A 144179-nucleotide genomic window follows, 5' to 3' on the forward strand; every position below is an offset into this window, starting at 1 on the left:
ATATAAATACAAGCTTTAATTGGTGATAGTTTCATTGAACCACCGCTAGACACTATCGTCACCCCATCCATGACGAATACTAAACATGATAAACGTAGCTGCCTATCACAAAATATTTAAATAGTCGTTACAAAATCGTACAAAATACATTTCGCCTCCGATGCCTGATGTGTGTCCCTGAACAGAAAACCGCGAGACTTACCATGCGCACCCGGAGAGGCAGATATGATAGTAAACCTGCACAAAAATGCCTCGTATTGACGCCATGCGCTAGCAAAGACGAACTTCAACGATGATGAAATTGGTCTTTTATTGTTATAAGCTTCAAACCTCATTCACTCGAAGATAATAATTGTAAAATGTGGGATCCTAGTACAACCTTAAAAAATGCATACAAGAAAATATTATAATATTTCACGAATCTAATAGCACTTCGCATACCTACCTAATAAAACCCTATCAAATGAAACCCTATCAAAGGAATAGCTTTCCTTGATTAAACTTACACGCACGAACAATGGCAATTGAGCTAAAAACTGGACGACATTCACGCACCACAAATTCCCACTAAACTATCGTCGAACGTGGCCAGCAACATGCCGCTATTTCCCTATACCTCGGAGGCAACTCAGAAACTTTCCGTTAAGTGGCGAGGTAACTTTTGCGGACAAGTTGTGGTCGGCGCATTACCATCCGTTATGCGTCATTTGCCGGATCTTTTATTGTGCTTCCTAGGCGCACAGCACTCGCACAAAATGTTGCCCAGACTTGCCTAACTCTTTCTTGGCTTGAATTTGTTCAATGGCAATAGTTACTTCAACTTAATTAGCAGAGTTATCCTCTAATACGAGCGGTCAATTACTCACTAGAATTTTATAAAATCCAAGTATCAAGAAGACTCAGGCAATTCCTTTGAGTTCCCGCTGGTGCGAGAAAACAAAAACAAAGCAACTATTGGAGATAAATGAAAATGCTATGCTCTCGTTATCTAAATGGTAAAACACTGCAGACTATCTCCAACAAATCGTGAGGAATATTTGTTAATTCAAGTTCATTTCAACTCTAGCTTCCTTTTCGTTATAAAAGTAAAGGGAGGCTGAACGACTGAATTGCTCGAAACAAAATCTGAGCGTCATGTCAAAAGAGAGTCCAGAATTTTTTATCATACATATACTTTAAAAATTTGACTGTAAATAGCTTTAGGATTGAAATCGTTTGTGCACCGCAAGTTGCAAATGAACAACTTTTAAAACTGATGATAAATCCCAGACTATTTTTTGCATTATTTTCGTATCTTGGAAGAATCTCAAAAAATTGTAAGAAATTACTTCGTTGAACAGAGATCGCCGGCACCGGTAATGTTGCAGAAATAGAAAACGTCTAAATCTCAATTAAGATATTTGCATTGTATATACTATTAGCTTTTTAAATTAATTTTAATTGCGCCCCCTAATCGTTATTAAGTCATATTACCAGAACAAACTTCTGTCAACTCCAGAAATTAAAGTTACAACAATAAATAAAATCAAAGCCAATGATTAAAAGACAGCCTTTGTTCTAGAAAAAAAAGCCTCTGCACGAAGGCATCGTTGTCTCACGACATGCACCCAGGCCTTCCCCTACCATCATGACTGGGACCGGAAGAAGTGAGCGTTAAAAATGACTTCCGAACTCTTAGAATGACTCTTGAGTCTCGCCATAGTAGCTTCCAGTCGACAGGAAACACTTCATTGAAAACTTAAGGGGAGAGAGCTTTGATTGATCCATCATGCGTCCTCTGGCGCAACGTCATAAAGAGCTGGATTGAGGCCGTAGGAATAGCATAGCGACGTTTTACGATGCTATTATGGTGTCAATCGATCGGAATGGCCCGCGGTGCCAGCGGAAATTCTCCGTCAGACTCTAACAAAGATTCCGTGATTTATTCTAAGGCCGAGCAAATCGAGTACACGAAGTCATAGAGCAACAGTTATTTTATTTGTAAGTTTCTGGGTAATTGAGTACAAAAAAGAATAGAAGTGTCGAGTCCTTCAGTGATGCAGGTTGGTGATCTCTTTGAGTTCATTTACTCATAATTTATTTATTATCAAACAAGTACACATTTGTTCATTACGTGTTAGTATTTAGAATTTTTAAATTGTAACACGTCTGCTTTAAAATTTGATTTGGAATAATTATTGATCATGAAGAACAAGCTGAGTATAATTATGCAAATGTGCATGCTTTGTCTCTTTGTACATCTCACATTTTTACTTGGGAAAAGACCAGAAGTATTTAAGTTCACTCAGTTATAGTTAAATCTGGTCGAAATTAAATTTTTTGCTGGAACTAGTCAGAGCCATCAAAATAATTAATGACCGGACAGACTTGACCTATTCTTCTTCATCGACTTCACTGTATATGACAAAATTACAGTAACTCGCCTCGCTCTGATCTAAACTCGTCAAACATCAACATGCAAGATGAACGCGATGAGTATGGGGCATTGTGGCTATACAATGAAATAACTATTATTTACCTTAATTTTTTATATTTTCAATGTAAATATTTTTTAATCTATTCTATTTATCAAGACTTGAATCAGCATTAACTTATGACTAGTGTAAATTGGAATACCCTAAACATATCTTACAGATTCTTTTGGGCACGTCTTCCCTCAAAGGCTGTTATAATTATTTGTACCATGCATATTAACAAAGCTCTAAACGCGTTACCATTATAGATAATATTTTCAAAGTATTTTCGCTTCGCTGTAGGAATCTTACCTATCACCTGGGTAGGGATTTTCACTGTATATTGTTGTCGAATAACCCTGCCTCAAAAGTGGTTAGCCTTGCCCTTACATTTATATTGGGTGACAGCGACCAACCCTAGCTAAGCTGAGCAGTGAGCAGTGAATTACACTGCATGCCATACTCGTAAGACCAAATTTCAAATCATTAAGACAAATTACAGGCTTTTGGCTTAAAAATTGTCTTCTGATGTTTTTCCTTCAGTATTTTGCTAGTAGTATGTGTGAGTTTGCGATACAGGGCTAAAGCACTAATTAAATTTCATAGCGCGCAGCACAATCTTACGAATGCCACAGCATTGAATATCATTTTATAAAGTAAAAATGTTACCATCGATGAATTTTTAATTGATTAATTCTAATTTTGGATTAATTCAGAGATCATTTGATCAGAAAAATTTCGTGAATATTGTGGTATTAATATGGGAGGAACATCATCCGTCGCAATAATATTATTTAAGTCGGATCGAAGATGAGGAATATAGTGTTGCGTTGTGCATTCATGCTGCTCCTTTAATCAAATTAGTCGATTTCAAATCATTAAATTTACTTGATATTGATAGACCGATGAAGATAAAGAGGTTGTATGATGCATGAAGTAGTTTCAAAACTACACATTTTAGATAGAAAAACTAACTATAATTTGGATTTCAAAAATCCTTCATCGATTTTATAACCCAATTTTACAAATCCTTGATTTTAATGCTATGAATGAATTAAAAATACTCCTACCTCAGCACTCCAGAAAAATTCCCGAAAACAAGACAAGGTTCACAGCGGCTGATCATCACGGCCATTCATCTTCCTTGGTTGTTTGGCAAGAGTTTCGTGCACCCGACGGAGCGTCTCCCATCCATCCATCCATCCAGGCATCGAGCAGCGCTGAGTGCACAATTAATTCGTTACAGTCAGCTCTTGCCGCCATAAATCCTCGGGTGCCGCGGACGCTCCACGTGCCGTACGCGGAAACGGATCTGTTGCGGTCATGCTTGTGACGGTGTGGAGAACGTGAGATAGATTCCTTAATCTAGCATCTATCAAGTCGATCGTTGCATCAAAATCAGTTTCAATTTAACAACCAAATATAAACAAGCTGTGCTGTGCTGTGATACTTTAATCCAGCCATTAAATGAAAGAAATTTTGATAATCCATCTGATTTAAGAATTTTGAAAAAGTCTCTTTTTGTGAATTTATACTTGCGTATTCTGTAGCCAAGGTTGCAGACCTAATTACTGAACGAACAGCAAACATTTGATTAACAAACATATAAGTGAGAATATTTCATGACATTTATTGCGAGACGCTGAATAATCCGCGACGTTCAACCAAAAACAAAATACGAGGCAAGTTGAACAAGCGTATATATTTATACTTTACTATGCCCATTTTACAAAGCTAATCAGACCAAAGGTCTCATTACATTTTTTAAAGAGGAAACACTAGACAATCTTCTCTATTATCAATGGAAAACTTAGGGTTATTAGGTCATTCTCGTACAGCCATGAGGTCTGGCACCGAGTGACTAGCTTCTGTTCTTGCACTTGAAGTCACAGACGGAAATGTGCTACTGAGCGGTCAGCATCTTCAAGACAATGATGATGCCCAAACAGTTGTGATTCAGTGTTTAAGACTTTCGCCGCTTATTTCTAAGTGGAGGGCATTCATAAACTAGCAAAAGTTTAGGACAAATGCCGCAATATTGAAGGCTATTGTGTAGAAAAATAAAAAGAGTAGATAAAATAAATCTCACTATTGTGAGATACATAGAAGAAGAAAATAGACAGGTACGTACATCCTTTGAGGTACAATAGAAATGATATAAGTGCATTTGATTCGCTTCTTCTTATTTAAAAATGGTACATTTCAAAAACATGTCTCGTTACAGAGCAACGGAAGATAATTTTCCTTCACGCCTTCAGCAGGAGACTTTCTATCACATCAGGAAATCGTTATCTATTTCGTGCCGATGATTCGAATTTCAGGTACGCAGAGCCTAGGTTGGTTTGATAATTAGTGGTCTGGTGTACTCAAATGACGCTTGTGGAGGTCGCCGACCATTTCTCCATTCCAAGTCATCTTTAACGCTTTCGTAGAATTGTTAAGCTGCCAAGGAAGGCTGTCAGAAGGATTCCTGTTCGACTGAAAGTCGTGAGATTAAAATGTTGCATCACGAAGACGTGTAATGATAGTCAGTGCCATCGGGGCATCAGGTTTAAATTTCCAGAGCAAATCACATTGTGTCAGGGATCGCTTGAGGTTGTCTGATCTTTGTTTGACTCGGGCGATCTCACTCAAGGAAAGATTCAATCTTGCATTTCATCAAAGCAACGACCGCACTAGACCTGGATGTTTAACTCGAAAAACATGATTATATATATTTTGCATGATTGAGGCGAATCGAGTAAAATATTCATGCCCCAACTCAAGCATTCATATCATATCATATCCTATCATGTCATAATTATGTCGGTGCTGAAGAATAGGCAAGATGTGGCATGTTACCGATTCTTGTACTTTTCGTGACTTTTTCACGGAACAAGGTCCTTTGACCGGATCCTTTCAGAAATGACGATAGTTAGATATTGCTACTAGATGCCAGAGGTTCGATATGGTGCTAGGAATTTTAAGTCTAACGTACATAATACATATTTACACTATATAATCAGGAGAGGGACGGCCGTTTGTAACTTCTAAATCTAACCTCAACCCCTTAAACAGCCCTCAAGTCCAATCGTTCAACGTAGATAAGAGGTAAGTGGTGCAGGATCTACCGGCAATAAAGCCATGTTGACGGTCTGCCCTGGTAGGATATGGTTACCAGTCAAGTGGTCGATAATCCTATCCTATGACAGGGCGATAGTTACCGGAGCTACTCTAGTCACTTTTTCGGACGTGTCACTTTATATTCTTTCCATTCGGCCGGCAGTCTCTTCGCTAAAGGTTTTTTTAAGAACACTGTCAAAGGGAGGGTCAAGACTATTGGCTATTGCTAACTCTTTGAGCAATCTAGGTTGGAAGCCGTCTGGTCAACATGACTTGTTTGGATTTAGAGCTGCCTGTTACCAGGCCCTTGAGAACCTCTTCTTCGTGTATTTCAAAACCTGTTAACTTCGAGCCGACTGGGCGCTCTTCAACAGCTGGAATGCTGTAACAAGTCCTCATATGTGAACACACTGCACACAACACATTTCTTAAATTTCAAACAAAAAGTGCAAGCCTTCAAATTACACTTACACATAAAACGCAAAAGCTTTCGGGTTCTGTTTTGCATTTTTTGCAACATTTTTTGTCAGTTTTTCACTACGGTGCGACGGAGTTTTTTTAGCATGACTACGAGTCACATGTTTTTGGGCCAAGCAAATTGGTGTTTCATGGTGAATGATAAATAGAAAAATTTGAAATTATATTCGTTTAATGACGCAAGAAGACTGACGGAAACTTATGCTTACGGTACAAGCTCAAATTTCCGCATCCGATGCGGTCAACAAAAAAATTTTGTAATGGAAGTAGCACCTCACATAGAAGTTTAATTCAGTACAAAATCCCAAGCTTAGTTACCAAAGAAACCGGTTAATCCCAAGAGGCACTCAATGCATTTGCTTCCCATTTACTCCGAAATAATTGCAGAAAAATTGCTTGAAATATAAGAAAAACAGGTTCAGTACTACAGCCCACAATATACATTTTCGGCATGATAAAAACACTTCAAAGTAAAGGTTTATTGCGAGGCGAACAAGACTATAGATCAGCAGCAGCGTGGGCAGCAATGCTGGGGTTGTTGACGACCTCCCCAAGCTGGTCTAGCAGCTCTTTTCTGTAGTCATCGAAGTCTCCGTCGATTTCGTTGATGGTTTGATCCTCAATGACCCATAGCTGGCATTCGGTTTCCCTGATGAGCCGCTCGTCGTGGGATACGATGATGACCCCGCCCTTATAATCCACTATTGCCTCGGCTAAAGCGTCGATGCTCTCGATATCTAAATTGTTGGTGGGCTCGTCAAGAATGAGAACGTCTGGTGCCATGAGACAGAGCTCAGCGAGTGCCACACGAGCCTTCTGGCCGCCGGAAAGGTCTTTGTTCTTGATGGTGTGTGCATGGCTGGCCAGACCAAACGTCCCCAGGGCTTTGCGTGCCTTCTCATAGGGCAAATTGAAGAGTCGCATCAGGTACTCGGCCGGGGACTCCTCAGCGGTGAGGTGCTCTCCAGAATGTTGGTCATAACGTCCAATTTTCAGCCGATGGTTCCTGCGCACATCGCCTTCATTGGGTGTCAGTTCTCCCACCAACAACTTCAGAAAGGTTGACTTACCCACGCCGTTGGGCCCAACAATGGCAATTCTCGTCTCCAAATCAATACCAAAATCAACTCCCTTGAACAGCGGCTTATGACCTTCATACGAGAATGTTACGTTGTACAGGCCAAGTATAGGAGGTTGTAGAGCAGGAGGCTCGGGGAACGAGAACTTCACAATGTACTCTTGAGGGCGATCAAGAAGTTCGATTGGCCCATCTTCATCCTCATCCTTCTTACTCTTCATCCGACCTTTCTCCTGCTTGCGGGTCAGAGCTTCCTTCTGCTTCTTTTCCTGCAAAGACAATTTGATGAAGTTGTTTAAAAAAATACGATGCATGGAGTTAGTCTTTATTACCATGTGCCATCGCGTGAAAGTGAAACAATGTTCCTAGCAGTAGCTGAAGAACTCATTCCTTTTCAAATTGATTTTTAATTGTCAAGGCTTTAATAAAATTTAAATTCAATATTATTCACGTAGCATCTGCAAAAAAATGGCCTAATCAGACGTGCGGGTTTAGAAATCTGAGATTTACTGTGGTATATTTATACTCAATTCTGTTTTCGTGATGAAGAAACAGCACTTAGTTTGAAGCTTGCTAAATACTACGATTATTTTCTTAAACAACAAATTAATCGAGAAATTGAAGGCCATTAAAACTGACCAAAGAAATTTCACGACAATAAACGGTATTTCCACCAATAAAATGTACTCAACTTCCTTTATATTTTTGTTACTTTTGAATTCTAGGGCAATTTGAGCTTAGCAAACTGCACTAAGGATACATTTACACCATGAGGTAAGCAGCTCATTAAGACCAGGAACATTCAAGCTAATACTCACAGCCTGTTTTTTAGAAGATCCCGAGGCCTTCAGCTCTCTGATTCGCTTCTCTTGTTTTTCATAAGCTTTGATCTGCTCCCGGCGTTTTTGCACCAACATCTGAGAATTGGCACCTCAAGTAAATAGATGAACAAAAAAATTTGCTACAAACCGTGAAACATATATACACAATTTTCTATATCATAATGGGGTATGAACATATTTTAATTCTATTTAGGCAAGAAATTAATCTCACCTTCTTGAACATGGAATAGTTTCCTTTGTAGTAAAATAGTTTCTGCATGTCCAAGTGGATAATATCAGTGCACACGTTGTCCAAGAAAGACTGGTCGTGGGACACAACAAGTAGAGTCTTCTTCCAGCCCTGTAAAAAGTGTCATAAAATTAGCAATAAATGAGCGGTGAAGTAGCAAGCAATTACATAAATAAAAGCAAATAGATCTGTTAAATCAATCGCAAGTGTTAAGAAAACTAACCAAAGAAATCTTTTAAAAAAATACAGATTCGCAAGTCAGGAGCTAATTGCGAAACAAGACAACTAAGAGGCACGATTTTTATGAGGGGATTAACTTGAATTCTGAAGCTGAAATGAAAGTATTCATACACTAGACAACGGCAACACATACCTGGAGATAGTTGTCGAGCCAAATTACAGCATTTAGGTCGAGATGGTTGGTAGGCTCGTCCAACATTAGTAGTGTTGGTTCAATGAAGAGAGCCCGAGCCAGTGACACCCTCATCCGCCATCCTCCACTGAAGTTCTTAGTGGCTCGCTCCTGCATCTCACGTGTGAAGCCAAGGCCAGCAAGAATCCTAGATCGATCAAAGTCATTAATATTAAAGTAATGAGCAAGTTATCAGTGGAATGCTTGGCTATAGTTAGGCTCATGACAGGTATTAACTATATGTAGGCTCACAATGATGACCTGACTTGCAGCAAGAGCTGGATTTGCAGTTTAGTTCGAATTGAAATATTGCCTGCTTTTCAAATTTTACTGAAACCTAAAAAAAATTAGACGACACGTAAAAAGAAAACTTTTTGCGTCAGGGAGGTTGACTGTATAATTCCATTTTTCTTACTTTAAAATTATTTGGTATAAATGGAAAGAAGATTATGCACACCTGCGAGCTTTTGGTTCAGCTTGATCAGCACCAATGGCCTTAAGTTCATCATAGACCTCCTGTAGCCTATCCATGTTGACGTTCTTGCCCTTCTTGCTCAATTGCTGCTCAAGATCCTCCTTCTCCTTGATGAGTTCAGCGCGCTTGGTGTCTGAAGCGACCACCACCTCAATTGCTGGGGTGTCGTCTGCCACAACTTCCTGCACACATAACAAATATGATGCCATAAACTAGAGACTTGGAAATAAATATAATTAACATAGATTCGACAGTAACTGAAGGAAAAAATTACCAAAAGTTTTATGTTCCAGAAAAATATGAAGTGAAAAGATGAACCAGTAACGGAATAGATGTAATTCACGGTATGTTAAGCCTAGAATTTAACAGTATAATTTCTCTTAGAATATTCAGCTTTTAAGGGCTAAAAAATTGGGCGCCTTTTCCAGCTATTATAATGACTTAAAGGAGGTTCCATCCTCACCTGTTCACAGTAGAGTACATCAATGCTGGAAGGAATGTTCAAGGCTCGGATTTGAATGTGTCGTAGGAGGGTAGTCTTGCCATGACTGAGAACAGAAAGATGAGACCTTAAAAATCCCTGCATTATTGATATAGATGTTTGCATCACATAAATTCACACTACGAAACCAAGAACATTGGAATAATAATTATAATAATAATGACAAAATAAGGTACAACAATCCATGATGCTTTGCAAGTGATATAATTTGCACTTGTATGATTGTATTCTTTCAATAAAAAATAAATTCCATCTCAGCACAGTTAAATTCTAATATAAGATATAAAAAAATTAGGAACAGCTAAGTTAGGCAATTGTTGAGAAACTACCTAAGCTAGGTCCTACTTGCAAAAAATGTCCTAAAAGATCATCTTTTGATGCTTGATAATGAATTGGAGTAACCAATTTTGGCATTTAAAAAAAGCAAAAGATAGAGATTACTTGCACCAATTCTTTTGAAATTGATGATTAATATGAGGAAGATTTTGATGATCTGATTTCATTATGGAGCAACTCCAAAGACGATCTTTATGAGAGTAGCAAGGAATGTAAAAATTGGCAAAGAAAATATAATATGTAAGTAATATTATAAATAATGTGTATGTCATCAGTAAGATTCTTAAAATTATTTTATATTGATTTAGTACATATTTATATGAGAGGTCTATTGACAGGCAATTCAATGTTGAAATTAATGTCTTGAAATTACTTGTATTCTGATATTATTTTCAAAATTGCAGACAATGACATTAATTTATATATACTGCCATTGGCTTATTTCAAGCTGCAAATTGAACTTGACGTCTTGAAATCAGGAAGGTGTAATGAAAAAGTAAATAAATTTTTTTTTAACTTTGGAATGGAGCACTGTATGCAAAAATGGCTACCGGTATACTCTAATCCTTCGGTTAAAATTAACATAATGAATCAAACTTTTTCCTCATATTGAGCTGAAGAATCTCTTCAAGACAACAAACTGCAAAACTAGCATCAATGTGGAGTAGGAAAGATGAATAATTAATCTTTGCACGATTGAAAATTAAAACAGCTCTGGATATTACCACGAATATGATATCTTTAATAAGCCATCTCAATTGTGCATTGTGCACAATCTTCACCACACACTGACATGTTGCCTTCCAAATGAAAGGTACCGTACTATACTAAACTTCAAATACAATTTCTTATCATACCCATTGGGTCCCACTAGACCGTATCTTCTTCCATTGGCAATAAGAAGAGAAGCATTGTTGAAGAGTGTCTTGCCTTTAGCAGCAATGCTGAAGCTTTCAATCTATGAAAAAAATGTTCATCAATTAGTTTGCAGCAACAATGATATAATATAATTTCCTCATACATTTCTCTAGCATTAACCTCTAGTCTCTGAGAGCAAAGTTAGCTAATAAGCCATTTGATACAAATAGCATTAATGACAGTAAGATTGCTGGTAGACAAAAAGTAAGGATTCATGAATAATTATATCTCTATTTAAATAAGTGTATGATTAATTGAAAAAATAATTTACCACTGCATAAGCTGGTATTAATAAATCACCAAGGAATTTAAGGGAATGATGGAGCTGGACTCCAAAACGTTTTCAATATTGATATGGTGAACTTGCTTGGTGTTTTCGTTTAAATTCCTTGTGAACTTGCAATATAAGCAGACAGGTAGTATAAGTACTTAAATCACCCAAGAAATCACTAGTACCATTTTTTAACTTTTCAAATTAATATAAACCTGAACAGGCAAATATTTATTGAAATATAATTAAATTTGATTGGTGCACAGACCTTAATATCCACTGCATTCTCTAACTGCTCTTGTTGCTTGCCAGACTTCTCAGCTTGAGAAAGTGTGAAATTGTCACCCAAAGCAGATGTGCCTTGGCCACCTTTCTTGAGCATCAATTGAAGATTTTCTTCATATAACTGCTGTTGTTTCAATTTCTTCCTCTCTTTGTGTGACAGCTTCTTGAGGGCTTCTCTGTCTGAATAAAAAATACATTAGCCAGAGTATTGTTTAGTTAGATTTTAGCTTGAAAAAAAAAAATACTTTGAACTGCATAATATAGACTATCAAAGCAAAATAATAAATAATAGAAGTAATAAAGTCCCAAACATAGGTTGAGATTGGGGTTTCTAATGTCAATGGTCCAAAAAACATCAATTCAAATGCTGCTGAGTAGCATCACTGCTTTGTTGTAAGATCTCTTCATCATGAGTAGATGCATCCAGCTGAAAATGGGAGGATGTTTTATTAGCTTGACACCCTCCACGCTGAAGGGAATGAGCAATTATCAGAATCAAAAACACCAAAATCTATTATTTATGTTTAGAACTTGGAAAATCATGTCAACAAAATTCTTTAATGATATACCGGTATACTTCTTCTTCTTTATATGAATTTTGGCAAGAAATTTAGATGGTTGAAGACTTGAAGTACATAGTAGGTTAAACATGATATCTGTTGCAATTACCAAACCATACATAGGTAGTCATAGTAAACACACTACTCCCTAGCTAAAGACTGTATTAGAGCAGCTCAGCAGCACACTTTATGGAGTGACCAAGCCAATAAAATCATCTATGGAGATGACATATTGTGAAACTTAGTCAGTTAGTGAGAGTGCTATTCCCTACTTTGATCCAAATCTTATAGGAACAATTTTTCCTAGTAGGTAATCTACATTCTACATTTCTACAGGCTCTACAGCAAATGAAAATTTAAAATATATATATATATATATATTATAAATGTTACAATAATAAATTAACCTATGAGGACAACTTACAAGATTATCACTGACACTAACCTGCTTCTTTCTTTTTCTTTAGCTTTGTTTCTTCACTTTCGGATTCTTCAGATTCTTCATCAGTAATTACGGGTGATAAATTCTCTTTAGCACTCTCTACAGCCTCTACAGGAGCCTCCTTGATAATCTCTTCTTCTTTGTTTGTAATTTTAAGGTTTGATATCTTCTCAGACAAGGTTTCTGGCTCTGATATTTTGACTTTCTGAGCACCAGATTCAACCTTCTCAATTGTGTTTTCAACATTATTTTCACTGCTCTCACAAGAACCTTCACTTTTCTCCTCTTTTTGCTCTTTCTTAGTAGATTTTGCAACATTTTTAACTGAAACCTTTAGTCTTAGAGAAGAACCATCATCATCTTCATTTTCTTCATCATCACTCTCTTCATATGCTTGCTTCTTCTTCTTACTCTTTCTGGATTGTTTATTTTGATTTTTCTTGACAATAAGAGGAGCTGTATGCAATTCAGTTTCCTCTTGACTGATCTTTGCATTGAAATCAGGCAAATCCGCATCACTCTCATCATCCACATCAGCTTTTTTATTTTTCTTCTTTTTTACTTTCTTTGATTTACCTGATTGAACCGGTGTTTCTATTTCTTCTTCCTCAACTTTAGCATTGAAATCTGGTAAATTTTCTTCATCGCTATCATTAAAATTATTCTTCTGCTTGATTTTCTTCTTGTCTTTCTTCTTCTGTTTTTGACCAGCCGTTTTAGTACTAGAGTTAATTGATTCTTTCACGGATTCTGTTTCTTCATCTGACTGCTGTGCAACTTTCATTGCTTTTTGCTGCTTACGCGATAATTTAGCGGTTTCGCTCTTCACGTCTTCGTCATCTTCAGAATCGTCACCTTTTCTACCTTTTTTGCCCTTCTTAGGCGCCATGGCTCAATATTAGTTATTCAGAGATTACAGTTTAATGAGTTTATTTCGTACTATTTGTTAGTAAGTCATACATGCACATTGCACAACTCCACGTTCACTTTTCAGAACTTAGAAGAGCGATTGCGTTAAGTACCGGCGAGAAGCACACTTAGTGTACAAAGTAAATTACCAAAAGCTCGTAAGCCTCCGCTGAATTCTAGTAACATCTACTTTACGGTGTTACTTATACGTCCAGTGAAGTTTTGGTATGTAGGCGGCACAAACTACTGCATTTTTGAATTAAGTAGAAGTTGTTGATTTCGTGTTTTTAAAATTATCAACATCTAGAAGGCGGGTTGTTTAAGTGAAATTCTCATCACGCTTACCTATTTTCACAATGTTACCGTCGGCACTCATTTGCATAATTCTAATGGAATTTTATTTTTAAACAGCTTGTTGCGTCATTATTTTTTAGCCCTACATTTTATCACTACGGATAAATTTTTTAGTGTAAATTAAAGGCATCGTTGTAGACTCATCGGACAATTTTTTCTGTCGGTCTGCAAGCTTAAGCACGCATTGCAGTGGCCTAAAATTTATCACACACAACTGAACACAACTTGATCAAACTTACTTGTGCATTTAAAATGACTTAACGGTGATATTATTGTCGTGGTAATTTTATTCGATTTCAGCTAAACTCACGAGTGATACGGCGGTAGCGGCCAGAATACGCAGGCAGCCTGATATATCGTCCAACTAACTGTAAAAAAGTTAATAAAACCTTAAAAAGATACCTACGAAACCCATGATCACCACCATAATTGGGTTTAGAAAAATTAAACTATTTTTACCACTCATGCGATACGACTACTCGGACACTAATGACTCTAAACTTTGTCCGAGACGTGAGTTGGCGCCGAAAATTTGTCACGCAGCTAAAGCTACGGCCAGCCTAAAAGCGTTCACGCTGACGCAAGCAGACGCTCGCGGATGGTGCGGTATCATATCCATGTATTTCTACCGGAGTGGCCACATTTAAAGCGTACACGGTACAGCAAGAAGCTGTGTCCAACAGACACGCTGCGAATCGCAATGAAAAAACATATTACTCTAGATAAGTGTCTCGGCGCGGGGCCTCGCGTTCAATGTCCTTGAAGCAGCCGCGAGATGAGGGTATTTGAGGCATTGCTTCATTCAATTCATTCGGCGATGGCTAGCTGCTAACAGCTAAGTGCTCTCACCCACAGCACCGCGTCAGTATATACATATACTCTATTAAAAGGCAAAGTAAAGGAGTCAAAAATAAGTTTATTTGGATTACTTCTTATACTAAAAAATTGCACATGCGCTTGATTTCTATCTGTATTAGGGTTGGACTCGCGACGATTGCATCATATATATATAACCTATCAAAGTATCCATCTAATCTCATTCAAATGGATTCCAAAATAAATAATACAAAGCCTATTTTGGATTTCTAATTTATCCTTTATTTCCATATAGACCCACTGTCAATGAGAACAGCTGTACTCTTGCTGACATTTATTCACACTGACTCGCCGTAGGTTGCGCGGTCCAGCGTCTATAGTGGGGCCACTATATGCGCAGCGCGGCGCCGCTCTACTTGAAGCGTCAGACAGCGTCAACGCTTTTAGTCTGGCCGTAGCTTTTAAGGTTTTAGTATGGAATGGACCTCATAGTATTTATCACTTTAGTTTTTATCATTCCGTCATTCATCATTACACTGTTGTACACATAACGTTATTGTACTGCAATACAGGGACTTAAACATAACTCTGTTGTATCGCGTTCCTCTAATGCACAAGTGACTATGCTCTATCCCATTACTCTGATGCAAAAATAACTATTTTCATCACATTAAACTGACGTACGTAAACCTCTGTGGTACTGCGTTACTCTGATTCACAGATTAACTGTTACATCGCGTTACTCTTCTTAGGTGCCATGGCCCAATATTAGTTATTCGCAGTTAATGTGAGACATATGTAAATCTTGCCATCAACTTCTCATGTTTTAACTTTGCCAATTAAGCACGGGCTCGCCTTTAACTTCTAATGCGTCAACTTTACCAAATAAGCACAAGCTTGCCTTCAACTTTTCACGTGTCAACTTGTCATAACTGTCCCTAGACTATTTTTTACAAAATTGAATATTACTGCCTCTGACCTCTGAACCGTTAAAATTAAAACTGTATTTTTACTGTCCAATTTATGCCTGTATTTGTGATTTGATGTTGAAAGTTATTTTATAAAAACATTTTCTCAGCGTTTTACTTAATTATAAAGTTAAAATCATTGCGCTTGGAAAACATCTATTCAGTAACATGATAAAGCATTTTTTGGCTTGAAGGTGAGTTTCATATTTGAAGTGGAGTCGGCCGATGATGTATTTGTCTTTGGAAGCAAACGCTCCTCACTGTTTGAGGCCATTCGCTGGTTCCGAGAATAGGAACGTATTGTTAACAGGAGTTATTGGTTAGTTCTCGGTTTATTTACGTACATCAAAGTATTTTGACTTATTTCTTTCTATAACATAACATAGTGATGTCGGCGCTGAAGTGTAGGCCTGATGTGGCCTGTCGCCGATTCTTTTAGATCCGTTAAGTATTGAAGGAATTATGAGCGGCCCAGTTGCGCGAGTCCGCAGGCGAGTCCGCTGGCGAGTCCGTAGAATTGTCGATCGAGTTCTTGAGGACCGGCCGAAAATTTGTCCAGGAGTTGCCTGCGCGCATTCTGCAGTCGTGCTTCCTATAATATATGCATGCAATCTTAAGGCACGAGGAACAATTTTTTTGTGTTACACTGTCCTAACAGTCTCAATAATTTTTACCATTAGTTTATAAACCAATTATCCTAATATTCAAGACAATGCTTGTCAATATTTATTCGAATAAGTGCATTGCTGAATTCTCGCAATCGATACTTAACCCTTTACGCCCTGGCGTGACGAATTCGTCACACAAAAAATAAAAGCTTCTACCGAGAGTAATCACATGTTTGGAGTCTAGCCCGCAAGTGTGACGATAGCGTCACATGTTGTGAACTCGTTCGAACGACGTTCGATATAATCTTTGCCTGACTGCCAAGTCAAACTGCTTTGAGAATTACCATGAATAATGTGTCTACTCAAATTTTATGCCGAGTGGAATGCTAAAATGGAAGCTTATTTTCAATAATTTGTCATTTGGTCATGAGGAATTTTTGTGCTATAGCTTTTATGACGAAGGATTTATATGCGATGCATGTGCTTAGTATACGGTTCTATCAAATGTTTATGTAATACAGTTCAGTTTCGGTGCTTGAATAAATGTTTAAAAAAAATATTGTTTATATAACTCAAATGGACACCCGGATGTGACGAATTCGTCACATATTATTATTTTTTTAATTATATATAAAAATTATGATTTCAGTGCATAAATTATCTATTCACCACTTACTAGACACGTTAGAAGTAATTCAGATTTTTTTTAACTTTCGAAACATAATTCAGTGCGTAAAGGGTTAACTGATAATTGTTTTTTTTTTCAATTATTCGAATAGGTGAAGTGAATCTGTGAATTCTACGCCAAAGAAAAATGTGTGATGGCAGCCGATTGTAAATTTTTGAGGTTGATCCATTGCTAACCAAAATCTACGTTGAAAAAATCAAGTTATTTTACCTCGTGGTTCCAATCAAGACTAATAACATTTTTAAGAACATGGTTTCGCACACTAAATCCAAATGACTTCAACTGTTGTGTTCAAAATTAACATTGTTCTACTTTTTCAGATTTGCAGAGACTGTTCTACGTCCAGCAAACATCAAAATTCCAAAAGAACCATTTTCTCCGTTCGAAGTTGAGCCCCCTGTGTTTACGTACAAGTTTTGCACCGCACGTTGCAATGGTGAGGCAATTAAATTGTTAAAAATGCTTGTGATAAGTTTACTTTATTTTAACTTGTATAATAAAATATTTTTTTCCATAATATTTGAAATTTATATAAGTATATTCATTTATGCCTTTTCTGCAGGCGCAGGGCCGGCATAGTGTCAAAGCAGAGACTGTTAGATTTCTTTCAGTTCATTTTGAGTCCTATTATTATTATTAGTAGACCAGTGAAGTATCGTGGAGACGAAGATTTTTATACTTGAGATATTGGTTTATATCTAGCATAGATAGATTAAAAACGAACGGATTATAAAAAATTATGGCTTGTCAGTTGTCACTGCTGTTGGCTGTGGCATTCTACAGGGTGCATAAAGCCTACTGGCTACTGGTCATGGAAAACCTAGAAAGTCATCCATAGTGGCAAACCAGAGATTTTTTGGAATCAGTTCATTTTTAATTTTCCTAAAACTCAAGATTTAAACCAATTTCTTAAGTATGATAATGCTGGTATCCATGATACTTTACTGGTCTACTTATAGGACTCAAAAATGAACTTGAGGGAGAGTCTAAAAAACTCTCTGCTTTGCCACTATGCATGATACTTTACTGGTCTACTTATAGGACTCAAAAATGAACTTGAGGGAGAGTCTAAAAAACTCTCTGCTTTGTCACTATGATTAGTCATCAATCACTCATCAGTCATCATTAGTCATGGAATTTGATTTTTAATTTTCCAGGCCTGGAAAGTCTTTGGACTTCATTTCATGTTATGGAAAGTCATGGAATTTGCAAATAAATGAAGAAAAAAATTAAGTGTTTTGCAGAGCAGTTCCATTTGGAAACAGGGGAGAAAAATGGATTCATAATAAAATTGTAAGATCAAATAAATATACTAGTGGATGCGTAGCCTTAGGCTTGATACAAATTACACATCTTGTACATGTTCTGGCAAAGTAGGTATGGTTCTGCTGCATTGAGTGATTGACTAGGGTAAAAGCGGTATATTCCAACATCGTAGGTAATTCCGTCACTTCTCTAGTTTTTCCTTTATATTAAGCTTTGTTTTAGTTCCATGCGTTCATTGATGGTTGAAATGGTGACGTCATACATTTGCGTGTCGAAATACTGCAAAAACACTAGGTCTTGGCCATCTAGTGGGAAAATATTGAGATCCAAAGAGAGACAATGCATGCCACCTGGTGAGAACATCGAAAAATGTGTCCAATTTGACAGTTGACGGTGTTGACCTTGCTCTACCAAATAGTGAATAACTGTTTTTATAGGAAGAATATTATGGTTTGAGACGTTTAAATACGTCTGTGAGACTGTGAATATATTAGGAATCCTTTAAGCATAGTGGCAAAGCAGAGAGTTTTTTAGACTCTCCCTCAAGTTCATTTTTGAGTCCTACCTATAAGTAGACCAGTAAAGTATCCTGGATACTAGCATTATAATACTTAAGAAATTTGTTCAAATCTTGGGTAAATGAGTAAATTAAAAATGATCTGATTCTAAAAAAGCTCTGGTTTGCCACTATGCCTTTAAGTAAACTTGTATTCACTGATTTCAAGTCATAAATAAATTAATAGATGATTAAGTTGAGTGATGGATTTAGACCCATCAAAACCTAATCCGACACAACTTGAATTGGACACACACAGATCCTTCCAAGCTTTGTACAAAAATTGAAATTTGCTTAATTAAAAGCCTAATAGCTGTTAATTAAAACGTAATTAAGTAGTGTTCAATATTCGTTAGTGTTCTAATTCAAAGCCGTGTTGTATCCCAATACAGCTCACACAGCGAACGGAATTCAAATACGTTGATGTCGGCATTACGTATCAGTTAAATTTGAAGCGCTGACGCAATACGACTCACCACGTGTCGAATATTGCCACACACAGTGACGGAATATAGGGATTTGGTAGGTTTCCATTCTAAAGGCTTTTTAATAAATATGGCAACATTTTGTGACGTTTCATCGTTGCTGATGCGTAGTGAAGTGTTTTGAGAGTCACGTGAAGGCAACAGAACTTACGTAATGCATACATTTTTTTATAGTTTTTCATTTCTCGATGCGTCCTTAATGTGTCGGAATATACCGCGTTTACCCTACCTACTCTCTTTTCAGCTAGCCTTAACATTCAAACTTTCAAAGATTACTACCTAACAATTAGCCTAGCTAGAACCAGGTCATGGAATTATTTTTCTAAAAACCGGTAGGGTGAACACACCATATTCCGACACCTTAAGGACGTATCAAGAAATAAATGGCCATAAATAGATCACCGTATGTGCGATTCGAGTTCTGATTGGTTTAGGTCACTCTCGAAACACCACACTATGTGCCAGCAATGATGAAACGTCACATCACAAAATGTTGCCATATTTATTTAAAAGCCTTTAGAATTCAAATGTACAAAATTGCTGAATTCCAACACTGTGTGTGACTAAATGCAGCATATTGTGAGACTAATTCTGACAGCGCTTCAAAATTGTAATTTGTAATTCCGACACTCTGTGTCGGAATACGACACCCTGTGTCAGAATTAGTTTTTATGTGTCTAAAACTGTCTCTTAAATCAATCGTCTATTAATTTATTTACCACTTAAAATCAGCAAATACAAGTATACTTGAAGGATTCCTAATATATTCACAGACTTATTTAAAAGTCTCAAACTATAATATTCTTTCTACACAACAGTTTATCACTATTTAGTAAAGCAAGGTCAACTATCAACTTTCATACATGTTTCAATGTTCTCACTAAACTGGCTTGAACTTTCGCTCTGCAGATCTTGAACATTTTCTGCTAGACCTAGTGTTTGCTGAAATCTTCTGCGCAATAGTATTACCGTACGTCATATTTCAACCATCTACACATGCATGAAACTTCAATCAGGCTTAATATAAAGGAAAAAGTTGATGGGTGTCAGAATTAACCACAGTGTTGGAATATAATGCGCTTACCATATGCACCCTGATTCTAATAGGTTGTTTGACACTTTTTTGTAAATGGTGTAATTTTTTTGTTTGGTGTAAATCTCTATCCATTAATGTAGGTATATAATCCTTGAACCAGTGATTTGACTGATTTCTGTTAGTTGAGGCTCTTGATAGTGAAACACGATGTTTCTAGGACTGTGGAGTTTTTTTTATACCTGTATGCATTTGCTGAGCTGAATTGTGAGTGAAACTGTGAAAGTGTTGTTAATTTTAATAATCCTTTGGTCAGCAGAAATATAAATTACCATCAAATAAATAAATGGCATCCATGACACACAAGTTGCCACTCAGCAGAATGGGCAGATATTGAACTCTATGAGCAGGCTCATCACTGAAAACTGAATAGCACTGGTCAGAAGTTGAGAATGAATATTTTTATGGCTTGATAATGAATTAATAACCAATAATCTGTTTTAATTGGCCTTGGAAGTTGCAGTTCAGTTTTGTTTCTTAAATCGGTAATATTTATTTAAGTCTGGTGACATGGGTTGAGTGCTCTGGCAATGTTATCTGTATTGGCAGTAGCAGAAGATCAAATTTCTGTCTGCTACTGAAACAGATTGAAATATTCCAAGTTATTACTGATATCACAGAGCTGAGTGCTCCTAAGTGAAAGGTTTTAAATAATTTTTTAATTGCTTGGCTTCAAAGTGTTGAGCAAAAAAAAATTTAAGACTGTTCAGTTCTAATTGACTGATTTTTAAACTAGTTTAAAAAATTATTCACTATTCTATGGGGATAAATGTTGGGCCTGCACTGGCTGCACACACCAACAGGGGAAGGTTGACAAAATTTTGTGTATTAATGACACAAGCTGCTACTAAATGAGCTTCTACACGAGGCGGATTAGCTGCAAGTTTTCACACCCCCAGTTTTGTCAGCTGAAAGCTTATACATGAGGATAGTATTTGGCAAACAGGCCACAGGTGCCAGTGCATTGGTGCAAGCTGTTGAGCAAGGTTAGTATATGGTGGAATAGGGAATGTTATAATAATGACAAGTTTGAGTTGGCATTTGATGAATTAGTTGGTGGTATAGTTGCCACTCTTGCTGAGGTGAAAAACTTTGTAAACCAGCATAGTGTGGGTGAGAGACCTAATGAGGTCTTGTTTGAGTTTCAAAACACTACTTCCTAAATCAGTTTTTATTGTAATGTTCATTGGGACTTACATTCCACAGTAGATTGTATTTTTGGTATATCTATATCAGTTTAATATCATCTGAACCCCTTGCTGTTATTAGAACCATCATTGCTAGAGCAAGACATAATTCCTAACATTAGATATACTTGCCTCAAGCAGGATAGAGAGCTGCACACCATGGCTGCCACAGCGCTACTATAGAGCAAATTAACAACTCAAACTGCTTCAGACACATGCATCAGCAACTCTCCTCTAAAAATAAATCTTTACAATATTTGGAGTGCAAATACCTGCAGCTAATGTAGTTAGCCTTGTGTATAAGGCACTTTAAGCACCTTTAGCTACCGGCAGCAGGCAGCAGCTGCTGAGTATCAGAAAGACATTAAATGACTTGACATCAAAAGCAAGTTACCAGATATCATTTTTCCCAAAGTCCATTTTGTTATTTTTTCCATTTTCTATTCATAGTGTTTGACACTTTTCAGCCTTTTTTCATACATTGATGAATAGATAAACTTAAGGAAGTTGGAAAGTTTTTGGTAAATACACCCATTCCTATGGCCTTTCTCTATTTATTTTGAAATTGGTAGTGGGGTGGACATAATAATAAAGTAATCTCACAATATGTAACAATATATTTCTTGTGTGCAGGCCAAAAGGACAAAGAAGGTTGGTATTGTTGGCAAATATGGCACACGTTATGGTGCCTCTCTGCGTAAGCAAGTCAAGAAGCAGGAGGAAAGCCAGCGCATCAAATATTTCTGCAAGTTCTGTGGAAGGGTAAGTCAGAACAATAATGGTTGTTATATTCAAATGAATGAAGTAACCTACATTCTAAAAATTGGTTTGTACATGGTGGATGCACGCACATTTATCCTGGCAGTTGCTTTAGTTGCCATTGTGCAATATTGAAGGTGTGGGCTGCTAGAATTGGCACACAACTTCATTCCATTTGTGCCCTGACTGTAAGCATTTTGTCTTGATAGTCAAAATGATTCTTGTTTCCGTAGTGCATCACAAGTGTGAAGTGTGCTCCCATCTAGAATGTAGAATGTATTCATTTAGCAGTTGGTCTTTTATAATCTATATGGTATTGGTCAACATCATGAAACCTCAATTTCAATGAGTCGTGCAAAAATTTTGCGAGCTAATCATTTTTCAAACATTTGGTTGTTGTATTGATTTTTTGAGGACACAATTTTCCAGGAAAATATATCAGCATGAGTAAAGAGATGTTATTCAAGTTCATACAATACTTACTTGAACAGGTTATATATATAGTAATGAAAAATAATTTGATTGTACTATGTGCTTTTCATGAAAATTTTTGTTGTGACGTCTTTGCTTGGCTGCAGGCCGCAGGATTAATAAGATATCATTTGATATCTTGCAGTACCAACGTGCACTACTATGTAATTTAAAATAAAAAATTTTCTTTTTATTTTCTTATGCTTAAGTAAAACTGAAAGTGATGCTAAAGTGTGAATATATATATCTGAGGCTGAGCCATTTGTTTTGTGTGGCAGCTGGAGATTTGAGTGTGAATGGATGGATATGCGCTGGTGGAACAAGAAGAGAAAAAAATGTTTTAAGTGTGACTGACGTGTGAAGGGAACTGCAGAGCCCCTGGCTCCTCTATATTGACAGGTCAGGATGGTGATTCTAATTGAAGAGGGGGGGGGGGGTTAGGAGAACCAAGTAGGAGGAAACTGCAGTGATTGTAGGCTTGCCAGATCAACTGTAGTTCTGATTTTGAGTTGATTGGAAATTTGTGTTGAAATGAGAGTCCATTCTTTAAATGTGAATGTATTTTCCTAAGGATCTCGGAAAAAAATTGATAGGTTGTACTGTTTTTTTGGGAGGTGTGCTTGTTGAGTATGAATTCATGAAAATGAGCTGCGTGATTGACATGCGCGCTGGTCTGACCTAATTGCTACTTTCAATAAAAAATAAAATTCTTGGAGCATTTCATTGTGTAGTGCCACCCAACTGATCTAATATTCATTCCATCAATATTTTCATTTCTTTTAGACATTGAATTTTGTTTGATGATGGTATGAGCGTATAACTCGAATGATTAGTGTCATAGCCGAGGTCGGATTTGTAATGGATTCTAGTAGCCGATGCATTGCACGAATTGGCGTGAGATAAAGCTCGCTAGAAGTAGATAGGACTAAAAATTCCCGTTGGGCTTGGACGTCAGCGGCGTTGCAATAGCGGCTCTTTTACAAATCAAGCTCACGCTTTGGCTCCCTATATCAAGAATGTGGCAGGTTGGGGGTGTTCACTATTGGTTTTGTGACGGGTAGTTGTGTTTGATATGTTAGCGCCGTGGAGTATTGGCACTAGAGCAGTAATAAAAAGTGCTCAACACGATAAGTTGCAAAGGAATGTGTCGCCTGTATTTTCCCATCTGTCTATGTGTCTGCACCAATCACTTAATTCATGAGTGTATCCTTCAATAATCTTTATTTTCTGAACTGTTACGATAACGAAGTTGCAACGAATGCATAGGCATATGACTTTATTTTTTTTCTGATCACAGGACAGTGTGAAGAGATTAGCTGTGGGCATCTGGCGCTGCAAGCCATGCAAGCGAACCACCGCTGGGGCTGCGTACACCCTGCACTCCACTGCCTCCGTCAATGCCGCGTCATTCATTAAGCGCAGCAAGGAAATGCAAGAAAAGGACTAATAAATTTGGGCCTTGCCCCTCGTGAATTAAAGATTTCTCATTTCTTCCTTAATATCTAATTTCAAGCGCTCTATTCCAAAATAATTGATGCATCGTGCCAATCGTCTTGCCTCAAGATTTGTGGTCGATAAGTTTGAAAATCCATTCGGAGTGAAACGAAATAGTTGCCGTGTTGTATGGCAAATTTCTCAGAACAAATTGGATGCTATTGATATGCTTATTCCAATTCTGAAGTGTTCAGGCAATATATGCCACTGCAGCATCTCGACATTTAATGTCCAGGTACTTCACTCCTCCTTTAATCCTCCACCATCGTATGTCACTCTCAGGAACATAAATTTCAACTCAAATTATACTTAAACTATCTAGTGTAGTAACATGAGGACGTTTCTACGCGACAGAGTGAATATCTTGGAAGAAATCGTACGTGGCGGCAGCCATCAGTGCTAGTCAATTAACTAATGTACATAAATCATAATTTAAAATTGATAGTAAAACAATTTTTGGGCCACAGTTAAGTTATATTAAAAGTTTTGATCAATAAGCTGATCAAACTGATAGTATAGTAAAGGTAACTTATTTTTCACTTGGTAGAGAAATCTACGTGCACTGAATTTCTATCGCTAGACTACCGGACACGGCAGTAACGCAATTCTATCCAAATTATGGATGCCGGCAGTTGTATGCCTTCCAAACGTTGTAAACAGCAGCAATTCTGTTTCACGACTCCTACAGGGTACCAAATGTAAGGAATGATGGTCTATAGTAACTGTCTAAATCTTCTCTACCACAGAGTCTAATCCGTCTTGCTGTGTGCTCGTAGCGCTTTGAGCCTGTGCAGCAGCGGTGGATGCGAGTGATGCCACGCTGAGTAGAGCGGATCATGCACGGGAAAACCTAAGTTATCCTTATTGAGCTTCACGAGCGCCGACTGAAGTTCCTCCTTGTATCCCAGAGAGACTGCGAACTCGTCCGCTTGGTACTCGTTGCGGCGACTGAACATGTTCATCAGGAACGACAACAGCTGGTAGGAAGAAACCAACATCATACGGCAACTGATCTAATCATCAGCCAATTATTTAAGACATAGCAGATACAGCACGAAAAAAAACTTTCGAATTCAATAATATCAACATTTTTCCGCTCTGAAAAGCTTAAGAAACTCGGCATATGATTGTGTTCAGTGACTTGAGGAGCCTCGGATTTTATGGCGTCTGTAAGCGCCAGCGACCACTCACTTCGTTGTAAGGGGCGAAGACGTACTGCATGACAATGATGAGTCCCAGTAACGCAGGCTGAGTTGAGAAGCCGAAAGCTCGGTACAAAGGCTTGTATTTGTACAGAGCACCAAAGACACCGAAGATCATGAAAAGGTTTACCTGTAAAATAAGTTAGGTTATTTAAAGACACGTGAATATTTGCTGAGCAGCATTCCTGCGCAAAAATGAGGAAAAAGTCAATTGAATGAGGTTTGAAATTAAAATCTTTCAACTAATCAGGTGAACAGCTGCAAAATTAACTAATTACACATTGATATTGCTCGAAGTCACTTCATACTAGAATAAATTTCTGAACATTTAGAATTAATATTTTCCATGAAATGTACGAGTTACCTGTGAAATGACAATTCCCTTGAGCACGTGGTTGAGCTTCCAGTGTCCAAGCTCATGGCCAAGCACCGCCATGACTTCGATAGTGTTGCATCCTGTCTTCTTCTTGACGAGCTCCTTCTGCTCCTCGCCAGCTTCCTCCGTGTTGAGAGGCGTGTAGTCCTGCAGCAGTGTGTCGTACAGCACAATGCGCTTGTTGTTGAAGAAGCCATAGAAGTAGGCATTGCTATGCGCTGAACGCTTCGAGCCTGCAATAATTAGGCACAATTGAATGTTGGAACGATTATCCTGCTTGGAAGTTCTTTTCTGGAAAGAACTTACAAAAAGTTGCCTTGTTCACGAGATCATCGTTAATTGCCTGTAAATTTAGTACACGAATATACTGCACAGATGTAAAAAAACCTATCTGCATAGAAAGTTTCATGGTATACACACGCTTAAAAGTTTGCAATACATCAGGGAAATACTATCATCTAATTATTGAACTAGCATTACCGTATGTATAAAATTACATTTGTAACGAGATATTTTTTCTTGGCAAGGGGAACATTTTCAACTGCCTCAACAACTCCAATGAGGTAGTACGATTGATTAGAAATATCTCGGCCTCCTTAAAAACGCGTGTCGAACTGCACTCGTCTGTGTTAAAGTTGAATCGAAAGGAGCTCAGCCTCTTCAGCCCAGAATAAGGTAGAATGTAGCAGGATAATCTCACCCTCGACAGTTCGATGCAAGATAATCTCGATTTCGGTTAGTCTAAGCTTCGCATATTTCAGGAGAACATCACGCCTCAAAAGTTTGTTGCAAGATAACCTAGCTCTATGTTAGCGAAATGTAAGTGGGATTTTTAAATGGAATCCAACTCTCAACAGTTCGCTGCAAGATGATCTCGATCTCAGCCAAGCTCAGTAGAATGTTCCAAGAAACCGTCACACTCTCAACAGTTCGTAGCAAGATCATCGCCATCTCGGTATGCAAGAGGTATTATGTATGATGTTTCAAAAAGAACCTCACCCTCAACAACATAAAGTTTGGTAAGAGGGAAGCTGATGCGTGCTGCAAGGGTCTCAATTTTGGTCCTGAGCTCTCCTTCAGGAAGAGGCTCATACTTGTCGAAGAGAGGAGCGATGAGGTCGGGGTAGATGGTCATGAAGAACATGAACACCCCCGTCGTGAAGAGCCACAAGTAGAAGAAAAAGTAGTCACCTCCAGCCTGGAATAAGAAGCATCATCCTCAACACCAGTCGCTTCTCTTTTCTAATGCTCGTACATTGTAACTATCAACAAGCCCATATGTAGGTATCAAGACCAAGCTCATTAGGTATATGATGCTACTGGGAAGATGTTACCAACACATTTTTTCAAGAAAAATTATTTGCTAACAATTCTAGAGGAATGCAATAGTTGTCTTTTTTCATTCTTGTAAAATGAATCTGAATGCGCTAGGCAGCTAGCAGCTAAACTGGATACCCTTGCTATGAATTCTAGAGGAATGCAATAGTTGTCTTTTTTCATTCTTGTAAAATGAATCTGAATGCGCTAGCAGCTAAAACGGACACCCAACAACATGGCAATCTAAATGCACTGGACAATCTAATGTGTCTTACAATCCCTGGCATAGGCCCACGCCGTCAGCATGATATACAAATTAGTATCGCTTCAAGCTGACAATGCTCAGATAAATTATAGTTAATACTACCGATAGCCAAGAGTTTCTTCGAAATTCAACATCAATAATTTTTTTTCACCTTGATTATGTACACCAGTCCTGCAACAACTGGGGCAGAGATGATCTGAGTCAGTGCGAGTTTCTTCAATTTGTCTTTTATGAAAAATCCAGGAGTCTGAAAAGGAAAATAAAATTTGTACAATTTTTTTGCACCAATGGGTAGCATATAATTTGGGAGCCTTCTGTGTATAAAACCGAATCACAATTAGAGTTTCTACAAATGAAAATGTTTGAAACATTGAGGAAAATTTAATTAAATGATGCCCTGCTAGTACTTCCAGGTAGCAATACATAATATTGCAGATAATACTAATAATGCTGCAATTAAAAAAAATTGGACATTCCAAACAAAACCCTAAACAAAATATCATTAGCTATGAGTAAATCATGGTAAAATAATATCCCATTAAAACATCAACCCTTGTTGAAAAATTAAACAACAAACCTGTTTATTAAATCCATGCTTCTGCTCGATCTTGAAAGTGAAGTAAGCAGACCAGGGGAGGTTGAGCAGAGACGTGATGCCATTGCAAATGGTGAGAAAGGCGATGGTTTGGAGGATTTCATTGTTGTCAGGCTCGAATCCGAGAGCCGCGATGGTGCTGCCTGCAGTATCCCACAGCCATGGCAGTCCTCCGTACACCATCACTCCCTGTTGTGTGTGGTCAAATGATCCAAATTTCAAGTAACAATAGGAGAGTGAAGTTGGCACTATTCAAAGAAACATGACTACAAATTATACCATTCTGGGATATGAAGAATAAAATACAAATAAAACATACCACTGACCTGGTACCTACATATTAATTCATTTATTTAGCTCAAAAATTTCTTTCAATATTCCAAATAAAAATTGAATTTTTAAGAATAAATATTAGGTAAATGAGATAATTCTGTCCTAGATCTGAAAAATGCAACTCACAGTGCCTAGTATTTGGGAGTATATACTCTCAGCAAGGCCAAATTTTCCTTTATCAATGGCATAGGCTCTTGCTTTGTCAAAGGTTTCTCTGTCGATCACACCACGCAGCTCAGCTGGCACAAGCTTGTTCTTTTCCACAACACATCGCTGCACAGAAATAAAATAATTAGTTCAAAATTAAAAGAAAAGCACAGCCAAAACATTCATACAAAGACCAACTGCAATGTGACAATTACTGATTTGCAGATAACCAAAACCATGAGATGTTCAGTTGATGTCATTAGAGTACCCAGCTAATGAGATAATCAAGATGTCTTCCAGCAAATAAGATTGGTAACTAATAATTAGGAAGTTATATACCCACATTGATGCAGCAGACACTGACAATTCCATCAAGAAATCATTAGTATTAAATAAATCCAAATTGATCCTCAGGGATGGTTTTTAAGTACGGATCCATTCTAGTAAATCAATTATGATAAAATTCACCACATTGAAGTTGACAGTGACTTTTGAGAATAAGAAAATATGACAGATGTGCAAGCTATGCTCTATGCTTATCTTTGTTGCTATGAGCAACAAAGAAAATACATACCAGTTAGTCAGTTACTCATTTTTACAATGAACATCAAAGAGTACAGGCATTGGAGTTTAATCATCTATCGAAATTATGATAGACAAAACTCACATTGTAGTGATTATATAAATATCTCAGATCATTTTGGTGATGAGGTATGTATATATGCTACTTATATTGACTAGGTAATGCAGTGCAGGCAAATTTTGCTTGCTTTAAAATCTGTCCACTCTGCTTGTCGCTCTGTCAATCACATGCATCTATTATCATATCAATATGTTTAAAGTTTAAATGTTAGTAGAAAGAACGTCAATGTTAATTATTCATTAAGAAATAAAACATTTAATGTGATGTAACCAGGTGGGTATGTTAATTTCAGTCAATTTGTCTACAATTTTCAAACATTAATAGAATGTAATTTTTATATCATAAATACAATAATAGTAACGAGTACGAATAATATTATCCATAATCTCAAATATCTATTTTGCTAAGTACCTATTCATAACTTCAAACCAATGAGAACAATTGATGGAGGCGCTGGACTGTTTATCACAGTGCTGCAATATATTTCTTAAAACAAATCTATATATAGAGGTATACATGTAGATATATCAAAACTGTCAAAGAAGAAGGAATGATGAAAAAATCCAAAATATTAAACCTAATAATAAACTGCTAACAATATAACCAAGAACAGGAATAGATAACAAATTAATTTTGAAGATCACACAAATCTAATAACTGCCACAAAAAGTAAACCCCCAAAAATGAACTCTTGTAAAAAGATACAATGAAATAATGAGTACTATCTGTAAATTTCTGGGAAATTGTAAAATTCTTTGAAATGAACCTTATTTGACAGAAATTTGGATGTTCAACCAAAACATTTAGTAATCTTGCTGACACAATCACAGATCATGCCCAGTTGCTTACATAATGGAATGCAAACAATTCCAAAAATTAATTTATAATTCATATAATTTTATATTACTTGTCTCATATGATCTTTATTCAAGTTCAAAGTTTTCAAGATTCTTTGAAGCGCATTCAAGAAAAAAAGGTGCTATTGTGCTCATCATGTCCGTCTGTTTGTCAGTCCGTGACTTCACGTTTTTGTCCTCACTGCAGTGATCACTGAGTTATATTTTTTCAACGTACTCTAGTTGTATTTACAATGCTTGCATAGATAGAGCTCAATTAACAATTCTTAAAATCAGTCTCACCTGCCGATAAGATAGGTATTCCTCCCAAAGGAATGTTGCCCATGAAAAGCTAATAATCCCCACAAAAATTTCTTTTGGGGCAATAGAAGTAGCAATTTCAGTGCAATGAGAAACAAGGGATTCAAAAAATGACATGTTTGATGAAATCACAAGAAAGATGTAAGCCTCTCTATTATCAGTCACTGGGCAAGTTGTGGGTCATGGAACTACAAATAACTTATCATTAAAAGCTTAATCATTCTAGTCTATAACCCTGGAACAAACAATAAGGCATAGTTAGCTTTATGGATGTACAAGCTTAGGCCATAACTTTTAGAGTTCAGTTAATTATAATTAATCAGTTTGTAATGTTCAATCTTCAGAATGAACTCATTACAGCATGTCCAATTGTTGTGAATTTGGTAAGTAATATAAAGTTTTATATCTTAACTCTTTTCAGGGGGGGGGTTCAATCTTTTGATACAATTTAAATTTGTTTGATATGTTAGCAATTAAAATATGAAACATGACAAATTTAGTAAGAAATATTAATTATACTTAAAACTTTTTTGATGTTGCTTCCATCAGCTTATCTGTTAATACCATGAAAATGGGATAATAAGGGACAATTTTGAGCATTTTTTGTTATCAGCTTCTTGCCATGAAACATTTCAGAAACGAGTTTGGGCTCATTTTAACACGTTCCCCGTGTATTGGGCCATATGTGTACCAACAGTGATATTCCACTGCTGCGTATTGGGACACCAGAGTACCAAATGCAGTATTTTACGCCGTTTTGATAAAACACATATAACTAAAAATTCTGCACGTAAACTTCTCTTTTATAATATTTATGTTCACTCAAAAAGTGGATTATTAAGTAAAAACAAATCAATGAACCAAAATTTTATTCGTGAATCTCCTTGAACAAACGATAAGTAACTAATAATTGTAACAGCAGTCAACATCACTAATTCCTATACTGAGTTCAAAACTACCTAGGCTGAATGTTTTTCATTGAAACATGGCAAACAAAAAAATGGGTTACCGTCACTTACTGTCAAACGGGGTAATAAGGGATGGTTTTGAGCATTATTTGTTAATAACTTCTTACCATGAAACATTTAATAAACAAGTTTGGGCTCATTTTAGAAGGCTTTGCGAGGGCTACCGTATGGCATCTCCAAAATACCTAATTCCAAATGCTATTTGTAAGGTGCTAGATGCAGTATAAAAGGCTCCTGAATCAATCTGGAAATGGCGTAATTAGGGACACTTGAGATAAAACTCAATTTTAAACGTTTGAAGCATGCAGAGTGTACTCATGTTACCTAACAGTACTCTGAAGTCCTTCTCTTCCTTTGTAGATGATGTAAATGTAGAATAAATGACATTTTCTGGGATTTTTACTTGGTTTTTCTCTATTGATATAGTGCCTTATCCATACATTACATATTATTAAAGTGATATTACTGTATCCATGGACATGCCATTGAGCATTAACAACGACCTTGTCCACTGCAAGCTTCATATCAGCAGCCATGTAACATTTTTAATATTTTGATAAGTTCAACTGCAGCAACATTTCTACAAAATGTTGGAGGACCGTCCGTCCCTATTTACCCCGCCCATCCCTTTTTACCCCATTTGATGGTACAGTACAATAAGTGCTAACCCTTCGAGCTTTATTGACAGCCACTTTGAATCCTTCATTGTTTGATATCTCTTCGTAGCATCCTCTGCATTGCTTGCATGATTTTAGTTTGGGTCCCTCAGCTTCAGCCAGCATATGATTTTCAGAAATAGATACCATAAAAGGGATAACTTAGACAACTTTTTTTAATGATGCCATTTTTTACTAGCTAAATGAAACTTAAATTGAAACATGCAAAATACAGGTCTATACTCTAGGTTCACTCACCATAAATTGCTGGCTCCTGCCTCTCATAGTTTTGATGTAATTAAAAAAAAAGTGATGGTCTTTGTTACCCTAGCTCTTGGGGTATCTTAGACTGGGTGGCAAAATCAATTATATTTTTTGGTAAAATAACTCCAGGTTTTGGTGCATTGTAGTAGAACTTTTCTAGTTACATATGCAAATGACTAATTTGAGGAAAGTATCATAGGGTGCAAATGGGGGGTGCAAATGGGGGATGCCGCCCCCGAATGGGGAAACTTAGATCACCTAATGTCAGCCATGACGGGGTAATACTGACTGGCTTGGAAATTAAGTCAAAATTAACATGTATAAGACTCTAGAGTCTGAAACATAAAGAAAAAACTTTAATAGGTGTATCAAACATAATATGTATAAAATAATACCCCATCAGGGCTGACATTAGGTGGTCTAAGTTCCCCCATTCAAGGGTGGTGCCCCCCATTTGCAAACTATGACACTTTCCTCAAATTTGTTTTTTGCATGTGTAACTAGAAGAGTTCTACTACAATGCACCAAAACCTGGAGTTATTTTACCGAAAAAATAAAAAAATTGGAGGGGGTTCTACAACTGGCTTTGAATGATAGCTCTTTTTTGTGGGTCACATTTTTCATTTTTTAGCCTATTAGATATGCATAATTTTTTTCATCTTTCTATTGTGTTATGTAGCCTCAGTTTTAGGCATTTAATGCCTATTGATAAAATTTTTCTATGTCAAATAGGTTTTGAGTTTTGGGGGTTTTTTGTTAAAAAGACTAAAAGTGATCTAAGTTACCCCCCTTTTACGGTACCGTAAAATGGGGTAACTTAGACCGGCGGGGTAATTTAGACCACTTTTCGTTTTTTTTACAAAAACCCCCACAACTCAAAAACTATTTGACATAGAAAAATTTTGTCAATGGGCATTAAAGGCCTAATACTGAGGCTACATAACACAATAGAAAGATTTAAAAAGTTTTCATATCTAATAGGTTAGTTTCAATTCAAGTTTAATTTAGCTAGTAAGAAAATGGCATCATTTATAAGAAAAAAAGTGGTCTAAGTTACCCCATTTTACGGTACTTAAATGACTATTATTTAAAAGTAGGGACTAGGGTCTATCTTAGGTATATAAAAAAAGCTTAGCCATTTTCTGATCTCATTGAGTAGCTGTGAAACAATCGCATCTAACGCGGCAAATTGTATGCATGTTCATATGGTATGCATGCACATTTGTATGTACAAATTTTTCAAATCAATCAAAATACGCCAAGCCCTTCTCCGCAATATGTGTCGATCTATAACTCTGCTGGCGATGTGTTTTTTCAACTCATGTTCCAGTTGATCATGGAAGATTGGTGATCAATGCTAGATATTTAGTTCAATGCCTCACCATTTGCAATTGCAGTCTTTCATATTTTCAATCATTTTCTAAATATGTCTTATAGGTACAATCAAAGAATTCTTTTAAACTTCTCAACGTAATACATCTCAACAAAAAATATACATTTTTATGTATATATTTTTATATCAAACCAACAGCATAGAAAGAAATTAATGCTGAAGGAACAGCAATGGCTGGGACAAAAATATGCACATTGTCATAGGCAAGCAGCTGTAAAATTTTTGGAACAATTAAAGGTTTAGAATACCATCATAACATTCCATCAGCGGTGTATACATACCATACCATATAAGAATACAACTGTGGTATGCTTACCATCGGCATGGTGTGGTATGACTGACTGACGTGTGACTGGCTTGATCACAAAACAATGGGAAACAAGCAGAGGGCACCCAATGCTATGTAACATCTCCCGCGTATGTCTGTATGTACATACATACATCACTGGTCGTTTATGTATGTATTTATGTAATGCATGTATGTCTGTACCTATCTATATATGTATCTATCTATGTATGTATGTATCTATTAGTATAGGTTGGCAAAATTTGTTCCTTTAAGCAGGTTTCATTTAAGACCAGAGAATTTGTTTTATTAGCAATTTTCTTATTAGTTTTTTCAATAGATTGAACAATATTTTTTGTTTGCACTGGTAAATCCAAAATCAGCATACCAAAGGACATTTTTATTTCTCTAGCACGTTAACCACCAGCATATGGCATTCATAGAAAGCTCGTTTTGTGCCACCAGTGGTACATGTGGTGGTTAATGTGTTAACAACGTTTCAAATGTATCAATCACTCATTATCAAGTTAAAAGTGGCTAGTAAATTTGCACAAGAAAATTGAACTCAGGCTGCAGGTCTCGCACAGGATGGAAGAACAAGCCATGGAAGAGCAAGTGGTTGAAGTCATCAAAGAGAACTGAGAACCCCAAGTATTTTTTTAAATATGCTCAGTCCAAGGCTAAAATAAAGACGCCAGTAGGCCCGCTTAAGGAAAACGAAGTCATTGTCGGAGATGACCAGGGCATGTGTGAGTTACTGGGATCTCAGTTTGAATCAGTGTTCAGTCTGTCTCTTATACACATCTAGATGTGTATAAGAGACAGGTCACGTACAGGATCAGCGGCATGAGGGAGCTGAACCTGAACTACTGGGGAAGGCTGAAACACCTGGAACTGTACTCACTGGAGAGAAGAAGGGAAAGGTATATCATACTGTACACTTGGAAGATGATAAACGGACTGGTTCCCAACTTTGAGAGCGAGACCTCCAAAATAACTAAATAAGGACATATTACAACGAAAGAAGGGGGAGACTGTGCAGGATTCCCCCATTTAATGACCAAGCCACGGCCAGAGTACAGACGCTTCGTGAGGGATCACTGTCCGTGGTAGGACCAAGGCTCTTTAATGTCTTGCCAAAAGTGCTAAGAGGAGGGGAGTTTACCCTTGCAACATTCAAGAGACAACTGGACAAGTGGTTGAGAAAGATCCCGGATTGTCCAGTAGTGGGAAACTACCATCAGCAAGTGACAAGCAACAGCATCTTGCATCAGCGTACCCAAATGAGGGCAAATAGACAGAACACGTCCAACGTTACATCCGACGACGACTCGGAGACGGAGGACGACAAAGGCGGCGCACCCGGCGGCCGGCACCAGCGTGACCTGGGACTAGGAAGTCCCGAACTCATCATAAGGTCATAAGGTAAGGTAAGGTCATATTGTCGACTAAAATAGTAGAACTATTTTAGCTTTCTAAAGTACGGCGCACGGCGCATTTTTTTACCAACGTAGTACGGCGCACCACGCAGGTCATTAAAATGACAAAATAAATTCCCGCGCACCTGGCACATCTTCCTGACCATGGGGCCTACTTGACTTCCACCAGGTTTGATATATGTCATATGGTGCTAGACCAGCTAGGTAGGCATTTCAAATCTGAACATATATTTTTCCATAGCTTTATCTAGTCTGTTCTCGAATGCATTCAGATATATTCTTCTATATTCTGCTAAATTTTCCAGAATAAGCCCAATGCCCATGGGCCATGGGGTTTGCCCTCTGCCCTCAGCCCCTCACCTCACCCAGTCACCCTATTCTGGCCTGAGTGGCCTCTAAGGCTCTAAGCAATAGGAATGAATGAAATTGTCCACAACCGCAAGCTGACAAGTGACAAGCATGCCGAGGAATTTCTGAGTCTGACTTGGCCTAATTGATAGTTTGAGACTGAGTTTGATAGCCTACTTGGCTCGTGACGGCTGGCCCGCTGGTGGGCTGGGCTGGGCCAGCTTTATTTTCCAGTTGGGAATTCTGAATTGAGTCATGTCATGTGTCTCATTAACAGTAGGTAATTCAACAGTGCAAGGCAAATTTGATGGTAATATTTGAGAACTACTACTACTAGCTATTTGCAGCAAAAGGCAAAAGCAAATGTTAAAGTCGTAGAATATCTGCAAGACTGCTGGCTTGCTCTGCCTGTGCCAGAATGATTTACACTGATATCTCGTTCATAGTGAGTGTTCAACTTCATACAACCGACAGTCATCGCCGGCTGCGAAGTAAGTGGCAACTCCTCTCTATCAGTCCTATGATTGGAATTGTTGTTGTTGTTGTTTATTTGTTTATTGAGGATGTGGGGTTGTCCCCCATGTCCCTCACGGCTCAAATTTTCACTAAGTCTTTACTTTTTATTTAATTTTATGGGAGTACTAGAGAGTAGAGACTGCACCATGAGGAAGGTAATTTTACATATCTGGTAATTTTCCTCACTTTCTTAGCCCCTAACATAAACACAAAACAGTATTTTGATTTAATCTCTAGGCATGCCATTAGCCTTACGCCCTTACCTTACCTGCTGCCTTAGTAGCCTAGGTGCCACCGTGCCAGTGTCACATCAAATACAAGGATCTGATTCTACTCGCAGTCTCGCTGAAACATGTACAACATCGTAAATAAATTGAGAAGTATCAGATTAAAACTGACAAAATTAATCAGAGATAATTAGACATCAACTCACTTGATATAAGCGGGATTCGTTGAGGAGAGAGCTTCATTTTTTATGGTCATCTTCTGAATGATCGGACAGGAACTCCTTGCCGATTACGGCCTCTCAGCAAGTCGGCCCTGTTTGTTTGTTTCGAATTTATTTGTTTTATACGATAGAATTGCTCAATAAGCCCTATATACTCAGAGACAGACTAGCTGAAGCTACTGGGATTGTTATAACGATTTTGAGGAGGGCAATTTTTTTTAAATTGATCTCAAAATCGGCACAAAAACAACGTCTTTCGCGACAGTATTTACATTTTGGGCCCACGGTGACGTCACAGTCGGAACAACAAACGACATCCGCAAAGAGCAGCTGCGCGTGGGTCAACCTTGTATTAATTAATTCAACCATGAATTAATTCAACCATGAGTAGGCTATAGTTAGCAAGGTCGTTGGTAACTTGGTCGTCGAGCTAGCAAGTATTGACTTTGCGTCCGATAATCATTCCGATTCTGGTGTCAAAACATAAATAATGATAAAGTCATAGTTTAACCCAAAATTCGTTATTCAAGAATTCTTTTCATTAGGAGTATATATACACTGCTATTTTCCCTTTAAACTATAAACTATAATTTAACGTAACCTTTTCCGATACAAATAGGTTGTCATAAAAACTGTATCCAAAATCAAAAACAACTCATGCTAGATAGATGATGATTAAGATGAAGTGAGTTGACTCATTGGGCAGTTACTAATTATGGGACGTCTCGGACAAATTTACGGCCGGACCCGCTGCCGGTTTCGCGGCCGCCGGACTAAAAACATAGAAAAAAACGGGTCGCCTGCCGAAGACCACCACTGCCCTTGATTTAATGGACCATCATGATTCCTGCCTTCCGGAACGTTGCCTTCAACACTTCAAGCCATCCGTATCTCGGCCGTGGGTCGAACCATCCCTCGGTCGAACGGCCTCTTGTCGAAGGACGATAAATTTTGGAACAGAACTATGCTATCTGAAAATTAACCTTAAATGCAGTGAAAGTAAAATTACGTAATTTAACGATGCCTGGAAGTCATATTCGATCCGCGGCCTGGTGGTGCACGGCAGGTGGTGGTCAAGGCCGGAAGAGGACAAAGCCGAGTGGTGCACGGCTGATTGGTGTAGGTCCGGAGAGATCCAAGGCGTTCGATTCAAGGCTTATTGGTGCACAAAATTGGTGGTGCACGGCTGCGCTCCCGAAAAAACCTAGCCAATCAACGAAAACCTCGCAGGTTAGGTCCAGTTAGGAACAGGTTCCATTAAAAACACAAAAGCCCTAGAAAAACCCATAAAACATTAAGAAAACCTTTTCGGCCGCGAGACCGGCCGCGGGTCCGGCCGTAAATTTGTCCGAGACCTATTACGGGAATCTTCAGTATGGAAATAAGTAGAAAGTATCAGTGTTCGAATTTTATAAAGGAGTAAAAGTCTGGCCAGTTCTATTAAAGTCCGCAATGCACCAATAAAACAGTAAACGAATTCTCAATAACTCGAAAATAGTAGACATAACATTAGTAAACCACTGAAGCTAAGTAATTAAATCATCGAGTTCCTTGTTTGTTTATCGCGTTAAATTAGAATTTGGTTCGATTTATCATTGAAAAGGAAGTAGGTTCTTAATATTTAGCTTCGGAACAAATGGTGACGCGAGGAGGAGTATAAGCACTATAAACTTCAAAATCTGTGTTTGAAAGGTCATGCAGATCTGTCGTCAATCGCTGCAGCTTGGGTAACATTGTCAGAATTTTTGCAAACTCTGGAGACAAGTTCATTGAGATGAGTGATAATGAAATTAGGCTTTTAAGTTTTCCAGATGACACGAGTGTTTTTAGAGATTCCTCAGTCAAGTGCGATGCTAGAGAGTCGGTGTTGTCTGGAACAATGGTCAGGTGTTCGATTCTGCCACACGCAAAGATGTATTCGGCAACAGAGTCGGACAGAATGGGTGACACGAAAAATACTGTCAGTTTATTAAAACCACTCTTATATGACTTCGGTGGATTCAACCAACAGCCTTTAAAGGAAAGTGATTCCATTTTTGGAAGTGTGGAGAGTAATTCAAAGTCTTCTGGTGATACATCAAGTCTTTCCAGTGAAATATTGGTAAGTTGGGGAAAACATGGTTCAAGATGCAACGCGAGCATTTGTAGTTTTAAGTTCCTGAACGAAGTTTCGCTTGTTGGATTCCAAATCAAAGTTAGCGACTCAAGTTTAGGAATGCCTTTCAGAGCAGAGAGGTTGCTTAATGTAAATTCGCTGAAAAAATGAATAGTCAAGTGTCTCAGTTCGGGAAATATTTTCATAGGGTTGTCATCAGAAAGGTGGTCGCATCTAATAGCCAGACGCTTGATGCGCTCATCAATCAAATAACTTTTGAAAAGAGTTGAATTGTCAGAATGCTCAAATAAACGTTCTAAAAGAGCTTCGCTTAATTTTAAATGTACATTCAAATTTAATAATTTTGGAAATTGGCGAACTAGCTGGGCGTAGGTGAAAAGCGAGATTGTCGAATTGGGAATATTCAGGGTTACCAAAGATTCAGCTAGAGAAAGTTTTGAGCGTCTTGCATTAGAAGAACATTTTCCGTCAGTGTCGTCATCACAGATGTTCAAGAAATATTTCACAATGTCAGTATCAGACCAGTGCGACGAGGACATAGTGAGGGAGCTCACATCTAAAAATTTCATTTGACTTAATAAATTCGAACATCGAGATTTGACGTGGAAATGCTTCAGGTGAGAGAAATTCGCTAGAAGATCTGGAAGTCCTTCCCAGATGTTGGTTCCGTAGTTATCTTCGGTCCTGATAGTTGATGAATCCTGATGTGAGGAAATTTTCAACGTCGAAATAACGTCAGTAAAGTTCAACCTGACGATCACTAGTAGTATATTCAGGAGGAAACTTGGCTCAACAGGAGGGAAATTCAGTTTGGCGTCTTTAAATGCGAGTTTTCTCAATAAAGAAAATATTGTGAAAAGGTCACAATACCAATTTATTAACTTATTCCTGTCAAAAGCAGAATTCAGACGGCTCAACAATTTCTTCAATGATTTTTGCACGCTAGACAAGAAATTTCTCTCTGGCATGTGTTTCATAACAATTTCCGCGTAATCTTCAGCTCTTGCATGAGCATAGATTTTTATTTTATCAGCAAAATCATCTGTAATTTGAATATCTTCAAATATACTATTGGAAAGATCTATAAGCTCATTTCGTTTCAAATAACCAGATTTTTCTTCTCTTTTATTCTCGCATGTAAGAGGTGAGTAAACCTCAAAGAAAACAGACGATATTTTCCAAGGATAAATTACTGTCGAGTCTTTCAATAGATATGAATCAGAAATACTTTTTGTATCTTCAAATCTTTTCGTACAATTTTGTACCACTTGACACATCTTTGAGCGCTCGTCAGGGCTCGTATGAAGCAAAGTCGGCTGCTCACCGACCATTGACTGATTGTTTTGCGAGCTTGAGGACGTAGAGTTCTCTCCGACTGCCAAGGTTTGCATACTTTTCTTAGCAGTCTTCGCTCTTCCATTTTGGTACACATTTTGGGTACTAGTGGTATCACTTCTACCAACATCTGCTCCAGCCTGTGGTACTTCGCAGGGCCGCGCGACGTATGGGGAGGTGCAGCCCAGCAGCCACTCTGTCAGCATGCCTCCACTAGAGAGTTGTAGCGACGCTGGGGCGCCACGGACGCAAACAGATGAACCGTCCGCACTCATCGCATCTGCGGCATATCATACCAGGTAATGCAAATGAAATTCAAATAAGAGCTGATCAGGAAGTGAGTTGCCGCTGTCTTGAAAACAATCTGGAGTTGTTCTCGACTAAACAACTGTGCTTTGATCAGATAAGTCACAGATGTTAAGGCTTGCACACATTTCTGATAAATAAATTGAAATTGGCATCCTTATTTTTAAAGTAGCATCGTAAAATAGGTAAAATTTTCAAGTTTGGACGAAAAAGCCGGATATTTGAATGAGATATAGGGATAATAACGCATAGAAACTTAAGAAACATCTTTTCTTGATGACGAGTTATAATATTCTCCAAATATCAAGTATAATGTAGTGCAAAGATAATCTTTCATAAAGGGATGATGCTCTAGTTTATGTTAGAGAAGCTAACGCTTCGTAGAAGTACTTACATAGAGCACTAATTCGTTTACTAGAATTTGCGAGAACTCGCGCGTTGATTATAAGTACTTTAGCATTATTTCAAACCATACTATTGTGCCAGAAATATCCGGCATAACATACATAATATGTAGTTCTCTTGAATTTTGTTTCATTACCAAGCAATATAATACAAAAGCTTCCCAATATAAGCAAGTACATTATGATGAGAAGAAATTTAAAGAAGTCCTTTCGTGGTCTCAGGAGCAACATTGGGCACAAGATGTCAAGTCATAAAAATTGATCATGAATGTAGATTCAACTTTAATAATCAAATTAATTTTCGTATATTAAAGTTTTTTAATGTTATCGAAAGTATGGATATAAGCTATGCATGCGACTCGAATTATCTTGCTAAACACACGTTTGTATTTCAGCATGCTGAAAGTGTAGCATAGTGCATAAAAAAGAAGTTGGTGAAGCCTAATTAAAAGATACTTTTATCTCACTATTAATTGAAGACTAATACCTGTTATCGTCTTAATCCACACTTGAGTCAGAACCCATAGCTGGACCACGCTCGTCCGACGTACGTCACCCTGCGACTGTGTCGACTTGCAGCAGACTGAGATGTAAAGAGCGGATGCGCCAAGCTAGTAAGTGGGGTGCTTCCTTGTCCTACCTCAAGCGTACCGTGTAGAGGCGTGTTTTTAGTGTTGATTCATGTTCATAGTGAGGAGCAAAAACAAGCCTTATTAACATGTTATGGGCATTTGCTCTATACTTATCAGCTTAAAATAACTAAAATATTCAGAAATAATTTTACACTGGTCACATGGTATCATGGCGTCAAAGTCAATAAATGGCGGATCAGACATATTGTCCCCGGAAAAAGATCCAAATTATCTCTCCAACAGCGAATGATTTTTGAATAATAGTGCATGGTAAAAAATTTATTGTATAGCAAAGAAATGCATCAAATGATCCGTTCAATGCAACAGCCATTTGGCATTTTGCCGCAAGACTAATATATTATAATTTAAGAAGGAAGCAAATTAAACTTATTAATTAAAATTGTTCGGAACTTTGAAAATATACGTTCCTTCTGCGTCATTTGTCCAAGTTTTGGGCGCTATGTGTATAGCTTGGTATTTGCTCAATCACTATACATTCAAATGCAAAAATTTAAAAGAAATATACTCACGCAACTAAGGCATCTAATAAGAGCCAACAACAGTTGAAACAGTTGCTTCGCAATATGCAACTGTGTTACAAATTCATGAATAAGTGTCACAGAATTCTAGCAATGATTTTTAGTGCATTCTAATTCGTGCTAAGGATTATGTAAAACACAATCACAAATTAGTTGTAAGAAAATGAAGTGTACCACTATATTATTTACCCTCGGATCACACGTATAGAAAACGATATATCGAGCAACTCAATAATAGTACAATGGTTCAAACTATAATTATTTTTGGTATAGCGATTCATAAACTATTATCAAATTAATCACTATTTTTATTATATTTCTTCAGTAGTTGCTAATGCAGCTTGAACTACGAGGTCGTCACTGAAGCGCTGCCCTTGGCGAGTTCAATCATTGCCGTTATGCTGGCTGCCACAAGAGCCCTTGTTTGGCCTTCCTGGTTAGCGGTATATGTATATAGTCACCGTTGCTCCGACCAAGAATATCTTCGACAGCAGTCCGATCTAAACTCTGCCATAAAAGTTTTCAACATGCATCCCTACGAATTTTTTATTTTGATTCTTTCTCAGATAAAAATAATTATGTGGTACACATTCACCGGGAATATTTTCACAATAATCGCATTTTGAACTGTAAAGAAATTTGTCAGAAGATGGAGGAAACCACACTTAATACCAACCGGCACCAAGCCCAGTATACGAAATAAATTTTGCACATAAAAAAACCATTACTTGAGTCAGAATTTAAGAATTTTTCAGGATAAATGCCAATTTGATAACTGTTCTTGTTTTGTACACTAAAGTGCTTGTCCAAGGGAATTATTCAGTACTTTTTTAACGAAAAACTCGACTGAAATAATATTAATTAACTTCATACCGTAAAATAAATATCAATTAATCATTTCTTGATTATTTAAGTTTTGGCTCGCTATTGAAAAGTTATGAGCCGACGGTGTTAAGCTCTTATACAGAAAAGAATATCACCGGGGTTGATTAAAAAAAATATTTCCCCACAATATTATTTTAATGTGTGTTCTTTAACATTTTTCATGGTTTTGATATTTTCATCATAAAATTGAGATTATAGAATTGCATAGTTTTATATTTAAAATTATTTCTATATTCATCAGGAATTCCAAAACAAAGAAATTGTCCAGTAGAAAAATGCATAAGACCACATTTTCAATGAATTATTTCGTTGACCAGCATACTTATTATTTCTAAGCTTTAACATTACATGTATAATCAATACAACGACTGAATTTACACAAAAGATTTTCGTATTCACTGGGCAATTTTACAAACAAATTGATGGCATTAGTTCCCATTAGTTCTACGAGGGCAAAATTTTTATGCGTTTTCACGAGGTTTATTATCTGGTTGACAGTGCTTATGATTTCCATCCAGTTTTTCACAGTAATCTAGATATGTTGTTTACATCTCTATAATAGTTTAACAATGCTCTCATGTGAGCCTTTTCTTCGATTATCTAAGCACGCAACATTCGTAGATGGATTTTATTATTGAACAGAACGCTAAAAATAGTGTGTTATTTCTCGATTGCAAAATTCTCTTCTTCAGGCGTAAGAATGTTATTCTGCTCAAATGGTTTCTTCATGTTTAGTGCGCATCAGCGCACGTCGGGATGATGTGTAACGTCACATCAGATTGGCCGAACGCCGAAGCAGGTGTTATCGTCCTGGAATCCTGCTTGCCCACTCTCCCATTCAGGTGTCTACCAAGCAACGTGACGTTCCTGTGTTTGAGAGCGATTTTATTATACTGTTCAACTCTGGTGCCTTCGGTGTGAGAAACTCGGAATAAAGGTACATTTTTAAATGAAAATCTAGTCTTAACTATGTTTATATTTTTCCCCCGAGTGAAATTGATAATAGATAGGCTTGCACGTTTGTTCGCTCGTTTTTTCCCGCGTGTTAATCCGTTTAGGCTTCAATTTTTTCCGTGAAAATGTGATCGTTTTATTTATTATACTTTTAGTCAGTAAGTTTTGAACTATGGTGCGGGATCTGGTCTCCAAAACGCTTTAATGAGAATAGATAATGTATAAAATTGTCATTTCTTAGCATTTCAATCAATACGGTGTTTTCGATTTAAACAAACTAATTATATAGATACGTACTTTCTTCTTGGGGAATAGGATTGTTTTGGTCGTGTTTACTTAAACGTTAGAAAATATTTTTTAGATTTTCCTTGATAACAGTTGCCTTAATTTCAATGATGTAAAAGGCTTTAACGAAAGTAGGTACGCAACAAACTTTAGTTTTATTTCATCTTCAGTAATATCTGCTATAAATATGACCAAGCGACGGCAGCTCACAACTCAGCTGCCAGTTTATCTGGCTCTCTTTCTCTTATCAATTTTGAGATGTGGATGACGTAATTTATAATTTTCCACACAAATTTGCAAATTCCCAAGTCATCGTTTGCTTTTCGATCTGAGCATATCAGTTTTTGATCAAATATCTAAATGGGCTGTTATGCACAAGACTCAACAGCAACAAGTAATCATTGAAGATTGCATATAGGACCAGAATTCATCAATAGGTCTTCGACAAATCTGTTCAAACGTAGAAAATTCTAAGTTCATTCTAAAAAATGTTCTAAATAAATTCATAACGAAAATTAAATAGAAAATAAAATATTTCAGATAAGATTAGGAGCGAAATGAAGTCCTGTGGCGTTTAGGAATGAAAATTAGGTGAGTGAAACTGAGAAAGGCTTTTAGTACAGCAATGAAAATATTATTACCTGTGATTAACCTCTTGTCTTTTCCAAGTTCCTATTACCTTCGATGTTATCATGCGCAACAACGACAACCAGAAATTTGAATGCGACACTGTACAGCAGTATCTGTAACACTAAATTCATCCAATATACGAACTGATATATTATTTTAAACATTGAACTGAAATCCACGATCAACACCCGAATACTTACGACGGCCGCAAGAATATCTGGGATTGCAACTCATGGACTGAGGTTATGGGCAGGCGTTGCAATCCGCGATTTCGACCTTTTTGAGAAGAGCAATCATGAGACTTTGGGACGCGCCTAGGAATGGCCCCGTTAGTGAAGCTTTTGCTTATTGCTTCGCCTTCAGAAGTGAGGGCAGATTTGCCCTGGGCTCAGCTGGCATCGGTTAAATTCCGTCACTCCTTTGTACACATCTCGAGCATGGTTTTCGGGAATACAGCTCTTTGGATACGACGTAAAATGTTAGATGTTTTTCATGGTGGAACGTTGAAAACTAACTAACATTCTTCGTATGAACGCATCAAGTAAAAGTTACGCAAGTAAATAATCACTATCATCATATCGCGATTTAGTTTAGATCGTTTATCTTGATCCGCAAGGCTGGTCTTAGGGAATTAAGTGATGAGCCACACTATTATATATTTCGCGCATGTCTGTGAGATAACTTTTGAAAATGCTGATACAAAGAAAACCATCTTTTTAGCGCATTTTATCATTTATGAAAAAAATGCACTATTGTGCTCGCCATGTACGTCTGTCCGTCCGTCCGTCCGTCCGTCTGTCTGTCCGTCCGTGACTTCACGTTTTCGTCGACGAGAAAATGCGCTCTCTGTCACTCATTGCAGTGAGTACTGAATTATATTTTTTGCATTTTATTCTTTTATAAAACCAAAATGTTTAGATTATTTTATAAAACCAAAATGTTTAGATTTTAAGCGAAATATTCGAAGAATTTAGAAAAAATATCGATCTGACATTCTAGCTGATACTGAATAACTGAGTATGACTTTGCGTTATCGCAAGAAATTGTATTTTTTATAGCGATTGATCACCAAGCAGTCTATGGAATTTAGGTCACAGCAAATCTTAGGTCACAGCAGCAAATCTTTGACAGTACCTAATCTTATACTTATTTTATTTGACAATTTTCATGTTCTAGTTCTCTTGCCTTTTGTTTAATATACTCGAATATTCGAATATATCACAGACAGCAGGTAATTAATCTTCGCTTCTATGGCTCCTATTTTCACATGTGTATCTTATTTCCACCCTAGCTTCCTCAGGATCGATTCTTCTTTTGACTCTCGATTGCAGTGGCCATTGTACGAACCGTAAATGTTTTACCGGCAACAGCTTCATTAAGTGCTCTTCGTAAACAACACATTAACTTTAGTGGCTCAGCATTACCTGATTGTTGTCGCTACAGTATATAGATATATGATTTTATATGTGTTCTTTACAGTTGTTGGCTTACTATACTAATATATATAATTACTTATCTCTGGCTCAACACTAGTTCGAATATGTTCAACATCAGAGCTGATTTATGTGTTCAAACATAACGGAATTTGGCGCGTGTCGCAATTTGAGACTTTCCAAGTAAGGTCAACAATGAAATGAAAATTGAAATTGAAATTACATGCTCATATATTGCTTTTTGAGGACGTCCAAATCATAACTGAACGCTGACAATAATTATTGAGGAATTATCGGATGCTGGTGTTGTTCTCTTTACTGAAGATCATTTGCGAAAAAGAATTCATGGCAGCCAAAGTGTTTCCGAAATGGTTCGATCCCATATGTTTTTAAAACTTTTTTTTATTGTGAACCCAAAACAATGATGTTAAATATTGAATTGAAGGTCGACACAAAAAAATTAATCGATTAATACAGTGTTAGAAGATAATTTCAAATTGTGATTAATAAATATTTTGGTAGGCGAACGATTTATAGTCTCAAATGTGTACCCGCAAAACTGTCGGTCATGGAACGGCTTATCCAAGCTTGTATATATATCGCTGATAAAATTCACTTAAATTTAATTATTACTGACAGGACAAAAATATAAATCCAACCTGTACCTCTAATCGCAATAACAAATTAAGCAAAGTTCAATTATATTTTTTTGTTTAGTGAATTTAGTTTTTTTTCATTCACTCAATGGTTTTTAGTGAACTTTGAGTGAATGACGATTGAAGGAGGAAATTAAGGAATGATCTCATTCATGCAAAGTTGGTTATGTAAATTGCAACAGTGAATTCTGTTTTAAATAGTTTTTGCGAAAAAAGGTTTGCATTGATTACTATTTCGAATAAAATTAGCAAATTTGGGATATATTCTAATTTAAGCGCACAAATCCAATCACCTAAAAAATAAATTGCACGAAAATAAGTGAATGAATTAAAAAACAAATTTGTGAACCTTCACATTTGTATTGAATGGCATAAAAATTAATTCCTTTTCGTGAAATTACAGTTAATAAAGTAGGTATTCAGATAATATAATTTCGTTTGAGCCTATAAGCAGCCGTCGAGGGCGTGTCACGAGGGCAGGAGGCGGTTTCGTCGAGTGCGAGGGAGGAGGCTCGAGCCCTCGCCACGCGTCACAAGTGCGCCAGCCGCTGAGGGAAGAGGATTGTGCTCGACTCCCCTCTTGTTTGAACCTCGGCCAGGTGGCAACAACTGACCCTTAATTACGTTCCGAGTCCGATAAAAAACGTCACAAAAACATTTCTTTTATGATATATAGAGTCTAAATTTCCTATACCAAGATTGTTCTACAAGAGAGTAATTATATATGAAATATCTTCAGTTTTCCCGTTCGAGTCCATTAGTAGGACTTGTCGCAAGCATATTGCACGAAAACAAGTGGTTCATCATTCCAAAAATTATCGTGAGTATTGTTTTATAAAATACCTTTCCTTCTTTTCATTTACAATACCCAATTCGTCCCTTGTGTCCACGGAATAATTCTGGTTTTGGCGTTGAATCTAAAGACAAGAATTTACAAGTTCCGCGAGCATTGAAGGCTCCTGCTGCTGTATTCGGCACTAGACCGGCTTGACACTCTTAGATTCTAGCAAATGCATGGTAAATAGGACGAATAGCGCACGAAATGTCACCTTCATACATTTTTATTTAATACAACACGATATTGTGCTCATCTTAGGCGGGAAACTGTTCATAACTATGTTAACGCGGTAAAGGCGGTGCAATTTATGTACAAAAAATTGACACATTTTGTCGAATAATGAGTGAGATGTAACATTTGAACCATAATAAAACAAATAAAACAACTTTTAAAAACCACGTTTTCTTAACGGACAAAAAAGAAAAACATTTACTCTTACATAACATTTAAGTTATGTAAAATGTTATGTAATGTAATGTAAGAGTAAATGTTTTTCTTTTTTGTCCGTTAAGAAAACGTGGTTTTTAAAAGTTGTTTTATTTCACTGTTTTTAGTTTTGTAAAAAGCAGAAAAACGTGGTTTTTAAAAATATTATGTATATTTATCTATTTTCTACTTTTTAGTTAGCAATTTTAGCAATTCAAATCAATTTCTATAGGGTTGGCAAGTGTGGATGTTCGAGAAAAAACTCAATTCCAAACCGTGAATTTTTAGCGTTTTTTATTTAATTTTTTTTTTTCAAAAAAAATTTTTTAATTATTATTTCTGATGATCAAATCTTGAATTTTTAGGCAGCATAAGCATGCATGCCAAATTTCAACTTACTAGGATGTTTAGAAGTGCTCTAAATTAAGGTTTGAATTTTTGATGACAGACACACACGACACGAAGTCAAGAAGAACGTGGAAATAAAAACGAATTTCTCCGAGATTGATTAAACCTAAAAAAATATGTTTTCATTGATAGTTAAAAAACGGCTTTAAATTTAAACATTGTTTTTTTCGTGTAGCTTACAGACAGAACATTGCGATTAAATTTATTTATTATATTGGCCTAAAGTTCTTCTAAAATTCTTGCACTTATGGCACATGCATGTAAAGTGTATACTTTAGAATTTTAATAATGGGCCGTACAACAGTTAGAATATACGGAAAGCGGATGCGTCGACGACGCTTTTGTTGTTCTTAATCAATGTTTTGAATTTTTTGTCTATGATCATGACTATAATATAAGGGCATGGTAATTTGGAAATTTCGATTTGAGAACATGGAAAATTGCTCATGAAATAAATTGTGCGAAATGACCCAAAATCTGGAAAGAAGAAGAAAAACTCCATTTTAAGAATAATTTTGTTTGTCGTGTGCAATCAATTCGAAAATTGACTTAATATAGGACTGATGAGTTTGCTTTGCTTACATCATTAAATATTCTTAAAAATCTTCAGTAAATTAAACTATAAACTGCTTTAGTTTTGTTTGGAAAATTGGAATAAAAGGTATCAAAATATTTCAGATAATAATATTAGCGAACTAATTTCTACATGAATTTTTTTTTTACTTATTCACCGAGTCGATTGTTTGCGATTTTTTATTAACAGACTTTTTTCATTTAGCCAACACAAGTTTTTCAATTTTCAAATATTTGATATTAAATGCAAAATTTTGACAGCGCTTCATCCAGAAAAAATCGTTTTACCAAGTCAAATAAATGCACTTCTCAATAACAAGAATTTGAATATATAGGACAGAAATCGTTTATCGTAGATAAACAACTTGGTGCATCGACCGTCGGTTATTTAAATTTATAAATCTTGCCAAGCGACTTATTGTCAAAAACTAGTAGTCAAATTTAAGTAGACTTACTACAAGATCGCCCATTTAAATTAATTACTTTTATTAATTTAATTATTAGACTAGGAAATTAAAATTTATGAATAAAATTCATTGATTACGTCTGAATAATTTATGTTTTTTAATTAAATCGCTGAAAAAGTACTGACCGAGTAGGACGACAACAAATATTAGTGAGTTAATCTTTATTTCCATGTTTGTTCCGTGCCTTGATTTGAAGTGAGCAATGGCTAGAATCACACGATCTATGGACTATGTCTAATTTTAAATAGTTGATGTAAATTTCTAGAAGTTCGAATTTTGTCTTTCAAAAATCATAATTTATCATACATATTTCAAAGTTATATACTAATCTCAATTCAAGAACAATGAACTTTAATTTGAAAATATTTTCTTGTCGTACTGTCAAAGTGTTTTAAATGAAACTGTTAAGGATTTAACATAGAAACGTCGTTCAGCCCTGGCCGCGCGTTCATACATTATACAGCTAATGACATCAAGCTTTGGTGGTATGATGGCACTCCGCTGGTCAAACAGAACTAAGGCGCCTCACAGAACAAGGCTGACCCCACACGAACTTATCCACACGGAATATAGCTGCGTTATAACAACAAACATTGAGGCTAAGGCAATCACAGTCGCTCTGGGCGGCACTGTTCGCCACGTCCACAGCGACGTCCGTATCTCGTGGCACACAAGTATTCCTATTGAGATGGTCGTTCCCGAGTCATCGCAAATGTTTCGTATTTATAATTGAAATTCAACTCATTTATATTGCCATAAGGAGAAAAAGTTGCTATTGCCATTACTGTAACTCATGCTAAATTTAGTTATTCGTTATCGTTTCTCAAATTGGAGCCGCAATAATTTTTGAAAATTTATGAGCAATGAATATGCGGTCAATGATGATAATTGAAGTTTAATGAATGTTAAAATTTTGGCTGAATCATTATTCCGGCAAATGGTTGGTTAGTTGCGGCACGCAGCTTCTCCAGGCAGTGGCCGGAGCAGCTGCACGCCGCCGCAACAGCTTCTTTTTCGCTGTTTTCATGTTTTTTCTTAAGCTGTAAAATGCTTCGCCGAAAGTTTTGACGGCTCCTCATCCATTAATTTGTGGCTCTCGCCTCCCTCCTCTAATCAGACGCGCGATTATCGATAGCTGTTTTTGTCTCACTTTTTTCTCAACCGATGCACGGCAAGCAAGAGAACACGTAGAGTACCACTAACATGTCCTGAAAATAAATTTTGGATGGACAAATTGTATTTTTTAATCCTAGAAGAATTATGTGTGTTTAAACTGTAAACTGTTCTCTCCCTTTAACTATTCCGATCAAAGGGACTTGATAATATTGAACGCTTCGCCTTCATTGAACAGACAATGACTATGTAAAAATTTGTTCTCACCGTAACACTAGTGCTCCGCAACATGTAGGCTACGGGTAGTTGAGCGGCCTTATTTGGCGAGCATGACTTCCCTGTGAAAGGGATTTTTTCGTCATGTTTGTGCTCACGGCAAATGTGATAGAAAATATGGAAAACGCGTGTGCTGAGGATACAAAAAGCCGCTTCCTAGGCTGGCAGCAATAAAAGAGGACGCGAGTCCAATGGAGAATGCGGACTGCGGATCACAAACGTGGGTCCGCGGTTCGATATCAAAGGCACAGAGACGAGCAACAATTTCGAGTGAAGGAACCGCGCACCGCAACGAATCGTGACGGGATAAGCGGTGTGCCGGCACTGACGAGCGCAGATCGTATCGTGTGCGATTCGTTCGTCCGTATTGTTCCTGAAAGGTTGCCAAAAGGCCGCAAAAGCGTCCGGATGACGAACGTAAATGCTTCTCTCTAACTTTGAAACGACCCAAAGCCTTTAAAGTTAGCGACATGACCAAGTTCTTGGGCGATCTCAGCGCTGCCAGCAATCAGAGCAGCAGGCTGATCATTCAAGCTAACCGGAGTTCATAGTTTTAGAATTACAGTATCTTCGCAAGGTCATCATAATTTTATTAGGACTCGCAAATAGGCAACCTACTGTATTTTGAGATACAAATAGTTGGGGTTCGTTAGGAATGATGCATTAACTTTTTTAATGGTCACAGCCTATATCCCTCAATATTTGTCTGGAAAAGAGGTTATTAAAAAACTATCAAATATTGATTATTGATTACATTGCTTTGTAAAAATTGCTTCTTAAGATGAAAAATTCTCATCGTATTGAAATCTAGCTATGTACTAGAAACTGCATGGTTGGAAATAACTCTTATATTTTTCCATTTCCAAATCAACTATCAGCCGAAGAATTCAAGTGCCAGCAAATATTAGACAGCAGCAATATCAATAAATTATTGGTTTACGCATACGAAACCTAATATAGTCACTAGACCCATGATAATGATTTCATTTAATCAAAGCATCGCATGTTTTGAGGTGACCGAGCGTGCATAAAGCAATTCGACGTAAGATGCAAGGCAGTCAGCAACGGAAGACGCGATGACAAACGAGCTGCGCTCAGTTTTTGAAGATGCTGAGGAGGGGAGCGTCTTGTCACTCCTGCAGGTGTCGGGGAGTTTATTTGAAGCTTATGATAAAATTAATAAAATCGTAAAAGACGTAACCGACCAGATGGTTATCAAAAACATTGCTCTGTATTCGTAAGACCATTGTTCCTACTATTCGATGTGCGACTATACTTTTATTGTCGTCTGATTGTTGCTAAACTGCATACTAATTTTTATTATTTTCTCATGCGAAATCCTGATTTTTCAAATAATTGTCTAATACCACCCCCTTAATTGATTATTTAATTTCACGTAGGCATAGATGTATATGAAGTCACCAATATTGAATATATCGTGATAGAAGTGGTTACCTCAATTATATCCTGCAAAAGTCAACCGGTCTCAACCTTATACAAAAATCTCTCACCTATTGCGGGTCTCTCGTTCCAGATCTTGGTCACGATAGGTGAAATCCACGATGGGGAATTGACTGATAGTGTCTTTTTAGGAGTTTAGATTATGATTATTTGCTAAACGTTCATTGTTCTAAGTGTTTAAAAATCTTTCCTACACTGACTGCCCGATAAAGTTCCACAGACTGTTTAAATCTGCTGATCGACTTTCTCAGAAACCCATGGACCAGCAAAGGTCCGCGAACGATTTTTCACCTCAATATTGTTTTAAAACCACAATAAAGTGAAGCGGCGCTAGGTGAAGTGCTGCTATATAGCGAGGGATTACTCTGCGTCAAAAACTTGTCATGTGTAGTGGCTCCTCTGCATTTTACATATTGGACAGCATAATCATTTTATTTTGAATTACCTGGATTTTTGTTCTCTTGGTTTCAGCGTTTGCTTTAGGTTTGGTTTTCGTTGCGGTTTTCTCGGTGACTTCAGCAAGACAGACCACGCGACCTCGTTGATCCTTGTAGGATTTTCCGATGAAAAACCGATAAGCGCGTTAAAGGCGAGATCTGATAAGGTCAGCAGCACATCTCATGAGCGACTTCACTTTAAAATATCGACTTATAAACGCTATTTTAGCAATAAAAATTTATTTTTCTCTCATATTTTTCACAAGTGTAATTAAACATTATCGATAAATATAATGTGTCTAGTATTTAAATAGCGAAACGATCCATAGATTTCGAACATTTATATCTGATAGGAAATTCTTATACTTGGCATAAAAAATTGACATTCGCCGACAATAAATAATTGCCAAATTCAGGTGTCCAAAATTAAAAGTTTGGTCCCAGATTTTTGAATAAATTGCGTATTTAATTCAATTGTCAATGCTGCCTGGAAAATAGTTTAAATGCCAGAAATCTCTTGTGACAGCCGCAAAAAATTGTTGTTGGCAGCTTTGAAATTGCAATAATCAATGATATTGCCACGATACTAGGAGAGTAAGATAAATTCTCATTAACATTATAACCGATTAAATTAAGGAGTTGCTTAAATTAGTACTTTTATCTTTATTCTGAACTGAGGGACCATGAGACCTAATTAGTTAAATAAAATAAAAAAATTATCGGTTTGGTATCCATAGATTGGATACTGGATTTGACAGAATGGATTTTTAGACATCGGTTTAGGTTTATATAATTTCATGATATACCATCACGGACTTCTGTCCATTTTGAACCGTTGAAGACAGTGTCCTTCAGAACGACGCATTTGGACTACAACTTCACAGCTAAAATGGTAGAAATTATTCCTGGCCTTTTATATAGAGCATAAAAGCAATCATGTTCATAAGGCCGTCCACCGGCCGAGGGCAGTCGTCTTCAAGTGGTTCCCTGATGGCCACAATCCGATTACAGGAAGAAGATCTGTTAAAAAACTGCCTCTTCCAGAGGTTTCAGTTCGTCCTCAGAGCAGGATTTTGTTCAAATGTAAACAAAGGCTTTTGTAGAATGACTTTGACGGAGGCAGTAAGAGAACTACTTTGCCTAAGAACAGAAATAAAATTATTAATCATAGAATTGGAATTTAGAAATGTTTTCTCACGAATGTTGTATTCAGCCGAAAACTTCATACTTCAACAGTAATTTGTGAAGCTTTAAGTTTTTTTCATCATAAAAAATAATTCATTCATATAAAATATATTCAGTAAATTTCACCGTAAATTGTAAAAAAGAACCAATTCTCACATTAATTGACACAAATTTTGAATTTTCAAGTTGAGCAAAATGTGAGGAACTCAAAGTATAATATTCTTTCAGTTGCTTGTACGAATAAGCGACTAGAAAAATACCGTCGAGTGACGCAGGGATTTAAACCTCGATGGCTTCAAAGAGTGACATTTGATTCTTAATTTAAATCTTGGAGTATCGATCTCAGCAAGCTCGTTAACTTCAAGAAGTCTATGAGAAGCTGACAGATGCACTGCAGGAAGAATTAACTTGAAGCGGTTAATAGAATATTCGAACACATTAAACATGTGAACACCATTTACTACTGGATTTGCCTGCATTTATATTTTACCGCATGAACTGCATAATTTTTTTTCGCGTAAAATCCTCGCTGCTGTTGCAGCTCATTATGCTGGCCGTAAAATACGACAGGTGCTCATTTGCGGGCGTCTCTCTATCGCGACAAATTTTGCCATATCGTCGGCAATTCTTACGACAAATAATAAGAGGAACACATAAAAAGCACTCTTCATTAGAAGCTAAATTCAGGGTTCATGATGAGCGGCTATGATCTTGAATATCGCTTCATCGGCGCATTGAAGCCGAGAAGAATATTGTTGCCGCAGCGACAGGCAGATAACAGCAGCCGTGCTTGATGAGGCTCAGCAACATCAAACGTGCCTTTTGATGTGACCACGAGAGGCTTGACAGCCTCCTGCAAATTGTATATAGGGCACTGCACTAACTAGCACATATGCTGCACTAACAGGCGCATATGCTGCACTAACAGGCGCATATGCTGCACTAACAGGCGTATATGCTGCACTAACACACATATGCTGCACTAACAGGCGCATATGCTGCACTAACTAGCACATATGCTGCACTAACAGGCGCATATGCTGCACTAACAGGCGCATATGCTGCTCTAACAGGCGCATATGCTGCACTAACTAGCACATATGCTGCAACTGCCTGGCAGATGTAGTGTCGTATGTTGCGCTGGTGTAGCAGCTGTAGCCTCGTATGCTGCGCTGGTGTAGTAGCTGTAGCCTTGTATGCTGCGCTGGTGTAGCAGCTGCAGTCTCGTACGCTGCGCTGGTGTAGCAGCTGTAGCCTCGTATGCTGCGCTGGTTTAGCAGCTGTAGCCTCGTATGCTGCGCTGGTGTAGCAGCTGTAGCCTCGTTTGCTGCGCTGGTATAGCAGCTGTAGCCTCGTATGCTGCGCTGATGTAGCAGTTGTAGCTTCGTATCCTGCGCTGGTGTAGCAGCTGTAGCTTCGTATGCTGCGCTGGTGTAGCAGCTGTAGCTTCGTATGCTGCACTGGCGTAGCAGCTGTAGCCTCGTATGCTGCGATGGTGTAGCAGCTGTAGCCTGGTATGCTGCGCTGGTATAGCAGCTGTAGCCTCGTATGCTGCGCTGGTATAGCAGCTGTAGCTTCGTATGCTGTGCTGGTGTAGCAGCTGTAGCCTCGTATGCTGCGCTGGTGTAGCAGCTGTAGCTTCGTATGCTGCATCAGTGTAGCAGCTGTAGCTTCGTATGGGGCAGTTCGGTCTCACGGCATTTATCAATAATTGAGACGACTTAATGCTGGAAACATGGACAGCCAACGCCTGTGTGTCGTGGCTCGCCTTTTGCCAAAAACAAAACTGGTGCGCATTAGTCAGGCGTAGAATCTTTATAGTAGGCGTATTGCTTATAATTGTATTTGTAAATGAAATTCAAATGACGAGAAATAAATAGAAAAATTGGTTTTCATTAGCTAATTTGAGCAATATTAAAAAGTGTTTGTCATAAGATTTCTTACCGTGATTAAAAAGTTACATTAAAATTGATCTTGTCCCATCAAAAAGAACAAAGCTCATAATCTGTCTAAGTAGCTTGAAGAATAATTTGAAAGTTAAATTTTAAATTAGATTAAAAATAAACAAATCTATTACATAGATACAAACTTTTAATAATTCTGTTAGCAATACACGATTAAACGTTGCACCCTCATAGTAAAAGACGACAAGCAGCAAATAAGGAATGAATATTTTCAATCAGTCGTAAAATTGGAATTTCCCGCAGGATGACCACTTGCGACATATTAATTGTCCATAAACTTTAAGGCTAACTGCTTTAAAATTCAGTTGATGAGCACAACATTTTTCTCGAAACATTTGAAACGGTGCTGCCATAATTTACAACTGGTATTTGAATGCAGGTATAGGATATTAAAGGCAATGAATTTCAATGCCCACAAAAAACATATACAAATGATTTAACTTAACGTTGTTACTTGCTATTTAACTTCAAGATGTATAGCTCATTCATGGGTGAACTCTAACATAAGTTCCAAGTTTAGTAAAGTCCCGGTGAGTTGAACTCTAACAAATGTTCAGTATAGTCCCCGGTAAGTTAGGAGCCTTCTAGCACGGGAGCAGAGCTGCCAGTATCAGTTTAAAGTATGAATATATCGCGCTGACTTGGCAAATGTTCTTCAGACGACGACAGGCCAATAAAACCAGATTTGATCGATTGCTCCAGCTGGTATTGACTTCCCAAAAACTTATCTATGTATTTCTGCGGATGCTTGTGATGGGCTCACGAGTTGAGTAGAACGAGCGTGTGCATTCCATTGTTATTGATAGAAAAGCGGTAATTCTGTATAAACTACTGCAAAAACAATTCGCTGTTAATGGGCCACCAATGATTTTTTGCATGTTGGGATGTGATTATCACTGCTAGCTAGGTTGCGAATAGGCATTTCCTTTATGGCGAACTTAACTTTCCACTTAATACTTTGAATGTATTAATATTATTTATGGAAGCAACTGATGGAAGAGAACTTGGTAATAGTTGCTTATAGCAAAAATGAAACGCAAACATTGTTAATATTCATTGATAATAAGGATGTTATACGCACTTTTTTATTACGATTGATCACAAATTAATGGCTGAAAAATATAAGAAACAAAATAAGAAGGCAATATGCTGCTAAAGCGTAAAGTCACTGTGAAGCATTTATACCATGACTGGAAGACTGCATAGGCATACTTTCGGCGCATCAAAAGAGCTTCAATAATTCATAAGCCAGTAAGCAAACTGAACAAATCGTTGATCGAACAAATCATGAGTTCCTCGTAAGAGTTTCCTTGAAGATCTTCCAAAGGAACCCAGGATACGAGCCAAGTGCTTACACCCACCCTGGCCCCACCATGTCGGTTACATTTCAATTGGCATGAAGGCAATGGTTGTTCCGCATCGCTGCTCCGCCGCATAAACAAACTGAAGGACGGACGACGGACGATGCTGTAGCGATTGAGGACGATCGACTTGCGATAATGCCAAACTTTGCCCATTGCCTGTCATCGAGACACTGCATTTTTCAGATTAAAATGGCTTAAAACTTAGTTTTAGAAGTTGTATAGCGACACATTTAAAAATAAAAGAAGAAACATCAAGAACTCGGACGTGGCAGCTGCCATATAATATTGAGCGGACGATCTAATTCATATCTTTACCGATGGTTTCATTTCATCGAACAAACTCTCAAGGAACATTAAAAAAATGATAGGTTCTCACATCGAGACGCCACACGAGCAACGAACAGATAGAATGCTAATTTAAATACCATGGCAAGACAAGACGGTTACGTTCGCATTAAGCAACGAAATTAGTCATGTTTTTGAGGCAGGTGGCCGCTTTCCGATTATTTTTATAATTATTGAATGTGATCGCGTAGAAACCTCATCTCGAAACAGCGCGCTCAATATTCGCAGACCGTCCGATTGAAATTGCTTACATTTTACACTTGTAATTTCTAGCGTATTATTTTGCGTAAGAGTAAGAACTTTTCGAAGGTAGCTATGACAGTAAATAAAACCGCCGATATTAATTTGGCCTGCCCGATGAGAAGCAGCAATTTTTACTGGAGGTTACGAGAAGAACTTTACGAAGCTGGTCACGAATGGCTCCGAAATGCAGGGATCACAGTGCGCGGTGGTGTTAACTGTCGTAATCAACCGTCAAAAAAGTGAAATCACGGAAGCTTGAATATCTCAGCGAGCAAGAACTTATTTTGGAATGAAGAGATATTAAAAAAAATTGTTTAAGATGACATGTCAAGGTCCAAAGCCATGCTAATAAGTTTGATAGAATGGAAAGTGGATTCACTTCTATGATTTAATCCATGCTGCACACGCTAGGTACGCACAGTGCAGTTCTCGAAGGTATGCTACGAGTGTCGATTAAGAATGCAGCTCCGCGTCCGGGGAACGAAGCGCGGAGCTATCGGCACGTACGCCGCATGCGGACCAGCCATCCTGGGCTGGCGCTCGTCCGGGTATCCTGTCCGCTCTTTATTGCATCAAAATTCCTGGAGTTGGGGCAATGATCGTCACTTTCTCTTGCGCGCTCATTGAAATCGCTTTATTTCCAGGAATATCCCCGTGACAATAAATATTGGGGATCAATAAACAAGAGAATGTATGAAAATTGTACCCAATATCAGTTCTTTATTTTCAGTAAGCTGCGCTTCTTAAGTCCCGTGCACGCATTTGATGTCAAAGCGACCGACAAAATCAACGTTTATTGCTGACTTTGAGAGAGACAAATTTTTGAGTGTTTTTCTGAATATCGCCAGGAAACCAACGCAACTTTTAGGAGGAATAAACATCGGCTTAAGTATATTAGATTTTGTATAACGATATATTCGGAGAATCCTGTCGTGCATCCTTTGAATGTAATCAGGCAAACAAGTCTGTAAACAAAATGGGAAAGACGATTAAATAGCAATGAAAAGAATTTTCCGCTGAAATTATTTTCAATAGTTTTCTCTCGAAAACTTTTAGCGTCTCGGAGGAGTATGAGAATATTATTACTTGTTATTTTTGACTGGATGTATTAATTCATTATTTATGTTAACTGTCTGAAGACATAAGTTTAGAAAATCAGTAATGTTCATTGGCTAATAAACTTCCATGATAGCGGCGAAGGAGCAATTCTGCAGTAGTGCTTCTATACATGAAATTAAAATAAATAAAAAATATACGTTTAAAAATTACTTTTTAAAGACTAAAGACACTTCTAAAGAATCCAGTGTCTCCAATGTTAAAGATGTACAATGAATTTCTCATTTTATTTTTGACTATTTAAATAAATAACTTTTCAATTTTTTCAATATATACCTACATTTTTTTCAAAATTATTTATTATGTCAATTGATTCATGCATTGCCTCCGACTTCACACAAGTGTGCAAATCAATTGGACAGGTTAAAGTGTGTCAAATATCAGTCATAAGATTTGAAGCTGACAAAACTATTTTCTAATTTTTTTTAATATAGAAACATTTTTCTTTAATTTTCAAAATCATTTAATTTGTCATTTGATTCATGCATTGTCTCCAACTTTACGCAAGTGTGCAAAATTTCAGATCGATAGGATAAGTAGAAGGGTGTTAAATTTAGATTATAAGATTTGTAGCAGACAGACAAACAGACAAACAAGAAGTGAAGTTAAAGAGAAGTGTTGTAAGAAGTGTTGTAAATAATATACGTTTAAAAACTACTTTTTAAAGACAACACTTCCAAAGAATCCAGTATCTCCAATCTTACAGATGTACAATGAATTTCTCATCTAATTTTCGAAAATTAAAAAAAATTTTAAATATATATAATTTTTTTTTAATATATAAATTTTTTTTCAAAATTATTTATGCTGGTTATTGATTCGTGCATTGCCTCTGATTTCACACCAGTGTGCAAAATTTCAGATCAATTAGACAGGTAAAAGTGTGTCAATTATCAGTTATAAGATTTGTAGCTGACAAAATTATTTTTTCAATTTTTTTAATATTGAAAAAAAAAATTAATTTTTTTTAATTTCTAAAATCTTTTTTTTTTACATTTGATTCATGCATTGTCTCCAACTTTACACAAGTGGGCAAAATTTCAGATCGATAGGATATGTAGAAGTGTTAAATTTTGATTACAAGATTTCTAGCAGACAGACAGACAAGAAGTGAAGTTAAAGAGAAGTGTTGTAAAAAAGGAATGAAGTTAAATATAAAGATATTACCACTGCTTCAATTCTTTACAATACATAGCTTACAATAGAATTAAAATTCTTTATAGAATTACAAATTCGTTATGGAATTACAATTCGTTATAGAATTAACATTCGTTATTGAATTACAATTCTTTATAGAATTACAATTCATTACGATAGAAAGATTGCGAAGCTAATGTATCGCTCGATATCGCCGTGACATATTCCCTGCACGCGTTGGCGAAGAGAAGCGCTCGGCCTCACCCAACAGCCAGTAGTCGAGTAGCAGCTATTATTGGCTCTCACACATTTCAAATGCAAAGTTTATCTAATATCAAAACATTAATTATCATTGTCGTAGTTGGGGAAAAATTTGTATCAATAGAATAAACATACGGACAATATATACTCCAGGAACAAAAGGTATAAAGAAATAGGAAAATAAAATTTTTACTTAGGCTCATTAAATGATATAAAATATAATTATAGTTATTTGCAATAAGATTCTTTAATATAAAACACTTTAATTGGTTATAACAAGTAAAATGGAAACATTTTCCATCTAAACATAGGCTTTTCTCGATTTAAAAGGCAATTGCAAAGGTGTAATTTCTAGGTCTTTCAAAACTCGGAACTCCTACTCCACTTGTATAAATCGAGTCTTACGAACTGGCTAAAAATGAAGGTATTGGTTATATTTTGCGAGAGCATTAATTCATCTTCATGCAGAATCCACTCACTCGAGACGATCATTTCTGTCAACTTGGCAAAGCAGATTGTGCATTTTTCATTTTTCCTTTCGCTCAATTTTTGAAGAGCACGAGAAGTCTTCGGAGGAGCTCAAGGGCGTAATGATCGATGTTGTGTGGGACAAAAGATGAGCGAGGCGAAGAATGCTGGAGAGGAGATTCCGCTTAAATGTCGCGTGAACACAATACAGCGGAATATTACGGTATATAACTCAATGCTGCCGAACATTATGGCGTCGTTTTCAAGATACGTCAATGACTTAAAATAAGCTGCTCTCCCGAACACACAATGCAATTAGATTTACAGTGTAATGATAATACTGATGAAAATAATACATTTCAATGTTTTTACGTGTCATTCGATTTTTCTGAATTGATTCCTTGGAATATTTCAAGTTAAGGGCTTAGAGTGGAGACACTGATACATCATCGAGTAACGGCACGTCCATGAGGAGAGACGCTTATCATGACGTTTTATAGTACCTCTTCATTATATTTTTTTTATTCAGGTTGGTTGAGAGTCACTTTATTATTTCAAACCACCATTTCTTTCGTTGATCTTTTTTAGGTGATCAAAGACGATTATGATTTGTCTCCGTTTGCAAATTCTGCCTGATTTTTTTTATTCTTGCCCATTTTTCGATCACTTATCCACATCAAAATACGTAGTACGGTAGTTCAAATGAAACTGGTCGACGTAAATCTGTTATAGCTTACAATTAATTTATTTATTAGAATGTTGATTAATTATTTCTTACGTTCTCTCCAGGTTCCGCAGTTCCACCTTAGTGTTGAAGTTGCAGAGTACTGAGCTCGACATCGGCCAGAGTCGCTCGTCTTCAAATTCATGCGCCTGCTAAGTGGTCTGCAAAGTTTGATGGAAAGCTCAGAGACAATTTGAAATAAAACTAGACAGCTGGGCTCAAGTGTGCTGAGGTTACGTTCAAACACAGATGGGGTGCGAAATGTAGATGCCAGAATATAAGGCAAGCTGGCTGTATAACTTTCCAGTGACGACCTACTTCGATGTAAAAAATTTGGAATATAAAGATTCTTTTGGTTTGGAATGAACTTCTATATGTATAAATGCAGAAAATTAGACGAATTAGTCGTGAAGATATTTTTGGATTCATGAGATTTTTGTGATTACGAAATGAATGCTTGATATTTAACAATCTGGATAATTGTTGTATAAATGAAAGAACTATTTGAAAAATTGCTCTATTTGACAGAAGTCCATTTCATCCCGTATAAGAAGTTAAATTTAACAAGTAGTCAACGTCACTTATCAAGCATTGAAAGACTCGATTAAATATCAAAGTGAAATGAAAGCTAAAATTTCAGCGATATTTAATCTACATAGAAAGGCATTGATGACGTCTCGATCAATGCAAGATAATAAGAACGAAAACGAACAAACTCTGGGCCATGATACATTTGTAAACCGGATATTAAAAGGAGTGCGTGAAACTCAGGTTCCGAAAACCAAACTTCGAGTAACATCCCGTGCTGAACTGCCCTTAGTAAAGCCATGCAATGACACGTTAAGTTTGACGTATGTCGGAAAACCGCGTTTAGTTACTCGTCAATATAATACAGTTCACTTGGTTTTTATTATCGAGAAAGTTTTCAAGTTTGTGTCCTTTCACGCACGAAAAATCCTTGCATCATTTGCTGAAAGATCAAGTGTCATCGAGGACTTTAAAATCAAACCAAAACCAAGGAGTGGATCGAGAGGATCCATATTTGGCCCGCGCACCAGCTTTGCAATGGACGTAACTCGTCTGGTTCAGATGTTCTTCACAGCCCTCATGATCATGGGCGCAGCTACATCAAGCATCTCGGCAGAGGGTAAGTATAAACATTATTTATGTTATGGTGGTTGTTACTAGCATGAACTATAAATTTAGAGAAATGCGAAGAAAAATATCTTTCGATGTTTTTGTCCTGCATGAAAAGCTTTTTCCAAAATATTTTTTGGTACGAGGATCAAACTTGTGGTATCATCCAAGAATATTCTTATCTTAACTTTAACGCATATGAAGTTTAGTCAGAGTAGCTCTGATTTAACATGCTTTCTAACGTAAAAGAAATTTGTTTCTGAGGTGCTCATAAATAGAAAAGTGTTCCGGCAGTTTTGTCAAACGTGCCTTCAAATATGAGAAAATATTTCCAATATTTTCAAAATTACCCCGTAATTTGGTCAAGCATGTTCGAAATTACGTGCACTTCAAATCCTCTATCAGCTTTAGTTCAATAAACCATTCGTAATATCCAGAAATCGCCACTCATATTAATTTTGTCGTCAATGATAACCAATGTCATAAGTCATCTACAGTGTTAAACATAGTCGGACTGTAGGAAAATGTCTATCATAAAATTAAAATTTTCAGTATGGACATAGATCTTCGCCAGATTGATTTTCATCCTTCATAATGTTTATTAAAAATTATTTGGATTAGGTTTACAAATAAATTACATATTATCCCATTTAATTGACTCACGAGATGTGAAATTCAAGTTCCGAAGTATGTGTATAATTTTTCACAGTCAAGGCTTATCAGTCTAGCTTTGTTTCTCAGAGTAAATTTTGTAAAGATTTTAATCTATTTCTTGAATCAAACTGCATCGACAAGTTCTAGTTTAAAGAAGCAAACTTCCTCTCTTGATCTCAACCCCGCCCACCGGAACACTCGCGAATGCCCGACATCACACTGCGCACTTTACACGCCATCGCGGGAGCTGCTTGAGTGTCTCACAGCACTATTAGCATTTTTATAAGATTTAGTGGCGGTGGAAGGCATCGTTTGTTGCTCTGATTTAGGGCTGAGTTCGGCCAAACGACTCCTGGCAATGTTTCTGTGAGCTCTCACGGCTTCGCTTACTCCACGCAGCCCTTCGGGAGCTCTAATGGAAATAAATAGTTAGGCGTTCTCGACCGCCGCTGATCACTGACTCTTCATTTGCTTCCAGGAGATTCTTGGCCATTAGAAAACTTTCTCACACGAAACAGTTCCTTCTAAATTCAAAGTTTAATATGTTACGGTAAACAATTCATACCTAAAAATTGCAGCACTAAAATTTTGTTCCGAAAGAGCTATCTGGTTTAACTAGAAACTTACTCTGTTTATTGAAACATCGCAGGGATCTATCTGTGCTTGGTTCACGATCCGAGGGCATACATTCAGTGAGATTCTGACCTAAGCAACAGCAGCAAATCTTGCAGCAGTGCTTGGCAAGTGGCAGCTCGAAAACGGCTGTCGGCACCTCACTTAACCGTCCAAGTTGCGTTGTTTAATCGTACTTTCATGCTTCCACGACGACGCTTCCGGCCACGGGATAGCCGACTTTACTGATGGCAAAACTCTAAAATGTTTTGCAACTCCAAATATGCGACGAAAAATAGAATGCAGTAGCTTTGAGTTCTTACAGTTCTGGTCGGCCGAAATACAAGTACTACGGGTTCTGCATTGCTGGTATAAGAAAGTTTGTAGATTTTGAAGAGGTAGAACCTAAGAAGTCAGTCCATGCTCACGCTCGAGTAAGCCTTAAACAGCTCGCAATGTCTGCATGTGAAACACTCCGAATAGCCTCGCCAGACGCCATATTTATGACGACTCTTGAATCTCACCAAACAAGCGAGTTTCCTAAAAAAGTTATTCAACAGGACCGCTATAGTTCTGGCTATAGGTGTGAGCAAGAATGTAAATCTTGTACCAGTTCACAGATTGAATCGAGAGATCTGAAATAAAGATAGTACCAATCATTAAGAAAAAATGCTATCAATAAGAAAATAAAAAATAACTATCTTTTGCCGATAATTGTTAATCGCTTCGATTTTCTCCCGAATTAATAAAGTCCAGCCAATTTCCTCAACTGTGATGAATCATTAAAAAGACACCTAAGAGTAATTCAAGGGAGTCACCCTTTCTCGGTGATTCAAGAGACATTGCGACCAGAGACCTTAAGAGCGTTTTACAAAATTTCTCTATTTTCTCCTCGGCTGACCACACGTCCAAGTTTGCCGAGTCCCCTGAAAGTTGGCTCGACAAATGATTGTGTCCAGAAGTTGCATCCATTACAGCGGAACCCAACAGAATTAAACACTATCCCGGCCTTCACTCATCGCCTACAGGGGAAAATTGCTGGGTGAGGGAGGGTCTCAGGGCGCTAATGTTCTCCGAGATGAATGTGACTCAGTACACTGTGCCTAAATGGCTTTGCGTGCTAATGCAGGATGGCATTTTGATCCAAATTGAAATGATACTTAAGCAGTACTGTTATAATCAGTTGACATAATTTAATTTACTTCAATCACGGAATTGTAATGAGATCTTCATCTTATATCCTTAGGTGTAGGTCGTGGATTTTCCAAGAAACTGACTTGAAAATTAGAATTCGTTCATGATGCATGTAAAAGTATGTTGAACAAAATGATCATACGAAAGCGTTAGCATTAGAAGTGATAATGATCAGCCTGGCTCTTTTGTTGAGCGCTTTTGGATGCCACTGGAGTTTGGTGATAGAGAGACATCGATCATAGGGGTCGGGATCGGCAAGTCATGTCGTGTTGACCGAGGAGAGACAGGCTGGGTCCATGACTCTCGTCCTGACGAAATCTGTGTTGTCCCGCAGATCTCAGATATCAGGCTGTGACGTTAAAGTCGCAATATCATTCATTTTTTCCAAAGTTGTATTCATACAAATAAAATTTTGGTAACTTTTTAATCCTCTTTTAAATAGGAAATTGAGTTTAATGCTGAGCTTCACATATCTACGGCCTGGATGATCTAAAATTTTGACATGCAATGCCATGAACTTGAAATTTCTTTGCGTTCCACGATAAAATTTCAGTATATTAAGGAAGATAGTGAGAACGAGTGAATAATATGACGCTTAACTATTAAGCAAATTGAATTTTAATTGTAGGTAGTTCATTAATGGACGAAATAAAGACTTTGTTGTTTTACTGAAACATACAAATTTAACGGGTGTAATTATAAATAGGATCGAAAAATATTAATTTTATTTAGTATAGATATGCTCGCTCAAAGTTCAAAATTTTCAACTCGTAAGTTTTTCAATTATTCAAAATCTTTAATATGTTCTAAAATAATTGAAAAGTTTAAATGAAGGTAATTTGATTGTTGCCTCAATTGCCTCAATATGAAATTTTTGCTAAAGAATTGAACTCGAAAGTGTTGAGCTGCTGCTGCGATCGTTAGCACTGCTTCCTGGGCTTGGCGGCCGAAACAACAAAACGCTGACAAAGTCCAATTAATGAACCATTACTTGGAAATATCACCGATTGTGCAGCTCTGAAACCTTCTCTGACCAGCCATTCGTTAGATTCACTGCCCGTCATTTCTATACACAGTAGAGGGAAAAAGAAACTTTCTTCAGAAAAAGAACTTATTGAATAGTATACAAGGCTGGAAAATACTTTACTTGCGTTTGTAATTTAGAAAACTTCTCAAAATGTGAATTAAGCCCATTAATAAATAAAAAGAAAGAGGCAAGATATGGTTTTAGATTGGACAGTTCTTTGAGGGAACGCTGAGACTCTACACAAAAGTTACTCTTTAATGATCATTTTGGGAAAAGCAGATTTAAAAATGTTCGATAAACTCATTGAGACACGAATTGAATAATTACTCACTGCTGTTTTAAATTTCTTTAGGCATTGTTTACCTATAAATGATTTCAGTTATAAACTATCGAATTCATTTGCAGAGATAGAATAAGTTAAATATGTATACCAAAATCCGTAGAGTTTCAGGTTAAAGTTTTTTAATGATCATTATCTAGTGAAATGATTTATTAAATTAAATCGTCCACTGCAATCAGCGGTTCTTAAATGTCATACAGTACTCACTGTTTGTTGAAAATCCTTTTGACAAAAAATGTATAGTTATTTAGGAACATCGCGGCCATACAAAATTAAATGCTTACGATTAATTCAGCGTGATGAAAGCGGCGCATCAGCGTGACCAGGGACTAGGAAGTCCCGAACTCATCATAAGGTCATAAGGTTTCCAAATATCACATTCATGCAACATTACCATCACTTTCCTGAGACTAATCAGCAAAAAGACGAGTGATTACGATAAGCGATTTACCGAACAAACTATGCTCGTTTGTGAACCTTTGGCTCATTTCACGAAGGTCTGTAGCGATGAGGAGTCGAGCAAGTAGAAACATCATGCGCATCATTTGATGTTATTGCTCTGCTCTGTACACTACAGCCATAGCTGCTGGCTGCTTGCCAGTCATCCTTGCTCAGGAAACTCTGCTAGACTCGCTTGGCCGACCGGAAGGGACCGAGGAACAGGACACCCGGGCCGGTCCAGCTGCTGGCGCTCGTTGTTTTCTGGAAGTAATGCGTTTTTCCGAGTATTTCACTGCAGTAAAATTTTCGTGCAAAGATTTTTTATTAATTTTAAATTTGAAAATGAAGTAAATTTTCAAATACTCCGGTTTGATTGGTTTAGCGACCGAAACTGAATTCCATAACAACAACAGTATTTCCAAATTGGAGTAAAAAGAAATTTTTTCTTTCATAGTTTAAATAATATTTTTAATCCGAAATTAAGTAGAAGTGGAAGTGGTGTGAAATGACTGAACTCAAAAAATCTCGCAGGATTCTAATTTACTTTCGATGCTTACATACACGGTAGCTTTTCTCGTTAGCGGGAAAGTTAGGTTGGGTGGACTAAGGATCATAGAAATAGTTTTTATTTCCAGCGAATAACTATTCGCTAAGATCGATTTTTCCTGTGATCATAGTTTCATAGTTAGATCAGGCGATCTGTACGAATAAACTACAGATACAGATAATGTGATCCAAAATTACTCTTTACTGTAGACTTTTTCTCTATACTAGGAATCCAATTCTAGGTTTATCTGTAATAAAACTGACGATGATTACAAAGTTTACATGCACATTGCTGTAGTTTTGGCAGAAGTTTTACAAAAGTTTTTACATCCAATTTCTCTTTCGATAACTTTTTGATATCTCTGATAATAGTTTTGTTATTACAGGCATATATAATTGTTCGTTCTTTGTTATCCCAGCATCTGGAACTAAAGTTTGTATATTCAAAATGCAACTCCAGATGATACAGCGCCACTCATGTGCAGTCTGCACACATGATACAAAAGTCCGTTCACAAAAACCCATCTCTCACTCGTTATATTTGGAGTAAAATGACAGTACTGACTATAGCTGTGCAGGTGGGTATTTATATTCTTCTGATTCAATTCGTTTATATTCTGTCTACTATTTGTACTTCTGACTTGGTATAGCTTTGCAACTGTTAATCTATATTCTTCTGATTAAAATAATTTTGTCTACTATTTTTACCGAACGCGACGAAACCGAATGTCTGAAATATTTCAATGTGATATATCATTCATTTTGCAGCAACATACACTAAGTCTTTCATCCATGGTGTGAGAAGTCGGTGCTCATAGCGTCGTAAAGAGCGCAGGCGTCCACAGCTCAGCGGTGTCTGTCTCCTTGCCTCTCAGCTCCCATTGACTGTTGTAACAAACTGCCGCTGCCCCAGCGTCTCGGCCCTCTGAATGTCACATACAAAACTGACCTAAGGCTCTGGCACTGAATAATTAGTCATCGGACGAAAAAGCTCAATATCGAGTACATTTTTCCGCCGGGAAAGAAATGTAGGCAGCTCAAATTTACCGAATCAGGATTGGTCGATCATTTTTTTTACTGGAAAGGCACCGAGTGGATTCGAAAAAGTCTAACGAGACATCCGGAGAATGAAGAAAGAAAGAGTGATGACAGCTTGAAAAATGATGGCTTAGCGGTAATATTCTGGAACTATATAATAGTACAAGCGGTAATCTCAGTGCAATCAAAATGAAAACGAACGCACGTGCCGCAAACTGTAAACAGCCACCTTGTGTTTTGAAATACATTTCCTACTTCAAGACCTTGTTTTTGAAACACAAATTAATATTATTTTGATTTCATAGCACGGTAACTTCTTCCTACGTCAATTAGAAGCTGACAGGAGCGAAACTTCAGTGAGTCTATGGAGCATATAAAAACTTCAGCTCAGATCAGCTTTCAGGAGAAGCAAAATATTGAAGCGTGAGCATCGACTACGTCGATTAGACGTGATTTGCGTCACATTTTTTGTGCAGCTCTGCCGTCAGATGTGCATGCAATGCGCAACTACGGCGGCCTAATCTTGCGTTCTGCCGTGGCCGAGAGATGACGCTCTTGATAGCAGTCCGCTGCACGGATTGCTTCTGAAGCGCAGCGGTCTGTGGCGTCCGGGGGAAAGTAAACTTTACCGCACACAACATGGACGTAGCTACATGCGTGCCGAATTTAAATAAATGATATCAGAGTTTTCCTGATAATCAAGTGGCCTAATTTTCTTTATGATGAAGGGAAAAGAATTAATATATATTTTTTATTTGAAGAAGTTTTCAATTGATACCTAGGTATAATAATTCAAATTTTTCTTCGAAGATTCATCGCATAAGTAGAAGTAGTTTTTGTCAATTTATTTGAAGGATAATTTTCTATTAGAGGTTTTTGATTCTATTGAAAAATTGGAACAAGATATTTGAAATAAAAAATAATTACTGAGCTGAAGACCTAGCAAGTCTTGAAAAGCCTTGTTTGAAACGTAGAATAACAAATTGGACTATTGTTAGATCTCCTGAACTTATATTGCGACTATTCCAATACTCGATAACGTTCAATTACCAGTGCATAATCAAAATTCATGCTTCCTTGCTGGCTGTCCTGCCCAACTTTAACTGATAATATCATCATAGATGAATAAAAATGATAATTTAATATTATTAAACTAACAACATTAAATAATTTTACAATATTAACATGCTATTAAAAATATAAACATAAAATTTCAAGCTGCACTTTACGTATTTACTTGGAAATAAATTTCCATAGCTCGTTTGTTTAATATTAACGCTTAGAAAACACGCTCTCACATCGGCAAGTCAATGTCATAAACCTTAACAAGCATCATCGACCGGCTGAGTCACCACGATGAGTCCCCGGCTATTACTTAAACAACTCAGAGAAACTTTCTTTTGAGGTTTATAAAACCCATTCTAGGCTCGAAAAAACGCGATGCCGTGAAGTTAAGAATAAGCGCTAGGTTTTTGCTCGTCTCAATCTCGGGTGCTCGAGCCAAAGGGGACGGGGAGCCTCCGCAGAGTTTTTTGACGTTGCTCAGGGTGCTGGAACTGCTGGCTGAGTTCTTGTAGAATTCATCGCATGACTTGCTTGGTAGATGTACTTTCTATTAATGGACCCATCAGGACAATTGGGCCCACATTTATTGTGATATATCGCTACTTACTTTCTAAAACGGTTAATATTGACTTAATTTTGTAACTGAAAGAGACATGTAATTCACTGTACAGTTGTCCCAATATCCATGGGAGCAATTGTGAATTGAACTCGTAGATAGTGTACTGACGGGCTAAGATAATTATTACGGTTAAATAATATTCATCGTGGCCCCACAAACAACGGTCTAGAGGATAAGCACAGCAGAGATAAAGTTAGTGTGGAGACCTGGCGTTGTAAAGGGATGCAATATTCTTGTAAATATTAGATAGGTATTTCTCATTTAGGTTTTTAGTCAACTCCGGCCCGACCTCGGTAGGAATCCGTAATACTTAGTCCTTCTGATTTGTGATTTCACCAAAGAGTGTTTTTTAGTTATGTTTTATTGAAGTTTTAGAAAGTATTCTTAGTTATATTATTCCGTAATATATCTATGGCATCTGTGTTATATTTTTGCGCTTCGTTAGTTCCAAATTTGTATTTTCATTTTGTATGTGCATAAAGGCTCCGAAACAAAGTCTTGAACAGAAGGAAGATAGTCGGTTTAAGAAAACGTACAGTATCGATTTTGGTTTTTGCATCTAATGATAGGCTGTTCTAATGATTATTTATGTTCATTTGTTCAGTTGTATTCATCCTTCCCTGGTTGGTACCCAATAAATTACCAAACGATCATTCGTTGCTGTCTGGGGACAATAACCGGCTTAATTTTCATATTATTTATTCATTGAATGGACCCCGACAGCGTCAATCAAATCATAAGTAGTATCATTTCACTACTCAATGACGCTCCGTATCATCAAACATAGATTCAAGCAAACACATGCTTTATTTAGTATATACTGTATTATAAGTTCATTTTTGTAACTTTTGGATGGTACTAATGAATGCAACTAATTGCGTACATATTGCCTGGCTAGCAGCCTATTGTACATTTGGTCAATCTCTCTGACCTGAGATTGCATTAGAGATCGAGGCTATGGAGCATTAATTTTTGAAATGTGTTTAGGTTCATTAATCCTTCATAGTGCGGAGATCGTAGATCATCATTATTGTAGTTATATACATATAATGTACCAGCCTCATTGGAAAGTTTCGTCTTTAATCTTTATTTTTATAATAGAAAGAAGCGTAACAGAAGGTTCCGTATCTTAAAGCAACTAGTAGGTTATCGAATAATAATAATGGAATAGGATGTTGTTATTTATCGAGCTGGAAACACACAATCCCAAGGCAACATGCACATAGTGAAGAGTCACCATCAATTAATAGCAATGCATGCATAACAGTATAATATGGAAAAAGTGTAGGATCTTTGAGCTTCTTTACAGCGAATCTTAATTCTATGAGAATCAGACAGCATATTTGGTTTCATTTCATAGAATTAAGAGAATATACTCATTCATGACTGGTTACAGTTTATGAAAATGATTTAAAAATGACACTGCTTCATAATGATTATGGCATTGTGGTTTAATATTTGTGGTTGATTTGATAAAAAATTCTCACGAGAACATTGGTGCTGAAATTATGCAGGACTAAATAACAACCATTAATAGTTCAAGTTATGGAAACTGCATTGACAGGCAGTGAACGAAGCGAGGAGATATTCTTGGGGCACTTGCATCGCGTGTAAGAATCCCAGTCCGAAAATGCTGGATTTGGGCAGCTCCCAAACAAGCGAGCTGTCCGGCATGTCCGTCACGTCCGTTCGTTATCCGGCCATCGGTCTCGTGCGGTCTTCGTCCGACAAAACAAACGATCATTGGTGATCTGCAGTTTAGTGTAGCGGATCTCGGAAGCGGAGCGCCATCTGGCCTTGTCTGTTACCGGATCTTGACCACGACACGGCACCACCTGTGCAGGATCGCTTGTCACGGTGCCTCGACGAAATTTTATGGCTAATTTTTCGTACATAACAACCGTACATGAAATAACCTTCGTAAATGCTTTAAGTAAAATGAGTTTCTATAATAATCAAATGCATCATATACGCTGCATGTGTGCCTATTTGGAAAGTGACAATTCAATGATGACTATAGGGGATGGATTTATTGTGTCCGTGGCGCTTGACCGTCGGATAAGTCGATTACTTTAGCCAGCAGTCGCTGTGAAAAATCTAAATTTGAAGAAAATGTTGCAAGCCCAAGCAAGAGACATAACTGTACCGATTTGGCATGTAAAATCTGAATATCAAAGCTAACCTGGAATTTCTTTCGCAGATAGTTTATCCATATTATAGTGTCGCGGGTCGTTGCGACATAATCCTATCAAGTGACCAGGTGTAAATAAGCTGTACTCAAATCCGTATATTTACTAGAAACTAACTTAACAGATCAACTATTCCTATCAAGACACGCACAGCAATGGGAATGGGCAAAGGAACGTGTTCACGAGAGTCATAATTGGAGCTTTCCTATGGGTAGAACAAAATTCGGTAATACAAACAAACAAACAAAACCTCTTACATGTCACATATAAGCAACATATTTGAATCAGCACAATAAAATATGTGGTCATAATGTTGACGGACTCTTACCTCGCTGCGCCACGTATAAACGAACAATGCCGGTTTAGATTCAACGTTACAGCGAAGTTACGGCTGTGTATAGATCTAACGCTAGAGGCACTACCATGATTACACAGGCGTCCGTTACAATAGAACGTGATGCTCAATGTCATAATGCTCGTATTTGCCGACTCGAACTGACGGAACTACACGGAAAGGTAAATTCAAGTAGATAACCATCACCCGGGGTCTAATTTAGAGACGATGTGAATGTAAAATACAAGCGGAGATAATCATCTACTTAATTAAGCTTTAAAACATTAATGCTCGCCTCGATGACAGGACCTCAGAGACGCTAGTCGACCCTCGTTATCCAGGACAGGCAGAGCCATCATATGTTCAGTGGACACCTGAGGCCCCGCCTGACTGTCATACTGATATGGTCCAAGCACCTGGGCCCCACTGGGTCAAAAAAATCTCATGGTCAGATTGTCATTACCAACTTGTCTCAACTTATTAGCTTGAAGTAAGTTTCAATTGCATCAAGTGTTCAGTTGTATAACAAACCGCGGCAAATTTTCCGGAAGGTGATTTTATCACATACCACCCCAATGGCATCTCGCTCACCTCAAATTACAACCTAGCATTTAAAGAAGCGGAACGAGGTAGTTTCACTTGTCTTTTAGTTTTTGTCAAATCTTTGAGGGAATGATTGATTCTTTGGTTGAAGCAAAACGACGCTCGATCGAGGAAACCTCGTCAACTACAAGACTCGTGTCAGTCTTGGGAGGTTCATCAAGAAAATAAAGAAGCTCTGTTGAGCTCCAAGACCTTCTTTTGAACGAATAATTAAATGCCGGGACTCCCCGAAAAGCTGTGGAAAAACCGCTAACTTTAAAGAGACTTGCTCCATTTCCATGCGCTGTTGGCAGGCTCTTTAATTTCGCGAGCCGTTAATTCTAATTTCAAGAATTATCGCTTAGAACTTCAATGTTGCCTGCTCAGTGAGAAGCAAAGTAGAGCTCCGTGTGAGTGTTGATTTGAGGAAAAACTTATTAGGAAGAGAAAGGCTAAAATTCCAGGTTACTGAAGAAAATCATTGAAACTAACCAACGGTAGGCCTGGAACGCCAAATTTAATCGGTAGAATCTAAAATAAACATTATTTTTTATCTAAACACAAAAATTTCAGAATAAAATTGTTCTCATAACTTCCACAGTGCAACAACAATGTAAATTTTTGCGTTGATGTTTGACTATTTATCGCCTTATTTTACGTATATTTGGATAATTAAATGATTTTTAAATTCAAAGCGTAGATATCAGCCAAATTAAGCCTAAACTCTTATTTTTGTTGTGTTTATGCCTGACTTGAAAATTTCTAGTGCGTAAGAAAAAAAGAACGAAGTAAAAGCAGCCGCTGACCAGGGAGGCTGAAGAAAGATCGATAGTCTGATGGTTGTCCCAAATGCAGATACATTGAGGAGGGGGAAAGTAAAACAGATTTAATAAAGATAAAGTAATTTGGCGAAGAGCAGAGGGGAGATAGGGAGTAAAAGGTAATGGCCTAGCTCCTCGCGTTGCATCAAAACCCAACGTAACAAAGACTGATCGTAATCAGGAGATTGAATAGTGAACATTTTCGGATTTGTGGCAATCGTTTCTCGGCATTTCGAAAGCAGTCAACGCCTGCAGCAAGTCTTTCTTCAAGCGGAAAATTAGTTAACGAAGAATAATTTAATTATATTCAGATTTCATGTGATTTTAAATTAGTTTACTATACGGCCAGACTGCGCTGATGAACTAGGTTTCAGTTGAGAATTTGTTCACAAACTCCATCTCTAAAAATTCCATCCAAATTCGATGTAACCGTTCGATTTTTTTATAAATAGGAATAATATTTCGCACGGCCCACGATGACTTAAGCGTTACTGCCGTTCAGTGAAATTTACCGTAGTTTTTGCGTTATTTTGGTTTGTTTGAAATTTTAATCCCACCTAGAGGAGCCAAACGGAAGACAGGAATGAAATAATGTCAGAAAATTTTTTAGTTATATGGTGAAACTTATGCGGGCATGATGGCTACAATGAAAATGTTCGTCTTCATTACGACATAACCTGATACTGGGAGAATTGTGCATGAAGTTTCCAAAAATATAACTCAGTACTCACTGCAGTGAGTGACAGAGAGCGCATTTTCTCGTCGACGAAAACTTGAGGTCACGGACAGAAGGACAGACGGACGGACGGACGGACATGGCGAGCACAATGGTGCATTTTTTCCATAAATGAGAAAATGCGCTAAAAATCTTCCGACATCTGCTTCTAGGCTTAGCTTAATTAAGAAACTGTTATCTAATGATTTTTTTTTTCATACCAAATGAATGACCCACTTTCATTGCACCACACTGTTTATGAATGAAGATATTACGAGAATATCTTTATATTATTAATAGGATATCCTTTTTGACTATTCGAATGCTATTGCAATTAACAATTATAAAAAAATACAATCAATGCGAAAATAACGAGTGTTAAATCACAAGTTGCTTATCTATCTTTATCAACCTATTTACGCTCAGTCAAATCAGCTCTTCTAAACCACCAAAAGCTTGACATGAAAACAAAGGATTTACGACTCCATGTAATTTAATTCAATGGGATGAAGTCTGTGACAAAATATTCAATGGCAAGTCTCGAACCGAAGGGAACACTGATAATCCCATTCTCATTTTACCGCGCTACTTTCGAGCTGCAGTTTCGGTGGAAAAAGTAAAGTCGCTGAGGGTTTATAAAATTTTCATGAGACAAAGAACCCGAGATAAATTCTAAGAGCACTAAACTTACTCGTCTATAAAGATAGCCATTTTACCGGGACACGAGAGGCGTTCCAGTCCGCGCCACACCAGCTCTGCTTGACTCGACTCAGCCAGCTGTTGTCTGTCGTGGCTTTCGCTCGGGGCTCGATCTTCCCTGAAAACATATCATTAAAATCCAACTGAAACAGTGTTTGAACTGAGTTATCGTTTCACTAGTTTTTGGCCAACTACCTTTCGGAGGGAAAAAATATTGAAGTTCGTTACAGATACGTAGAAACTATTTTAAGTTTAAAGCATGGCATAGACAGGCATATAGCAAGTATGAAGATGTCTCTCAATAAGATGCTCATGAACGGCTTCTGTATAGATATTGCTGAGTGATATTATTTCTCAAGCCACGCAGTCCATGCAGTCAAAATTAGTCACCCCGCATTCATATACGGAAATTTTGGCCATAATTTCAAAATTTAAGGTAAATTTTATATATTTCAAAGTCAGTTGAGACTAATTTGATTCTAAATGTTTGTATATTCTGTGGCAAAATTATTTCTTCACACTAATCACAAGACTCTGCAAGAACGTAATTTCAATCACTTGGGCGTCCACGAAGAGCTTCACACATCTCGCATCAGTTTATTGCTCTGAGATGAGAAATTTTCTATAATTGTCACTCAGAAACAATTGCGTGTATTGATTTTATTAGACTTCCTTTGAGCAAGATTTCATTCGAACTTTTAGTCGGCTTACTTACCTTCCTGAGAGTCCTTCAAGAATTTCAAGTGTCGCCTCAAATTCTCAGCGAAGGTCTCGTAAACAAAGCTCATGTTGCTGTAATTAAAGATGTTGCTGCTCCGGTAATGATTATGTTACAGGCAAAGTTATTTTCTTAATTATTATGCAAGGTTATACGTGAAGAAATAATTTGAGCTTAAATGAACTATTTTGCAATAGTTGAGTCTTGGCTACTGTATCGATAAGACAGGGATTATGATGCGAGACGGAAGATACAGTAATTTCTCCAGTTGAGATTATCCCCTTTGTGGCGCAATAGTTTTCATCTATGAAAGTATTCAGAGATGATATGGGGATTTGCTGGCTGCAGGACGGGAAAAAATTCAAGACAAGTCTGCTTATTGTTAAATTTATTTGGATGAAAGAACGTCATAGAATATTATTACATCACGTGAGAGAAATATTCTGTTGGTAAACTAATCCACTTACAACGTATAAGTGTGCACTATGGAGCCCTAAAGTAATGGGTGCATTTTTTAAATAACTATTCATGCGGTCTAGAATTATCATAGAATTAGTTATAAATTAATAGGTTAGTGCAGATATGCGTCGGCGTGTTTTCAAAGACAAGGGAAAATTGAAAAATTATTCAAACATTGACAAATTAATGAAAATACTTCAAGTGAATTCAGTACACTTACAAAGCCTTTATTTAAATGTGCATAAATTTATTCATCCCGAAAATGCGAGTATTTCACCATTATCGGGTTAATATGGCATTCTCAATATTTCTTCCGTTGCTCTTGTATGATTTCTCACACAATTCAACTTATCGAGATATGAATAGTGACTAATGTACAATTTTATCTTCGTTAATAACATCATGCCATTACTTCGGCGAAATAAATCCAATGTAATATATATCGCAGTGAATAAACTGCGGACTTCAGAATTTGTACAGACATATACTGAGAGCCCCTGAGCTGCACCTGCACAACAAAGGCTAGCTTAGATTTGCGACAATGTTGAAGTAAGGCAGGCTCCCATCCGGCTCATTAGATCCGGGAACCTCTCGTGGATATTGAGGTCCACAAAGGGAACAGTTCCTTGGAATACTCAGGGGACAATGCTAATATCTCGACAATCTTGGTGGGGACAATTACGCATGGGTGTGCGTCTGAGTAATAGTCGATGCATGCGGTTGAGCAGCATTCAGCATAATGATGCGCTCAACGTACCCTCGAGATCGTTCGTTAAGTCTGTTGGTCTGCTTTGAGCAGCTCAATGGTGTGGAATGTAGGCACTGAATGCAAGGGCAAAATTTAATTGTACAAATACAGACTTAACTGGGCCCTTTATTGAAGACGCACACAGAGCTAAAGACTTTCACCGCAATGGATAAAAGATTCAAAATGAACGCGAATAAATAATTTTCTTCGAAAATAAGCAGTGAGTCATGTCATGATAAAACATTGACGCTTTGATATGAACAAATTCTTTAGTTCAGACACTTGAATACATGTCGTGTAGAGCATTAAGGAAGGCGTTGACTTGACAGCGTTAATGTGCTTGTTCGGGCCTATAAATTCCCCAAAGCCTGCGATTCTCATCAAGATGCCTTAAAAGAAACAAGCGATCGATGCCACCCGCTGAGAGGAAACTCCGACACAAGGGATAGAAGGAGGGAGATGTTACGTTACCCAGGACGGCAGTGCAGTGCTAAAGGGAGCGACAATATATGGAAACAGTGAAAAGAAATACTATGTAGTACGTGACGTCATGCCTCAACTCATTCACCGTAGCTGTCAACCAATTAAAAAGGAGGGAAATTTTTTTTATATAATCATGAACAAAGAATGAATTCTGTTTTGATTAATATGCAGGCTTTACAAAAAAATCAAGACTAAAAAAATAATCCAAACACAATAGGTATAACATCAAATGTTGCTATAATAGTAAGAATTTTAAATGACTAAGCGGGACTCTAATGAATTCTTGTTTACAAAAGTATCGCATATTGTTTTCCATAGTGTGCAGCTTTCGCATTCGAACAATCTTAACAGATTTCATGCATAAATTTTATTCAGAACCATGGATTACAATCGTTTTTACAAGATGTACAAGTATTGTTCTCCGAGAAATTTTTTCAAATTTACTGTTTGCAACGCATTATTTTCAATGTTGTTCTCGACTGAAAACATAATTTCTTTTAAATATTTACTTAGACGTAATTTGTATTCTCAGGGGATATATTATGATGTTTTTTTCTTACATATTATTATGATCGTTATCCAGTATGTATACTATGGTCCACTATAGAGTAGGGAGCCTGTCAAAGTTCACTTTTTTTCTGCATCCCAAATACTTGAATAAATCTTTTGGTCGAATTGGCACGATCGCGATAGAAATCTTCAGGCTCGAATAGGTATTTTAAAAAATGATTTTAATTATAGCCTTCGACCATTCATAGTTTGCATAGAATAGGTTCTATGCCTCCATGAATGCTTATTAGCTTATGAGCTTATGAGAAAAATGAAGTTAATTTAGTGAAAAAATTGTGCTAAAAAATAATTTGCATAGGATACAAATTCACCCTTGTTATTAATGTTAATTTATTAGCATTGAAGTGATAACAAATAAAAGATCAGCCTGAAACGAAGAGTTTCTTTGTAAACTCTCCATCTCCCCTTTACGTCAAGCAAGCGTCCTCGTCCCTTGGGAGGCAATAGCTGTCTGGCTGAGCCAGGCTCTACAGAGCGTTCACTAATTATATCGTAGACAACCCAGGTAAAACTCACCAGAAATTAACTTCTGTGTTCTGATACAGTTAAGAAAAGTTTATTCAGAATATTGTTAGACTTGTTGATTATGTCTCCCTGAATGTCGTGAGAACAAATGCAATCTATCACTTGTAAAAATAGAATTTATTGGATTAAATCATTGAGTGGATTCTTATAGTTATATACGAGTATATAATCTGAATATTCGAGCTCTGGCTAATCTTTGTATTGTTAGGGATTGAAATCGTCAATCTTTTTATATTTATCTATGAGACACAAATTTTGGGTTTAAATGTAGTTTATTATTAGAAATTTTAAATGGTCGTTTTCGTTTCGAATTTATCGACGGTAAAGTCTCGACGGCTCAGATGAGCAATTATTGAGCCGTGTAAAACCGGAACGAAGGTACGTGCTACCTGAGGACTTGATGAGAATAGCCAAATAAAGATTGTGAATAGATATGTAAATATTTAGATTAATGTTCAGTGATTAATTAGGTTCTGTTAACATTATACTAACTCAGTTAGATTCCGGTTAGTTTGTTATTTGTAAGTTATTATATTAATTTTTTACCCTGAAATCTCACGACCTAAGCTCCTGTGCCAAAACTTGAGTTAGTTCCGCGAAGCACACCAAGGAAGCAGGCACGAACTAAATTGTAAACGTTCATTAGTGTTTATTCAAAATTGTAGTGTACAGCACGTTGATTAGTCAGTTTGTTGTTATGAAAGACAGCAGCGCGATAAATTATTTTATTTACTATTTCACAGTAATTCCCAGCTCGTTGGTGAGTTCTTAGAGCCCCAACAGTATCGCCCCTGAAATTGAGTGCTCACTCGAAATATTTTCCAGCACGGTTATGAAACTGCTGAGAATAACCAAAGGAATTTCTTTGTTCACTATTTTAAGCGCGGGTGATTTAAAAGAGAAAAATTTAATTTGTACATAAACATTTCATAGAACTTCAGAGTTATTGTCTTGAAAAATTCTTAGAAACATTCTATTTGTTAAGAATATTTTGATTTTCTGAGAATAATTTTCTAGCTTATTTTAATGGAGGTGATGCATTTTTGACTATGCAAATTACCGTCTGGGAGGCAAGGGTCGCATTGTACAGGCTGTCCGTCACTCCGTCACGACCTCGATAATAGATTAACTTTCAGGGGGTCTTTATTTTCTTGGCCGACTTTGCAAAACTTCGTTCGCTTACTTGAAAACGAGAAAAAATGAGTGCCATTACAACTTTTTCAGCAAGTATTGCAAAGAGGTGGATAACATGCAAAAGATTATAAAAAATGTCGTGAGAAAGTTAATTTAAAATTTTATATTTCAATATTGATTAAAAATGAATGTATAACTAGTAACGATTCTTATCATGTTAGTATTTACTTATTATTATTTACTTTACTACAGACTTATCAATCGGTTATTAGCAAATGAAGAAAGTATTCTGCGATCAAATACATCTGTCCTGCAAAATTTTTTTCGAATCACCAGTCCGATTTTGAACTGCACCTGATATTTATTTCAAACGTGGCTTGCATGAATCGGAAACTGAGAAGATAACATTGCAAGTCTTCATTAACAACTAACAAATCTGTGCGCAATAACCTATAAAGGTTCATTAATCAGCATAAATCGCACACATACAAATAAAAAATGTGTCTAGTAGGTACTCTACTTAACTGCCAATAAAATATCATAGATAATGAAAATTAAATAGATAAATGCACTGAGCAGAGGATGCGTCGTCTCTGCCGCGCTTCCTGGAGCCCATCCCGAACAAGACGGTGGTGGTGGGCAGAGATGTTATCCTGCCTTGCTCTGTGGACAACCTCAAGGGATACAAAGTGAGCTCTCATAGTGACAGTTCCTTCAGACGTGAGAGTCAGGTTCAGTATGCTTAAACTAAAAGTATTCTATGAATATTAATTAGAATACCGTTGAAATAGCATTTAAAAATAATCAATTTATTGTTTATAATATCCATATATCATTAGTATATTTATTTATATTATTTCATCAAGCCTTTAACTATTTTAGTCCGCATTGCATGGTTCTTCTAATTAGGCATTGATGGATAGACTACTCACTCAACGATTTTAATTTTACTATGCATTATTTTCCCGCAGGAGATCGAGCTTTGAATAAAAATAAATTATACCACAAAATAAATTTCCATTAGAGAAGGTTCATAGTTTTATGTTCATCATGCAGAGTTACAAACTAAATTCATTGTGAAGCTGTTGTACTTAAATGATTTTGAATGGCAGTTAGATATTGCTAAATGATATATTTTAAGAAAGAAATTTTATCCGTTTGTGCAAAAGGTGGCTTGGATCTTCGTGGAGACGCAGACAATCTTGACGATACATCACACGATAATTAGCAAGAACCCACGTTTTTCCTTGGCACGGAACGACCACAAACACTGGTACCTCCGCATCACCAACGTCAAGCCCTCCGACCGCGGGTACTACATGTGCCAGGTCAACTCTGACCCCATGATGAGTCAGAAGGGCCTCTTAGAAGTTCAGGGTGAGTACTGATGGATGATCTCGGGCTATCTAGAGTCTATAGACTTATAGAGTATTTGGGGGAATTCTACATCATTCTCACTTACCCGCTCATGAACCAAGTTGTCATGCCACTGCTGTTTCAGGCTGTGGTGACTGTAACGCTACTCTACACTTGTCATGACGGTGGGTTGTACTATGGGTTTGGTTGAACGACTATATACAAGGAGTTCAGACCCATAATATTTATCTTATTGTCATTAACATCCAGTTTAATTCGGGTTCGACGAGATACAACATAGATTTGTCACGTCTCTCAAATTTCCGTCTGAGTGCGGGTTATAATGAAGACTGGCCTGGCTCAACTAAGTACGGAAAAGATATTCTATTTGTTCCCGAGTGAACACAGCGTCTCATAATCAACAGCTAGGATGTTTAATCAGTTCAGTGTATGAGTGAATTCCCTAGGAGTTCCAAGAAAAGCTGGGTCATCGTCTGCTGGTTTCTAATATTATCATCACTCGATCCGCTGACTAAATCAATTTAGACTAATGCTGAGTAAGAAGAGCTTACTAAAAGTACAGGATGAGCAACCATAGATACCTGAAAGCAATATTGACTCGGAAAGTAATAAGACCAATATTTCAGAGAAGAGTGGACATATAACTTGTTTGAAATAGAAGTTCATTAATCGCCAAGTAGTTTTTTTTATTAATTATACCCTTTGGTGGAATATTTCAAATAACTTATTGTGAATTTGTACATGTAGAAAATGGCTATTATGGTTGTTTAACAAATCGTCTTGTAGTTATATCTATACAGAACGATACCGAGCTCTATACGATGACAAAAAAATAAAATAAAAGGCTTTCATGTCGAAAGAAGAATAGTTGTGTTCATTTACTGCGTACAAATTCAAAATAAAATTAGTTAACTATTCAGACGCACAAACAATCTCGAGATTTTTTTAAATTAGTGCAACTAAGTATTTAATGAATAACGAAGTCACGTGAAACGAAAAATGAAACGAACTTGAAAAGATCTTGTAACACTCCCTTTTGGGCTGATTTTTCAGAAGATTTTATTAACGGTATTGATTTGTGTTATGTTCACAACACGCGCACATGAGACGCAACGCGGCAAAAAGACGGCGGGACTGGCGAACAAAAAAATTAACGCACCCGATCCTGAGTGTAAGATGAGGCCAAAGCCTTGGAGTTTTTGAAAGACGTAATGTGTAGAAATATTTACAGGCAGCTGCGAAAAAATTACCAGATGAGAGCACCAATTAATATATGAAGTAGTTGATAAAAATCATAAATTTATTTACGTCGATTGAACACAAATGATTTCAAAAGTCATATAGATCTAACTAAAGAGAAAAGCGGGTATTTCGTCGTGGACTTCTTCTTGAAGCAGCTGAGAAAAAGTAGGAAAATGTCGTGTAAAAAACGTGGGGTGGGAAGGAGGTTGCCTCCTCTGGGACGGGAGGGGAAAGCAATACCAGATGAGGGCAATTGCTCAAATGGAATTGTGATTAAAACGCCTGGCGTGGCGCGGTGAGGAGGGAGTGATGGCGCTGGTGATGCCTCTGACCAACACCTTGTCTCTGCTTAATGGACAAGTAGAACTAATTGAAATACGAGCTCTTTAAACGCGATGCTTCTTTATTAATAAGACCACAACATGTTTCTTATTATGTACCTGTTAACGGATGGAATTAATTCTAGACTTTTTAGTTGAACAGTGCGGCCTTTAAAGAGAATTGAATACCAATTATGTTACAGCGATTGAACATTCACCAAATAATAGGCAAGAATCACCAATACGTGTGAAAAAGTCATGCACCGGCACGGTGAGAGGAAGGCAGCAACAAATGCGCTACTCGGCCGTCGTTTGACCTCCACTAAAAAGAGAGCAAAGCTTCTCGGTCGGAAGTTTTGGGAGCTCTTTGTCTTAATTTGAGCAACTTATTTAGTTGGTGATTTAGTAAAAGTTTGGCTGGCAAGAGTATTGTGTTGTTGGGTAGATTTAAACTTAAGAAACTCACCTAAAGTCCTTGCAAGCTGAGATTTTCGGATTAGCGCTGTGTTACTCGACCTGATATTGCGATATCTTTCGAGCCTTGCCGAGCAAAATGCCGAGCAAAAACTATGATAATAACCTTAAACTACATCGCACCACATATGTTAGGTAAGAATAACATGTTGGTTTAGCGGAGAACTTTTCTGAATAGGAATTAAATGGCTTGTTGGTTTATCCAAGTTTGAAATCCCTCCACACGCCACTCCATTGACGAATAACACGCTCAATTTGGAAAGGTTTGCAATAAAATAGAATGATAGAAGGAATATTCTGAGTCGTTAGGAAATCCATATTCGTTTTTCCAGATCTGAAAAATTACTGACATCTCAGAACATCGCTTTTTGAGATAAAATTCTATCAGTAAAAGCTCTTGAATAAAACTCGAATCAAATGTTATCAATAAATAAGACAAAAAATTTGAATTATAAAGAGTAAAAAAGATTTGCGTTCACTGAATGAACTTGCAGTTTTTCATGAGGAAGTTTCAATAATAGAATAATAATTCTCCTTGCTATAGGTAATTAAGTTGTCACTGGTTACGCCAAACAATACCAGAAATGCGCCAAAAATTTCCTATCTTCATTAAAAACATACTCAATTATCCTGAAAAATATCTACTCAAAGAAATAAGGCTTCCACTAACACTCGAAGAGAGAAAATAGGAAATAGTGGATGTTATGCAAAATAGTGACTCATACCATGAATCCTGTTGCTTTCTCAGTAACAAGATGCTTGATGAAATCCACAAGAAAACCAATTTTACGACTCAGTTTTAAAATTTTGTGCTGTATATTTCCCAGAATAAATTTCTTGCTTCCTTGACCTTTTATGGCAGTTTGCTTCATCCGGTATTGCTTGGCGACGCTTCCGGCACTCCGTTCCGCCGGACTCATCCGCAGTCTTTACGACCGTCTGGCCAACTTCTCCTCTACACTTGACAAAATTTTCCACGATCGCGACGATAAAAGTTCTTTTCTCCGCTCCTTGGAGTAGATATTCCGTCTGGTCTCGTAACACGCATAATTCGGGCTGCGAATACAGCGTTATGCTTTCACTACCGTTTTATGGAGAAGTAACAACTATGAAAAATTTGTAATCCATGAAATGTTGATTTTTACGACTTTTGTTTGTAGGGTCGATGTTGTGATGTGATGATATGGTCATATATATGATACATCACAACTCATGTGATGATAGGGTCATTCAAATTCAGTAAAATGAATTGGTCATATTGTTCAAATAGAGACACGTTTTCTTACCTACAGCCCGAGCACAGCGAGAGAGGATGTAACGCTGGAGCACATTTTTATTTAGCCAGGCTGGGTCCGTATATGACCTACGGAAGCGAAAAAACAACATCGCTATTTGGACAATAACCATATTATTTCTATGAGAGTGGCTGACAAGAAGGGGAGTACATATTGAAATTAATTAATAACAAACGATAATGTTCGATCGAAAGTGGTGTTCTTCTGTAGGCATCCGACATCTTGCAATGGTATTCATAGCATCCAAAGGCCGAGTGATTCACCGCTCAGAGTTCATCTCGAGTAATACCGCGAATTTTATTATTCATTTCACACTTTTGCAAAACCTTGGCAACAACGGAACACTTTAACCGTAACCAAGAATTGAGCGCGTCTGTAGTCAGGTTTAACGTTGAAGTGGTTTAAAACCGATGTCAATTTAGGAAATTTCTTTGACTCATTTCTCTTCCGAGATCCTTTTCATCCGTTTGATTATTATCGATTGAGTCACGTGTGACTAAGTCATTAACGAATTAGTAATGATTAAAGTGATTTAAGGGACAGTGAATCTCTCCCAGTTGGGGTCTCATAAAATCACACTATATCAATCGTTATTGTAGGCGTGCAGACGCTCCTGTATATTTTTAGTTCTCATTATGTTAAAGGATGGAATAACAACCGAACGAGATTATCGAAAAAATATGAATCGATTTCATCAAATGAATGATTGTTGAAACTATCCTTGCCTAGATTTGGCATTTCTAATTCTGCTCCACCTCTTGCTGAGCTTAGGATCCTCTATGAATGAATCGAATAATTGTGTATTTGTGTTCCGCATGATGATGGTTTCATTAACGATGTTAATTTTTAATGGAAGCAATGCTTTTTTTATTATAAAGTTACGTCACCATTGCCCACGTTACTCTTTAGCAAACAAGTCATTGGTCTATTTAATAAATTGATTTTTTATTGTTCACGGACTAAACGAAAGCATCACATTCGATCCTAAACTTTTTAACGAGTTTAAATGAACATCCAATACTATTAGGACAGAATTTTACAAAATACCTACATTACCAATAGGGTAATAGACTTATTTGTCTCGTGTATGACGTCCTAGATAAGTCATGAATCTTATATAAGTTAAATAAATAAAAATAGTGGTCTCGAATTTGGGTATAAAGTTATTTTTGGTGTTCACAGAGCCGTCCAACATGAGAGATGACATTTAATTGTAATTATTTCGTCCTAAAAACAGGATTTTCATTATAAATATTTCCACCGTGTATCGCGGTAGAGTTTTGTTCTAATTATATCGAAACAAAATACTGAATGGCGTTATCTTCGCTCGGACGCAATGCCATCAGACATCGTACATAAATTAAAATAATTAAATCGATTCAAAATAAATGAATTATATCGTCACAAAAATTTGCCTAACTCAATTCTTGCATGTACATAGTGCCACCACACGTCGTATAGATGAGTTTCAAAATAATATCGTCACAAAATCATGATAACCAAATTTTTTTCATGTATACAGTGCCACGACACGTCGTATAGTTGAGTTTCAAAGTAATTATATCGTCACAAAAACAAGCCTAACCTATTTTTTCGTATACATAGTGCCACGACACGTCGTAGTTGAGTTTCATCGTAATTATATCGTCACAAGATCAGCATAACCTAATTTTTACGTGTACATGGTGCGATGACACATCGTTGTTGAGTTTTAACGTAATTATAACGTCACAAAAACAGCATAACCTAATATTTTCATGTACATAGTGCCACCACACATCGTAGTTGAGTTTCAAAGTAGTTATATCGTCACAAAAACCAGCATAACCTAATTTTTGCATGTACATAGTGCCACCACACGTTGTTATTGAGCTTCAAAATAATTATATCATCACAAAATCATAATAACCTAAATTTTGCATGTATACAGTGCCCCCAGACATCATAGACGAGAAGTCGAGCAGCGAGGTGGTGGTGCAGGAGGGCAACGACGTGACGCTGCGCTGCCACGCCACAGGGTCGCCTAAGCCAACCATATCCTGGAAGCGAGAGGACGGCGGCCAGATCAACCTCAGCAAGGGCATCAACTGTGAGTACTGTATTAGCTTTGAAAACACAGTATATTGATTAGGATATGGAATCATTGCTGACAAAAGTCGCACTGACTTGCAGGATATTTTTTATCTTGTATTAAATTGTAGCTTCTTATCATGCTGGTGATAATGCCGATCCTCATATGGGCCGATTAAGGCAAAGGAACAAACGATTATCATTAGTTTAATGGTTTAAATTGATTGGTTTGGCGCTTGTGGAAGTGCGTGTCCCGGTTACAATAATATCAGCCAGATTAATTGCCTAATTTTTTGGCTTACTGATTTTTAAACAATTAAATTAATGGAACCTACGTCACAGTCGAGAACAGTGATACACGAAATTTATTTCTCAAAGCTTCACTGGGCGCGTCATTTTCTCACTCTGGCCGCTTCAGACGACGTCGTCAGTCGCGCGTGAGCCCGTTGAGCAAAGCGCTTCAATATGACAAGCCCGGGCAATAATTCACTTAAGGGTGTTATGCATTCACGCTGTGCTAGCCCACATAAACTCTTCCTTATTTATTCAATTATTTATTCCAAGGAGTGCCCTCGTGAGGCCTCATTTCCATGCAAGCGACACAGCGGTGAAGCGCGCACTGTTTGCATCGAGAATTCGTGGGCGGTGATAAGAGATGGAGTACAAACGGCATAAAATATGACGATGCTGTAGTTTTGATTTGATTTCCTGCTATCATTTTGTTCACGTTCTATATCGTTTCTATAAAAAGGTTCAGTTTATGGATTTTAAAGCCGGGTTTTAAACATGACTTGACTAAACTAATATCCTGCAGCAACCAGGATGAATCACACAGGGTTTTTATTAATATGAGTTATGTGTTCATATACGTGCATATTTTATGTTTATTTGCTACCACGGAACTACTCAAAAGATGCTGAGATAACTGAGCTATGTTGACACAAATTGTTGTTTATTTTTATTAAAACAGAATAACCCACGCATAGTGTTTACAGATGTTGTAGCATCTCGTCAATAACAAATAGAAAATTTCGCAATGTTTGGTCATCTGCGCATATACGTGACATATAAAAGAGATTTGTTGTTGATAAAAAACTCTTTTTGTCGCTTTATTTGCTCAACCTTTATACCTTTATTTTACAGTGTACACATGATAACAATATATAATCGCATGGTGGCTGGTACACAAAAATTATTATATATGGTTATATTATACATCCATGTTATAACGTTACATAATATATTAACGTTAATAAATATTGAACTGAAATGTTACATATTTCGCAGAAAGAGCTTGGACCTGGCAAGGGCATCAAATATGTATAAATAAATAAAAATTATAAATTCAGAAAATTACATAGAACATGCTAAGTAAGTACTTTCATATCAAACGTTTCACCAGATACTCATTTGATTGTAGCAAACTGCAGTATCAGAATGAGAACAACACAGCAAATTTAGTGGGAAAAACTCGCCACAAAATACCGCAGTGCGCCCTGGTGCGCATTGAGCATCGCAGTGCTCAGTGTGCACCGCATTGCATCCTAGTGCGCAGTGAGCGCCGCAGTGTGCCCTGGCGCGCAGTGAGCACCGCAGTGCGCGTGGTCCGCAATGAGCACCGCAGTGCATCCTAGAGCGCAGAGAGCACCGCAGTGCGCGTGGTGCGCAGTGAGCACCGCAGTGCATCCTAGTGCGCAGTGAGCACCGCAGTGCGCAGTGAGCGCCGTGGTGCGCAGTGAGCACCGCAGTGCGCATCAATCGCATTTAGCGGTGGCGGAGGTCAGCGCGCACTCAGAGCACGTGCGGCGGCCGAGCTCCGACACTCGCACTGATTGAGCGCCGCGCCCCCGCCGCCCCCTACCCGCCAGGGGGGGCTAGACGCCCCCCTCCCCCATCTTTGTTTTGCTCGGTTCTTTACTTACACAACAGACAGTAGCCAACGCAAAAAAATAAATTATTGATAAATAATTGAGAATTATTCTGCTGTTATATTATTTGTAGCGAAATCAATAATTATAACGTCAGTAATTACAATGTATTCATTGATTGAGAGGAGATGCAAACTTTAACCTTGAAATCAGTTCAGTATAAAATATGAATCGATAGCTGAATACTTCAACCAACATTAATGAAAAACTATTTCTTCGTCGCTCAATGAGCTTCTTTCAAATATCCTTCGACAACGGCCCGCAATTCATTTAGTTCAGTTCTTTCATAAAATTCGTTAGCGAAGAAATATGACGACAGATCACATGTTTCCTTAAGAGCAACTGCTATGTTTCTGCTCAAGTTTGTACGTTTGAACCCCGGAACGCGACCCATGCATGGGAACAAGTTACCGCGAGCTCCCAGCTACTCTCCTCTTTCTGCCAACTTTCCGCGGCTTCCGGAGTGCCAGATTTATTGGGAGTGTTTCCTGTAGTGTCGTCTTCTCCCCATTATCTCCCATCCCTCTTCTTCAGTGCCGGGCAAAGCAAGAGTTCTTATCATCCAGGGTTGGCTCGCACGCAGACTCCTTTGTTGGACTCAAGCGTTACAAAACCGGCAGTAAATTTGCTGATTTTTCAGAGAGCCATCTTCCAGAGCCTCCGCTCTGATCAACTGGGTTATATATACAACATATATTTGCTATTTATACACTAGAGTAAATCTAAGCTTTCATTTTTCAATGTAAACTGTGATCGTGCTTCATATCTTTAGATTTTTCAACCAATTGCGGTTTTTGGTTATCCATACACTGTAACACTTCGAATAGAAATCATTCAACTGATCGCGTACGTATTTTTCTTGCAGTGAAAGTGACGGACTCGGAGGTGCTGCACATCCCTAAGGTATCGCGTCTGCACATGGGCGCCTACCTCTGCATTGCCTCCAACGACGTTCCTCCATCCGTCAGCAAGCGTATAACGCTCAAAGTTCAGTGTGAGTGGAACTTAGCAGTCAAGTCCAGGTAGTAAGTATATTCTACCAATTAGTCAAAGTCCAAAGCCCGATGCGAATAATTGCTTTGTAGAATGACCGCAATTTATTTACATTTAAAATTGACGAAAATTGACAATGTCAATTTGCAAAAATATAATTATAAAGACAAAGCAACAAATGCGATCAATGAGTATTTTCGAGCATCGAGGATGAACCAAAAATGCAAAAATTGCGACAAAAGAGGCGCAACAGCGCCTTAGCGTGACCGCGACACCTGTTGTTCAGCGCGAGTCACCGGCCGCTCGTCAACAACGTTGGCTCCACTAGGCGATAGGCGGGGCCTTGAGTGCTATACAGTTCCTTGTCGCCTTGAGTTGAGTTATTATAATAAAGAGTAGGATATAATCTGGAATAATAATACACATTTCCTGCCATTTCTCATAGCCATCAACCTGTGTAGGCAAATGCGTCTTCAATTCTAACAAATGCGATCGTTTTCGTTTCCTGCTTTTTCAGCAGGACACAAAGACGACAAATGCATTAAATTTAGTAAACGTATTTTATTTAATAATAAGAAAAATGTTAAATTAAATGAATGATATTAAATGGTAAGGTATTTAATATGTTCATATGCTGGCAATATGAACTTGATGCCTAGAAGCCGGTATAGCAAATCTTCAATATTTCTAAAATGATACGCTTAAAATTACCTTTTCATTTGGCAATTACTTTTTCCCAATTATCAATTACCTGTAATTTCACAGACAAATTTATAATTCCCCTCCACATTTTCATTTTAAGGAGTTTTGAAATTCAGAGTAATGAAAACGGACATTAGACTGTATTTACATTGGACTATACAGTAATCCGCATGCTCTTTACGTAGGATTCTGATCTGTGAGGATTATTTACTGTTTTATTCATCAGAAAATAGTATCAAAGCGACATCTGGTTCCTTTAAAATTTAATCAATAATAATTACCAACGTAACAATAATTTCAAATAATTTGATAATTTATATCGTTCAATTTAATAGATGAAAAAATATATCAAAGATGTCTTTTCATAAATCTTCGGCTGAATTATGTTTTACTGCAGAGCTAAATCTTATGCACATATAGAAATTTCACTTTTGCTGTTGCCAATTGTTTGGTTTCAACTCGCAATAGAATTATTGAGCCTTTTAATGAGCCTTTTTCATTAAAAGTAAAAGCAAATGACCACTGCATTTCACACGCTAAAATGGCTCTAGTTTTTTTTTTTATCATAATCATGCATGCGTTTCGGCCTATTTATCAGGCGTGTTTTCATATCACACTCGAGGTTATCTCTGAACGCATAGAGCGAGTAAGTATATAGGGGAGAGGGCGAGACAAGCGGTGCGAACTCTCAAGTGCTCAGTAGATAAGCGCGTCTTTGTACCGCACGAGCGTTACCCCCCTCAGACGCAGCAAGCTGCCCCATACCCCTCTCTAGAATGACTTTCTTGGCACTGGGGCATGATGCCATATTAATTCGAACAACAAAATGGGGCCATCCCGGCCGGGGGTCGAACCCGGGGCCTTTGGATTAGAAGTCCAACGCGCTTTCCACTGCGCCACCGGGACGCTGCCATCCAATTTTGCATCGGCGATATGGAGCTGCGCGAGGGAGCGACGCCCCGCTGTGAGAGGGGAAGAGGGGAGGATACCGCGCCGTGATATCAGAAGCTAGGAAGCTAACTAGAGAGAAATTGTTCTCTATAGTGATGAATTTCAGCTTTCATTCGCGTGTTGCGGTGGAGTTTGTACTAGTGCAGCAGCACGGTACGAGGATAGAGAGGAGTGAGGGAGAAGCGGCGGCAGAGGGAGACGTGGCCCCCGCTCTGCGTGAGTGGGAGTGGGGCGGTGACGTGACGGCCGCAGCCGCTGCTGCTCACGCAGCTGCCGCAGCTGAAGGCCAAACAAGCCGTGTAGTAAACTTACGTCGTTGTTATTCGGTGGAGCGCATTATATTGTTTTCGTTGGCATAAATTTTATTGTATCATCGTTCTAATCTATAACGAAGAAGAAAATTGGATGGGACTCACAAGTCTCTTTCAGCGTTTAGCGTAAGCTACGAAGGCTTCTACAGTTGCTGATGCAGGCTGAGTCAACGTAATCTTCACCTCCGAAGCATTTTCTGATTAAAGCACTTTACAGGTTAAGAAAAAAACAACCGAAATTATTTATTTTCGGCTGTGCCCAAAAGAAGAGCTTGCAAAAATTAATAACAAGCAATCGCGTTTCTCATTTCAGAAAGCTTTGAATTCTGAATTAATTATGTTATTATTCTCTAAAATGTTCATGTAGTTGCACCGGTGCTGTGGATCCCGAACCAACTGGTGAGCGTGAGCCGCGGCATGGACGTGGAGCTCGTGTGCCACACTGAAGCTTTCCCTCGCAGCATCAACTACTGGAGTGGCACCAGCGGCAACATCATACTGAGCAGTTAGTGTCCATAGAAATAATATTATTTAACGTAAATAAGGTGAATGATAAATAAGATGAAGCTTTATGTATAAGTGGCGAAGGGTGAACAAGCATTGTTAATGTTTTGCGACGACAGCGTCGGATTCGCACACAGTTCTCTTCCTTATCCTCGACTACTAACACCACATTGAAGCTGCCATATTAAAGTACGATAAATTTCGAACGCACCACATACACTAATTGCATGGAGTCAACGAAACTAAACTTTAGGTATATTTCTTGTATTTTTTTTGGAATGCGTCTCGCCCTGTGTTTATTCAGAATACGATCTTAATTCCAAATGAAGAAAATGAGATTTACCCTCATGTTGTTGTTGTTGTAATTGCCCATCCTGGCAGTGGCGACTAGGGAGGGGGGGTGATAGGTCAGTTTTTCCTGGCCCTTGGTGCCACTGGTAGTTCTACGACCATCACTGGCTCGCTGACCCGCCAGAACCATTTGATTGCATTACACAACACCCTGGACAAGCCAGGTACTCATTTATCAACCAGAGTTGGATGAATGGCTGAGTTGACCATGAGCTGAGCTTCCCGGTAGAACTTGTCCTCAGTGGGACTCGAACCCGAGCGCTGGGTGCGAGAGACAGAGTCTCTCACCACTGCACCGCTCACCACTGCACCGCCACATTTACCCTCATAGCAATGTCATGCGTAATTGACTCTAGAAAAAACAAAACAATTTATATCTCAGCCTTCGATCGCAAATGCTTTGAATTATTTCAATACGATTTAATATTCGTCGGTGATTAAGTGCATGATTTTGAACGCTAAGACAATAATATTAGTCAATTAGACAATAATTAGACAATTAGTAATGTTAAATTAAAGAGCATTCATTTGTATTTTACAGGTGGCCGCTTCGACAGTATCGTGGCAGAGAACGGCTACAAGGCCTACATGAAACTCAAGATCCGGGACATGCAGCCTGAGGACTTCGGCACCTACGGCTGCTCGGCCAAGAACTCCTTTGGGGAGTCCAACGGAACAATTAAAGTCTACGGTGAGCTGCACATGCTGCTATAAAGCATAAATAATGTACGGTAATTAGGAATTGAAGAAAGGAAACTGTCAGGGTATAAGTATCCTCTGTTATGCATGTGTTTTTTAGATTTATTTTTGTAGAAGTTAGTTTATCCCGTATAAAAACATTAAAATTTCTAAGATATTGGGCTGTTTATTGCCTGTAAATTTACCTCATTTAGATTAAACTAACTTTAATTATATTAAAATAATTATGACTGCGTTGTTGACTACGCAGAAATCCCGAGGGAGCTAATTTACAACGCTCCACCGGCTAGAGAGAACGCCACCGTCGACCCTAACGCTGCTGGCTCCAATACTCGTGGCGCTGGACGGCATTCATCAGGTGTGTCAATTGCGTATGTAAGTAATGCTGATGAGGCCTATTCAGGCCTATTAGGTACTGGTATATATCTTAATTAGGTTTGTCAGTCCAGATATCTATATACCTGGTATTTATATATCTGGTATATAGATATATATATGTCAATCAGGTATGCCAATCACTTACATTAGTAATGCAATTGTGGTATATCAGGCACGTCACTGGTTTATATGAGCGCATATATAACTTTAATATTTTTCCTTAATAATAATATTTGTTCGTCAGGTCAGTGGCAGCTGGCGAACGAGAGCGAGGAGAACGACGATGGTCCGGCCATAACCATCACCCCGGACGGAACGATCAACTACGACGTCCGCAAACTCTTCCGTAACAACGCTAAATCTGGTCAGTTTACAGTCAGGGCCGTTTTACAATATCGTGCAGTGGATCTCGTAGGTGTTTCAATTGTATATTTATTATTTTGGATATATAATTCTGATTAAAAACAGTTACTTTTATTAACTTGTCTTCTGAGGACAGCAGCGTTTAAATTTTTAGCATTAATAATTCTAAGAATAATAGCACAAATTGTGCCACCTAAATCCATTTATGAGGTTTGTTCATCAATATTAAATATCAATAGCAATGATGATAAATTCTTCTCTTAAAATCCTTTAAAGATCTTAAAGATCCTTTCATTCTTTGGACTCGTCTGGTTGTTGTAAATAGTTCGCAATTGCTATTGTAGAGTAACATGTAAACTTTGACTGGACAGAATATGATGTCTGTTGATGAAATTACCTTTTACCTCGCAACAGAGCGCCGAGCACCTAACAGAAGGCCCCCGTCTCTGTCTCACCCTCCGTTCTCCCTCTCGCACTCGCCTGCCCTCGGCTCGCGGTTGCCTCTCATGTGCATCACGTTGGGGGCAGTTCAACGCTATTTCCTCTGGCACTAAATGTCGTCACTTAATGTTATCATCATCATTAATTGATGTGCTTTACTTGAGTGATATTTGCATGATGCGATATTACGTTCTGCCAAACATTGTTACTCATGGTTTTTGCCGAATAGGACTTGTTTAAGATGAGCCATGAATCTGAGTGATGTGGCCAAAAAAAGAATGCTGTGCAGTATATGAAAAAATAAGACACGTAGAGAATGTAAACAAATGATTGAGAATTAAAAAGCGATTTCTGTTTATAATTTTTTTAGTGATTGCATATACTACAGTCAGTTTTTTTTCGTAGCGAACACGCCCTGTGTAAAAGAGGTCTGTGTAATATCAACATCTCATGAGTAGACGCCAGATGGTGAAAACATTATCGTTCTGAAAGCTGCATAATTTCACTGAATGTAACACTGAAATTCGTTGTCGAGATGAACTTAATTTCTGAACCCAAATCAAAACAGCAAAATTTATCTCAAGTAACAATCACATCAAATCCAATCCAATTAAATTATTAAATTTGAATTAACAATTTGGATAAATCAGAAGACATCAAGCTGATTGTTTCAATAAATTCAATTCTAAAAATAGTAAATGTGAAAACCAGTTAGCAGTTATGAAAAACAGTGAGTGAAGAGAACTATAGGAAGGAAAATATTTCGCGCTAAACAAGTGGGAGTGTCAAATCCGGCTCTGTAAGGACATGAGTCACGAAAAAGAACAATGCTGCTGATGCGTTAGAAACCCAGTAAATGATAGGGCGCTGTGAATCATGTAAATATCATGCATCATCTTTACTTCTATCATTGTCAAAGTATTGAACTAAATGTGCAATCCAAGATAGAAAATTAATAACAGATTTAAAATGTGGGTCTAAGTCCCGACTGTTACCTTCAGCAAACTATTCACTTTGGTCCTTTGACTTTTCTCCATAATTACACCGTTTCAGTACTGAAAATTTATAAACCGACGATTGTCATTGCTGTATAAAGTCTTAAATTATTACATCGAGGGCGAAGGGCGTAAAAAGTAAGTTTAATTACTAAATCTGAGGGATATTTATTTACTTATGAGGATAGTACTTTATTTAACGTTCCTGAAAGTCGGGTCTCAAGGTAGTCTTTTGGTCCATGGAATTCATCAGACTCACTAAATCAAATGTCGAACAGGCTTTATATTTTTTGAAGGTAAAGAGATATGCAAAGTATTCTAATTAATTTATCACAAACTCGGGGCATAAATCTATTTTTCAATTTCCGTCAACACCTACATTAAGGGAGTATAGAAATGAGTCGAGCCCAAGTCGATATTTGACAGTTCTTAGGCTTTCATACATTTGAACAGGAAATTGGACGCTGGAAAATTTCATAATCAATTACATTTAATATACGTTCGTTTGTAATGATATTCGTCTGTGTTCATATTCATGGGCATCTTGTTAAAATTCTCAGAAAAGAGTTGTTAATTATCCTCATAGAATGAATGAATATTTAGAGTGCATCTGCCCATTCGTTGAACATTTCTTACAATTTGTTTATTCTGGCTATATAATCTGAAGTTTTTTTGTTGGCTAAAGCCGATTTGGTTTTACAGTTATTATTATCTGAAGTACAGTGCGTCCCTAAATCTTTAATTGCTCTTTTCTAAATGCAGATTATATACAAATGTTAAATTAGCTGAGCAGCCAGAATTTAATGAAGTGCAATAGACATGAGTCTCATAACATTTTTTATTATTACAATGATATGTTTTTCGATACTCATTTCCCAAAACTTAAAAAAGGAATGTGTGGTCTTTATGAATATTCCGGAATTATTCGAGCTAAATAACATTTACTAAGTCATTCAGCACAAAAATCGTATAAAGTAAACTGTTTTACTGAAAAAAATATCCGTATTATTTGAAATGAACTGTACCAAATTCGTACGATTTTATATACGTATTACTGTACCAAATACTGCATTCTAGTCCTGCTTTCAAAAGTAGGACTATATATAGTAAAGTTAATAGGCCATGAATATAGGTATGGGAAAATTGATACTTGCATCCTGAATAGGAATGGCATATCAGTCTTGCCTTGTTAATAATAAAGGGCAATCATTGAAGAATGTGAACATTCCCAAGCGTCTCTAAAATAAACATGTAGACTGAGAGCTTATTTCCAATCTCTTTCCATAGCTGTTACGAATGAGCTATATAGTCTAGTGTCAGTTCGTTGATAAGCTATATTTAGGAAATGCGGTCAAGATCATGAAAGTTTCATGCACGGCATCCCTCATTGTAACGCATGTCCTTCAAGTTGAAACTTCAGAACTTTACAGGACTAAAAAAATATAAGCGCAGTCCCAATTCCAATCAAGAATGGAAAAATGGTTGCAGTTTTAAAGTAACAATTGTATCTACGAGTTACAGAAATTAAAACCTGCTTTTAAACTGTCAACAAAAATGTCAACGGCAATCATGCCAGTCTTCTCCTCTTACAATCAATGTGCTTACTGCAAGCAATTCAATTGACTTTTGCGAAATTTTCAACATGAACAGCTATTCTAAGCTGACCGTAATTCCAAAGATTTGCGAGATGCATATTATTCATTGTAATTAGTAGTCAGTTGTGTAGCAGTAGAATTAGCTTGAATTCCTGTACGAACATGTAACGTTTATTAAGTAAAGCAGTGATTCAGAAAGCATTTCAAATTCCCCCCCTCCCAAAAATATGATCTTTTATACCGTTAAGTACAAACTCGATATGTGAAATAACAGAATGTAAACAATATTTTCTAGTATGTTGTATGGAATCGCAATCATACAAAAATACAATAATTTAATCTTCAATACGATGAATTCTGTATCGGCGACACAAGCAATCGAATTAGAAGATTAATAAAAATTTTATAAGTTGTAACGATGTATGATCACATAATATTGTAAACGACTGCTTCCTAAAAAGATTTGCTATTTTGTAGGAAAACAACACATAACACAGCTATTTATGTAAGTGTATGATGGGAAGAAAATTTTATTGAATTAATTTGATGATGAAATATTCCGCGCTAGAAAGAGTCAAGAGAAGAAAGCCGCTGATAAATTATACAACGAATAGGAGCATCAAATTTTATATGATTATATGTTATGATTTTATAGCTTCAAAAAAGACACTTTTGATAAAAATTTTTACGAGTACATATGCTTGATCGTTTTGTATAATTATCTGCCCTAAAATTTTGAACAAAATTACTTCCAAATTCTGGTAAATCGTTGCAAAACTATATAAAACATAAACTCTCATTAACTTGAAAATGTCGAACAAATACACTATTCTTGCATACAATCCCATTCGTTTTCACGTAAAATATACGGATTAAACAAAGAACTCGTAGTTATGTTAAAACATATCACAAATAAACAGAAGAATATATTTCTCACGGGTGAACACACAAAGAATCAATCGGAAGAAAAACAGTTTGAGTTTGGACTCTTGACAGGGCACTCGGCTCATGGCGGCGCTTGTGATGTGCTGGACTACGTGACCAGCATCCTGCGTCCGCATGCTGATTACTAAAGCAAATTTTTGACTCTGCGGTGGTTACGTGGCCTCACTTCCGAAACTAGAGTACGCTATTGAACCTTTTCTTTGAAGCGAGCAAATTATCTCAGTAGCCAGCAAGATTCTGCACTAGATGCTTGGTTATGTTCGTATTATTTTATATTGATTCTGCGTGCGACAGTTGAAAGCTCAATCAAGGAAATTTCAAGATGATCGTCTGCCTCATGCACTGGATTTTCGGTTCGGTTACCTAGAACACTAGGCTCTCTGTAAATGATGCAACATCAGACTTCGTACAGACAACGTATGTTATTTATATATGATCTGCATGGCCTTAAAACATTTTGTGGGTGTTTTGTCTAGCAAAGCCAGAGTATAAGAACGTAAAATCAAGGCGTGGGTTACAAAGCACCTATAAGTGGCGCACGAATCATCAAAATAACCAGTCACAGAGGGCTGTCGAACATCCCGTGAGGGTATGAAGTATTTATTTTTTCATATCTGTAATACAGATTACTTTAAACAATACAACCCGGGGTCCATTGAGAGTCTGAGGGCGCGGTGAGAGTTGGCAAGTGGCCTCTTGGGAAATCTGCCCACTCGAGGACAGGGTGGGAATTGTCACATATCGGGTTAGGGCTTCAGGCTGTGGGAAAGGCAGCTGAGGCATGAATGCAGGACTGGCGGTTTGGTATCTCATTCATTTAGATTTTGTAGAAACTTTTAAGAAACATGAGCTGTATCCCGAAGATGTATATATATATACTTTTAATTCAAAAGGAAATCATGCTGCCCTCTTTACAGCCCTCAGCCAGGGAGGTGAAATTGAGGTAGTTGTATGTAAAATGTTTCATTTGGTTACAAAATATCTTTGCACCAGCCAAGCCGAAAGTAAATTGATGTTGTAAAAATTTTCGGGAAATTAAACTAGGAATTTTATGCTTGACACTACTACATCCAGTTGATTTCCAAGGCCTGTTCCCTGTTGATATCTGTCCGAGTTTTATTCTTACATGTTGACGACACAAAAAATTCACATGCTGACAACTATTTAATTTTTTAATTGATTAGTCAGAGAATGAAATAAAAAATGAAGATCTTTCTAGACATTACTAATTTCATTCTTATTATTTTGCCATATTGAACAAGAACGTTTTTTCATGAATTCGCAAATCATAGAAAATAATGTAACCATTTTTAGGTAACTGTTCGATTGTTTCGAGCATTGAAAGAGAAGCTTTTTTTAGATCTGACATAGGAATCAATGTATTTAGCGCATTTTCTCATTTATGGAAAAAATGCACTAATGTGCTCGCCATGTCCGTCTGTCTGTCTGTCCGTCCGTCTGTCAGTCCGTCCGTGACCTCAAGTCTTCGTCGAAGAGAAAATGCGCTCTGTCACTCACTGCAGTGAGTACTGAGTTACATTTTTTTGCTTCTTTAATGGACGAAAGAAGCGAGTATGTGAGAAAGTGAAAAAAATGTCCAGAAAATTGAAAGTTCAATATACTTCCAAATCCTTTTATTGCAATAGAAAAGACGGCTCAATTTCAGGAATGTCTATGTCTATAAAGTTATCAACAAAGAGATCTGCATGTTAGAAAGCGAGGATTAGAAATTTAATTTTGAATTATACGTTGAACGTACTCCTTGCATCAGTGGTCCTCACGTCGAAATTCTACTCTAGATGCAATCGTTACTGATTTGTATGAACTTCTTCTTATTGAGGAGAGAAATTATGTCTGAGCAGTACATAACGTAACAAAGCGATGCCGACGCAGAAGAGTAGGCCTGATTTGGCTTGTCGCTGATTCTTGTACTTTTCGTGACTTGTTCACAGAAGATCCAAAAGCATGTCATTTGAACGGATTTTTTCATGACTGACGATAGTTTGAAATAGCTACTAGACTTACACCGGGTTCGATATGGTGCTGGGCTTTTCTAGTCAGAACATATATTTTCCATAGCTTTATCTAGTCAGTTCTTGAACGCGTTTATTATTTTTTTATTATTTTCTTAAAATGCCTAGCAAATTACGGACCAGGCAATAAGTCCAGACGAAGCTATGCAGGAGCATATGTTCAGTCTTAAAATGCCTAGCAAATTACGGACCAGGCAATAAGTTTAGCAGCTATCTCAATCAATCGTCAGTTATGGAAAGGTCGGGTTCCAAAGGCGCGGATCCCTTGTGAATCAAGTCACGAAAAATTCAAGAATCGGCAACAGGCCATGGGCCTAATTCTTCAACGCCGACACTTCTATTCTATTCTATTATACTCGGAGCGTCAACAATTGGCGAGGAAGTTATGTAAAGTTGCCAACATTCAGAAGAATTTTATAGATTTATTTTGGTGTTCATTTATGCATACAATTTGATCAACTAACAAAAATTTTACCGAGCATACTTAGATATTTCGTTTAGGTATCGACTTGGATGATAAGTACCGCCTCCAGAAATTAAACTAAACGGCACTCGGCAGTAGTTACATCTTCACTCACAACCCATAGTACAGCTGACAATGATACTGAGCGCTCAGCGATGTAGATTAATTCCATTGCTAATAAAAGATTTATATGTAACACCTCAAACTAACTCGTTCAAATAAATAACAACAACAGGAGAAGACGTAAGTTCTAAGTGCATGTCTATAATTTGAACAATTTTTATAGTTTCCCACTAAAATTTTCTTAATGCAGCTTGAGAGAAAATTATCCGATCTCAATTTATTAGCGGAAACTATGAATATTTGTGACCTACGCGCTTGCACTCAGAAACACTGACTATAGCAGTGGGCTCGTGAATTAGTCGTGATAAAGCGCCGTCATGTTGCCTGTAAACACATTTTTCATGTTTCTTGAACTGTCTTGTAACGAGTAGATATTTTTACCGGTAAATCTAGTTCTTTTGCGGGTACCTCAGCCAATTTAAGAACATAAAATAACGATTTAACCTCGGCAAATTAAAGAACATAAAATTAGGATTTAAAAGATTTATGCTTGATATGACACATAAAATAAAAATATAGTTGTATATGCTCCTGTTCCGACTACAAATTGTACGAACAGTCAAACATTTAATTCATTGCATTCTGCTATTTTTCCACTCTAAAACATTGCATGATTAGGCTATTACCACTGTAACAGCATCGCGCTAAGAGACTTCCCAATGATAAAACAAAGTATTAGGCTATTTACCAATGTAAAAGTATTGCGCTAGGCAACTTGCCAATGTAACTGCATTGTATTGGGCTACTTAACAATGTAGCAGCATTGCATTTGTCAGTTACCAATGCAAAAGCATTACTTTTAGCTACTATGATAACGCAAGGCATTGCGTTCCGCTACATTATCACTATAAAGCATTCCATTTTGCTACTGTGCCAGGGTAACAACATTCCGTTCTGCCACTATGTCAGTGTAAAAACATTCGATTCTGCTGCGATACCAGTGTAAATAAAAACATTCGATTCTGCTGCCATGCCAGTGTAAAACATTCCATTCTGCCACAATGCCTTTGTAAAAGCATTGACTTCTGCCACTATACCAGTGTAAAAAATCCGTTCAAGGATCACGCCAGTGTGGAAACATTCCATTGTGCTACTGTAGCAATATAAATCATTGCGTTCTTAGCAATATACGTTAAAATTTATCTGCAGCTGCATGAATACTCGGTGCAACATCCCGAAACGAAATGATTCCCACAAAGGTTATATTTTCATTTCGGACAGTCTTCAGGGTATAATGAATGTAAAGTGGGCAGGCTAAACAGTTGAGCTTCAGTTGCAGTGATTGATACTTGAAGGTAGCAGGCCCAACAAAGGCTGAAATTCAGACATCAATAGTTCCAATATTTTTATTGTTATTTAACGATTTTTGTCATATTTTTAGGCAAGAAAACTGATTAATTAGTATTCATACTAATCGTAGTTTAGCTAATTATGCAGTTAAAATAGCATGTTTTTTTATGAATGAGTAAATGAATCGTAATATATTATGCGCAAACTATTTTTAAAAAGGAATTTCTTATGTAGAGAGAAAATTTGGTTACCCTGTTTTGTATGAAATTTAGGTCTTGGCAAATGAAAGTGTGTCATGTTGTTGTGGGAAAGCTGAGCAACATATTACCTAAATAGCTTAATTAAATTAAGGGAGCATTTCAGTAAAAAAAATTTATTTTCTGACGATTCATTTTGAAATTTGGTACACATATGTAAAATTGAAATCTAAGACTTTTTTGTCAATGTTAATTTTTCGAAAAAAACGAAAGAAAACGTGATACTCATTGAAAACAGCAAAAAAGGGGTACTGTAAAAAATAATCTCCTCATTCAATTAACGTGCTACAACATCGAGAGACATATCATTCGATTCGTAAAGACCATATCTAGCGTTCCCTTAACAACTTTTTCCTAAATTCTAATTTTTCTTGGGGGGGGGGGGATTTTTTCAGTTGTCGCCCCGATCCCAATCGTTTTTTCAATATATAATCCAAACTGAAACGAAATCGAAAAAAGTGACCAGAGAATCGACAGAGATGTTTTTTACAAATCGAAAAGTATATCTATCGATTTCGATGCTGTAGATTGAAAATCATTGAAGGAGATAGATTTTTAAGATGTAAATTCCAAATTTTCAGAAGAGAAAAAAAAAACTGAAATTTTTGATCATTGAAGGTATAGGTTTTACTTGCGCTTCGACGACTGTCGTGAACGAACAAATGAACGCACAAACGTGGCTTTGGACTCTTTAAATGCGCAGTTCTCGGACATCAAAAATGAGCCTAAGAACCGAAAAATTTTATATATTCGATTTTTGACCGAAATGCTCCTCTAACAAACTGGCATTTTTCTTACACGTCGTTCCTAAGGGAGAATTGTGAAAGACAGGATAGTGCAAAATTTAGTGAAAAAATAACAGAAAGCAAAGAAAATCTCAACGAGTTATTCATACAGTTACGAAACCAACGTAGGTCGCAGCTACACACTATAACAGAGAAATCTTGATTATATGACACACCATATAACATGAATTAGCCCAGATAGTTTGGCCATGTAAGTTAAATGTAAAAAAAATTAATAATTTCATAAGCTGACGACGGAACCTTCAGGGGCGTATTTCTGGCGCACATCACACAATTAGGCACACTGTGCTTATTCTATATATATAAACAACTTGTGTAAATACATACCAAAAAATCTATGGAACACCGCGCTTGTTACAGGCAACTTCAAAGCTCCTCATAACGTCCAGTACAACAACAATAGGTGTGCTGTAAATAAATACTACAACAACAGAGCTGATGATATTTCGATTAAACCTTAAGCTTTTCTATTATAAAGAAATCCTTTCCGCACGAACAAGATAATATTTAAGCAGTACATTGGGCGAACTCGCAAATTTATTCACGTGACTACTCTGCATTTTACACATAGCTCTTTCTCTCAAAATCTCTTTATTACCTAGTTTATGGAAAGTGCAAATTACTACTATTGTCGTAGACCTATAGTTGGGGTTGTTCGGTGGTCTCCATCTAGCAGCGATCCATCTCATGACTCGTCACAATTTTCCCACGTTAACATGGGGTTACCGGAACTAGTGTACGGAGAAATTGATTTATTTTACTCTGGTCTGAAGAATTTCTTCATTTGAAGAGAACTGGCGCTAGAAGGTATTTGACGGGGGCCTTGGCAGTAAAATCAATGAGCTGGTTTCCAATGTTCGGCTCTCCAGCATTCAAACAACCTTCTACGTCTGTCGGTCAAGAACAGGTTTCCCATAGCAGCAAAGGCTGAAGGTGCAAGACTCCGTTCGCTTCGATTTCAATTCTCGATCTCAAGTTCGAGCAATGCGTGCTGAGAAATGCGAGTCTGATGGGTTCTTTCCAACTCGGCTGCTAAATGTTGCTATCTATTTGCTAGCTTACCAATAAATTAAAATTTGAACATAATCAATAAATTTTAGGCCTACATGCATAAGTTTTTTTACGATTTCCGTAATATTTGATACAGTTTTTTCAAATTTATTTACTTAACCTCACCCATATTATTGCGTAATTAGTAAATTAAATATGGGGTTTATTTTCCGTGGAGTGTTGATGAAAACTGTGCCAATTATTTCGTGAAACGGACAAAACTATTGTTGTTTTCTTAATACAGAACTCAATGAATCTTATCTTACTAACAATGTGGCAAATGAGCTCAATAAATACAAATTTGATCTTATAAAGAACGTTCTTAGGGACTCCTCAATTCGTAGAGCAACATAAATGGAAACGCCAAATTTCCGTGTTTGTTATTGACTGGCTTCTGGAATACAATGTACATAAAGCGTGGTATCACAAATAATATGGCTGGTGTGCATATACTGGTTCCTTTTGTTCCATTAACTGATTTAGGTCCAAATATCTGAGCTGCTAATTTTGGTGGCGCTAACCGTTCCTACGTGTATTATAATAACAATTGAGCTTAACTCCAAAGCATTTTCTTTGAAGAAATGGTGATTTTTGCCGTCTTTTCTGGCTTTCAAATTCTCAGCTTTTCCTAGTTTCAATATATTCAATAACACATATATATATGTACCTCCGTGCCAAATGGTTGGTTGAAATATTTATAAAATTTCCAAAGAATTTATTAATTTCGTCATTGCAAATAATGTCATTGTAAGAAAACTTAGCTCAAATACCTGCAAGCAACAGAGTTGATGATATCGCGACTAAACCTTAAGCCATTGGCTCTGTCTACATACTTATGTATTTTTTCATTCGAGAAATAATATTGTGGAAAACGTGCTATCAACAATTACGTAATAATTTTGTAGAAATTCAACAACAAATTCAGCAGCAGAGATGACTACGAAAAAATATTCATTTAATATTCCAATATTTCACTAGAATCTAGCCATCACAAAACATTGTAATAAAATTAGGTTACAAATATATTTCTGGCATATTAGATAGAGAAATGTTTGATTAAAAAGTATGCCATTTGTGTTTCAAAACTTTCTCGAAGTTTAGTTGTGGAGACACCTGGAGAAATTACGCTCCATGGAAGTTCAAACAACTGTAGCATAATTTTTAATCAAATAAACAATCTTTGATAAATAATGATAGATTGGTAATCGAAAAACAGAGCTGAATTATTTATAACGATGTGCGATGGCCGGGATTTTAATGTATCGTGAAGCGCACCAGCGGCAACAGACTTGAGTGAAGGAAACGACTGAAGTCCGCAATCTTGGACACAGGAAAATGATCTTATAGCTTTTCATGAAAAAGGAGATAACGGAATTAAAAATATCGTAATTGGGCATTCTTAATTTAATTTCGAATTATACTAGACATTACCATTCAATCTTTTCCGTATACATATATGGTGAGGATATGTATATTGGGCTGAATTTCCTGCGCTATGCTATGCCGAATTTGGGATAAAGAATTATGTACGTCTCTCGTCAGCATTAATTTCCACGAGCCTACAGCTTTATATTAAACCTCTGCTACGCGTGAAAAAAGGAAAAAAACGAGCAAATGTCACCAACATAGAATTACTAAAAATTATAGTTGCTTCCATTACATGTAATATCGAGTTGGAACGAATTTCATTGATCGACCTAGAAGTTCAAACTTATAACCGAATTAGATACTTATATTCAAATTTCCTAATTTTTATTAGAATTCACATAATATAATTGATCGAAAGAAAGGTGTTGCTTCGTACTAACAAATGAATAAGTTGATACTGATATAAAAAAAACGATGTTGAAACTGGAATAATTTGAAAGCTTAGTATCTAAGCTTAGACATACACTGCGTTGCAGAGTATGTTTACATTCACTGCGCATTCCACGGCCAGCTGGAAATTGCACTGTTGCTTACTGCGGGCTGGTGCCGAGAGGTGGCACTGTTCGAGGAGTGACATTCGGTCGCTGGTCGCCGTAGTGAGAGGTTAGGTGTACCGCTGTGCTGCGATCGCATCTTCACAGGGCCCACTGGGAGTGGTGCCTAGACACGCCTTAGTTTTGGCTATCGAGTAGAGAGTTTCGTACTGCAGTGCTTGTTACAAGAAAATACAAATTCGTTTCTCTGTCATGTAGATTAGAATGTCAGTAAAAACATTTCACAAGATGCCCTGACATACTGCGTTAAGCCGAAATGGATGTTTCTAGCGAATATTTCTTTAACAGCGAAAGATTGAACTACACAGAAGGAATTTACTTGTGGAAACTGAAGTGAAAAAAAAAATTCTTACCAGTGAAACTATGAAGTGAATATCTCAATATTAACTTCGAACAGCTCAATTCAATAATCTAATTTGAGTAATTTCTGATCGGGAAGTTTTTTCTTTAAGTGAAGTGAGTTTGATTATTGCAAGCTATTGAACACCATTTCTATTGTGTGATTGCGCAGCGCAAATTCCTCTATGGGAGTTTTGCTTGCCAAAAAGAGGTGACAAATAGAAGCCCCAATCAGAGTTTGTTGTTATGTACCGCAAAAATTGGTTTTCACGAAGAATCCGTAATATAGTACAATATTCTTTTTTGAAGTGTATACTTTGTGTTTTGTATAAACTTGCTGTTAAAATCTGACTAATGAGTAGAGTATGCATAAATTCCGATACTTGACTGTTTTAAATTCCGTGCTATCGCTGAACGATTGAAGTGAGTGCCAGAATGTGAAGTGTTCAGACGCTGCACTGAAATAAAAAAAAAACAAAGCAAAGAATCCACAGATTCAGTCGTTCTCTGACGAATGTGTTAGGCTAAAAAAATCACTGTATAATCTGTCGAGAAACACTCTAGACGTTTATATTAAGGAAACTCAGCTGAGTAAATAGGAGGAATTTAGAAATGAAATCAATTGTAAGTGGAAAATTTGACTCGACCGCGTGCAAGCCAAGTGAGCAATGTATTCGGGGGAAAAAATGTTGAAAACTCCTGCTGCATCGCAATTTGCAATTAATTTTTAATCAATCGAACTTAGAAATCACTTGACGAGAGAATGATTTTTATTTTGATCGAGAGCAAAAGTTAAAGAAAAAATCATTGCAAGAAGAAGCAATCATCGTGCAGAGTTCGTATATTCATGAAGAAAAACGAGAAGCAACAGACGGAATTCGTCCAGCAACAATCGGTTAACGTGAGTATTAAAAATGTTAAGCTCGCGTGGATGAGGTTAGGGAGCATTTTTTACCTGCACCGTGAATATCGTAATGAAGTCAGAGTTAACTTCGCTTTATAAGCAAGGTAAAGCATTTCACCTGCAATAACTTTAAAGCTCCTCATAACGTCCAGTACAATTTAGTCTCGCTACTCCCAATCGCTCTTTAATATGCCTCTTACGTAAAAGGTCACAACCGAACAGCTCGGAGCTGACCGCAAAACTTAACTTCACATCGTTTTGTAATGACGAACTAACTATAAAACGCATCAGAGTTCTTTTTCACTTCACCACCATCACTCCTTCCCCCCACAGCCTCCATCACCACCACCATCACTCCTTCCACCTACAGCCTCCACTAGCCAACTCATCACTGGCAACACGTCACTCTACTCATCACTAGCAACACGTCACTCTACTCATCACTGGCAACACGTCACTCTACTCATCACTGTCAACACGTCACTCTACTCATCACTGGCAACATGTCACTCTACTCATCACTGGCAACGCGTCACTCTACTCATCACTGGCAACACGTCACTCACTGGCAACACGTCACTCACTGGCAACACGTCACTCACTGGCAACACGTCACTCTACTCATCAAACGTCGTTTCCAGTGTTAAAAATTTTGTCATACGTACGCCTCGAACCGATCGTGATATTTTAATTCGATTAAAAGTATTTCAAATTAAGTAAAAATAATAACATAACGAGAAACAATTTGCTTCAATTCGATATTTAAAACAAGGAAATCGAGAATTTAAAATTCATCGAACGTCTGAATTCGAGATGAATTTGCTAGTGAGCATTATTGTGACCACACGACCAGCTGTTGACACAACTTACCACTGAGTGTGGATGCTGGACATAAAACAGATTAATTCGCCATGGACAACCTTTAATAACAATCCCTTACAGTAATAAAGCCGTCCATGGATTACACAACGATGATGATAAGACAATGCGGTACGAAGAGCGCTTCCGGCATTGACCTCGGGTTTAATAGTGACCTCAAAAATTTACTTGTTTTTTTTTAAATACGTATAGTTTTTAGCAATTTTGAAGTTGTCATGTAAAGTGTATAGTGTTTATATCTCATCAACCCTTGCACCTCATGCGTTGTTTGGAAATAATCAACGCAACAAAATTCGCATTTAAAGAAAAAGAGACATTAAAATGATTTACTCTGCACAGCAAATTGTCACAGCCCGCACACTTATCTTCTAATTTATTTTTGCACCTCTTTAAAATAAGAGGCCATGTTTACTACATCAGATACAATTATCTCGAAACATTTTTTAAGCTTGGTGTGAGTATTAATTTAAATGCTCTGGAAAGTTCAAGACTCGGTCTCAGTATTGCATTGCTCGTACACCTCCCAGGACGCGCTAGCAATTTATCGTTAATTTCTCCGCGGTTGCGGTTCTCGCTCGTCCGCGTCGGCGGATCGCCACAAATTTCCGTCGCTTGCGTTCCCTCGGTCCGGAAATGAGAGACGAGGGAACAGCTTGATAGTGAGTCCTCTTGAGACGAACAGGTGAGGGAAATTTGGGGGCAGCTAAGTGAAATTCAGGAGTAACAAGTAGGGAAACTCCTGAGTAACAGGTGAGGAGACTAAGGAGTAACAGGCGAGGAAACTCATAAGTGACAGGTGAGGAAACTCATGAGTAACAGGTGAGGAAACTCCTGAGTAACAGGTGAGGAAACTCATGAGTAACTAGGGAGGAAACTCATGAGTAACAGGAGAGGAAACTCATGAGTAACAGGTGAGGAAACTCATGAGATCAAGAGTAACAGGTGAGGAAATTCAAGAGTAACAGGTGAGGAAACTCAAGAGTAACAGGTGAGGAAACTCAAGAGTAACAGGTGAGGAAACTCAAGAGTAACAGGTGAGGAAATTCATGAGTAACAGGTGAGGAAACTCAAGAGTAACAGGTGAGGAAACTCAAGAGTAACAGGTGAGGAAACTCAAGAGTAACAGGTGAGGAAACTCATGAGTAACAGGTGAAGGACACTGGTTGAGTGATGGTGGAAAAAGAGTGAGGATGAGGTAGTTAAAATGAACCGTTCATGCGAAGTGTCTAATTATTTTAGTTGGACTTGCTAATTTAGATGGGAAGAAACGCAATATAAATCCAGAACCAAACAAATATTCATTAGTTAATATTTCCATGTTCGTGTCTGAAAGATTGCGGCATCTAGACTCACTTTCTTGCTGAAGTGATAGCGGTACGATGAAGTGACGATGAAGTACCTCTTCCAGCGTTTTGTTTTCAAACATCAAGTCGTGTGGACAAAGAATAAGGAGTCATCATATGTCCACAATTTAGGAGTCTCTAAACTCATGGGAGAACCGTGGATCTACATTACGTATTTATTCAGCAGCGCAGTTGATAGGTCCATTTTACATTGCTCTGAAATTTGATTCCTTTGCTCTCAACCTCGGGAAAGTCAATGAACGTCTCATGTCGGAAGAGCGACTGTCAGGCCAGACAGTTCCCTCGTTCCCTTGCCGTCATTTCTGTCACACGCAGTCCCGGATGATATCGGATCTTCCCCGTTACGTCAATCTCGGTCGATATAATAATTAAGTTCGCATGGCGTCGGTTCCATCATGAAATGAAATGCCAAATTTCTCAACAATATTTAATCAGGCTCACTTGTGGATAAGAAGTGTCGGAGGATTATTTTCATTGCATAATAAATAAACACTTTTCCAGTTTATCATCATTATGAAAATTAAAATAAAGTCAGTCGCAAGTGAGACTAACTGGCGACTAATATATATGAGATATTACAATGAATTGCTTTTAACTTTCTCATATCGTGATTTGGATGGAATAAGTAAAGTAAAATAAAACGTTTCAACGAATACAGCTATAGCTCGTTCGCTTTAAGTAACTTTAATTGCAAAACTACTATCATACGATGGGTTCGAGTACCGTGTTCCCTGTACACTTGTGTTATAAAACGAATGACTTTCAACGTCCCTTAATTTTAGTTCCCTAACTTGGCTACCGATAACGTCGTCTTACTATTTCGCTTTTCTTGTGAAGAAAATCTCTTCGACTGCCGACTTACGGAGGAAGTCGCCGGCGGATGTTGCTCGCTTCGATTCTTCGTGACAGTAAAAAGGCGCTAAAATCAATACAGTCTGACGAGGCAACTCTGTTTTTATTTAGAACTAAAACTTTCTCTTAGAAAATAAACTGCAATATCTCTTTTTTTTTATTAAAAATACACAAAATAATTCTACTCTCATCTTTTTCACATCACAGTCTCGCGACAAGATTTACGCATATCATTAACGTGTTTAAATTGCAAATTCAACAAGAATTTAATCGAAAGAAAACACTAAGTAAATTCACCTGGCCTTCATTAGAAATATTTCAGATCCCAGCTCTATCATCGGTGCAAAAATGTGGAGATTTTTTTTCGAAATTTCCGTTGCCGGTTATTCGTTATTTTGGTTTTAATATTTTTCGTCGTAATCTAGCTAATTTCATTTGCTAGTACTTGTATTCTATAAATTTTCGAATTGATGAAGGAGCTGACCTCCGAAATGTGTACGATGAAGATGTACTACTGAATTTGCTGGGCGTTTTCTCGGCCTTTAAAGACTCATGCAAGGAACAATAATATATCCACGTAATGTATATATTCATAATCTCATCTGCATTGAAGATCGCTTGACAATGTACATTCTTATTTGGTACTGATTTTAATTTTGTAAAGAAAATCAATTACCAGACTCCGGCCTTTTAATATCTTGTTGAAAAGATTCCTGCTTTTCTGCTTACATAATTTTTGCAATTTTTGACCAGCGCGAAATGAGCATCTGAAGACCAAAAAATAGTCCGAGCTATGGAGCTAATTTCGCGTGAGCTAGCATCGAAGTTACGACGGAAAATTCCCAGGATTGGCCGTTCACATAGGAAGAATCTTATATGTATAGACGCCTCCAGTGCAGCGTTTAAGCAGTGCTGGGCATTGATTAAAATCAGGCTATTAAAGTGAAGAAACAATGCCCTGATTTTTAGAGGCAATCATGAGGCACTGCCTGAAATAATGATCGAACGAAGAGCTCGTTAAGAAGGCAGATTCTCACTTTTACAGCTTTGTCATTGGTCTTTCAAAAGTCTTGTGGGAATTATGGCCTTTTAAAGAGGCCATGAAGGAGGCCCACCTCAACTAATATCTCTCTGAAGTTCGCTTAACAGGTGATAAAATAAAAAATGGCTAATCGACCCAATATTCTTTTCGTCTGCTATACGAGAACTAAGCCATTTTTATCGCTGAGTTTCGAGTTAGAAAGTGATGAAAATTTATTCAGTACAGCATGAATCAACAGCGTAGAGCAACCAATTTCGATGAAACGAAATTTGAGTTATTTTCGACAATAATTGAGACTATGCGTTCCAACGGATCAGTACCAATGAATTATTTTTTTAATATTTGTATTTCAGTTTCTATTTGCAGTAAAATATATCGATTATTTTGAGGGCATTTTCCTTACTCCATCGTTTGAGATAATTGAATCAGCCATGACACCTCTTAAGCTCTTGCCGTATTTCAGTGGGCCTGAGTTCGAAGCGCCGATCATTTTGGACCGTGGAACGGCATTTATTGCGAGTGAAGCGCTCTTATTATTCGACTTTGCTTTTAGCATGCCAGGCTGCTGGTCGTAAGGCTTCGGCTGGGAAAGCAGAACGACCGTATCGCGTACATGCAGTTTATCTTGCGCGTATTTATGGACGTGCATTGCCCAGCGTACAGACGAGGAGCTGGTGAGGAGCCTGGCGTACAGACGAGGTGCTGGTGAGGAGCCTGGCGTACAGACGAGGAGCTGGTGAAGAGCCTGGCGTACAGACGAGGAGCTGGTGAGGAGGATGGAGAGGATGGGAGCCGCGTTTCTCTGAAAGTTTGAACTGATTTAGACAGGAAAAATGTTCCAGATGATTTAAACCATAAATTAATTCTTGATTTGCCGATAAATAAAGAAATTTCTTGTGAACAGTCTTCAACGACGTACTCTACTCTACAATCAAATTACATCTAGACCAGCGATCGATGTTAGGAGTTACACATGCAATTAAAAAGCTGTCCATGCTCATCGATGTACAGACGGACTTGCAGGAGCAATTGTTGTGCGTTCGGTGTTTCGAAAGACTTATAGATTTTGTGAGGTAATGATACATAGAAAATTCGGCAAGTAGCCATAAAATATGGCCAATGTGTTTCAAACGCATTGAATATTTACCAGCATTAATTTGGCATGTAACATATGTTCAGGTCAAATGTAACATCGAACCTTTTATATGATGGAAGAAATTAATTGAGGTCCTGTGACACAAGTTGATGCAATTTTTTTGCTTAAAGTTCCAAACAAAAGCTTAAAAATATTAAATATTTTCGTTTTTCGTCGTTTTTTATTCAAGTTGTTTTTTCAATTCTACAAAAAATATGACAGCGAGTAGAATAAATTCAAATTAATTCAGACTACGGTTAATAAATAGTAAGAGAAACGCAATCACGTGTGGCAATTTTACATGACATTAAAGTAAATTCGGTGCAGGTAAAATGAAAATTAAATTTTATGAACCTTGATAAGTTTTCCAGAGAGGTTAAAAATTATGTTTGGATAACATTGGAAGCCAGGAGCTTCGGCCTCTTAACATTAATATAATATTATAAAATTGTTGGCCAAGCGCGAGTTCCTATTTACTTTTTTAGCGCTCATTGGCGATATTTCCTGGACTAAAACTGGCAACTTCATCCCGGGGGCTGAGGTCTCTAAGCCCTCGTTTGACGTTTAATTGCCGCAATAATGATGAACGACTTTAAAAAGCTTAAAAAACAATCAGATTGTTGTGGGGGACTGCAATACGTACATCGAATTTCAGCAGGAATTTGCCCCAGGGACCCAAGCTCGATAACAGTTTGTATTTTTGCCTTAATTTTACATTTCTGTGCTTCAGTTATATATATCAACCGAAGCTCATTTAGAGAATTATTGTTACACCAAATATTGTGAAATTTTAGAACCCACTAAAAATTTTCTGTTAACTCGCTGGTAAGTTATTCAATAATTGAAATAAATTAAAGTAATTCAGTAATTAAAGGCAACACTTAAATGACGTTCAGTGAAGAATGGAATCACTTTTATTGATTTATATCATGCACTATCATAAAACAATGATCAATGTTAATATGAGTATACGATAAAATGGTCATTCACACTAGCAATCCACTCATAAATGCAGAGATCAAAAGTATTCAGGGGTTTTTGACGTTAAGCCTCAGCTGGTATTGAGGGCCAGCATTTTAATTTGGAGTTTTGCGGCAGCTCAAGGCAGTATTATTGTTTTGAAGTGAGCTGGCAACAATAAGCTCAAGGTCTCGTAAAAGTGTGTGGTGGCGAAGGAAGAATAATCAACACAGTGACGAAACCGACTTTAATAAGCATTTACATGCATTTTTTCGATTTTTTTTTAGTTTTAAATGAAATAATTCTACCACCAACAGGAGAAATATTTGGATCTAAGCGAATGCACATTGAATGTATGAAATACCTTAAATTGTGAATGTTATCGTAACATAAAATTTTGTGTTTCTTTCTCTAAAATGAATATTTCTTTGGAAACAATAAAGGGAAAAAAGTATTTATTTTTTGACGCTTCAAGGCAAAAAATTGCTTTTCATTATGAGAATTCAAATTTAGATATACGGTACGGGCCCCTCATTTCGTCCTGTTTTATTACCTGGATACTTTCATCAATTTTTATCGGTCATTTCGAAGATGCAATCAAGAGGCGACGAAAATTCAGGCGATTCCCTTACTAAGTTTGTCCATTTCTTCCACCTTGCATCATAATTATTTTTAGAAGGCGGGATGAAAGCGTGTTTTATAAGACCCAAATTATAGCGCTGTTGCCACCAATACCACGGATGGAAGGACGTTAGGCGTCCGTGAAATGGCAAAGAAATGGAAAGAGATATTAGGAAAGTTCCGGGCTCACACAATAGCGCTTCTTGCACGACTTCCGACCATATTTTTACTCACCAAAATTACGACTTGCCTCGTTGCGTTGCGCAAAAAATAACTAAATTGAAGCATTCAACGGAGCATGGAACCACGACCTTCGAATTATTGTCGAACATTCTGAAAATAAAACTACCTAAATTTTGAGTCTCCTGAAAACTTAAGCCAAGTGGGAATGAAAAAGGCTAAAAGTTGGACTTGGAAGTTAGACTCGTTCCGTATATGAAAGCATCAGTGCATTCGCTTATAGTTTGTATACGCAAATCAGAATTTAAGGGGACCTTATACCCTAAAATTTTCAATATTGTCGTTTTCCGGTTTTTATACTCATCTTAAAGCTGGAATTCTCCTCTTTCCAATGGTATCACTGCCATCTCTCTACGTGAATATTTACGTTCATGACGGCTCTTTAAACGGAGGCGGGTGGGAGAGTTCTTTAACTAATTACGTATAAATTAATTAACTGCTGAAATCTTTGAATATAGTTTCTACCTGAGTTGTGCTGCAGTTACATGCTTAGTCTCATCTTAAAGCTGACATTTTAAGCTTTCCAATGATACTACTGCGATCTATGTACGCCAAAATTGACGCATACAGCTGCGCTTTAATGTGAAGTTTCATGATGATCGGACAATAACTGTAGGAGTTATAGGCTACCTCGGTTTTAGGGTAGAAGGTCCCCTTAAAGTGATGACTACCGACTGATCAGGCTGCTCTCTTCGTTAGATCGAGATGAATTAAATGGTGACTATTAATTCTACCGAAATATGAATATAATGGGGGAAATTATTCATCAATACACTATTGCACGAATGAAATCTTCGATTAGTAAAGCAATGCTAAGGTTTTTCATTCAATATTCCAGAAAGGAGATGAGAATCTTTATTTTAAATTTGTCTATGGTGAATCTTCCCGACTGAAACTAATTAGGCGAGCGAAGGTAAGGAGAACTTTTCTTTTATATAAATCTTCCAGAGAATTTTGTCTGTATTTTCTCTCACGTTGGCATAGCAACGGTGAGCGACTGGCCAATGATGCTCATCAGGGCAAAGTTTGTTGTACGAGGCACAACTTTTGCACGTGGCGCAACTTCTGCACGTATCAAAGGTCGGAAGTTGCGTGATTTCTTCGTAGAAGTGCAGGTCAGTGTTGACGTATGAGATATATATCAGTATCAAGATGACAGCCAGTGACTGATATTCGTAATGCCATTGTTGACGTATGAGCTATTTATCAGTATCAGGATTAAAGTACTGAACTTCTCCTTCATCTCGTGAACACAATTATTGAACATAATTAGCCAGTAATGTTTGCTAGGACTTCTGCAACGAGCGTGTGCAAAATAGAAACAAAAATCTGAGCGTGAATTTTGCTCAACTTGACATGAGTTGTAAAAATCATATGCAGTGAAACAAAGATAATATTTCAATCAGTATTTTGAGGACTTAGTAAAGCATTGAACGCAATTCGATCATAAAATAAGCTATCGATTAATACTAAAAATTGATAACAAATTAAATCATTTCTGCACGATTTCCACTTACTAATAATTCATCATTAAAACTTGTGTTACTTTGCAAATGGATGCTATATTCAAATTTACGATCTTTATGTTAATTTACTATGCCGCTCATCACTCGAAATAATTTTGCATATTTGGGGCACCCCACATAATGAGGAGCAAAAAAAAATCGCCAAAATCTTGTTTTATTTTTAGTACTTTGATTTAAAAATTTCGCTCAATACGTAATTGGAAAGAAATTGGTGAAAAAAATTAATTAACTATAGACAGTAAAAGCAGAACATTTGTTTGTGCCTCGCATCCATTTACCTTCCCAGGAATTAAATCGTGCTGAGAACAGCAGCGTCTCGTGAGGAAGCTTCGTACTGACTTGTGGAGTTTCCTGCGAGGTGTTTTTGTCGGTCATTAAAAGAGATAAGGAGCAAGGCTCTATAAAGTGCGCCATAGCCTTCTTTAGGGCTCCCTGGACGCTCGCGTACACTGCCTCCAGACGGGCGTCATAGTCGCATCCTAGCAGCTGAGGAAAACGGCAGCCTAAACTACACCTAACAGAATTAATTAATTTAACTTAAAAATTTAAGGTAGGACTAAAAAGGAAAATGTATCCAACAAGTAAAGTCGATTATTTAAAATTGGAGAAATAATTTTGCACGATTGACATGACTTTAAGCATTACCATTTATATTACACTAATTTTTTTTAAATTATTATTTTGATAAATTTAATTGATTAGATTGCTGTCAAATATTCCAACAAGTTCATATTATTCTACAGCCAGCTTTAAATTAGAATATTAAACTTATGAGTCCCATAAAGCGTCATTGAGACTGCAAGCCTCCAGGTGTCGCGTAATCCCGGTCTGGCGCTGCGCAAAGATGGAGCAACTGATGCCTGGAGAAATGCGTCCTTTTGGGCGATTCCGGAAATCTAAGTGATCCGACGGATCACTGTTATGATGATACGAGCCTTTAGGGCCCATCATAAGGCCATGCTATGGGCCGGAATGCTGTCAATGCGCGCCATGCTGAGTATTCTGAGCGCCTTTCTTTGCGCCAAAAGAAGCGTATATAAGGGCGATGGTCACACGCAGAGGAAGATGACAACAAATTATATGGAAGCATTATTTCATTATTTACACACGATGGGAGGGATGAATTCAAAATTTTGATTATCAGGAAAAGGTTCTATATTGTTACCAATCTTAAGCTCATATATACATTTAATATTTCTAGTATCTATGTATATATCGGCCCACATATGAGTAAGTGACTAAGTGTTTGTGACTTAAGTGCTTAATGTACGATTGATGGAAATTGAAAAGATTTTCTCTCACTTTCATCTAGATGCCTCTCTCCCGGAATAGTCATGCTGATGGCGCATCGAGAAAAGTTCAAGATTTTCGTCTTAGAGATTCTCAGAAGCGACCTTCGTTCTAGGGACGCTCCGAAACTGAAATATTCACTTTACCAAGGCAGAAGTGCGAGCCTGGAAAGCTCTATTTTTCAGTGGAAATATTTGCAAACTATATTACGAGATCTAGGAGGCAGGTTACGTGAGGCGTGGCCGCGTCCATGCATTCATTACCGCGCCAGGAAAACGAAGCTCCAACTCCAGAACCTGGCGAAGAAGGCTCCAAAACTTCCTTTAACTCGAGTACCCCTTGGAATTGCTGTCCGGTCACGGTATGCCACCAGATACCGGTCACGTATTATAAACTATTTGTAGATATCACTTGCATTCGTTGTATTTTATACTTAATACGCTAATAATTACAGAAATTAGGAAATTATTCAAAATACGTGTTGAATTTAATGGTGGGCCGCTGTGAGCTGCTGCAAGTCATTCTAAGGCTACCATATACTTTAGACAGCAATATTTCCTATAAAAAAACTAGCTGAAAATCCTTCATTTAACGGAAAAATTAGAGTAAATATGTCAGGTACTCGTTTCACTCCTCTTGATTGCTCGTGAAGGATCGATAATAATAAAGGCATGGGCCTAAGAAGTTAGGACAAGATAAAGGTACTCAGTTATTGAAATGAAGACATTGAAATGAATACGATTTCTAGTCAAATACTCATCAGAATCTCAGCTTAAATCCTTAACAATATCATGCATGCACCCGTGCACCTGCAAGAGGCGTGCGCGTGGGTAGCCACGCCTCCACGCGCCGGAGATGCGCCCGCTTTTTCGACGCAAGATAAGATGACGCGAAGCCCTGTTTCTGGACAAAAAAAAATCCTTCTTCTGGAGGCCTGTGCCCCGTGGGGATTGCGGAACACTTCCTCATTAGCTACGGAGGGTGGGGAGATAGGATCAGGAGGAGAGAAGGAGTTAGAGGTGAATATAAGTGAGCACGATTCCGTATAAAAAAATGCGAGTTTCGGGGGGCTATAAGAAGGCAAGATATCCTACGGAGAGTGCGAAACAAAAAAAAAAAATATTTGGGAGGTCTGCAAGCGGGCAAGATATCGTAAGATAAATATAAGAAACAGAAAAAAGTCGACGTCTATAAGAGGCCAAGATATCCATGTAAAGGCCAAGTTATCCACTCGTAAAAATAAAATTTAATTCATGAAATTTTATTTTTAAAAGTTTTTTTTTCAACTTTAAGTTATTAAATAAAATATTTCTGAAAGTACGGGAATTAACAAATATATACGATAGATTATTTATTCCGGATTCTGATACTCCCTCCCTCATCAAAAACTTGGGTATATAGTCAATTTTTTTTCAGACATTACTTCCATGAATACAATTGAGTTTCTTGCACTTCATATATGCAGTTGAGTTAAATCCAAACAATGTCAAGAAAATAATAAAGATTCAATCGAAAACGACGCGTTTATTACACTTAAATTCAGAGATGAATATCCAGGAGGAATAAATACAAATATTTTCACTTGATATTACGTCAAAATATTTACTTTTTTTCTTATTCAGTTTGATTGAATGACTCACTGTATAGGAAATGGGTGCATGAAATAATGGACAATTGATGGATTCCGGCAAAACTCGCAGAAAACTTTGGCTTAACATTTGAAAACTAAATGCCTTCGTTGTTCAAATATTTACAAACTGACATTCTTTTCAACAACGTAGCTTTCGATATGCCAGAGGTTCTCGCAATATCACATAAGATTTGTAAATTATATTTGAATTTTATTGCACTTATATCCTACCCCCGGTTCTGCCCCGAAGAAGTTAGAGACTGGCATCAGAAGACAGAAAACAGTTCCGCAGAGCTTTAGTTTGTCTATACGTACGACATGGTCGTCACTTTCCAGAGTGAGGCAAATTGCAGGGAATATTTCATGGGCAGCAGCGAGCTTCCATCATGAAAGTCTTTGGGTTGCACTTCAACGCGGTTACTCTTCTTACATTGCTACTTGGATTCTGGTGAGAAATGTTGAGATCTTCTATGTATTGGAAATTTTAATGGAGAAATTTATGTTCCATAGCGCAAACAATGCGATCGAAATGAAGCGCATAAAACAAATATACCCATAGGTAGCACATTCAAACTCCAGGGAATACACTCATAGCATTTAAGTATCTGGATAATCCAGTTTTATTATTATAACCCATCATCTCTTATGAAATTTCAATATCATTTTATAGAACATGTTAATGGTACCACAATTGTCCTGAAATTATACTCAAACATAAAAGGGTAATCTCCGAATTTTGAAATGTAACCAATTCAGTTGTTGTACCACCAGAATCCACGTTCAAAGTTTTAAAATGAAATAAAAGAGTAAAGAGAGCAAAGATCCGGCGATACTGCGCCACAAAAATTGACTCTCTTCGAACAAGGGAGCAAGTCCCTGTTACCAGGTCGTGATCCATAAAGATTGGGTCCTGCCGTCCAACCTGAACTAATTTTTCCAACTCGAGCTGCAGCCTCAGGCAGTCTCCCGCAGACGCGGGACTTTTCTTTGAAACAGAAACCGGCGTCGTTGCTCGCTATGCAATCCTGAAGATAAATTAGGTTTAGATTGTTGATGCAAATTGTAGAAATTAGAGATGATACAGGAACAAAATTCCGCCACATTTCAATACATTTTACAGGTACGCACTTAAAACAATTCAAAATATTCAAATGAAGCAAGTGAGCTGTCAGTACTTTCTGTTTAGGACATTGTCCCTGATAATACGCTCAAATGCAAGAATTGCTGTTAATTCCAGTCTCTTTAGTTACTAATCATCGGGATATGTAACTATGCTAAGTAATAAGCGCCACATCAGTTTATTTTTTACCTTGAAGTGCCTGGATATCGCGCAACTGTCACATTTGAAAATGATGGCAACCACATTAATTAGGGGAGCGTCTACCCTAAAATTGAAAATTTTCACTTTTTCGGTTTTTATACTCATTTTAAAGCTGACATTCTGCCCTATCCAACGGTACCACTGCCATATCTGTACGTTGATTTATGCGTTCACGACAGATCATGAAAGGGAGGGGATTGGGTAGTTCTTTAACAAATTGAATGGGAGGAAATTCGCTGCGAGCACTTTAAATAGAGTGTCTGCTTGAAGTGCATCTTAGTTACCCGCCTGGCGTCGTATGAGGAGGTGTGCATGCAGTCGCTCCCACCATCCTTGACTGGAATCACACACGAACAAAAATGTCTTAGAATTCTGTTTTACATATGTGTACCAAGTTTCAAAGTGATCGGTCTGTGAATAGCCGAGATAAATTTTACCCTAGACGCTCCCCTTAATCAACGTGTTCAAAAACTGTTTCCCAACTCGAAAGTCACAGTCAAATAAGAAGACAAAATGTATAATTTGAAGGAAATGTCATAAACATTTAAATTATTAGTTCTTTGTATAGGCTTTATCATTAATAAATGTTCAATAAATAAGGACTTTATTTGTGTCAAAATTCTTTGGGTCTTCTATTGGCATGTCCCGACCGTACTTTTTCCTGGCCCCGCAAGTTAGATTCGCTGAGCTAATTATGTGCGCCTTGCCTCGGGCGCTGTGCCCGTAAAAGTTGTAGCAGCTCACAACTTTCACCTCTTTAATCTTTATCCTCGGAACAAGTTTGAGACCATTGATCTCGATATTCCTATTGCGCTTACAGAGTTACCAAGTTCAAGTTTCTCAAGATTTCATGCAGAATGGACATCTGGACATCTGGACTTTTCCAGTTTAAAACCATTGAACATAGAAAGTTTTCAAGCAAATATTCTTTGTATTTTGTTGGTTTCTGCAACTATAATAAACTATTGTGTATTCGTGAGGGAAGACAGGACATGTGCTACATGAAGACAGGAGGACATGTGCTATAAATATGAAAAGGGCCATTCGAGAGCGCACCCAATTTCAAGGATCCACCAATCGCAGTGATATATTAAATGTTCTGAAATAAAAAAAAAAATGCTTACTAGCTGAGGGAAATCTGAATTAGAAAACGATTATTTAGGGCTGCAACCAATTTCAATGTTATGCAGTAATTAATCCGATTTTATTTGTGATAATAACTTAATAAGATAGTCCTTTTTCGATTCTTTTTAATTTGATATTTATAATGATTTTTGATTTATGAATTATCGGAATGATTTCTTTTTCTGGCAACAAAAACTTTCGTATATGTATAATTTAAACCACAAAATATTTTTAATTACAAAATATTTTAAAAATAAATTATTGCTTTAAATCATTTTAACTAATGGACAACTATTTAAGCTTAAAGCATGAACAGCAAGCCGAACATAAATCTCACCCTCAGAAGCCGAGTACGTACATTAGAAAGTTTACACAATAATAAATAATATAGAATTTCCTAATGAACGAAGGATCATGCTGCGTGTACATGCAGAGCATTACTTAATTAAGGCCAGGGAAACCGATTCAAATTTTGAATACATAGAACAAGAAATGATTATTTGCAGAAGCATTACAAGGTCGTCGAGTGCTTGGCACACTTTTATTTCGGTTGTTTTCGAGAGCTGCCGCCATGTTTGTCTGTCAGGTGCCGAAAAGGCTGCCGCTCGAGGAGTGCCTTCGTCGCAGTTCGTCACGTTCTCCCTCTAACTTTTAATGGAAAACTTCCAATGGAATTTGAAGCAAATTTTGCAGAGGTGCAAGATAATTTCTGCAATGGACCTGCAACACCATAGACCACCAAAAGGAAGGTAGCAGCGGTCGGAAATAATTCCTTGTTACAGTATTTGCAGATCAAGAAATAGACATTCACTCATATAGTTTTTGGCATGATTTAAAACTAAGATATAAGGCAAGGAGTTTTTTGAACTCAACAGCTAAAGTAATGATATTCGGGCATTTTCATAAATTGGTTTTAATAAAGATATGACAACAATGATTATACCCAAAAATTAGCACTACAATATAAAAATTTCAACGTTTTCTAAATTTATTTACTCATAGAAATGTTGAACTGCATTAATCTTCCATGCGTGGTTCGTATTTTCAATTCTCACAGTCAGCAATATGGGCTAATGGTCTGCGCCGGTAGGGATTTTTAATTCAGGAGGCGTGAAAGCTATTCTCCGTCGCCTCCTCTGTTTCGACGAGGACGATTCCAATATCGAAAAACTTCTTATCGCGGGCTTTTTTTCGCAAAAGATGAGCTGAGCGCAGAAGTCTCCTAAAAAGCTTCTCTCCAGGGCGACACATAACGAAAGGATCGCACGAAGGTGTGATTTCAATCGACAAGAATTCCTTACGTATTTTAAAGTGAATCTTGGGTCTGCTGGCAGAAGTGAAAATGCCACAAGACGTTTCTGTATTTAATCGCAGTATTCCGAATCCTTACACTACTTAAGAAGAAGTGTTTCTCTATTCAGCTATTACGTTATTAAAATAAACGAAAGCAAAATAACAAAAAATTTGAGTACGCAGAGTTGAGTACGGTTAGTACAAATTTGAGAACGTTTAGTAAAATTCAATTAAATTGAAATCTTCATTGCATCGAATCAATATTTTAAAGCAATATATATTGATATAGTCACATTTCTCTCGCGTCAGTATTTAAAATAATGCAAGTCCGAAGACATACTTGAAAAGAAGTTGTTTAGAGCAGACTGACTTGATAGTGCAAAGTAAATTCTAAAGTGAGGGTCTGGAATAAAAAAAAAGATTCGCCTGAGGAGCACAAGGCACTAAGGCCAGCCCTTGTGCGGCTTGCGCGGCAAACACCAAAACGCTCTCGGCGAGTGGCAGTAAAACTCAGGGTGCCGACCAGGGTGCGCTTGTGGCACTGCAGCTCAGCACGGTGCAGTGTACATTGCACACCCGTGTTTATGCTCGCTGTACTGCACTGCAGCTCAGTGCGGTGCAGTGTACATTGCACACTCGTGTTTATGCTCGTTGTACTGCACTGCAGCTCAGTGCGGTGCAGTGTACATTGCACACTCTCGTTGTACTGCAATGCATCGCGGTGCACACACTCTTGTGTGGTGCCTTGGTAGCACCTAAGGTCCAGAGAATGATTACAAATCATATGACAAACAAAATGGATGGAATTACATGAAAATTTCATTGGGAGCAAAAAAGGTACTAGGAAAACAATAGCATAAAATTAAAAGAAAAGCTACCAGTTTTTTATAAAATATGATGGCATGAAATAATTCGATTTTGATGTGTTGAGAAGCTACCTCTTAATGAATTTATATTATCTGAAAGCCGAAAAAATTAACAAAAATAAGCGAAACTTATAAAATGAAACACTCAAGGAGAAATATGAGATGAGAAACTCTCATGCAAGATGAGAAACTCTCATGTAAGATGAGAAACTCTCATGTAAGATGAGAAACTCTCATGTAATATGAGAAACTAATGTAAGATGAGAAACTCTCATGTAAGATGAGAAACTCTTATGTAAGATGAGAAACTCTCATGTAAGATGAGAAACTAGACGGACGACTTTTGGCTAGAAATTGGAAATTCCATGCATGCAGCCCGACTTTCTAGCACATCCCAACATTGCTGGACAAGCAGAAAATAAATTGGATGAAACTCTAAAGTCTTAGTTACACCAAATTCCGTAGTATATAAAATCAGATGTGCTAATACAAATTTTCAGTATGTTAATCTATTTATCAATTGAAACTAAATGGAAATTATTATATTTTAATTACAAATCTTTATTATAGATTTTTCATTTCATTGTAAAGTTATTAACTACATCGAACGTTCTATTCGAACGTACGAGAAGAAATATTTTTGTGAAATAATGAGATTGTTGATAGATAAAGATAAATCCTCAGAAGACTCCAAGCGCACTAACATTGCGAGCAATAAATGCAAAAGCTTCTATATAGTTAGCCTCGGAGTGGTCTACTTTGATCTAAATCCTGAAATCCTAAATCATTGACCTGCAATAAATTAACTTGAAATAGCTACTAATTTACTGTTTATGATTGCATCCCCTTGGAAGGAAATAAGGAAATATTTAGTCTATGGCAACCTTCATAAAAATATTATATGCACATCATTATGTCAATCGAAGACCATAATTATATAAACATGCCGTTCATCGCAGTTTAATAACAATGCCCTTCAAACATTCTCTTGATAAGCACATCACTTTTGGGTCAAGCAATGTTCGAGGGTAGCTCAGGAATGAGGCAGATCTCGTCTAAATCTAACCGCTCAATTGCCAATTAAGAGCAATTTTATTGTTGTTTTCAATTTTGATTCGTTACGCGACTATATTTAACCTTCATAGATACTATTAAGATTACGTTTGCCTATGCAATAATTTAATTGGAAGAAATTTGGCACGTGCTAATTTTATCGCCAAACAAACTGGATTTTTTGTGGTCTATGTTGCAATCAATATTGCGGTTAAAATATACCCTCTTTGACATGGCGCAAGCAGAACTTGGTGAGTGGCGTGCAAGCTGGTCGTAAGGACGAGATCGTCGATACTGACCATCGAGGTGCCACCTGCGCGCCAACGTGCGATATTTTGCGGTGAATTTGTTAGGGCATAACGCGCTTATGAAGCTTCGTGACGGCTTGTAAACACGACCGCGCTGCGCCAACAACGATCGCTGTTACCCGTCCGGCATCTCATCCAACAAGATAAATTTGTTTACAAAAACTCAGAAGCAGGAAACATTGAAGGGTGAGGCATCTCCATCATCTCTGGAGTCCATATAGTGGACTACAGATAGGTACTTAATGTTCTGAAACAAAATTATAACACGGTTTCAAAATTAAGACTGGAGACAGAGCGACCGAAAGATGCTGATTTGTAATAAAAAATTCATAGCTTCTTTAAAAAATCGAGCATATTGACTTGGAATATTATTCGGTAGTAAATATCGGTCGACCAGGGAAGCAGCCACAAACTCTAACGAGTATCGAAAAAATTAACAAAGTTTTACCAAACTTACAGCTCAATTCATCTTAAAATGAACAAAACCGCAATCATTAGATATAAATACTCGCAACGGTCGCGAGACAACAAGATAATTTTATATCTTACACGGGGCACGAGGAACCATGTCTTATTAGATATCCATGAGAAGAAAACGTGGCGAAGAGCGCTGTGAAAATCACAGAGCCATCTAGTGATCGCACTGTGGCAAGTCTATCCTCATTTCGTGCGCTCTCATATGCATGAGCAATCTCTGGGCCTTCTAACGCACAAAACAAAGAATTTATTTTATTTATTTTTTTCAGAAACTTGAACGAATTTTTGAATGCATAGTGAAGAAGTAATGGTATTTGATGCGAGGTCCTCACCAGACCATTATGGCATCATTTGATGTGTGTGAAAGACACTTAAAAGCTTTTTTAACTCTCATAAAATAGACATTAAATCAACGAGTTTTCTGTTTTTATCAATAATTAAATCTGAGCTGCAAGCTGCAACGCGTTTTTTGAAATCAACACTGAGCTTCTAATATTTACCAGATATTTTTATAAAATTGGTTATATTAAAGAGCTGCCAGCTTCAACAAGGCGCAGCTCCACTTGGAACGACTACAGAGTTCGAAATATCAACCAATGTAACTCAGTACTCACAGCAGTGAGTGACAGAGAGCGCATTTTCTCGTCGACGAAGACTTGAAGGCACGGACGGACGGACAGACGGACAGACAGACAGACAGACGGACATGGCGAGCACAATAGTGCATTTTTTCCATAAATGAGAAAATGCGTTAAAAATTAATTCAATGACTGAACTTTCTCAAAATTTCTGAGTGATTTTTCGAAAAATTATTGTTACGGCAATTTTGATTCACGACATGGCGCGATAAATGAATACCAAATGGAGTCATTTTTTGTAAATGTCCATCACTCTGCCACATAATTGTGTAAAATGTCATTCGATATAAAAAATATAAATTTGTCGTTTCATCACTTAAGGACCATGCGTACCTAAATTCTCCGCCCTTGTGACCTCAATTCGATGGGAGTCGCAGAGGTGATTATAACTTATGTATTTACTGCGTACAATATCTCATGAAATAAATAACCGAGTCATCTCTGCCCCTTTCAATCTTTTCCGCATATTCCAAGACTTCGTAGAAGCCTTCGACGGGCAAGTGAAATTTTGCGACAGGCGTACCATAGATCGCGGGAGGAAGGCACAGATTTTCTTTTAGAGTTTTCTTCTCAGAGCCTCAAAACAGCCGTTTCTTTTGGACCAACTTTGTTGTGTTCACAAAACTATTGACATAAATCTGGTGTGGCTGGCCGGAACCACGAGAGGGATACGCACGACGGAGCGAGCCTTCTCTCTTCTCCTGCCTCAACAGCATTCGTCCTCGCCAAACTCATGCTCTCACCTTTTCTTATCCAAGAATTTATCCCATACCTGAAAAACTTAATACTTAGTGATCATAAGTTTGGAAATAGCGAATAGAATTAGAAGGAAATAAATGCTATATGAAATAATTATAATAATTGCATTACTTGATTGAGCGCGACTCATAAGAAACCGAAATTCTATAAAAAAATGTTGTTAATACTTTTAGTTGCCAACATATGAGCTTAGAATCGCCAAATGTGTTTTTGAGTAAAATTTATCCCACTTAAGATATTTTGAACCAATTTTATATTCAGAAAGTGCAGTCACCATAAGTACACCAGAGTGTAAAACTTGAGAGACCACTTGTCATCAGCAGAGTATGAAACGTTCCTTGCATGTGAACCTTAGAAGATATTTCAAATTTATGAACAGGTTATTTGTTACACATAAGATAATCGTTTAGACATGAATCTGCTCACGTTATAGTAAGGCCGCTTTTTGTCTGGCTTTGATTCACTTCGTGTTCTCGAAAGCCGTTGGGAAATTCCAAAGAACACTCCTAAGCGGATCGCCGCTCGTCCAAGATGAGCAAGTGCCTGCAGGGAGTTATAGAAGCGCCCAACTTATGAAACATCTGCCGTGATGGGCAGCACTCAACCTCTCCTAAAATTTCAGGATTTTCCTTCCCAAAATTTATTCATATAATATTGTATTTAGGATAATTTTTAACCACTTAACTATTAATAAGAATGATCCGTGATAACTAATACTTTGCAATAGAACGTGCAAATACTCCTGCAATAAAATCAGAAATAACGTAAAATCTCAATTTGATTCAACGATGAAGTTACAATCGTTGAAATTAAAACTATTTATCTCAATAGATGATGTTTCGGCTCAGTAGCATGTCTACAGAGCATTGCGTAATTTAAAACAATAGAATCCACGGAAATGTTGTGAAAATTCGCCATGGTTAGCGAAAATTCACAATTTACTCAAAGATGTGTTCAGCTAAGATCTGTTAAATAGAACTAAATGCAGTCAGAAAGACATGCAGAAATAGCTTCACTAAGAATTCACTTCGAATAATTTTTCCTTTTAAAATTCCGTGGAACTCAGAAGTTAAATGTTATCTTTATTATAAAATCTCAACAAATCTCAGTCAAAGCCACGAACTGTGGTATTCTTAGCATTCCGCAAATAAACATTTACCGAATGCGTGTTTTGAAAAATTTGCCTTTTACCTCAAGGATGTGCGCCTACGGCACTCAGGTTTTAAAATTCCTGCTGCTTTTATATTGAAGCTCGCCTCTTCCTAGAGGCCATTGTTAATACAGGAAGTCTGTTTTTTCAGTCCCGCGCTCATTGTTAATTTGGAAGCGATTTTTTGGCTTGAAGTCATTGTTAGTGAATGGGAAGCCATTTTTCTCAAGACGCTCGACCGAAGAGGGTCGGAAATGGGCCAGGATTGTTTGGAAATGGAAGATATTATCGACAATGGGGGAAATTTCATTGAGGATTTCGTTTACTCCAGAGGAAGCAATGAAAGTTGCAGGACTTGAATTTGAATGGTTTGGTGCAGCATTCTTTACAGGAGAAACCCCGAACATTATTAAGATGGATCGTAATCTGAGAGCTTAACACACGGTTTTGTGTGGCTTCAGTCAAACTAAGCAATGTTGAATCATTTTTCCTTGATATGAGAGATTGAATTGAACACTGTTTCTTAGATGCAAACTTTCGATTCATACTAAACTATTATTAGCATTATTGAACAGACTTTTGAAACATTGTCATAAACATAAGATAAATGTCATCATTTATCATAAGATAAATCAAAATGTTGTGAAATGTGATAAAATCTTTTCATGTTTATCTACTCAACCAAGTAAACTACTGTACTGTAACTACGGCTAATAATTCTCATTTCATGTTCAACACATAATATGAGTTCGACATAAACGCTGAAATAACAGGCAATGCAAGTGATCATCAAAATTTGTATTTGAGAAAAGGAAAAGTAAATGTCAGCAATTAACTAGAGAAGTAACGTGTTGATTGATTTCTTGTCCGGCCTGTAGGAGCTCACGAGAGTTGATTGCAAAGAGCCGCTCTCGAGAACAACTGCAAACACCGCAAGGTCCCAGGCGACGGATGACCTCACAAACAAAAGATTATTGTACTTAACATTATTGAAGAGTACGGCGATAGTTTGGGCAAATTTACGTGTAGAATAATGGTCGCTGATGTATTAATTTATGGATAAGTCTGGAAATGAGACGAGAAATTAGAGTTAGTTGTAATCTTCGTATCAGTCTGAATGATATAGAAAAATGTAAGAAAGTACAAGAGTTAGGAATTTTAGTTGGTCAGGAAATTTCAATGATAAATTATGATCAAGAAAAAATGTTCATACAAACAGAATATTATTTATTGAAGAGTTTGTTTTAAAAAGCTAGCATTTATTTATGTGAGATAATCAGAGTTGTTGAATTATTTATCATCGTATCTAATTTCACTAACGAGAGACATATATGTCGTTTGAACGGCTGACGGTGCGATGCAATTTACTTTAATAGTCTCATTTGTAAACTTATTTTCGCGAAATACTCAAGCAGGTCTTACAGCACTCGGTCTGTAAATCTCGAGGTTATTGTCTTATAATATCTCGCTTCAGCACACAGCTGGGACCCTGAAGTACGTTTCAGGTCATAAAATATGATTGCAGTTGTAGCTTTTTATGGTCGTAAGCTGCCTGTTTTATAAATGATTGACGTTGAAACTACTCATCAAAATTGACACTTCACTGCAATTTATGGCCGATTTTTATAGGCCAATAAAGCCAGATGGCTCAGTGTCCATTTTATTTTCAACTGAGGAGATTATGAAATTAGAATATCTTCTTGTATCATTGTCATTAAATTTGAAAATGAAAGTGTGCTTTCTATGCAGAGAAATAGTGCAAATCACTGTTTTAGCATTTCGTAAAGCATTTATAAACCATAAAAAATATTTACTACATGTAAAATTAGGCAGGAAGAATGTCAGTAATAAAGTGAACGCACGTTTGCAAGTTAGGGAAGTGGCTCGACGGTGAGCGCTCGATATGAAGGCCTGCCTGCGTCCCCGAAAATGTCAACGAGTGGAGCGCTGTGATACAACTCAAGCTGTGTCGGGGACATGAGGGGACACGCGTACTTTTGTGTGACACTGGCGGTCAATGTGTCGTGAAATTCCCTGCTCGCATCGTTCGTCGATGCCGCGGCAAAGATTTTTCCTCGGAAGCAGAGTGATCGAGGAGAGTGGTGGTTAAAAACTGTTGACACCAGTGAAGACAGGCGTGACAGGTTTTTCCGTGTGTCGTCTGTGTTCTGTCGTGGCAACAACGGGTTTTGTAGTACATTTGATCTTGTAACGAATGATCGTAGCGTGAGCTGCGTCAGTGAGTTCCATGTTATTTTTCGACTTCTTTTGTGTATTTCAGATGGGATGCAGACGAAATTTTCCCTTACTATTTCGAGTGTTATCAGTAACTGTCTTAAAAATACACACGCGCCCACAAGTAAGTTTAAGCGTTGCAGCTATTTTTAAAATTGAAGGAAAATGTTTACTTCTTTCGTTTCTCTATTAAAACCTAAACTTATGAACGTTTATTTCTTAAAGACGGTCATCAGAGGAAAATGCACTCATAAATTTTTTCCGTTGACCTAGAGTTATGATATGGTTTCATATTAGTATATGTCTTAGCACAGACGTGCTTGTTCAGGAAGCCAGGGCATGTATCTTGATCGTTTTGTCGAAATCAGGCCCCTCTATGTCTTTCTGAAAAATGTGAACGTCATGGACCGATCCGTTCTGCCGTCCTTCACAAAACTGTTATTTTTTTCGTTAGACACGGACTACCTCCCATTCCTTGTCGGGAAACGGTTCCTTTTGCGTCTGCCGAGGGCCCCAGCCCTGCCACTGCCATTGTTGTTGCTGCTCCCGCGTTCTTCAACTAAATTGGAACTCAGTAGATGAATTTCCAATCTTCCATACGACCAGTTATTGGGAGGACACAAGGCTGACTCACAACACGTCGAGTGAGCTGTGGAGTTGCTTCGTGTTCAGTCATAATTATTGCAAGAACTTGGAACGAAATTTGACCACGCGGTTGTCTTTCAGGCTGAAAATAAGGATAATAGAAGGATTTTGCGATCAATTGCGTAAAAAATGAATTTATGGTTTGAAAGTAAATGTAAATGTGTTCATGGCGTTATAAAGTGCAGACAAAAAATCTGCATAACATAATAAATAATATATTAATGGGACAGGAATATTATACGAGAAATGAAAAATCATAATGCATTTGTAAATAGTAACAGCCCCCAAGGGAAAATTCGAAAATTATCGCTTGCTCAAATCTGTTTATGAAATTGAGTATGAGTCTCATTGCATGCATATCACATAGGTGTCGGTATGGAGAAATTTTACAATAAATGAGATTAAAACAAAAAACATAATTGAAAATAAAATTTTCAAATATATCTCAGTCGATATCATTGTCGTAAACCTTGCATGGAAATGCAATTAGAATGTAATGAAATATGGATAAAAAAATTGTAAGAAGATAGTGACGAGATAAACGACACTTTACTAAGAAGATAAAATGCAGTCTATATTCAACTTCCAGATGATCTTAATGAAAAAGGCATTGCATGCTTGCTCATATTCAGACGATGACGACACACCGCACTGAATGTTAATACGTTGCAATCAGGTCGTGCAATCGTCCAGACGATGACGGCACGCCACACTGAATGTTAATACGTTGCAATCAGGTCGTGCAATCGTCCAGACGATGACGGCACGCCACACTGAATGTTAATACGTTGCAATCAGGACGTGCAATCGTGCAGACGATGTCTACACGCCACACTGAATGTTAATACGTTTACGTTGCAATAAGGACGTGCAATTAATCGTGCAGACGATGTCTACACGCCGCACTGAATGTTAATACGTTGCAATTAGGACTTGCAATCGTCCAGACGAAGATGATATGCCACACTGAATGTTAACACGTTGCAATTGGCCGATCGCCTAGGAGACGAAGATGTGTTCCATTCACACTTCAACATGACGAAGAAAAGTCATACTCGAGCGGATGCGTCGTCGGCATAGCGGCGCAGAATGCCGTTGCTCCCATTATCGGTATTAAAAAGTGCCGTCGTCAGAGAAAAGAGCGGGCCTCTTTGTAGTGACGCGAGATTGAAGTGGTTGGTGGCGACACCTGCTCCTGAGAGCATCGGGATCACAGGATACAACTTCTTCTGTATCTTCGGCCCACAGACCTCAGGAGAGACTTCTCTGCCTAACGACACAAACTCGCATTCCTTTCATAAGTCTTCCTCATTATTTCCTCCTCGCTCACTCACTCATGCACTGACTCGGGCTCTGAAGGACTGGTTTCTTTGAGCCGCTGTGTCGTCGGGCTTTAGATTTTGAGTGCTATAGCTTTGAGAAGTTATGATGCCTTTCTGAAAGAAAAACATCGAGATGCGCAGATATATAGTGACGTAGAACATGTTTTACTCGCATGGGAATGTTCTCACAATAAATGCAAATTTTAATGTCTATAACGAGATCGGTTCAATTGAATTTATTTCCTGGTACTATTAAAATAAACCTACGTTGCAGAAGTCTTTTCTAAATTTGAAGGTTTTTGGATTTTTTTTTACTATAGGTTATGCGTTCGCAATCCACGATTTTATTACAACATAAGCTAAATATATGCTCGGATCTTTTTCATCAAGAAAGAATACGACAATTAAATATTCAAGAAATCATTAAATTTAAATTAGTTTGGACTGACGGATGCAAAAGGTTTCTGAATAACTCGCCCACTTTTCCGAGGGCATTCCCATATCTAATTAATTCTTAGGGTTTTCCAATCGATATTCTAGTTATGTTTAAATCCATCGATTCACAATCCTCAATATATTGTCGCACATAATCGCCGTCACGTTTAATTCTAATAAAGCCGCAGCTGCGTGGCGTAAGTTCGCTGTTTAAGCTCAAGTGCCATCTGGGGCCGCAGGACGGCAGCTGGCGGCCGATGCTGCCATGATTGAAACTCCGATGAAGAGCTTCGCTTGTCTCAGGTTGGCCGAAGAGTCTCCAACATTGCACGAAATACCTTCACTTACTATTTTCATTAAATATTTTCAATAAATGTCTCTCAGTAAAAATCTATTTTTGACTTTTAATACACGGTCAAGAAATGATACTAACGTAATGAATAAATAAATAAATAAGATAATTAATTTATTAATTAATCCATCTCTGTATGTTTCCCGCAACAAATGTGGATAATGCATCGATTTTGGTACAAGTGTAAAATGGAAGGGAATAACAAGGAGAAGAAACACTCAAACATATAGAACGTGGCATTTTTTAAAGTAAGTACCGTTTTGACTTGAAAAAAAATTTGTCAACTCAGAATTAAATTTTTTACAAAAAATAATTCATAAACTTGAAAGACCATACTCATATCTTCTAGGTAATTCTCATCAATATTGAGGCATTTATCAAATCTTAGGACCAGATTTTGTATGCCATCGTCAAAATATCTTGCCGCTTGATTGGACAGTTTCGTGATGAACACTTCGTGGGACAGCAGGAAACTTTTCAGTTTAGTACGAAATCATAAATCGTCTGTTCTGTTTCACTTTACCGTCCACTTTCAGAATCAGAATATTGGTAATGACAGAAGGGCTCCCACTTCGTTCCTCGTTGTGTATGTTTGTGCGGCCATCTATGAAGGCCCAAACGAATTTCCACACCGATCGATAGTAGTATTTTCTAAATAATGTTTTCACATTATACATCATTGATTTAGCGATAACTGTTAACTGATTTGAAGCGTTGAGCACAGGGAAATAGAGACAGTAATATTTGAATCACGTAAAGAGATGTAGACTGGATTGGATGGTGTCTGTGGCTTTCCAACAGATGTAGCTTTACAGCGCACACGCGCTGAACGGCGGTCGAAGCGCCGTGGAGGCGTAATTTAAAAATGGGACTATTTATAGAATCGAAATAAATTTCACTTTTTTCGCACGAAGATACCGAATACAGATGTTAAAATTTAAACTCGCAATTCCGTGTGTTGAATCTTGTTCCAAACTGAATTTCGTACAGCATTCCAAAAATAAACTTTATTACAAATTTATTTCTTTTCGTCTAAATTTTTATCATCAAAATTGCTATTCGACGTTGTCGCCGTAGAATTGAAGACGAAAATATTCTGCTTCTCCTAAAGCGTGTTTACGTCTATCTACGTTTAGCGGAACATCGGTGAAGCATCAGATATTAAACTACAGGTACTGTTATTGCACAAAGGAGTCGCAATAACGGCAAGCCTGCTTTTATGTCTCTAAAGACAACAATCAACGGCGCGCGACGCACCGCGATATTGGGCGCAGTGTCCACAATAATTGCGGACGATGTAGCTTCCCAGTGTCCTGTAATGGTTTGGAATATTTTCTTTATCTCTTCTCGCGTGTTTCAATGTGTAAAACTGTGATCGACCTTTTATCTATAATTGGAAAAATGTATTAGTGAAAAAATACTAAGGTTGGTAATTCAAAAAGTAGCGGACTGTGACATGTGATTTTGGGAATCCCGCGGCTTCACACCAAAACATCCCAGATGAATTCAAGTCTAAAGGTTAAATGAGGAAAAAGGTGCTGCGAGGTGAGCGCTGCATAAGCTTTGCTGAAGGATCTACCTTCATCTCCCGAATTGCGCTACATTTCGACCGCATGTGAACTTATCATCGAGTTAACTTTAGCAATGTCATTATTATATTTCCATTTAATAATGCTCACCAGTGATGAGCCTTGAGAAATGTAAAAAAATAATATTAATCTAATTATATAACATCGTAAAAATTGACACGTTCCTCAGTAACAGTGCATTGGCCTTTTATGGTTTCAGTTTTTGCATAATTTAGTCCATAAATAAAAATACTTCATCATATAATGAACAATTAGTTAGAATTTCGTACAATAATCCATGGCAATTATTGAGCTGCTTTGCATATCGGAAGGCCTACTGTTACTGAGGGTTTCTCATTTAATAGATTAGGCTCCGTAAATCGTCATCCCTGCTGCTCGTCTAGACGAGCTCCAGCACCAGTGCCAGCAGTGCCTCTCTTATGCCCGCCAGTTAACATTTGAAACCAAACGAAACTGATCCGATATGCAGATTAGTTTGAGTCTGGACGATGTTTGGATCAGGGCAACGGCCGGAGTGATTGCTCGTCAGAATTGATGCGATTCCAGATGGATTTCAATGAAGGGAATGAGACGAAGTGCTGGAGCTGTGACTGTGATTGCCTCAACTTTCCTTGAATTATGGATATGACCTTAGACGCCAACACGCTTTCACGGCGCTAGAGAACAGACGTCTTGATTTACAGTGAAGCCCCTCCAGCAATGAAAGACGCAAATTTTTATAACCCTGTAGGATAGCTCAGAGGATATTGCAATCTTTCTGGGGCTTTGCTTAACTATGAATGTGGTGTCTAATTACACATAGTTTAGTTAAAATGATTACTACTGTTTGGAAGAGTCTAACAGTAGCTACCATTTGTTAGTATTTTATAGCAGTGTAAACACCATTTAAAAAAGTTTTATGGTATGTACAAATGGCATGTACACTAGTACACACCATTTGTCAGTGTATCACAGTAGTATATACCTTTTTTATGTGTCTCATAGTAGTGTTTAGTATTTGCAAGTTCCTACAGTTGTATATACCATTCATCAGTATCTAACAGTAAGATATACCATTTGTCAGTGTTTAACACTAGTTATATTTCTTATCAGTCAATGTTGACAAGGGACGTAGGTACTTTATAACAGGAAAAGCGAATGAGGACAATTCACCAAAAAGTGTCTAAACTGATATTTTTGCCATTTAAAACATTAGACGGTATCCATATATTAAAGTATTAAGTAAAAAATTGTATGATCATGCAAATTGACGGAATTACTTTCAACTTCATGTTAGTTCATCCAACCTATACGTATGTGGCCATTTATTCATTATAAATGACAATTACTGCAAATTTTATATTTAAGAAAGTACTCGTAAATGTACCTTTTTTAAAAGTAATGCCATATCCAAGAATTATTGGCCATATATCACTTGAATCTTTTTGCTTCTCCAAGTAACAATATAAAAGAAAATGATGAAGAGGTCAGGGCATGGCGCAGCACAACAAGATTAATTGATGGCTCTGCGTTATTTACTTGCTCCTGCCGACACATTTATTGGCGGGGCAGCGAGATAATAAAAACAAAACAACAGCTCTCTTTTAATACCAAATATCGTATGCTCATATTTTCAAAGCATAATAAGCATTAAAAATTTAGCAACGTTGACATTTGTTGCGGCCTAATTATTCATTTTTGCTCGGTCGAACGAAATTTTAGGAAATAATCATAATTTTTTTTATTGAAAATAATGATACACATGCATGAGATAGGAAGATATCATCAACTAAGATAAAACAATAGTTTAGCGTTAGCTTCAGTGCGATGAGATATTTCTTTGGTCTAGTACATAACATGCCGCGTAAAATTTCTATTGTATTTTTTTAGACTCCGTATACCGTCACTTCGATTAGAAGTTCTTCCCAACTTTCTCTGACCCTTGTCTTGGCCATGTGTAAGTAAAACAACTATTAATCATTGTTATAAATTAATTTCACTCTTTTTGCTCTATTTATTCCTAAGCTTTTTTCCCCCAAAATTAATATTCACAACAAATTGTCTACTTTATCTGTTACTTCATTAATCACATTCCAATCCCCCAACCTCCCTTCTATATGCACTTTACTTCATTCCTCCACTCGCTCCACCCAATTTAACCCTCACTAACTCATCCATACTCTCCTCCTTCCAATCCCTATCCTCACTACACCACATTTGTCTATCACTCTACCTCATACCAGCTTTTTGATTTAGTCTTCCCTGCACGCGGACTACCTCATGTTCCTCGCCTCAATTCCAATTCCTCGCCGTTACCTAATGTTCCTCGCCTCAATTTCAACAGTGACACATCCCCGCCCTCACTCTTCTTGTTCTCTGACCTTACTAGGTTTGTCCTTACCTTGCCTTCACTCTTCATCCTCCCTGCCCTCACTCTTATCATTTCTGCACAAAGTCCACCTCATTCCGATCAATGCTTACTATCATTCCGACATTAGCTCATCAACCCAGCCTCTACTAACCATAATCCTTACCCTGTCTCACCATCATCTTTACCCTCACTCACTATCATCCTTGCCCTCACTCACTATCATCCCTACCCTCTCTCTCCATCCTCCTTACCCTCACTCACCAACATCCATTCTCTCTCCATGATCCTTACCCTCACTCACCACCATCCCTTCTCTCTCCATGATCCTTACCCTCACTCACCAACATCCCTTCTCTCTCCATGATCCTTACCCTCACTCACCACCATCCCTACTCTCATACTACCCTCGGCAGGCCGAACTCATCTGGTATTCGGGCTGCGCAGCGCTGCGATCTCGAGCAGCTCGAGGCGTCTTTTTTAATCGCGCTTGGAATGTCGCCCACACCTCCTAGCAGCTGCGCTTTTATTGCACGCACTTCTGCGCCTGTAGCTCTGAGACCTGCGAGTCATTCTTGCGTCTCCACTCTTGTACAGCTTTGTTGTAGCAGGTGAACATTACTGTTTTAGAAATGATGGAATAAAATGCTTTATAATAATTCAATGAGCTATATATATACATCTTTATTAAATATTTTCTTCGTCTCCACTTTTGTACAGCTACAGCTTTGTTGTAGCTCAGGTTAAGATTTCCGTCTCAGAATGCTGGAATTAAATGGCTTTGAGTATTTATGTGTGTTATACATGAAGCTATGCGACGACATCTTTGAACGAATACTCCAAAAAATTGCATGTAAATCATTGAAAAGTTTTGTGAATTCTTTCATGGAAGTACATAATACAATTTCTAACATTATTTCAAACAAAAATTATACTTAAACCATTTATTTTCATGCATAAATGAAACCTTTTCAGCCTGAAGCGTGCATAAGTTGAGCAGCGAAGCGATTTTTTATTTAGTGATTGTTGGGATAAAAATTGGTATCGGGGTGTTGAAATTGATGGTTGATCGCACCGAGTATCAGTTAACACCGAATATCAGTCATGACTTAATGCTTCCACATAAATCTAAATGTACACTCTATAAATAAATAAATGTACAAATTATAAATGATAAATCTAAATGTACAAATTAAATCTGGTTTTACTCTAGCTTTTCTCAGATGTTTACGAAGGCGAGCTTCATTATTCATCCCTAATTTTAATGCCAACAGTCGTCAGGGAGATTGCCTAGGGATAAAACTGAAGTGACTGTGACGTGTAATCATTAGTTAGGAATCTTCATAAGAACTAATTTGATTATAGTCATGAACAGCTGCGTTAAAACTTCAGTTATGATGTGGAAATGTGCGTGCTCTTCCTTCCCCTCGTTAATCAACCAGAACAACAAAGATTTGCTAGTAATTCGCTAAATAAAACACAGCCATCGTTTGTCCAATCTAAATGTTTACAATGTTTACGAGGGTGATAAGGTAGATGACAAACGTCTAATTACTTGCCTGCATAATTCCTTGTGATATCATCAACGAGCAACGCAGAGACCAGTTCTCTTTTATCTTGATCAAATTATCTTCATAATTGAAGGGGCATAATAACTTATAAGAACAAGTGCTCGTGGCTTTTACAAAAGTGTACTCGCTCACTTCATTGCATTTCCTAAGAGGCAGTGACATTTAATTTAAATGCGATTGACGTTTTCCGTAGACTTCAAATGATGGTTCAGGTTACTCAAGAGCTTCGCATGCAACCAATTGAGAGTCATGGCGGCAACACTGGAAAAATTTATCTATGTAGCGTCTCGGTGTGTGCGAGGATTACTGTATTCGACCTCTACTTTTCTGTAAATGTTTCAAACCTCAACGTGGATACTGAAATAAATGGGCAAAACGATGGATTACCTCGCACTGAACTTGTCCGCAAGTGCGTAGGTAATTTTTCTTCCAATAAAGTAACGCACTTGGACGAGAATCGAGCACATAAACATTAGGTCTAAAAACTAACCAACCGCGCAGCAGTAATATTCTCTCCGGCAAAGCTGCCTTATCGCGAAAGTTATCAGAGCATTTTCCTCCGTGCTATATTTATCAGAAAATATTCCTGGGCCAAATTAAACCGTTCTATATGCGTGAAGTTATGAACGAAAGTAAATAATCCTGCAAAACTGTCCTCAGCTGTGAATTTACGTTTAAAATGTTGACATGATATTAGAGTAGTCATTCATGTGATAATTTGTATGTAGCCAGAACTGAAATATGTAGTGGCTTTGTGTTATGATCATCTGATCTTTTTGTTCACAATGTACTAAAAAAATTTGAAGCAAAAAATGCAAAAAATGCTAATTATCATTGAAGAAGCTACGAAGATTTGCTCCATCATTGGTTCAAAATTTAAAAAATATTATTATTATCGACTAAAGTAATATATTTACATGGTGGAAATTATAACTTAAATTTTGAATCATTTGAATGCTTATTAGCGTAAAAACCGTCCTATTAAAGTTTCAAAACTAAACGTTGTTTAGATAAGGTTTACGTTAAAAATAGACAAGGATTCCTACAGCCTTGAATCTGTAGCCACGCACTTGTGAAGAAAATTGTTTTAAATTGCTTTCGTTCACCGATACGTTGCACTGTTCGGTGAGAAGGCGTGCAGATAAATGAGGAGGGTGAGCAAATAGCTTTCTAATACGAAAACTCCTGAAGCGTTTGCCGCAGACGTCACTACATATCAGAAAGACATCCGATTGTGCACAACGCGTACAGTTGTATTCCTGAACCTGCTTATGCCACGGTTGGGCAAGAAGAATATCTTTTTTAAAAAAGCACCAATTTAAAAATTTTTGTCTAATAACAGATTAACATTGCATGCTGCATTCAAATAGCAAACTGAATAACCAATAAATATCAGTGTCCTGCTGTGGCATCGCTCGTTCATGCAAATAATGGCAGTGGCGTAGGCTCGACTTCGTGTATTAGCATCCATGTTGTCCATTTATTTAAGATATTGTTTAATATGAAGGACTTCGTCGGGCCGTGAGACTAGAGCGCTACAATGCAAGCGCTGCTCTGCAAGTGACAATAATTGCGCTCTTGCTCCTAAATTACGGCAGCTTCAACAAAAATAACTATAGAAGATAATTAGGAGGAGACTGAAGCGGCTGTCTCTCGGGTTATTGCTCAGCACAAAGATTGATTAATTAATATAGTATATAACATAAACTTGATACGAAGCGAAGAGAATTGAAATTCTCGGGAATTAAGTCGATTGTCTCATCCTCAATACAATTTCCTATCCGTCAATGCATTTTTAATTTCAAGTTGTAGACCCTTAATTTATATTTTAACTTCATGCAAAAAAAAAATTCATTTAAATTCAGCAGGTCATACACTTAGCTGTCGTTGGATGTGAATGCTCGATTGGTAATACACAACTGATTCCTTCCTTTATTTTAAATAAAAGACGATCACCGTGTATGCTGTAGCCCGTTCATTATTTTTATTAAGTTCATCAGTAATCAGAGTTGGTTTAGTTGAAAAATTGATGGAAAATATATGCAGGAATGAAATTGTGCAGCGTTTCATACCTGCATAGACATGAGGAATATGGTTCCCTGCAACATAATAGACCAGGAGACTACCTCACCGATGCTTAAGCTGGTCTGCGGAACCGCATTGCCGAGGGACCCACAATAAATCTGCCAAATTAAAATGTCGACCAGGCTAACTTACGTCGCAGACCTCGGCGACGCAACGCTCCTGCATATGCGCCTGTCCTACTTGACGAATGGCGAGGTTTTATGCACAGGAGTATAGAAAATTCTGCGTTTAAAAATGGGAATTCTTCAGCGTTGTACATTCTGTAAGTTTAGTGTCAGCTTTGGCCCGTATTTTTTGCCGTAATGGCGTTCCTAATACAGAACATTATTAAAATAGAACATTATTCAATAATTCTTGGGAAACATAAATCAGAAAAGGCATTTTAGTTTGTCGCATAAGCGTCAATATTATAGTAGAATTATATAGGCCTAGTACAAAGCTTACTACATATTATGGGAAATGTTAATGAAATTAGAATTATGTACCGTGATGCAACTATATTTGATACAGTTACACTCCCAAATAGTTTCCAGAGCCAGGCAACTAAGCATTTTTTAATATGAATGAGAAGTAATTGGAACAGTGACACATACAAGCAATTATCTTGAGTAATTCTAACCACTTACTCCAAACTCTAGTCAAACATAGTTCGATTTCTATTTATTGGACAAAGCTCAGCTAAGCAACAACACATTTTTTTAATATAATGAGCTTCTCTCCGAATACTCACAAATACCATTTCTAGTTGGCCACCCAGAAACCTGTCTGAAACTTGATCATATTTATGACCAATAAAAAGAAATCCAAACTCTTGAGCGTTAATCCCGCAATTTTATTAGAAAATAACGAGTTAAATTATTCCCATACCGCAGCTCCAGGCCATTCTTCAGCTCTATGTCTTCATTCCTGGAAGCCGCTAAATGCATGCGGGCTCTGAACAAGAGCAACGGCATGATATTTCGGGGAGAATTTTTCGCACTGAAACTTTGGAGGATTTATTGAGATGGCCAATTCAAGATTAACGGAGAAAAATGGACAGTCAAGGGAAGAAGTTGTCGATAGGAACTTAGGATCGAGGGACTCTGGGAACGCGGCAAGTCTGTACGATAACTGCCTTAGGTTGTTATTTGATGCATGGCTTCCCATATGCAAATAAATTTAGAATATATCATGAATAAAGAAGTGATTCTTGAAACCAAACAAAAAAATACTTGAATAAATACGATGAAAATTTTATCTAAGCTCATTGCTGGGGGACTACTTCTTAATCATTTCTCAAACGGTCAGGAAAGGTTTTCAGTACATATAAGACACGGATTATTCACAATATATTTGGTAAAACACGTATTTACAATTGCGTTGTGCCGTACAGTCCACTCCAGCTAAAGTCTAAAACATGAATGAATAAAATCCTGAAAGTATACAAAACCTAAATAGCGGAACTGAAAGTCTGAATGAAAATGGAAAAATTGTTGCTAAACATATGAATAAATTTATACTATTCCCTAACATCATGCATGATCTAACCACGCGACAAATAAATGGTTAGAATACAGTTTTTGACATTAGAATAAGCTGGAAACTTCATTTTACGAACAAATATCTAGGATGAGAAACTCGTAAACGATTTTACTCTTTTGAGTATTTACATGAAATCAAAAGAAAATGGATTAAATTTCGTAAAAATTGGCTCAAAAAATTATTTTCTCTTTCGTCAGTCTTAGAATCTAAAAATATACGTAGTCATCTCTTTATATGATTATTTTGGCCAAAGTCCTATCAAATTTCCGATTTTAATCAATTCAGACCTTAGAAAACATCGAGGTCAGAGTTTGAAGTCATTATAGCATGCGTGATTATAATGTGGTGACGCTGTCGCTTGGTTATTTTCCTCACAAAAGATTGAACCACGCAAAGTTCACCAAGTCCTGAACTAAAGTGAAATTTTCTGCTCTAACGATCTCATTTTTTTGCGAGAAGAACAAGGCTGTAATGAATTTGTGCCGGGTTTTTTGTTTTAACAATTTTGATCAAAACTTCTGCAGTTTACCAAGAAAATAGGAGCAGTGGGAAGTCAAATGAATGCAATCGCTCCTATTTGACCAAATTGGAACGACTTTTGTTGTGAGGTGGCAGCAAGTTTACGACTGGTTTATCCTACAAGTCAGGTACGTTGAGTGATATTTTGTAAAATACCTTGCATCTCCTCTCAAAAGTTCAGAATTCTAAGTATTTTAAAGGAATTTTATTCTAACTATTATGCAATTTTTGCAAGGTTTATTCCTGTAAAGTCTAATTTTGTTTTTATCTTTAGCTGAACCAATTTCCCAATTTATTGTCAAAAAGGGGGTATTGAAAATGCAAAAATACGCAAAATATGAGCTAATTCACAATTAGAGCACGACAAAATCTGAGACGATTTCGAATTTTAACCAATATATACTGATTGCAAGTTTAGAAAATGTGTCTAATACAAATTGAGCTAGATTTATTCGTCTATACCATATAAGCTGCTGACTCCCGTTGCATTTTTAAGATTAACTGAATTATCGAATTTATCTCGTGGAAGATCGGGTCACCCTGGCAAACCTAGATACACATTAGCCCGCTATTGTACTATACTAGATACACATTAGTCCTCTATTGTACTGTACTTATAGTTGTCTGTTCGGTAATGAACACAGGATGACCTTTCACATCGGGAGCTGCTGACAACAGATGGGCGCCTGTTAAAGCATAATGGGCGCTCATTATCTAATGGCGCCTGCCTCTCTATGAACATTGGAGTGGCGCTCGAGATGCTGCCCATTATATCGCGAGAGAAGGAGGGAAAGGGAGCTAGGGAGGGGTGTACGATGGCAGACAATATCGGAGAGCAATCATTATAGGCGAGTCTTTAATTATATTTATCAATTAAAACCGAACTTCTTCTATAGATGGAAAAATATACCACTGCAATAAAAAGGAAAGCGATCATCGTTTAACTATGGTAAATACAATGTTTGAGTTAACTTTACGAGACGCTGATTAACTCGATACATAAACGAATTTCTTATTGAAAATAGACTTACTACTGACGTTACTGTACGCCAAAAAATCTACGGTAAGAATGACGGTAAGCAAACCGCAATACGAGAGGGAATGCTAAATTAGAAGCATAGTAAAGAACTCTGAATACCTCAAAATTAACGTAACTTTTGGATATTAATCGCTGTGCTTGAGGTCTATTGTTATGTTGACACCGTATATGCGAATCAATGCTACATTAATGGACAATTCGTAGAACAACAGGAATGTTTCTCAATTGCGAGACATGCAGAAAATGGCCAACTATAACGTCCATAAAAATTTATCAAGATCTTCCTCAGCAAAATTTAAAGCAATCGAGTTGAACGTATCCAAAATGATGATTTGCTCACTGAATATTCATTGCCAATTTTTATTGGATATTGTAATCTACAAATTTTTGCAGCTCCTTTACCTTAAAAAGCAAGATGCGCAATTAAAAACACATGTATAATACCTATATACAAACTCTACCTCATGAAAAATATAATATATTGTAAAATATCAAGCAGAGGCTACGACCGCACTGCAGCAAACGAGTCCCTTTCGATGGCACGTCCGTAAGAGACAAAGAAGCCTTTCAAATAGTCAGCGGGGCGACCAATCTAGGTGTGTGGTCACGATTCGCAGCAACATTATTTGCTGCGAGTCATCTGAGCCAATATTGGCGCGCCCTTCTCCTCTCCAAGTCATCGCACGGAACTCCTCACGCGCCGGTCCATTTGTCTTCTTATTTCTTAGGCTTGGCTTCCATTAGGAAAGACATTTTTCCTGTTCCAACGCCTGGCAAAAACATGGCAGT

At 37.4% G+C, this 144179-nt stretch overlaps 4 protein-coding genes and 1 non-coding gene across 5 annotated transcripts; 2 read left to right on the forward strand and 3 right to left on the reverse strand.

Moving 5' to 3' along the window:
• Positions 1–6182: 6182 nt before the first annotated feature.
• LOC108670563 (ATP-binding cassette sub-family F member 1) lies at positions 6183–13423 on the reverse strand. The gene is made up of 9 exons (XM_018158030.2): positions 12386–13423; positions 11364–11560; positions 10764–10864; positions 9532–9616; positions 9051–9250; positions 8555–8741; positions 8164–8292; positions 7929–8027; positions 6183–7379 (listed from the first exon to the last, which is right to left on the reverse strand). The coding sequence occupies exons 1-9, from the start codon at positions 13269–13271 to the stop codon at positions 6531–6533; spliced, it is 2733 nt and encodes a 910-aa protein (XP_018013519.1). The 5' UTR covers positions 13272–13423; the 3' UTR covers positions 6183–6530.
• A 3655-nt stretch (positions 13424–17078) lies between these two features.
• On the forward strand, positions 17079–24015 carry LOC108670561 (60S ribosomal protein L37a). The gene is made up of 3 exons (XM_018158028.2): positions 17079–17161; positions 21946–22074; positions 23840–24015. The coding sequence occupies exons 1-3, from the start codon at positions 17159–17161 to the stop codon at positions 23987–23989; spliced, it is 282 nt and encodes a 93-aa protein (XP_018013517.1). The 5' UTR covers positions 17079–17158; the 3' UTR covers positions 23990–24015.
• A 474-nt stretch (positions 24016–24489) lies between these two features.
• On the reverse strand, positions 24490–30316 carry LOC108670562 (CAAX prenyl protease 1 homolog). The gene is made up of 8 exons (XM_018158029.2): positions 30054–30316; positions 28251–28397; positions 27774–27980; positions 27348–27443; positions 26614–26812; positions 25603–25847; positions 25228–25368; positions 24490–25013 (listed from the first exon to the last, which is right to left on the reverse strand). Exons 1-8 carry the CDS (start codon positions 30186–30188, stop codon positions 24786–24788), a joined length of 1398 nt encoding a protein of 465 aa, XP_018013518.1. The 5' UTR covers positions 30189–30316; the 3' UTR covers positions 24490–24785.
• A 16796-nt stretch (positions 30317–47112) lies between these two features.
• On the forward strand, positions 47113–95729 carry LOC108670550 (hemicentin-2). The gene is made up of 11 exons (XM_018158017.2): positions 47113–47384; positions 61436–62517; positions 80600–80709; positions 81190–81397; positions 86659–86817; positions 89592–89720; positions 92051–92188; positions 93080–93229; positions 93488–93595; positions 93860–93979; positions 94393–95729. The coding sequence occupies exons 2-11, from the start codon at positions 61992–61994 to the stop codon at positions 94530–94532; spliced, it is 1788 nt and encodes a 595-aa protein (XP_018013506.2). The 5' UTR covers positions 47113–47384; positions 61436–61991; the 3' UTR covers positions 94533–95729.
• Positions 91255–91327, reverse strand: Trnar-ucu. The gene has a single exon. It is a non-coding gene; the product is annotated as a tRNA-Arg (tRNA).
• Positions 95730–144179: the final 48450 nt, after the last annotated feature.

The sequence above is a fragment of the Hyalella azteca genome, unplaced genomic scaffold, assembly GCF_000764305.2.
Source record: "Hyalella azteca isolate HAZT.00-mixed unplaced genomic scaffold, Hazt_2.0.2 contig13515, whole genome shotgun sequence".
NCBI classification, from domain to species: Eukaryota; Metazoa; Arthropoda; class Malacostraca; order Amphipoda; family Hyalellidae; genus Hyalella; species Hyalella azteca.

Bases quoted from the DNA above. Each gene is read 5' to 3' on its own strand.
- LOC108670561 (XM_018158028.2), top strand. The intron at 22,075-23,839 runs GTAAGTCAGAAC...TTCTGATCACAG, and splicing joins TCTGCAAGTTCTGTGGAAGG to GACAGTGTGAAGAGATTAGC.
- LOC108670562 (XM_018158029.2), bottom strand. From the start codon at position 30,188: ATGTCATTTTTTGAATCCCTTGTTTCTCATTGCACTGAAATTGCTACT. The intron at 28,398-30,053 runs GTGAGACTGATT...ATTTCTGTGCAG, and splicing joins AATACCTATCTTATCGGCAG to CGATGTGTTGTGGAAAAGAA. The intron at 25,369-25,602 runs GTAACTCGTACA...CTTATTTTACAG, and splicing joins AGGGAATTGTCATTTCACAG to GTAAACCTTTTCATGATCTT.
- LOC108670563 (XM_018158030.2), bottom strand. From the start codon at position 13,271: ATGGCGCCTAAGAAGGGCAAAAAAGGTAGAAAAGGTGACGATTCTGAA. The intron at 8,742-9,050 runs GTGTGCATAATC...TGATCGATCTAG, and splicing joins GCTGAACCAAAAGCTCGCAG to GATTCTTGCTGGCCTTGGCT. The intron at 7,380-7,928 runs GTGAGTATTAGC...TTGTCTTTGCAG, and splicing joins GATCTTCTAAAAAACAGGCT to GAAAAGAAGCAGAAGGAAGC.
- LOC108670550 (XM_018158017.2), top strand. From the start codon at position 61,992: ATGAAAGCTAAAATTTCAGCGATATTTAATCTACATAGAAAGGCATTG. The intron at 81,398-86,658 runs GTGAGTACTGAT...GCATGTATACAG, and splicing joins GGGCCTCTTAGAAGTTCAGG to TGCCCCCAGACATCATAGAC. The intron at 93,980-94,392 runs GTCAGTTTACAG...ACCTCGCAACAG, and splicing joins CCGTAACAACGCTAAATCTG to AGCGCCGAGCACCTAACAGA.